Here is a 126874-nt window from a genome sequence, read left to right on the forward strand (position 1 = left end):
TGACTCAGTAATCACCAACGCAAACTGAGATAAAATCATCGACCACAAAAATATAATGTACACTTTCAGAGACTACTATAAATCCCTATATACTGTACTACTGAGTTTCAAGAAGACAATACACAATCTAATGCATTTCTGGATACATTACAAATACCACAAATAGACAGTTTTAGTGTGGAGGAACTTGATAAACCTCTGGCGTTATCAGAATTACTAGATGCTATAAAGTCCATTCAAGGCAGGAAAGCAGCAGGCCCTGATGGCTACCCTGCAGAATTTTACAAGAAATTCTCCTCTCGGCTAGCTCCCCTCCTATTACCAACATTTACAGAAGCCAGAGACAACCAAACTCTTCCTCAAACCTTTCGCCAAGCTCTAATCACTGTTTTTCCAAAACAAAATAAGGACTTGTTACAATGTGCATCATACAGACCAATTTCACTTCTGAATAATGACGTTAAAATACTCTCTAAAATCATAGCTGGAAGGATGGAGAAAGTGCTCCCCTCGGTAATATCACAAGATCAAACTGGATTTATCTGGGGCCAACACTTACCTTCAAATCTTCGACGCCTGTTTAATGTAATATACTCGCCAACTAAATCAAACACTCCAGAAATATTATTATCATTGGATGCAGAAAAAGCATTTGACATGATTGAATGGAAATACCTTTTTACTACATTGGAGAAATTTGGGTTTGGCCCGAACATTTGTGCATGGATCAAATTACTGTATACTAACCCAGAAGCTTCAGTTTGTATCAACAACATTTGTTCAGACTACTTTTAAACTAGAACGTGGTACTAGACAAGGATGTCCCTTGTCACTGCTACTGTTTGCAATTGCCATTGAACCACTGGCAATACATTGTTGAAATACTGATCAGATAAAGGGGATTATCAGAGAAGGACTGGAACAGAAAATTTCATTATATGCAGATGATATGGTACTGTATATATCAGACCCAGAAAATTCTGTGCCTGCAGTCTTAACAGCACTCACAGAATTTCAAAAGATCTCTGGTCTCAGAATTAATCTGAATAAAAGTGTACTCTTTCCAGTGAATTCTCAAGCATATAATATTAGATTAGACACCCTACCTTTTATCATTGCAGAACAGTTTAAATACCTCGGGGTAAACATCACAAGTAAACATAAAGCTCTTTATCAACAAAATTTCGCCGTCTGCATGGAAAAAATTAAGCAAGACTTGCATAGATGGTCAACCCTTCATCTCACACTAGCTGGAAGAATTAACACTGTTAAGATGAATATTCTTCCTAAGCTCCTTTTTTATTTCAAAACATTCCAATATACATTAATAAATCATTCTTTAAGCAATTAGATTCAACAATAACCTCATTTATTTGGAACTCAAAACATCCACGCATTCAAAGAGTGACCTTACAAAGACAAAAGGCAGAAGGCGGCATGGCTCTACCTAACTTCCAGTTTTATTACTGGGCAGCAAATATACAAACGATTAAAACCTGGACACGAATAGAAGAACATGCACAGGCAATAGAAGTAAAATCCTGCAGTACTTCTTTATATTCCTTGCTCTGTGCTCCAATAAACACAAGTTATCGGCAATATACTAATAACCCAATTGTGCTTCACTCACTTAGAATATGGAACCAATATAGAAAGCATTTTAAGATGGAGAAGCTTCTATCTGTGGCACCTCTGCAAGAGAACCACCTCTTTCAGCCTTCGCGAACATATGCAGCTTTTAATATCTGGAAAAATTTGGAATTAACTTGCTTAGAGATCTTTATATAGACAACGTCTTTGCATCCTATGAACAATTACATTCCAAATTTAACATTCCAGCTACACATTTCTTTCACTGTCTTCAAATCAGGAACTTTGTTAAACAGAACCTTCCCGATTTTCCCCATCTTGCACCCTCATCCATGCTGTAAAAAAATATTTCTCAATTTCAAAGACTCAAGACACCATCTCTGCAATATATAAAATCATTTTACAGTCCCTCCCTTTCAAAGATCCAAGAGGACACTGGGAAAAAGATCTCTCAATTAATATATCAGAAAAGGAGTGGAAAGTAGCAATGCAGAGAATTCATTAGAGCTCCATATGCGCAAAGTATACAATTATAAAACTCAAAATTCTATATCGAACACATCTGTCTCGTCTAAAACTCTCCAAAATGTTTCCAGGGCATGATCCAACCTGTGAACACTACAACCAAGTCCCATCCTCACTGGGTCACATGTTCTGGGCCTGCACCAAATTAACATTATTCTGGACCAAAATTTTGAATCACCTTTCAGACAGCCTTGGTCTCACAATCCCTCCTAACCCATTAACAGCTGTGTTTGGGGTTCTTCCAGATGGGTTTAAAGTGGAGAAAGACAAACAAATTGTGATTGCATTCACTACACTTTTGGCACACAGACTTATTCTGCTAAACTGGAAGAACCCAAACTCTTCTCTTTTAAGTCAGTGGGAAACCGATGTGTTATACTATTTGAGATTAGGAAAAATCAAATACTCAGTTAGAGGATCCGTACAGACTTTTTTCAGAACATTCCAGGATCTAATCAGTAATATTTTAAAATAAGCTCTTAAAGCACAGATGAAGCAATTATTTCCGTATTTCTCTGTCTTCTGCATCCACTCTATTGGCTTATCAAATTTATTAATTTAGGTATGTTTACAAGCCTTAAATTTCATGACGTTTGCCTTGCTCTCTCTCTCAGGGTTGGGGATCGAGTTGTTCTTAACTCAGTTTTACTTTTTGTAAAAAATTGATTGATTTGTATGGATTACAATAAAATGAATAAAACTTAAAAATAAATAAATAAATAAAATAAATAACAGATTTGGGATTGTAGGTGTTTCGAATAGCCTAGGATGCTCAGATTTAGTCCAAATTGGTGACCCTCTTAACTTTCTACTGCATATTGTAATGGCCAGTGGTGCTTTTCATCTGTTGCTGTGTCTAGGGCTGTTTCACCTCTTGAACTTCAAAAGGAACCTGTCCTCTCCTGTTAAGACAGCTGACAGGTATGCTTCTTTGAGTTCCCAAGTCAATTTGTGGAAATATATTCCTGGTCTCAAGATATAGATCTTGGTAATAAATGCAAGTTTCTATAAAATTAGAATTTTTTTAGTTGGTTGATTGTGACATACTTTTTAACTGTACACTACTTACAGTTCATTTTGTGGGACAATGAAATTTTGTTTTATTCCTCATCATTTATATGTATCATTTGACCTCTGCTGCACAGATTCATGTACAGTGTACTTGTATTTGAAATTTCAAACCCTCTCAAGTTCGGCTGGTAGACCAAATGCTACCAGTGTCTTAAAGCTTATACCATAACTGGGTACATTTTGCCCTTGAGGTGTCACCTCTTCTGTCTGTGCCAATGATATACAGTATACTGTAAAGCCTAGTGAAGTAAGAGATTGAAACTATTAGAAACCTTAGTCCAATCAAGGTCTGATAATAACTTCCTCTGGGCCATGTACCTTGTATTTGTCAGAGTAAGCAGTGGGGCTCAGAATCAGAAAGGCTCTATTTTTTAGCCATTTCCTTGCTCTTTAATCTCTGAACAAAGTTTTTTAAATTATGTTTAAGACAAAAAAACATATCAGAATGCAAATTAAGGTTAATAATTCTGTCAGTACCAATTTTAAGTTGGCACTCTGAATAAGCAGAATTCCAGTTAAGGCACACCCACTGATTTTTTTTTTTTTAAGCAGATTAGTGCAGTTTTTATTTTTAAATATTTGTAGTCTTATGATAAAATACATAAAACAACATTGGCATTTTGCATAGATTTCTACATTTCACATTGACATTATACATGTGGTGTTAAGAATTTTCCTTTGTTAAAGTTGAAGCAGGGGTGTTTGCAGCCTGCAGCTGGGACACCATTGAGTGCCCAGTCCCCCCATTTGCATTCCACTTAGCACATGTGATGTACAATGTCTGATCATAGGAGTGTGCCTTACACAAACTCGTATAAGACAAGGACTTTGATGTGTAAGATTCCTTTCTTGAGACATCCCCACCAAATTCCTGACATCATTATAGCTATGCGCATGAAGTTCTGTTCACTTTAAAAGTCTTTATTTTATGTTTGTTTTAGAGTTGTGTATTTCCTTTAATGTAGTCTCCTGTGTTTTTTTTTTTTCTGGTAGTATAGAGGACCACGTTAAGTGTGGTACCTTTTCTGCATTTTTCCATCAACCAACTGACATCCTGAAATATTATGAAGTAAGCTTTGTGGCAGTCTAGTTTTGAATGTGGTGTTTCCCTCAGCAATGTCATATTTCAAGTAAATATTTCTCACTTTCTCTTGACCTTTCAATTTAATCTTATTACACCCATTTTCAAACCTGAGACCACTCAACAGCATCCATTTTCGTAACTTTTTTATACAGTGCATGGTTGTGGGACAGTCTATTCCAGAAATCATCAGACACAAGGCTGAAACACCTGGTTATGTGAGCCAGTCCATTGCAGGGTGAAGAGAAACACACTCACACTCTATGGCCAATTTCTATAACAGTTCACCTAATCTGCATGTCTTTGGACTGTGGGAGTCACTCGGAGCAAACACTTGTGGACAAAGGGAGAACATGCAAAATCTGTGAGGGAACACCCAAGACCAGAACCTTCTTTTTGCACGGCAACAGCACTACCATTGTGTCACTGTGCCACCCTTAAACAATAAAATCCAATAAACTTGGATTTGTAGAACAGACCAGTATCAACAAAAATCTAAATTACTATTTAAAAAAAAAAAAAGCCTTTTAAAAGCACTTAAAGTTCATTTACTTTCTTAGTAGCTTTTATGAACAGGTGCATTTTTAAGATGCACCCTTAAAACATAACCCCAGCATGACATACACCTGGTCACATAATACATAAAAAATCCTTTATAGAAGGCATGGGGTCATTATTGAGATGTGCTTAAATTGCTTTTAAAAAGCTGCATATATATAGCGTCCATGCTGAATAATAACCTTTACATTTATCTAGTGGTTTTCTCACTTCTCAAATCATGATGTAAGTATTAGAAGTATGTATGGTTGGATTCCTTATCATGGTGGTTGGCTCTTCTCACTTCTCAAAACAATTCTCATAGTGAGTAACTTGCATAATAAGCATATAAAGGTCACATCTAGTATCTTGGGAGCAGGTTTTGGCCTTTTTATATAGTGTGAACATTCCTTAACAGTGGAGGGCTGCTACATCATTTTCACGTCTACACAGTCCATATCCTAAAAATATTCAGCTCTTCCAGCCTTTGCTTATTTGAAGCCAAAAATATGAGGAAATGTGATGGAAGCGTTTTAAAACTATAAAAAGAATTTGTGTGGATGCTAGTTTCTTTAAAATCAGTTCTTGACAAAGAGCACAGGTACTGCTGAAATAATAAAGAGTAAAGATCATAAATTTTACTTCATATTTTTAATTGGGGAAATTACAAATCTATTGCACACATTTCCAAATAGTGTGGAAATTTTGAAAAATAGGTTAAAAAAAATTTTAGCCTGTGGCAGTACAGTTTTTACTTGTGATTAACCTTCAGAGATAATCCAATTTAGTGTGAAAAATATCAATATGAACATCTATATCAAAACTAAGGAAAGATCATGACAGGAATGATTAGTAGAGGGAATATGTGTTGTTAAATGGAAGAAATAATATGAAATGTTATGTTTATGTAGACCGCACATTGCTGTGACTTTTGAATGTATGTTGAATATAGAACGTTCTTCTTTTTGGGAACATTGAACATGGGCTTACAGATGAAGTTTCCAGAATTAAGAATGAATGACCTTTCACAAGGTAGCATTGTGGTGCAGTGGTAGAGCTGCTGGCTGACTGTAAGGAGACCAGGGTTCACATACCAGGTACTCTCTGTGTGGAGTTTGCATGTTCTACCTATGTCTACATGGGTTTCCTTCCACTGTCCAATGGCATGCTGGTTAGATGAATTAACAATGCTAAATTACCCCTAAGGTGTGTGGTGTGGGTGTGTTTGCCCAGTGATAGACTGGTGCCCTGTTCAGGGTTTGTTCCTGCCTTGATCCCTATGTTAGCTGTGGTTGACTCCAGAACCCTCAACAACACATAGCTGGATTAGGCAGTTTAAAAAATGACTGACTGACTTTCACAGTGTATACAATTCAGTTAGACAATTGACACATTTAAGTAGCTGACACTTCTTGTCTACCTGCATAGTGATGTATTATGGTTTTAGAATTTTATCCTCATTGTCATTAGTTTTATGTAAACTTTAAGGGGCTAATCATTGGCTAACATTTTGTCAGATTACTATCTGGTGCCAAATACCCCTTCCCTGGATAAGTGGGTTAGGACAATGGATGGGTGGATTATTAGCTGATTTTAATTTATTGGCAGCAGATTTTGACCAGCCATTGTTAATATGAACATTGTGGGTTCTGCAAATGTTAACTGTTTCTTTCAGAATTTTAAGAATTGCTTTCGGGTCAGTTCCCTTTTCAGAAGGCAAATTAAGAGTTTTCCATCCTCTTATATTTAGTTAAGTATCCTTTTTACTTTTTATTTTTTTTAAAGTAAAACAACAATGGAAGGGGATTATTTTCACAAAAATGCATGTCAACTTGTGGTTCTAGTGGCAGGGTTTTCTGTATAAATCTTAACGAATACAGTCCCAAATACCACATTGTGTCAATTCAGGAATGACTAAGCTGTGGGATGCTTATGAGACAAAGGCTACATAGTGATTTTCTGTAACAGAAAATTTTTCTAATTGTGAATGGTCTTGTTTGTTTGCCGGTAGCATCCTGCCACACCTTAGAATTGTGATTGGATTAAAAATTAAAAATACTGAATTGGTTTTAACTCATCTATCATGTTTGGCTTCTAGCATTTTAGTTTTAGGTTGGCAGCCAATGTTCCATCTAAATTTAACATGTTCTATGTGCAATAAAATACTTATACAGTGGGATACAGAAAGCATAGAAGAGACTTTTAGCAGGGCTTGCCTGGCAGCAGTTTGTTTTGGAGCTCAAAATGGGGTGTGGGTGTAATAAACTGGAGAATATACAGTAAATGACATTATAATTGTAGGTTTGGTGCACAAGCATATAAGTTGTTCTTTTAAAGCACCTTTTGAAGTACTAGCTAGTTATTTTATTATTTTCCGTGTAAAGAATGAATCAGTTCTTCTTGCCTCATTGATTTTGTGGGGATAACTGTAGACAACTCCCATTTTTTTTCTCCTGATTTAGTAAGGCGTGTTTGACATACTTTTATCCTTTAGATCTGCAATTCTTTTGTATTACAAATATGTGTAGCTGATTTCTTCTTACATGACAAATGAGAAAGGCCTCACTTATTTAGCTACACAAATGTCATGTCCTTGTAAACTCCTTTATCTGCACACTGTCTCTTTAAGCATTTGACACAGGCAGATGATGCTGCATCCTCACCTACTCCATCACAGTTTGGTGTGGGAACAGTACAGCACAGAACCACAAGGCTCTAAAGCAGGTGGTAAAATCTGCACACAATATCATTGGAGCAGCGCTCCCTGCACTAGAGGACATCTATAACATGAGTTCGCAGAAGGGCCCATGACATTAAGAACAGAACCAACCCACAATATGAACAGTCCATACCGCAACCATCAGGGTGACACTACAAGAGCATAACAGCTAGAACAAGACTGACAGTTTTCTGTCTTGTGCCATCAGGCTTGTAAATAAAACCCATCCACTGCCACTCCCTTCAGCACTGCAGGCTAGCTCATGTCAGGAGGATGGAAGGTTTTCTTGAGACCATATAACCTGCAGAGCTTACACTGATATCGTTTAATTATTTGGATGTGCACTCTTATTTCTGTTTGTTGGCATTTTTTTGCACCTGAGGGTTTTTTGTTTATCGTCGTGTATTCTTGTCTGTTGCTGAGTATTCTTGATTATTGCTTGGGGACTTGCAGAATAAGATTCTCCTTGTACAGAATACATATGACAATGAAGTTGAAATTGAGTAAGGAATTTTGGTACTAAGCTCTTTTGCTAGAAGGTCATACTGCATGTGCATCCTCTTTTGAATAGTTAACATGTTTGTCAATCTGGATGTCTGTTTGAATTTATTAAACAATATACAGTATATGTTGGCATGCTTTGTGAAGGATTCTATACAATAAGAGTAAATTAATTTAAATCCTCACGGCTTCACTGACTTTTTTTTTTTTCCAAAATTACAAAATTTGAAGAGTTTTGTCTGAAGAAGTGGTTGTAAGCTGGGGTAGCAAATTAAGCATACTAGAGGATTTCTCTTCTCTTTTCACTGCAAGAATAGGCTTTTGAGTTCTACATGGATTATAGCATTAAGTTAACATTTCATATACAACTACATCTTGTCTTTGTCCCCGTGGGATTCCTGTTGGCTTGGAAAGAGAAACCCTGCTTTGAAGGAAGGAGTTTTGCATTAGTGGGATAGGGAGGGGGCAGATTTGCTTTGGTTGATTAATAGCCTCAAAACTGCCAGTAGGCAGCTGAGTAGTGTAAATAATTGAAAGTTCAAAGTAAAAGCTGCTATTACCTGCTCTGGGATGATGAATGACCCATATATTTGTAGGGCAGTGAGCCCCTTCATTGAAAGCTTGTTTGTGTAAGAAAGAAGGACAGCCTCCCTGATTGACTTAACATAGAATAGCAATATACTGGCAGCTGATTGATCAGTACTCCAGAAATAAGAAGAATCTACATCTGTCCACAAGTTCGTTGTTCACTTGAGTGAGTTCAGCAGTAACGCTTTGCTTCAGCCAAAACAGAACTGTATCCTGAGCTGTGCCATTCTGTTACAGGAACAGTTTTCAAACTCTTCAAAGCAATTAAAAGTAGAGAGATTTGTCAGCTGCCTTTCTGTTTTTATAAAAATAGACTATGGGTTAGCATGACTTTGACAGCACAGGCTTTGTCCGTGTGACATTTAGTGTTTGCTTCATGTTATTGTTTCAGCTCTGAACTGTGCTAAATTGCAGTGTCTTACTAGTCTACTGATAATTTTGTTTTCATTTTTGTCACATTCTATACTTGTAATGAAAATTCATCTACACCAAATAAAGAACAAGGGAGAACAGAAAATATAGCTACTGGTTTCATTATGATGTTATCTTGTTGCCAAACTCTCTTCTCTCTGCTTATAGACCCATGGGGGGGACATGTACATTTTGTAAATGTGCTTATTTTTTCAGCTGTGAATCTTGAACATATACATGTAAGTCTTTGCTGTATTGCTAGGTAAGCTATATACAGGCCTTCATAATAGGAATGAGATGTACAGTATATCAAGATGCATCATATACACAATGATTGTAATAGCTGAAGATGATCAAGTTTTACAGTTTAAGGATTGGAGATGGTTAAGAGGTCTGTAATTTTACACTGTAAAATACTGTTTTTATTTAAACCAGATGCAGAGTTCCATGAATGTTAGGAATGTCCCCTACCTTCATCCCTGCTTCTCTTCATTTATTGCTCATGTTACATATTAAATGGCTTAGAGAGTACTCTTAAAAATGGAAAGAGGATGTGTACCAAATTAAGCTACTAAAAGTTTTATTCAAAACAATCATCTTAATTTTCTTTCATCCTGTTTAGGGGGCCTTTTGAATGACCACCTTCTTTTGTGGCTACCACATTGTGGTCAGGTTGTATGCTTCCCATTTCCAGTGGCTCCAGACCCACTCTTTCATTCATTAAAAGCCACTGAAATGTACAGACTTTGCATGTCATATGAAGGTAGGGAGAATTATTCTCCTTTTAAACAATAAAAATGTTTATAACTTGTCTTTAAATTGCTGATTATGACTTTACATTATGCAGAAGCTTATCCAAAGAAGACATATTTAACAAATCTATATTGATTTCATACTTCCTGCACACACACAATTACAAACCTTTGTACGTGTACCTGACATTTTAGGGAAAGCAAGCTGGAAATAAGTGTAACTATTTCAGAATTATTTGTCACTCAACAAAAAGCAATACAAAATGCATCATAAAGAGTGGTAACCCCACTATTTTTTTCCCCTTCCAGGGTTTTCTGTCCTTTTTAAAGAGGTTTTCTTGGAATTGCCCCTCCCATCAGGTCGAGATTACAGCACACTCCTACACACGCAGGAATCCAGTCTGTCAGAATGCTTGCAGAGGAGCAGCCGAGCATGAATGCCGTCTGCTGATGTGAAAGAATTTTGCACACTGGTGCCTGCAGATGAGATATTTTCCAGTGACTCAGTCCTTTGTATGCATTTTAGCACTGGTTGAGACATGTGAACATACTGAGAAATCCTCTTGCTAGACATCTCCAGTATTTAGGCCTTTGTTACATGTGGGGGCAGCACTTTGATCAATCTCATCAAGCAAGTTATAGATCATTTGCCTTCAAAGCTGTGGCGTGCCATGCAATCTTAAAGAAGACTAAAAAACAAAAGTTGGCTGACCTCCAGTCACTTCACCCTACCCTTTTCATTATCAGCCAGGATATCCGAATGCCGTCTGGTGAAATTATATTATTTTTTGCTCAGATAGTGAAGCGTCATTTATAAAGCAGAAGCATTCATGAAGAATTGCTGAGCCAGTAATGTATAAGGAAGTGTCTGTATCGGATATCCCATTTCCAGCACAAGGTGAAGGTGGGGGAGGAGATTATGGCTTCAACCCTGCATGCTTAGTGTTAGTGAGAATATGTGAGTGACATACTTCCTGCAGTAAGAACGCCACATTAGGTGGAAGTAAAAAGAAATACGTTAACAGTTTAAGTCAGGTAGACAGGTCTGCTCAAGTACAGAGAAGAAGAGAAATGGGAATCAAATCCTGGTTACACCATGGGCAGACTGGCTATCTTAGTTATAAAGAGAATACTGCGTTAGATATCCCTCCAAGTAATATCCAAAGTGAATTGGAAGAGTAAATGGCTACCATTTATCTTATATTTACTATTAAATTTGGCTATGTGGGAGAAAGGGAGGTGAATATCTTCCAGTAATCGTTGAAGGAACAGTTAAGGTTAGGAGGAGACATTTCTTTGAATTTTGTCAAATAATATGAAGTCACATTTAAGGTGCTTATACACTAGTTTTCAAATACGAACGGCAAACATGTCTGCGGCTCAAGGAAATCTAACTCTCCTAGAACTGGGATTTAAACAAGATTCAAGATGTCAAAGTGTATGGGCTTGCAAACCGAATGCAATGTTTTAATGACGTGTAGTGCAAAGTGAATTTCTAAACTTATTTCATTAGATAAGATTAACAAAAAAGACAAATGCTGCTGTGTCCCCTGGACTAATAGGTTTAAAGACATGTTCACGCTATTAGGCCAATTTCAAAGTCAGTTCACTAACTTTGTGATCAACCTTGGCAGTTCTGAAATCTCAATTAAGTTCACTGGAAATTGTGTATATTGTTGGAATTACTGCAGTGCAGTGGGATGGCTTTATAGCCCATGTATGCAAATACAGCCTGCATTTGACATTAAAGTATAGGTTCATTTTTGCCAACTAATTTGCCCTTAAAAAATGAGGGAGCTTATTATATAATGAAAATAAGTAGCTGTTTAGTGGGACTGCATTTACCTTTCAGTCATTAGCATCTCATTTGCTGAGAAAACTGGTATGTGCTCCCTAAAGCTTTTAGTCCTCAGGGATTCATCCTTGAAGTTGAGTTGGGGGAAACATTTTCTGTATTTTTGTGAACTATTCCCTTCTTAAACCAAGGGTCACTCAAAAATGTTTAATCATCCTTAATAGAAGGTGCATGTGAAATGCCATCCAGTTATTTCAGCATCTTAATATGCAATTGCTGGATTACTTAATTTCTGTAATTGCTGATAGGTGACAAGTTTCTTCTTCATCCTATATCTTCCAAAAAAAAAAATAAAACAAAAAACTTAATGTTCCAAAGACTTGTAGCTGGATAACCTTACAGTGTGATTAGCGTACGTGATTGCACACTTATTTCCTTGGGCAAAGTAACAGGTTGCTTGATAACCTAAACTGTGCAGCTATAGTAAGCAAAAATATTGGGAATATAGAAGAAAGTAAGCCTCAACTGTGTGGCTCATCTTAGTGTTTAACTTGGTGTTTTAGAAAATTTGAAACTGAGGCAACATTCAGAATCCTTCATTCCAACCGACTTTTTATTGCTGGTGAAGAAGCCCAGTGCAGCTTCAGACAATGTTCATTTTGCGTAATGATATCTAAAGTGAACACCATTACTTTTACAGTTAAAGTATAGGAAAGAATAATGCATACACATTGCATCCTATTTTATGATAAATCATGGCAGAGGTAGATTGTCATGTTTGGGAAACTGTTTTATTGTAATTTACAGTACTGTTTTTTGACTTAAAATGGGAGGAGATAAAACGATGGTGACATTTTATCTGTCTGACAGTATCTTTTAGGACTCTTGGACTTTGTAAACGTTTGGTCCAGAAATTTCATGCATATTTTATCTGTATAATATTTATACTGATGGAGGTTGCTTTTAAGGTAAGGTAGTTAGTTATACTTACTAATCATAGTGTTGGAGAGTGGCAACATGTTGAATATTGATTTAACACATGCAAGTAACAATTTCATGGAACTCTACTCATTTATATAGATGAGCCTTAAAGCTGTATCTCCCAGCCCCAGTTCTACAGTATTTGTGACTGCAGGTTTTGGCATCAGTTATTTTTAATCCGGGGGCAGTTCCTTTATTTATTGAGACACATCCAGTATCTTAAATAAGCAAATTTTTCCTTGTTTCTGTATTTACATCAAATATAGTAATACTCTGCAAAGTTTATTTTGCTCTTCAAATTAATTTAGCAAAGACATGCTCCATTTAAATAAGGAATCAATTACTTTTCTTAATTGGTGGTTAATGTATTCTTCATATTCTACAGTAAAAGAGCCAAATATGAATATATTTGAATTTAAATTATTTAATTTAATTTAATTAATTTATTTAATTCAAATATGTGAATTTCCCCTAGGGATTAATAAAGTATCTATCTATCTATCAAATAGTGTATTTAAAAGTATTGCTGCGTTATTGATCTGGTGTCTTCAAAATGTTTCCAACTGCTCTGTCCTGTTATGAGACAAGTTAGTAAAGAAAAAGAATGAACAGTCTGCTATTGAATTAAAGTAAAGGTGTAATTGAAAATCTTTGCCTTAAAGTAGCAAAGCTGTAACCACTAGGATTTTAATTAGAGTATTCGTGGATGATCAGTATAATTGCTTTTGAAAACATAAACAACATGGGCACTAAATAGAAAGCACAGCCAAGCAGTCAATGTGCTGGGCTAGAATACTAAAATTGTGCAGATTCAGAACCTAACATATTAAGCAAGTCACATCACTTGTCTGTGGAGGTGTTCCATTTTGGAAGACCATTTATAAAATATTTAATTGTTAATGGTGAAGTGAGAGGGGTTTTAAATGCTAATACACTGTACATGATATACATAGTGCAATCAGGTTCGTAAGTGTTTGGAGAGTGACACAGTTTTCATAATTTTGACTTTCTACACCACTGCAATAGATCTGAAATAAAGCAATCATTATGTGATTGAAGTGTAGACTTTCAGCTTTAATTTTAAGGGGTTTACCAAAAAAATCGTGTCAGCCATTTAAAAATGACAGCCATTTTTCTGCATAGCCACCCCATTTCCAGGGGCTCAAACATATATGGACATTTGACTGACAAGCTGTTCCATAGCCAGGTGGGAGCAGTTCCCTTATTATTTAACTATTAAGCAGGTAAAAGGTCTGGAGCTGATTCTAAATGTGGAATTTGCTTTTGAAAGCTAGGACTGTGAACTCTCAATTTGAGGTCCAAAGAGCTGTCCATGCCAGTAAGAACAGGCCATCATTAGGCTGAGAAGACAAAACAAATTGTTTAGAGAGACAGCAGAAACACAAGGAGTGGTCAAATCAACCAGATGGTACATTGTTAAAAAGAAGGAACACACTGGTGAACTCGGCAACACTAGAAGGTCTCGACAACCATAGAAAGAATTCTCTCCTTGGTGAAGAAGAAACCCTTCACAACATTTAGCCAAACAAAGAGCATTTTCCAGGAGGTAGACCTATCATTGCTAAACTGTACAATCAAGAGAAGATTTAATGAATGGAAAGGCAGAGGGTTTACCACAAGAGTGCAAACTACTGGTAAACCTCAAACATAGGAAGGGCATATTAGACATTGGCAGAAATAATTTTTTAAAAACCTGTCCAGTGCTGGAACAATTTCCTTTGGACAAAGGAAACTAAGATCAATATGTACCGGAATGTTGCTAAGAGAAGAAATGACACATGATCCAATGAATACCACATCATCTATGAAACATGAAGGCAGTTTTATGACATGAACAGGCATGGCTGGAAGTCAGTCACTGGTGTTTATGGAAAATGTGTTTGCTGGCAGAAGTACCAGGATGGATTCGTAAATGTAATGGACTATACTCTCTGCTCAGATTCCGCCAAATGCTGCATACTGATAAGAGAACGCTTCATAGTACAGATGGATAGTGCACCAAAACATACTACAAAAGCAAACCAAGTGCTTTTCAATGCAAAGAAGTGGAATATTCTTCAAATGCCAAGTCAATTAACTGACCATGACCCTATTGGTGGTTATCCATTTCACTTACTGAAGACAAAACTGATGGCATAAAGTCCAACAAACAAGCAGCAACTGAAGACAGCTGAAGTAAAGGCCTGGCAAAGTATTACTAAGGTGAAAACCCAGCAGTTGGAGATGGCCATTGGTTCCAGATTTCAGGCAATCATTGACTGTGTAGGATTTTCAGCAAAATATTGAAAATCATTATTATATTTATAATTGTTAGTTTGTCCAAATACTTTTGAGCTCTCCTGAAAATAGGGGGACCATGTATAAAAATGTCTTTTCTAAACAGCTCATACAATACATTAGTTAAACCGCTTGAATTTAAGCTGAAAGTCTATACTTCAGTCACATTGATTGCTTTATTTTAAATCCAATGTTGTGGCACACAGAAACAAAATTATGAAAATTGTCACCTGTTAATTTATAAAAGAAAGTACAAAAAAAAATCATTTAAGTAGGTCTTTATGTAGAAGAGTGCCAGGTGTAAAAGTAATATTTTGCCAATATTTAAATCTAAAGCAGATAAAAAATGTTAAATTGTTTTTCATGGGTGTAAATGTTTATAAAATTTTAAAGCCACTGTGCAATATAAACCAGCGTGGGTGTTAATCAGTTGTATTAGACACCAATATCTTAGTGGCCCATCTGAGAATGAGCAGTAATTCCTTAAATCTGGTAGCTTGTAATACAACCATCTCCCACCTGCTATGGTGGTTTTATTCTTCTTCAGATCTTCATATATGTGGATTCTTATAAAGGTGGTATAATTTGCAGCCATAACTTTGCTGTTTTATTTTGGTCTGACTGCTTCCTAGATGTGTTCATCTGGATGGATTCAGGTACATCTTGGGAGAATCTGCCCTTTGTGTGTGTGTGTGTTTTAAACACTTTGCTGAGAACTTTCGTGCAAATATTGTACCTTCTGTGCTTGCTTGATTCTATCTTTGCTTTTTGTCCTTCATACAGACCTTGGATGGCTAGCTGCTATTCTGTCAACTACTGATTTATGTTAATGTCAACCATCAGCAGTTGTTGCTATACATCTCAAAGGTGGGAATGAAGTATCTATTTGTGTAATTTTTGGAATATGGTGAGCAAAGGCTGAATGATAAGTCATGGCTCTATGAAAGAAAACACTAGGATCAGTATGAAGCTGCGGCTAGGATTCCTGATGGATATCTTACAGGTGTTAGGACAGGCAGCCTAAATACAGAAAGATAAGTGATAGCAAGAGATATTTATACAAGACTGCAGTATAACCGTGAAAGGAAAGAGTCTTAAGCACTGAGAATGGTTGCCCTTTGGCAAATTATTTGTCAGCCAGAGGCACAAAGGGGAACCTCACGTCAGGTCTTGTACAAAAGAGTGGGGCATGAGCAAAGCTTCATAAGGGGTTGTGCAGACTAGAGTACCCATGGCTGGAGGTTGTCTTTAATATAATATTCAAGCTATCAAATGGTTAAGGCACCCTAAGAGTAGGGAAAAGTTTAGGATCTTGTACGAGAATGCAGAACTGGGAAATGGTCTAAGATGGCCATTGTGAGAAAGCACTCTAGAGTGTGGATAAGATTAAAAAAAAAAATGAGTGAAAAGCTGTTCCAGTAAAAGCCCAACAATATATCATAGTCTCTTTTTTAAGAACAGCACAGACAACCATTTAAATAATGGTTTCCCGAAGCAAATTAAAAGTCCCAAATTTTGAAGATTTCTAGAACCTAGTACACTGGGACACTGAATGGCCTTTCATGCTCACAGTGAGAGTCTTTAGTTGTGATTAACCTTGTGGCATTGTGCCCCACACTCAGATGCCTTATGTACAAGAGCCTGGGAAACTTTCTCCTGAATTGATATGGCCTCCGAGATGAAGAAACTTTGAGATTTTTGTTGTCTTTTGAATTCGGGCTTGTAGGTTCTAGGGCCACTTTTTCTTTTTTTAACCCTCCTGCTATGGAAAAGTTCTCTTAAATATTTTCATTGTCAAAGAATGTAGCTTCTGTATTATGATGACTGTGAGAGCATTCATTTTATTTTTTTTCAAATCTTTACTGCTTGAAAGTTATTCACTAATGAGGTAAAAATGAACTGAATTTTCTGAAGATTACTGCTGATTAATGGTCTTATTTTATAGAACAATGTATATCTAAAAAGAAACTAAGTACTCATTTGGGAAATGAAGCCTAAGAAATGTATTAGGAGTTGGGCTTCACCCCATGGGAGCATTATTACAGGTTGCTTACTTACCTTCTCTGGGATTTGGGCAAATTTCATTGGTCACACTGCATGTTCTCCCTGTGTCTACATGGGTTTCCTCTAGGTGCTCCACTTTTCTCCAAGAGTCCAAAGACTTGTGGGTTAAGTGGATTGGCATGACTAAATTGGCCCCAGGTGTGTGTTGGGGTATGACTGTATTCACCCTGTGCTGGGCTGGTGCCCAGTGATGGCTGGGATAGGCTCCAGCTACCCCAAGACTCTGCTCAGTATAAGCAGTTTAAGGAAATGGATAGATGGACAGTCTGATTTAGGAAAGAAGCCCACCTGATTTTTTTTTTTGGTCAGAAATGAGTCCTTGCTTCTAAAATGTTTTAAATACCAGCTCTCTTGGTAGCTATACTGAAGTGCTCTTCCAAATTATATTAATGTAATGCATTTTGTGAGATTTTAAGACAATGATATATTCACAAGGATCTGCCCCATAAAACTTAAGCAGAAAAAGTCATAAAGCTGGAAAGAATTACAACCGATTAAGTGGCAACATTCTTCAAAAAAAATCAGAAGTTTAAGCAATGTAAAAAGGATTAGTGTGCAGTAATTAGATTTGAAGCGTAGCAGGAACAAACCAAGCAAAAGGGTGGAGAAAGCGGCTGGACAAAACAGAAAGAAGTGTGTTGGGAGGCAAAGTGCAGGAGGCACCATTCAGTAATATATGTGATCATCACTGAAGCTTAAAGCATGAGCACAATGAGCTCAAGAGTTTGTGCTTCGGCTTGGGGTAGTGAATCTGCAGCAGTACTAGTTTGATTGTGATGAAATGGGCTAGTTTTACTGTGATTGAAGTAATGGCATTATGTTAATTTACAAGTGTTGGTACAGTACACTTAATCCCTCATATTTAGTATCGATGACCATTTTCCTATCGGTTTTAGTGATTTAGTTGAGACTCAAGAAGCCATCTTCTATCTGCATGTGCCGCTGCATGCCTCTTTTCATAACTGATTTGAGAACAGACGGAGCAATATTTTAGTATCAGACCATTGACTTTAGCGGTATTATTGCTTGTTTTGTTCACAGCATGACCAATGTATTAGATTCCAGTTTGTCACTTCACACCTGTACAGTTTTGTGTCCATTTCCTGGAAAGTTTTGTTAGCAAGCTTAAGAAAGGATTTTGGCACTTTTTATGTATAATATGTGACCCCACTTTTTTTTTTCTTCAGAATTTTAATCATTTCATGGTTTTGTATCCTCTTTCTCATAAGACATCATGTCTTTGTAATATGTTGTTTTTTTGTGTATTTGACATACTGTACATATTGATAATGATTTGCATTTTATGGTATCTTTTGGTGCTGTTAACTATATAAACGGTATATTAACTATATACTGTATGTTGAGTGCTTTTATACAAATAACCTGTGGTGGTACTACTGGAACTTGTAGAGATGTAGTGGCTTTGTGTTACTGTGATTGGTAGTGTTCAGATTTTTATAGTCCAGATGTCTGTATAAGCAACTAAGAACTCTCACAGCTCTACAGTTTCCTATGAATTAGCAAAGCTCCCTTTAAATAGCATAGGTTTGCTATCCATTTAAAGGGGACAATGTTCTAGATGAAAAAACAGCATTAAAATTGAAAAACAGTACTTGAACACAATTTATTAGGTTAAGAAAAGCTGGTCTGGAAGACCAAGATTTCATTTGCCTTATTTTCTGCCTGATGCTATATTTGTGCTTTGTCTGAACTGAATGAACTGGCACTTTTATCTGGTTTTCAGTGCAGGGGAATGTAGGAAAAACTTGCATTTGGCATCTTTCACTATCAGGCAAGGCTCATCTGCAAAGAAATGTACAAGTGGACGATAATTTATACAGAAATATTGGAAAAAAAACTGCTGTCTCACTGAGCTGACTGCTATTAAGAAGTGGTGAAGAGAATGGACACGCGTGCATTCTTAGACAGCTAAAGGCTGGTTCTGCTAACATTATTTTCCATTTCCCCTTTTATGCGTCACAGGCTAGTTGGTCAGGGCAGGAATCTCTGTGTATCCAAGGGCAGCTAGTCCTTCATTTACAGGAGTGTGTCTGCTTCATCTCTTGTACTCTATATCTTTAGCTGTTGTGGATCATTGCATTTTTTTTTACATATATAACTAGCAAAATACCCGCGGTTCGCAGCGGAGAAGTAGTGTGTTAAAGAAGTAATGAAAAAGAAAAGGAAACATTTTGAAAATAACGTAACATGATTGTCAATGTAATTGTTTTGTCACTGTTTTTATATATATATATATATATATATATATATATATATGACAGCAACACTCATATTTTTTTGAAGAAAAGATATAATTTTTCGAATCTGATCGCGCATTTTAGATCGACTTGACATGCACTACATCAAGCCTGCGTGCTATTGTGCTGTCGCCTGCCTGCCTCAATAAGTCACTGTCGCTTCGCTCTTACTTTTTTACCGTTCATTTAATCATGGCTAGTCGCGAAAAAATTAGAGTATGGCTTTAACAAAACAATTATTGATGGTGAATAAAGTATCCATTGTTCACAAAGCTTCAATTGGTGATCTGTTTTTCTGCGTTAACCTCAAATTTTTTCTAACTTCTTCTCAAACCAAAGGGGTGCGAAATCGAGATTGTCCGTCACAGGGGGTGCGAGGGTAAAATGAATCGGGAAGCACTGATATATATGTATGTGTGTGTGTATATATAATATGTGTGGAGATATATATAGATAGATAGATAGATATACTAGCAAAATACCCGCGCTTCGCAGCGAAGAAGTAGTGTGTTAAAGAAGTTATGAAAAAGAAAAGGAAACATTTTGAAAATAACGTAACAATATTGTCAATGTAGTTGTTTTGTCACTGTAATGAGTGTTGCTGTCATATATATCTATCTATATATCTATATATAGATATATAGATAGATAATTCTGGGCTCATCAGGCGTACACACTCACTGCACCCCCTCTCGGAATCGAACCTTGGACGTCAGCGCTAGAGGCAAAGCCTCTTGTGGTGCACCACAGTGTGTGGTTCGTTTATTTGACAGTATGTAAATCAAGGTATGTATGTATATGTATATATGTGTGTGTGTATGTATATATATATATATATCATATATATATATATATATATATATATATATATATATATATATATATATATATATATATATATATATATATATAATATAAATGCCTTTATTGAATAGTCAAACCAGGGGTGAACAAGTTCCTTTCAACTGCAGCCACAGCCGCGACACACATAAAAAAACATCAATAATAACTCAAACTTGCAATATTATTTAGGAAAATCGCAACATTTTACTCACCAAAAATTCGGATTATTTGTAAACAAAATCCATCCTCCTCTCTTTCCTCAAAAACAGTTCAATTACTCTGTCGTACAGATTATCCGTGCGCTTCAGTTCCATCAAAAAGTCCCTTTCTATCGCCATCGAAGCTAATGCTGAAAGTCGAACCTGCCCTGTCGTGTTTCTGGCATAAGTTTTAATTTGCTTTAGGGCTGACAATGTCCGCTCGATAGACGCAGTGTACACGGGAATGGTCACCGCCAAATATACCAATGTGAACAGCTGCCCCATGCTCTCATTCAGATTTTTCTGATGAAGGAAGTCAAGGAGATCAGTGGGAGATTTTCCTGAAAAATCATCCATAGCATACATTACAGTCAGTTCTGTTTTTAGCCGAGACAGATCAAAAACCGCTCCGTGGCTCTTATGTTAAACTGGAGAAGGCTGCATGCATGAAATTTTTTTTATATTCCCGAAACTTCTGGGGCTTGAGGAGCGTGACAAACATCAGGTTTTTGTGATCTTGAAATTTGGTCTGTGTCTGGCAAATAATATTGTCCAGAATCCTGCCATGGAGTTGGCCGTAGTGCGCGCCAGTATCTTGCGCTCGGAGCGTTTGCGGTGCGTTCAGTGGCCTCGTAGAGTTCCTCATATCGGCTTCTATACAATACAATACAATACAGTTTATTTTTGTATAGCCCAAAATCACACAGGAAGTGCCGCAATGGGCTTCTATACAATCAATGGGTCTGAATACGGTGACGTTGCTGTACGTTTGCTAGAGGGCCCTACTCAAAATCTGATTGATTGAAGCAACAGGTTAATCAACATTTATTCTGTGTTAGAGTACCTGCACAACAGATTCTGAAGGCGTCTCTGCCTGGCAACAAATGATGGCTGAAATGTGATTGGTTAAATGCTTTAATACGAAAATACATGCGTGGAAGCAGCACAACCATCGGAAAAGCTATGAAAGGAAGCGGACAGACTATTTGGAATTATTTAATAAGTATTCATGGACAAAATATAATTCACATCAGTTTGTGATTCAGATATTTTTACGTATGAATATGCTAAGCACAGTCCTTGATCCGCAAATGTTTACCTTATATGGGCAGGCACTCAATTAGGTGGGAGGCGTGATGATGTGAGACGCAATTCCGCCTCCCACGGCCATCGAGCTGCAGTCTATTCCAGTATATGGACGAAAATAGGTTCCAGTTGTGACCATTACACGTAGAATTTCAAAATTAACCTGCCCACCTTTTGTAAGTAAGCTGTAAGGAATGGGTCTGCCAAATTTCAGCCTTCTACCTACACGGGAAGTTGGAGAATTAGTGATGAGTCAGTGAGTGAGTGAGTCAGTCAGTCAGTCAGTGAGGGCTTTGCCTTTTATTAGTACAGATTTTTCCCAAGTAAAAATTTGTTTCTTTTCATTATAAAAACATTACCTGATCGAGGTTCCAATTTTAAATATATGAGGAATCTTCTTGCTCATCAGATTTGAAATCACCACTCCTTAGACTAAAGTTTTTTTTTTAATATTTATTCATAAGCCATCTATAAAAATCTTAATACTAAAATGCTTTTACATAGTTGCTGTTCATAAACCCCCATTGGTTGTGTGTATTTTTAGTGTTTACACCAAAATGAAAAATGAAAACAGTCATACTTTACACATTTACAAGTCTATACAACATTGAAACACAATTAGAAAAGACTTCCATTTAGCCCCCCACAAATGCAAAAAAAAAACAAAAAAACCCAAACAACTAAAAAACAAAATTCTTAATTAAAAATCTCTTTTCAGTGTTAAAATATCTTATTTACTTAGTAACTCAGAAATAGCTATTTAGGTACATGTTTCAAACCTTACCCATCTTTCTCTTTTTTTTAATTATTTAAAACAACTGTGGATTTAAATAATTTGAGCTAAAGGATGGATGGTCCTGCATCCACCTTGCCCATTCCCATGTTGCATCAGTCATTTCCTCAAAAAAGGAAAAAAAAAAAGCAGTCTTTCTGCCCTTATGGACCCATAATGCAATAGAACCTTTAGTAGTATTGCACCTATGCCTTGGTCAGAGATGCCCATTTCACAACTATGCCGCCACTGGGCCTAGAAGACTTTCTCTGACTTCCCAAGCTCTAAGGCATTTTCTGTCTTTCTTCCTAAAAGAAGAAAGTAAAGAACCAGCCATGAATAAGTGTTTTGTGCATGGGGAAGCAAAGGCAATGGAATTTCAACTGACATGTATTTTTTTTTTTGTGTGTGTGTGTTTTTGTCTCACAATTAAAGCACCATGTTATACAGTATGTAGTGATTTCTAAACGGTGTATCTTGGTATCATTATCCATATTCATGTGAGTTTTCCAGTAGGCACATGCTTAAAAGTTAGATATGGTCATGAATAGTTAGGCAAAAATCTTATTTTCATATTTTTACCTATGTATCTGTATACTTGTACACTGATTTATAGTAGTTGATTCACTTGTGTTCTTTGTATTTGCATGTGTTGTTTATTCTGTGATCAAGAGTCTAGTAAGTCACATCTGGGTCTGCAAATATCAATACCCACTGTGGCCAAGTGAACACAAAACCAGCTAATGTAAGTGGTGGAGCTGTGGCACAACCTAGAACATTTCCCTTTGTGCATTTTTTTTTATTTAGGCTCAAGCACCATCCGTCTAGCATTCACTTAACTCTATTTTCAAGACTTGATGACACTCATGTAAACCTTTAAATGGTACACTATTATACTGTAAGTACTATGTATTAGCATATTTTTCACCAATAAATATAGATGCTTACAAACCTAACATTTCTTAAATATGGACATTTCAGTAAATGGTTTCCCACTAATTAAAACAAAATCTACCACATTTTGAACAATTTTCTTGGCAGCCTATTGCTAAATACTATGGTACAAGAAAGCTAATTTGTTGTACTTCATCATAGGAAAGTTTCAATTAAATGTGAAGATAATGTTAAACCTTTGTTATTTACATATATATTAGAATAGGATTTTTTTTTCTCTGACATTATGCAACTACACATACATTCTCTTATGCTATATATCCAAAAGTATACTTAAATGGCCAAAAGTTTGTCGACACCCCTCCAATTTATTAAGTTAATGTATTTCTGCCGTCCCCACTGTCAAAAGGTGCATTAAATCTAGCACATTGCCAGGCAGTCTCCACTGACAGACACTGGCAGTAGAACTGGCCATACTGAAGAGATCAGTGACCTTAAACATGGTACTGTTCTAGGATGCCATCTTTCCCACAAGTTCTTTTTGTTTTCTGCTGTGCTAGACCTGCCCCAGTCAACTGTAAGTGCTATTATTGTGAAGTGGAACCGTAAAGGAGCAACAACAGCTCAGCCACAATGTGGTAGACCGCACAAACTCACAGAGTGTGGCTACCAAGTGCTAAAGCGCAGAGTGGAAAAAAGAAAAACACTGTTCTGTTGTATTACTCAGTTACAACCTGCCTCTAGATCAATATCTTCACAAGAACTGTGCATTGGGAGCTTCATAAAATGATGTTTCCATGACCAATCCGGTGCACCCAAGCTCAAGATCACTATGTGCAATGCCAGGCATTGGCTGGAGTGGTGTAAAACACACCAACATTGCACAGTGGAGCAGTGGAATAGTAATACCCATTGTTTTGGAAAGGAATGTCCAACAAGCTCATATAGGCATGATCGCTAGTGTCCACAGACTTTTAGCCACACAGTATACATGGCAGTAGCCAAGTACGATGACTAAGTAGGTAAGTAAAGTATGCTGACATTTTATTGGTACACCCTTGTACTGTATACAGTATACTATTACACTTTCATACTGTTGGATAATTTAAAACAGTTTAGGCTGCGTAATAGCGACATACTGAGCACTTACTGTAATTTTTGGCTAGTATAAAATAAAATTTGGTTAAAGGGGACTAATGTTTGATGCTAAAGCAGAATGAAATCTGGTAAACATCAATAGTTGTGACAGTTCTTTTAGTGAACACATGAGAAGCACTGGACATGATGACTAGATTAAGACCCATGTAAGCATCTGCATTTATCTGTATACAAAGGAGTTTAGTTAAATAAATACTATCTTTAAGCAAACTGGACAAGACTTATCTAAAATACGATCTCGGAGCACATATGACTAGTTAGAAGGGGACTACTTTCCACATCACATCTCTGAGCGACTGATCAAAAACTGACAATAGCAAAATATTCCAAATTCGCCAAGAATCTCTGTTTGTACATACCATTTTCAAAGCAGAGGTGCTCAATTTCTTTGGTTTATCAGATTACTTGTTCCAGGACAGTACTGTACGTCAGATCCAGTTGGCTACACAAAAACGGCTGTTGCTGTCCAACTGCTTTTATAAGGAATTAATGCTAGATGTGTGATTGAGGTCAAATAGATCAGCTATCCACCACTCACCTTAACTCTAACACTGGCCGCACTAGGCACCTAACTCCCGTGTTTGCTATATGCCCATTCTTTAGTACAGCCAATTAAAATAATTTGAGAATATTAAGCACGAGTGAAAAAGTGCTGATGAAGTTAATACACAGTGCAGATAATCCCAGATACAGTATATACCTTAAACATAAACAACAACAAATGGCAAAAAATTGCTTTTGGCAAACCAAGCGACAGAAAAAACTTTGAATTAAAACAGAAGATAATCTGATTGTCCATCACAAGAAACATTTATAATAAAGGTGCCTTAAGTGTGAAGAGTGCATGTGCACAGCATGTTCACACTCCATTAATGAGTCAAAAAAGTTCTAGTCAGGTAATTGCATTGCAGGGTCCCGGTACAAGAATTATGATTGGATTCCTTATTTTTTTTTTTTTCTAATACATTTTCTAGAAAAACAAAAAGAAAAATCACCTTTTCAAGGTACTTTGGTTTGCGATGCGGCACGTTTTCCTGTATTTACAGCAAAGAACAAGCAACCTCTCTATAGTCCACCCCCATTTATATATTAAAAAAATAAATAAATAAAACAATTTGACCCATTTGTTAATTTTCATTTTTTTTGTTTTTATAGTAGAAACACACTTAATGTGAGATACGCCTCAACTGAACACACCCTGCTTTCAGCAAAATCCCACTATACCCATTCACCAAATACATACACAATTTTAATTCCCTGCACTTATTCCATAGCAGAAGGCTGGATGTGTCCCCAGAAAATACATCGGATTCATTAAAATTAGAAGAAAATAAATAAATGTAGCCCAACTTTTCAACATGAGGCTTTCTCACTCACCCCCACAAGGCATTGGTATGAGTTAGTCGCCTCTGAGCAAAGTCGTCTGTAGCCATCATTTAAAATTTCTTATTTACATCATTTCACAACTTGGGAGATACAGTGCTTGCTTGTTTTTCTCCCCAGTGTGTGTGTATCTGTGTGTCTGCTCTTTTCTAAACACACACAGCAGCAAAAAAAAAAAAAAAAAAAAAAAAAACACTGACCATTCAGCCCAAGTAGGCTCACCAACATACAAATTATGCCTGCTTCAGAAAGCAAGCAGAGGTACTGAAACATATGGCTTTGCTGGAGAATTGTTCCTTTTAAGTTAAAAAGGATAATAAATGTATAAATAAATCCCTGGAAAGAATAAAGTGAGGTCAATAAATATTTCTGAATTTATATTTGTTTGGTGAACTTCTGCTTTGTTCACAAGAAAGCAAAAAAGAAAGCATCAAAAGTAAACACAACACTACCTGAAACTCCCAAGTTTGTTTTTTTTTTTTTTTGCCTTGTGAACATGCATCTTACTCATTTAAATTCCAAAATTTACTGACATGAATTGTTGGTTATGAACTTAAAACTGTGAGTTCAGATAATGTGCTGTTAGTGATGCGGCTGCTGAGCATGTTTGTAACTGAAATAAAAATACCATACACCTTTTGCCAACTGTGTTTCCCACATTTTGTTTTATAAAAATGATCCCTGCATTTTTTTTTTTTTTTTACTTCCTTTCACCCCCCTTTTTTATTTTTAAATCACCCATCATTATGCAGCTGAGTTCCTATAAAGGCTGCTGAGCGTTGTCTCAGAATTAGCCAGCTGTACATGTCATGTTTACAACCCTACCTGTTGCTTGTAAAACACTTTTTTTGAAGAGTACATTTTGAAAGAAAATGACACTCATTATTTTGGCTGCCATTTTTTAAATTATATTTCAGCTTCCAGTTTTCCTGGTGAGTTAGTTGAATTTTCAGCTTGGGGACTTGTGTTCTCTGGCCACTTGCTAACTTGCAACTTGATTTCACATCGATTTTGTGAAGAGTGAAGATATTTTTGACACTATAAAAAAACAAAAAATTATGGAGGCGATTTCTTGCTTTACTAAACCATGAAAATGCTGTAGTGTTTGTATACTTTTTTTTTTTAACCTGTTCAAGGAGCACATCAAGTGCAGAGTTCAAGTGCTGCATGTCTGATTCTAAAAAGGATAAAAAAGAGAAATTGCATGGAATGAAGCATTGTAAATCCCAACTGGTATGAAGAAGGGGGAGATGATGAACTGGAAACTCAATGCCTGAGTTTTGGTTGCTCATTGTTCCCTGCTTGGGGGAAAAGTCTTTTTATGATTCATTTTTAAGAAAGTGAATTGATTCATATAAAAGATGTCTTGTACGCATAGGTTTTTGTTGATCCACAAAAGCTTTTTGTTTTTCTCCAAGAACACTTCTTTTTCACCTAACCACTTGTATGGTGCATTTATAATTAAGAGCTGTCTACTGTGGCCACAGTGCTTCAGCCCAGGTACCCAGGTCTACCCATGGGGTATGGATTAGTGTACTAGTTTAATTCTAGAAATCCAGTCTTGAGTAGCCACTATTAAAGTGCAGATTGGTTGCCTCGGCTAGAAAGCAAAATAGTAGAAATATAGCATGGCTAATTGCCATCAGTCTAGTCACTGAATCGCCTATGGCCTGGTTGTTTTGCAACAGGACAATGTGGATTGCAGATACTAGTAGCCTTGAAAGTTGTCCCTGAAAGACAAAAAAAAGTGCAGAAAAGCAGCATGATGGTAGGAGGTGAAATACAGGTATACATCATATCCCATAATGTGTTTCCTCCTCAGAACATTTTGCTCTTTCCTTGACAGAATGGTTTGGTTGGCTTGAAATGAAGAATCATTTGCTTTTTTGCAGCTCATTGGCTTCCTTGCAACACATACTGGATATCCTCTTTAAATCCCAGAAGCAACCTGTAGCAACCACTTTGTAAATTTGGAAGAACCTCTGCTGGCTCATAGAATAGACACTCCTTCAGCTGTAACTAGCTGCCCAGTTGTGGGATCATATGTACCAGCAAGATAATATATGTCCTGGTTGTTCTGATGCCTTCTGTTTCTGCTCAGGCATTCATACTCGTCTCTACTTAACACCTGGCACTTGTGAGATATGGTCTGCACATCATTCTCATCTTCATGGCATGACTGGTACAAAGCATGCTAGGTAGAAAGAATAAAGAAAAATTTAGTCCGTTGGCCTAATTTTAGCAACCCACAAGATCTAAGAGTCAAAAAATCATGTTACATTCTGATAATGAGGATTTCTCACCTTGCCATCTCTATGTCTTTTACCCAGTTTTGTCTCCTCAGGATGATAGAACCACTTGACCTTGACGACCATGTTGCTTGCCCATGTTTCCCAGAAGCTTTCAATGCGACCAATATAGGGTAGATGTGGCCGACCAGCAGACAGGAAGACGGCACAATCACCAACGCACACAGTCTCTTTACCCCGTACAATGGCTTTGTAGAAAAGCTTGCGGGCCTTCCCTTTCATGCCTCTTCTCTGCAGAGGAAAGAAGAAAAACATCATGTTAGTTATTGGAAGTCAGAGTGGAACATCATTTCTGTATTGTACTTTTTTAACATGTTCTCTTTTCTTCTTTTGGAAACAAATTCACAGAAAGAGAAAAATGTCTGGCTAGAATAATATTAGCATGACTACTTAAAACAGCAAATATTTCCAGTTTTTGGCATTTTTAGAGATTTGAAATGTTTACAAAAATGCACCACCGCAGATTTTTTTTTTTTAGCTCTGTACAGATATTTTTTGTATGACTTTGAAAATAAAAGTCATAAAACTGAATATGTCATGCTTAAGTAAACATGTTCAGCAGTCTCTATTTTAAATATATATTTTAATCTATTTTCCTAGAGAGCTAATGGAAATATTATTTTACATTTCAAGCAATCTTAAACAGTTGGTTCATATCTCTCAATTAACTTTAAAGTTTGTTGAGCAGCATTGTAGTGGTTTGTACTGCAGCTTCTCATATGAGTATCTTGATTTTAATCCTGTGCCCGGTTGTTTTCTCCCACATCACTAAAGACACATTAGTTAGGTTAATGTGAGGGGGGTCTCTGTGATGAACTGGCAACATGTCCGGTTCTGCTTCATCTCCTTGCCTTTGATTTAGTTTTGGATTCATTTTAATTTGCTTGTGTGTTAATGCCAAGAATAAGAACTTAAGCAGGAATTTAATATATTGTCTCTTGTACTTGAGTGTACATACTATATGTGATACCTTTCGTAACAAAATGGTTTGTTTTTTCTGAAGCAGCAGCAGAAGGAGAGGAGAGACAGCTTTCAAATTCATGTGCCGTCAATATGCAGCAGGACAGACAGATTTCAGATTAAAAAAAATAAATCAACTAAAGCTAGAAGACGCCATTCTTTGGAAGCTATGTTTGAAAAAAACAAGCAACAGTTGTAGAAGTATTTTGATACAAAATTTTAGAATAATTATATTAAAGATTAAAGTTATGGTAGGTGTCAAACTCCAGCTGTCATATGACACCGATTTTATTTATATCTGCTATAGTGTTCTATATATTGTATATAGTGCCTTTTATATCTATCAATCAGTCGATCTTTTAAATGTAAAACTGAGCTATGATAAGAAAAAGCTGCATAGAAAGAAGTCTTTCACTGTGTAAACTTCTATATCATTGGGAGAAGACAAGATGTTGTATGGTGTTGCGTTGATTCTGCATTTTTCATTCAACAAGAAAAGCATTGCTTATGTCTGGTGGTACTTGGTATCACCTCTTTGGTTTGTAAGCAGATGAAGCATGCTTGATCCAAAGGGTACAATTAATTTAATTTAAGGTTGATCCTTGCAGCTCATGTAATTTAAAACAAGAAACAAACATGACTGGTAAGGATCAGACTTGTAAATTTAAAATTGAAATTAATAATTCAACTTTTTTTTCTGAACACTGACTTCAGTTAACAGTGGCTGAAAGATCTGTTATACCACACTAATTCCTTCTCATTTATCTTTAATCCATCCATACTTGGTTTCTTCCAAATTGTGAGGAAACATAATTAACCCAGTGTGTCTTTTGAGGTTCAATTTGTAGTCTAAAAAGTCAAACATTTAACAACTGCAGGACTACTATTTTGCTCATATTTGAAATTGCGTACCTGGGTAGGGTTTCCAGACCACCTCCACAGCTGACGCGCTGGCAAGAAGGCAGAGATTTTGGGCCTGTTGTCTACAGAGGGCAGCCTTTTTTTTGTTACCTCCTTTACTGTCTTTGGGGCAGTACCAAGGCTGTCTTTCTTTCTGAGTTGCTTGGATGTGTTTTTGGTGCCAGTGACTGCCATGGCCTTTGCTACAAATGACCTTTGTGTGGTTGCATTTGCTCCAGAGGAAGGCTCTGGATGTGACAGAAGAGCAGTTGGAACAGTAGGGTGAGTTGAGAGGCAAGACTGAAGGAGGAGAGTTGATTCTTCTTCATCCTCTGAACTATATGAAGAATCATTTTCTGATGAGCAGAGACTAGAACTTGAGAGTGAACCAGAACTAGAGGAACTAGATGAAACAGAAGAAGTGGATGATACAGACAGTCGTGATAGGAAGCGGCCAGCATTCCTCAAGTCCCCTGCTCTCACATCATTATTGTCTTCATCTTCTTCATACATGTCTGAGTAGGAGCTCTGACAATCACTATCACAGTTCATTCCAAACTCACTGTATTCACTAAGCCCAAGTGTAGGAGTAGGTGGGGGAGGCTTGCGCAATGTACCTGTTCCTTTTAAAAAGAGGTCCGCCCTTCCATCACCACTCTTTTTATTGTCCTTCACTAAAAGTACTGGATGAGTATATGCTACAGGTGAAGCATCCATATCTGCTTTGGCTGTAAAACCCTTCTGTACTCTGCCACTTGTGCCTGCAGACTCCAGAAGGAGAAGTGCTTTACCATTCTTGGTCTTTGGTGAGGTCACACCTTCATGGTCCAGCTTGACAAGGAACTCTGCTCCTCCACCAGATTTTTTATTTTTCTGTCCACTCTTACCCCGGGATTGTGTGTTGTTACGGGAACTTAAAGGTGTCCCAGCCTGACTGCCAAAACTAGAGTATCCATTAGCAATGCTGCTGAAGCTGTCAACTTCGAATGAATTGCTAAACATTGTCTTAGCTGGAGCTGAGGAAGGCTGAGTAAGCATATGCAAAGGAAATGAGCCAATCTCTTTACCCTTGGACAGTTTCCGTGGATTTCCATTAAGTTGGAATAAATTTGGAAGTCCTAAGCCCACCTTGTGTGGTGTTTTCTTTTTAGAAAGAACAACATCTGGCCAGCTAAGCAAAACACTGCTACTTCTAGAAATGCTTCCTGCTACTGTTGTCTTAGATCCCAAACCTGTGTTTTTCACTTTGCCTGGAAATTCAAGAATTAAGAAAAAGAAAGACATTGTTAGCACTTGAAATATTTTTCCTCATGCATAAATGGACTTGCTTCACATTATAAATAACATTGCTTTCTCACATATTTCAGGTCCATTCTTTCTGGGCTAAAACCACTGAGCTTTACAAACGGATGTGCGTAGATGGCTTGTCACCTTTTATTCTACATTAAGTATGTGGTTAGTTTATTGAAATGTGACAAATTAGCTTCCTTCAGTTTTATAAAACTTTTCAATGACTCTGAATTAAAATCCTAAAATGGGCCAATAGTTTTGTTCATTTATATCTGATCAACTACTGCAGTGTTTGCTTTGATTTGTTATTCATTATATTAAGATTTACTACCTAATATTGTAGTGCTGATAGCTGTAAATTGTCATTAATTTGCATGTATAGTCTTATTCAAAACAACATATGTGATAGGTTTACCATGATAATATACCTGTCTTGGCTTTGTTGACACATTTTAGCTCTTGGGTCTTTTGCGTGTCTGTGCTTTCCTGACTCTCTGAGACCATTGCCTGGCAAGCATCATTATGCATAGGTTTTTCTGTAGTGGGCTTTCGGCATCGCCGTGTTCCATTTGCAATAAGCAGGGCAGGAGATGGCTCTGTGCCTGTGGAGACAGTCAGTATGTTTTTAGTAACTATAAGAAAAATCACCCACTTGCACCAAAACCTCAAAGAGTCACCTACATTTATTATTAGGTATTTTAAATTTCACCTTCTTCCTAACAGTGGAAAATCAATCACTTAAACTGACAAAGAAAAAAACTCACATTGAATCTGGTAGTCTGGAGGAAGCAAACGAATGTTGGATAAAGATATCCGCCCACTATCTCCATCATCAAATTCTACCATGACACCAACCCCCTTCTCCTCATCACCAGGACCTCCTGCAGGACATGGGAAAAATTTACAAGCAAAACATTATTATTCTTTTCCCCTTACACACCCATACACACAGATGCTATACAACTCAGCTCCCAGCCCAATTCCAGCTATTTGCAAACAATATATTTTAAAGGTAAAACCACTGAAGACAATCCATGTAGTTTATCAGAAAGATCTCAAAAGCTAATGCAGTCATCAACTATAACACTACCACATTAGGGAAAGAACTGTTGACAAAGGCAGGAGCATTTCAAGGAATGTACAGTAACAAGTCACTATTAATATTTAAGAGGAAATTTCCAGAACTGGTGTTTAGTGTCCCTCTCCAAGAGAATATCATTCTATAGCAGGGTATTTAGATAGATGGTGTAGCGCCAACAGCTAAGTGTAGTATCTAAGGGTGATCACAAACTGACATCTTAAGGATAAAAAATGAGACATTTTGCTAAAATCACAGCCTCAAAAGGCACATCACAAAAAACTGGATAGTGGTGGGAGATGGGTAAACAGAAGGTGGACTAGGATGTGAATATATCACTTGTAATTTTATCTTGCATTCACCTAACAAGGAGCCTGAGGCTGGGTTCATCCCAGTTTATACAATATGTGCTTTGACACATTGCTAAGGCTTAGTTCCCATTACTCTACTTATTACTCCATTTGTTTTGGCTAAGAATGCTGCAGCAATTTTCCGTTTATTGCATTATGGTTTCTCACCTTTACGAACATAGCCAGGGTACAAGCAGCGTGACCTTTCACTCCAGTAAGCACATACCCTTGTCCCTGCTGTCAGCATCAGTTCAGACTCTGGACGAATGTCAAGTACCTGTGAATCAAAAAAAGGAAATAAAATCATATTTGGGCAAAAGACTGAGGCACAGAATAAAATGTAAAATATTCCTGTAAAAATTAATAAACATAGTGAAATTAAATATTTGTTTTGAAGTCTTGCAATACAGGTAAATAGATGGACAGAATATCGGGGAAGAGATTTCTACAGTAGTTTCCAAAGACACATCAAACTCATTGTATATTGACAAAGAACTGATAACTATAACATAGAAGGGTTCACTTATTGGATGTCAGTATTAACATGACCAGATAATGTGTACAGTAACCTACAATATGGGTTTGGTACAGAAACACTAGTTCTGTGTGCAGCTTATAAAACAGAATAAGAAGAAGAAGAATCAGAAACATGAGTTAATAGTATAATAAACAAGACTTGATACGTTAGACGTGCTTTTCAGTTTTCCTCTGCCTAGTCATAATTGTTTTGTGTACGTTTTCATTTTGAATGCTTCCACATGTGGGAGATAGTCACTTAATTTGGATAAGTTGGTAGATGGTGTCCACAACAAACCTTCCAGGTGAGCAGTTGCCTCAAAATTGTGCTAACAAATCAAATGAACACCAGAGGTATCAAAGGGAAAACAATGGCAATTTCCAGAATTGTGTCTACTTCCTTTATCAACATTAGCTGCTGTAGATTATAACATAATTGCTGTATGAGACAGAAGGTTTGATGGTTGGACCAGCCTGCTGTACTTATTGAGTAATAGCTCCATTAAATTTGTTTACCCTGAGATATATATCTATACGTTTCCATTAAGGTATCGATTATTATGTTTCCAATGTATTTAGGCATGTAGCAGTGTTAAGTATTTGGTAACCCCTTTATTTATTTGGTTCTTTATTCATTGACAATTTGCATTTCATTCTCTGCACCATCCCATGGCAATTGCTTTCCTACTAGGAATGCTGGTCTTCAAATACTCCAGTATTAACAAAAAAGAAGGCTGAATTTAAGAGGATGCTGTGTAACTAATGCCAGGCCAATGCATTGCTCTCGTATTAAAATAGGTGTAAAATAACTTGAAAGCATGTTGTTAAAAATGTCAGCTTAGCCGACATAAGGCATTAACAGCATAGAAAAAAACTTTAAAACCACAACAAACAAAAAGCTTTATTACCAAACACAAGTGAAAAGTCATACTCTTTTTGATAAAATCATCCTTTCTAGATATTAAAGCACATTAATTTAACTGTTCTTATATAGTTCATATATATAATAATGCATATCAGAATAATGTGCTTCTCACTATTAGGCATATTTTATAAGAAATTGGCATAAATAAACTAACAAAAAGAAATGTACAATGTGTCTTATACTTGTACTAGCCCACTGTTTGGCCTTGCATGTAGAAATAATGGTTGTACTGGACCAACTGCTTACCCTCTTACATTTCCACTGAAACAAGTACTAGTCCAGATTACTTTTATATCCAACTGTTCACTCCCTGCTTAACTATCCAAAGTAAGGTGGAAAAACTACAAACAGATGTTTAATCATAATATGTTCTACAGATGTTCCCAAGGGTAGCACACTATCAGCCCACCACCCAGCTAGCTAGGGGTTGGGGAAGACCTGCTTATTTGAAGCCTGAGTGTAGACATTTTACGATGCACATTGCAACTTACCGCCTCCTGCAGTAGTTGTTCCAATGAGTAGATTCTGGGACGATTACCTCTTTCCCCTTCAATAACAATGTTGTAGCTATTGAGAAAAAAATAAAAAATAGCATATATTATATTTATCCTCATGCTGTATAACAGTTTCCATTTCTTACTGGTGTCAAAAGATTTTTGAGAAAAGTACTGTAGTACAATAAAGTATAAAGCACTTTGTTAAAGTAAATGTTTATCAGTTTTACTGTTCTAGGTATCTGAGAAGGACGATGTTAAAGTACCATTGGAAAAATAGCAACATAGTATTAAGGTTGTAATTTACGTCATCAGGAATAGACAGTCTTTTCTCTCCTAAGGGCTGGTTTATGCTTCATGCTCAGCATTCATTTGACACATCCTCTGAGCATATCCTGAAAAATTAACGCGAGAAGTGTGCGAGTTGCAGTACCAGCAAAAATCAGGGGGCGCAGTGTGTTAGAGTTGGGACGTGACGTCAGAGTCTCTGTTTACTATCAACGTGTGACAGCAAGTCGCTTTGCAGATCCTACAGGATCAATGTGCATGCTGTAATGAATGGTTTGATGCGGTGAAGTAAATAATCAAACTTAAATGCTGACATACAAATGTATTGTGGTGCTTTTCTTCATCTATTTGTCAGATATTTCCCATCTTAATGACGCGATACATTTTAAAGGTCCCACATACCGTCTTCTGTGCCTACTTTTTGTATGTATTTGAGCCACAGAGAAAAAAAAATAGGGACACAGTGGGGGGGAAAAAAGGCCTATTTCACGATTAAAGTGTAAAATTTAATACACAGCAGGCAGTGATTACCACACAGAACACATTAAATTTATGATATTCCAACTCTGCACATTTAGAATTCTTAAATTTTATAGCTGATATCACTTTCATTATAAAATGTGTTACAACATGAATGTTCCATTTTACAGAAATCATTAACTTCATTTAAATAATTACTACTGTTGTTAATTACACGTGTGGGGGCGGCGTGTTAGTGTAGTGGTAGCGCTGCTGCCTCGCAGTAGGGAGTCACGTCCCTGGTGTTCTCTGCCTGGAGTTTGTATGTTTTCCTTGTGAGTTTCCACAGTGTGCTCCAGTTTCCTCCCAAGGACATGCAGGTTTGGGGATTTGCTGATGCTAAAATGATGCTATACTGTATATGTGTACTTATATTCACCTTGTGATTAGCTAATGCCCCATCCAGAGATTGTTTCTGTCTTGTGCCTGATGCGAGCTGGAGTGGGTGCGCCCCTGGAGATGATGGATGTAATCCTTGAAACATCCATCCTTTGTAGCATTTCCTGTAAATTTAATGGATGTTTCCAGCAATTCACAAAACTGCACAGCCAAATGTTATTTTCTCACCATGATGATATCTCTGCCACCTGGTAGACTGCCCCAGATTTACATAAAATACGTACGTAAGCATAAACAGTACACTGCTTGCGTAGCAATAGAATTCACAGGTGCATGCGTCGAGTCACATAAGTATAAACCGAGCCTTAACCTAACCTGGGCTCTAACATAGGAAGCTCTGCAGAGAAGATCATTGTTGTTACACATTTTTTTAGCCTTTTTCTGACAGTACAGAGCTGTCACTGTTCCTGACCAAGGTATGCCGTTGAGAGTTTTAAATGTACCTTGTAAGAGGTTTGTGTAATAGGTTCAAATAAGCCAACATCTGTGCAAACATCTGTGACAACAGAAGACTTCCTATGTAGAAAGAAACTGTATTCCTTCTTTCTTTATGAGGCCCTCAAAACTGCCTTATGATACAGTTAAATGTGGACAATGGTACATGCCAAACCTGTGACCAAAATTAACAACTAAAATTATAATATGAACTTGCACAGAGATTTTCTTGGGAATCTAATCTATAAACTTGTGGTTACAACCACAGTGTAAATGAATGATTTATTCTTCCCAGGTACAATATAAAGGTGAAGTTGACCCATTAGCAAATCTGAAGATTTTCTCCCAAACCACAAGGACGACAGTAGCTTATGTTAGGTATTGCATGAAAGTGGGAATACATTGGAAGATGTGGTCTGCCAGAAAGGAAAATGTGGCCTTTATATCTAAGTGATTCTTTATGCTTATTCCTAAAACACATTTGGTAAAAGACCAAATGTAAAATAAATCCATCAAAAAATGTGACCTGTGTACCAGATATTTAAAGTGTGCACTGTGGAGCAAGTACTTACATATCAGGGAGCTGCAGTGTACGCACTACTGCTGTATATAGTAAGTCATCTTCTTTGGGGATGAGAACTTTTAGGCCATCCACCAGGGCTTCCTTTGTGAGTGTACAGCTTGGTATCACTGCAAAAGCCAACAGCAAATTGGTTGATTAAGGCATAAGAAGTGATAATCTAAAAGTTTTTTTCTGAAGGCTGAAATTAAGCTCTATCACAGCCAAATACAAAATGCCTTTAAACAATCTTAAATTATTAGAATACCGTGAAGACTGTCAGTTTCCTCACTCTGACTACAGGTTGCACCATTCATTCAGTCAGCAAAATAGAACAACAATTCCTTTACTTGAGTTAAGTTATATGACTTGCCTGGAAAGCTCCACTCATACCTGTTGTGTTCTTTGGATGGTGGACTGAGCTCAGAGAAAGATGCTCATCTTCTTCAGAGAAGCTGCTATCTTCATTAATCTTAAAATCTTCATCTGCTGCAAAGCTTTCCAACAATCTACTCACTGCTCGGCCCTTTGGCTACAAAAACAAAGATCAGAATTACTAGAACCATATTTGGGGGAAAAGGCTGAGTCAGCCTTATCTTAAGTCCAGTCAGTTTTTATTTTATATTGTGCTTTTCATAGAGAACACTATCACAAATATTTACAGGCAAATTTAGTGTATAAAGTACCACCACAAAATGAGACGTGTGTCCTATGATTCCTCTTTTTTTGAGTTCAATTGGCCCCTCTGACAAAGTACCAGTATATGTAAATTGATCTGTAAAGTTAATGAATTCAATACTCTGAATATTAAATTGTTACCTGTTTGTTCCTGACTTTGTTGACCTTCTTGACCTGGCTGCCACTAAAATCCAGTAGCTGAGGGGAAACACATCCTTCGGGTTCATTGCTTTTCTTTAGCTATTAACAAAAAGCAGTTTATTTCATTAGGAAAGGAAACTGACATAATTCTGCTCTACTGAAATGATCACTGTCATTATATGAATATTACATGAAAGTGTACATGATTTCCTCAATGTGTTCTAGCACCAGAAACTCTCTCCTAACCAGCTCTGATTTCTACTAGGCATGCATCTGCATTTAAACTGTCACGAGTATCCATTTGTCCAATTCAAAAAAAAAAAAAAGCAGATGTGTACTAACCCAGTGTTTCTTTGTCTATTAACCAATGTCTCCTAAAGGTGATCTGTACAAACTTGACATATGCTGTATGGTTATACTAGAACAAACCTCCCTAAACCTTGAACAGCCAGAACACTTGCCAGTGGTCATGCACCTAGACACTGTGCTTCAATAGTGGAAAAGCATCTCTAAAGTGCTTACTGGTGAGTGCTATAAATCCATGACTGTCTTCCAAGCTCATGCAACAGATCTTTTCATGAATAGGTGCTAACCCCAAGGAGACTGCTATGTGTCATTTCTTTTCTCTAGCTTCTACTTTCTTTTAAAATCTATATCTTAGTTTCTAAAGGATTTGTGACATACTGGGCAAATTGTATTTATTACTTTATAAGAAATAGTAAAATTACTACAGTTCTTCTGAAATTATCATTCATGTATGATATAATAACTTCATGCTCAACATCACACACAATTATCAATGACAAACGACTGTTCTACATAAGGAAGTTGCAGTATGACTTCCATAGCACTCTAGTGTCAGTGCATGTGCCATATCGCATTTTATGTGGATTTCATTATAAGTGAGCTTTGTTCTCAGATTTGTTAATTGAGGTATAAACTGTACATTGAACAAGTATAACAAGTATTAAACAAGCCTGCACTTTTCCTTTCTAATGAGTGCAACATGTGTCTTGGGTACAGGTGGTATGCAGTCTCAAACTAACTTTACCTCCCTTTCTATCAGTGCTAAGCTGATGTAAAGAATCATTGCAAAGGGGTGGGAATGCAGACAGAATCTTTAAGCACTTCTGTTTTGAATAGTATGGATTCCAAAAGCATGTTAACCTTGCTGGATCCTTTGCTCTTCCTTGTTGCCCTTTTCAGCCTCTCACTTGCAGTGCTAGTGCAGTGCAACCTGCTACTAGCCCGATGACAGCCCCTGGAGTTTGTTTCTGACCACTTTTGTTGTGTCCTGAATGATTTTGTACGTTTTTCTGTTTCCCGTACTTTATTATCATTCCTCCTCTTTACCGCCTCCATCCTTGCAGGTGTGCGCTTTCTAACTTTGACTTCACCTTCTCCATCCAATGTTCCTAAAAACAAAACTGAGAAGTTAATGACCCTATATCTACCCTGGTAGAAGAAATAACAAAATATGCATACTGTGGTGTCCAGTGTAGTGACCTTCACCCTGAGAAGCATTGCCCTCTGATATTTTTATACAAATAATTTTTATTCCCTGATGCAAGTTGGGTAAGAAAGTGTCATACCTAAAAGCCCTTGTCTCTCCTTCTTTTTCTTCGCTTTCTGGTTGGCCTCAAGTTTCACAACAGATGAAGGAGAGGGGTCAAGTAGGGCTGAGCTGAGGGCCAGGGATCTGGAAGTTAGGCCACCAATGTCATCTCCTTGGTCACTGTTACAACTGCCTTCATCCTCTCCTTCTGCCATCAAAAATAAATAAATAAATACATATACATTAATTTCTCAAATTAAATCTGTAACTCTTTGTTGCATGCCTTTTGCTATAGTCTGAGACATTTTTTAACTTTACTGAAATGACAGCTGGTTAGCAGCCGTGGCATCAGAACCCCTCTGAAAAATGGGGAGATGTAGCACTGTGCCCATGAACATGTGATTTCAGCAAGCTGTTTGAATACCACTCATGCCCAGAAACCATGCTTTTTTTTTTTTTTTTTTTAAATTGTAGAGCACTGATCTATGTCATTGGCACTGCTACTTTATATACATATTGTGCTCACTAGTGCCAGTTTTCAATTGGAAATGAAATGTGCACCTCAACGCCTCTTTCCATTCAATTACAAATACATGACAAACACACTGCCAAGATGTAAAAATGCAGGAATACAAGTAATACAAACGGCTTTGGTTTACTCCTTTGTTGTGAGACAAGGATTTATTTACTTTTGAATTTTCAACACGGGCTAAGCTTTCTGTCTATGTGCCTTTCATTCGCTGCCTTTCGTCAGCCATGTCATATGTCAACCTGCTGTTGAAATGCTTCTCACTTACATGGCTAAAACTGACAGTCTCCCTGGTGCAAATATTAGAAATATGTAAATGACAGAAAATGTGAGGGCTATTAACAGATTGTCAACATGATGAGAAAACATGAGGGAGGCAGAGAGAGAGAGAGGGAGAAATTCCCAAAAAGAATTTGGCTTAGGTGAATGCTGCCGAACAGCTGTCTCTGCCCATAGAATGATCCATTTGGCCAGCTGGTGCAGAGACTCCTAGACTCAAGTGGAGCTGGATACTTCTGCTTGATTAAGAAAGCCAGTACATGAATGGCAAGCATATAATAGATTATAGGTGCTACAAAATGTTACTTGAAAATACCCTGGCAAGAAAAGCAATGGTAATTTCAAAATGTTGCAGCTTGGTTCAGCGAGCATGGGCTGGTCAGCTTTCACTAATAAGGTCTGCATATGTACAAAATCGACACATTAAACTGACCAACTTGAATCCTTTGACAGGAAAATGAACCACATGGTCCAACCTGATTAGCACAGTCTGATTAAATATAAAATGTTAAAGGTAGTAGCATATCACTGTGCAAACAAAAGCGAGGAGTGCCTTGTTGCAGCAATAATAGATGTATCACTTAGCTTCCTTTCTGTTGAATGTTTGCTGATTTGTAACATTTTAATAATAATAATAATAAAAAAAAAAAAACTAGAGATCTGCATGAAACAGGTTGTACCAGTGAGATTAAGTGTGCAGCTGTGAGAGGAGTTGAACCCTGCTATGGTAACATTTTCAAAAAAGTAAATCATAAACATGCCCACTGATTTATGAATAATTAATTAAGAGTCTAGGCACATATAAAAATATTTTTAGTAGCAATAATGCTTTATAGAGCATGCCAAACCAGTTGACAAAAAAAGGTCTGAACCACTAAGAGGCCAATCAGCTTTACTGGTCACTTGTCAGGTTTAGGAGGGGCAGCAAGACTTTAATTCAGTAAGATGAAGTGCTTAAAATAAAAATGACAAGTACAGGTACTGTGCAAATGCAATACGTGATACCATGTACCCAAGCCACAGTCTTATAGTCAGCGAAGCAGCATTGTCTGCTCTCCTTATCTTTTTGCAATCTAACTCTAACTCACATACACTGCTGTAAAAACATTTAATTTGACACCCTAGTGAGTGCAATCTTTAATTCTAACCCCCCATCTTTATAAAACACTTTTGATCATCATGCCTAGTGACCAACCCACCTTGATCTGAAGAGGTGCTCTCTGACTGTGAGGTCTCCTTCCCAGTGACTGATTCTTGTTTAGATTTTCCACTTACTGCTGGAAGGCTTAGGCTCTTGATGGAGGCTTTCTGAGTTATTCGCCCAGTGGAGGATCCTCTCAAGGATGGACTAAATTTCCTCTCGTTCAACTTTTTTCCAAACATCATTCTTCCTGATACATTATCAGAACCTGCACTGTCTGTGCTTAGTGCTAGAACAATACAGAATTAAAAAAGTGGTAATTTGAAAGAAGAGGAAAAAAAATTGCCTACAGCTCTCAAGCAATCTACCAAAAACAGTCAGCAAAGGAGAAACACACATTTCCATGTTTGTTAAGAAAACAAGAAGTCTGACAAAGGATAAGTGACAATCCAGTCCAAAAAGTTCAACAAAAAAGAAGTTAGGGTTCAGCCTATTAGGTTTTTTTGTTTAGTTATGTTCATTCAAGATGTCTTGTCTAGACATTCTTGAAAAGTTGTGAAGTTTTTGGCTTCAACTAAATGACTGGATCGTTTGTTCTCGACTACCACATCTTTTTATTTTTATTTTAATTATGAAGTGCTTATAATCGACAGTGTTTACAATATATCCTTACATTTGTATTTGCCTGTGTGTTTCATTCTATACATTGTCTCAATGTTGGCAGAGTTCCCTGAATAAACCTTTAATCCTTTTTAGACTTTGCTACTTGTAGGTCACTTTCATCCATCTTTTTAATTCAAATTAACATTCCTTTTTCCTGTGTGTAGCACCACTCTACATTACATGACCACTCTTCTTTGATCCATACTCTTTGCCTCTTGCCAGTTAACCAGCTTGAAATCAAGTTTGATAGGTTACTTCAGATGTCAGTAGCTGTTGGGTGCGTAACCATACAAAATTGGGATGCACCAAGCAATCGGCTGCCAATTGAAGCTGGATGATTTTCACTAAAAAGACTTGATCGGTGATTGGTAAAGAGACTGATCACAAAAAATAAATTTTTCAGCCCATGCTTTTCTATGCTTTACGGTAATTTATCAGCGAACGAGTGGTGACTGGTATACTGTATTAGCCTTTATGATAACGGAAATGGAGTAATAAACTGAAGAAATAAAACCTGAGTAGTCATCCTGTGCAACTAGACAAATGACAAGAAAAGCAACTTTAAGGAATACAGACATTTATTTTGTCCTTTAAATTAAAACAGGCGACACTTGAGTTTGGATGTTGTGCTTGTTTAAAATGCAGCAGCTTACACTTTTAATTGGAGAAAACACAATGATGAATTAGATATTGCTGCTTAGTAAACTGGTGGCGCAGTGGTAGCGCAGTTAGGAGACCCGGGTTCGCTTCCTGGGTCCTCCCTGCGTGGAGTTTGCATGTTCTCCCCGTGTCTGTGTGGGTTTCCTCCGGGTACTCCAGTTTCCTCCCACAGTCCAAAGACATGCAGGTTAGGTGCATTGGCGATTCTAAATTGTCCCTAGTGGGGGTGTGTGTGTGTGTGTGTGCGTGCGTGTGCTCCCTGCGGTGGGCTGGCACCCTGCCCGGGGTTTGTTTCCTGCCTTGCACCCTGTGTTGGCTGGGATTGGCTCCAGCAAACCCCCATGACCTTGTAGTTAGGATATAGCGGGTTGGATAATGAATGGATGGATGCTTAGTAAACAATAGGCTTTTTTAAAGATTTGTACTGTTTTTATTATTTGTTGCTAGGTGTCATACAGCTTTTGGTAAGAAACAAGTACTACACGATTAAAATGGTTTTAACTAAAATGTATCACAAACAGCAGGGAGTTTTCCTTTAAGGAATTTGAGACTTTCTTTTTGTTTGACACAAATGCCCTTACCATAACTACGGCTGACTGCTGTGTTCAATATTCAGTTAAAAGACAGCAGCCATATTTACACCTTTCACTTTAATAACAAGCTTCTGAATTACCATGTGCGATTTAGTAAAATATATTATTTCATTATTAAACATATCCATTATGCCTTAGTAGTTAAGGTGTTGGGCCACAGAAACTATGGGTGACTCACTACCCAGCACTAAGCTGAGTAATCTAGAGCAGATCATGAAATACGACTCTACTGCAACTGCAGAAATATGAAAAGAGCTATACCACTATGATTCACAAAAAGCCAAGGACAGAGCAGTCCCTTAAATACTGTAAATACATGTAATGTTTTTGTTTAACAATGACTACCCTTTTCATTTCTAAGTCACCTACCTGTTTCAGCTCTGCTCCTGCTACCTGGCTGAATCTCCATTTCCACTGCTGGCCTCTGTTCCCCTCGGGAAATACCCTGACCCTGAGATACCTTTGTAGGTAAGGTGCTAGGGGGCTGAATTGCTTTTTGCCGAAAGGGACCTTCTCCTTTGCCACAGCGATTTACTTTAGCCTTCTGCTTGAGCTGCGAAACCTTCCTGGCCAATTTGGAATTCAGTGCCCTCTGTGTTCCACTCTGCTTGCAGCGAGCCTTCACCTAAAAAAATATGATCAGAACCCAAACAGCCAAGTTAGGAGCTAGAAAATGAATGGGAAGAAAATAACGAGGTTGGTGGCAGGAGTAATGTCACTCACCTTTGGGCCACTGAAGCACTCTAATCCTTGATCAGAAATGGCCCTTTTCTTCCTCTTTACACTAATTCCTTCCTTTAGCTCATCACAGAGCAACCCTAGGCCCGTCTCCATTGACCTGCCAATCATACAAGGGACGAAATGTGGCCATCAGTGACTTAGTTCCCTTCATACAGACAGGTGCACAGTGTTTTAGTTGTGGCCGTTTCTGGTCAGTGTCTGCTCTTATGCTTCTTAGCAGTTTGTTTCCTTTAAAAATGACAATTTCAGCAACAAAAACCAAGCTAAACTAAAATCAAATGTCTTCCAGAAAGGATCCTAGTAAGTACTGTACTGTTTTTCAAAATATAACTAATCCCCTCTGAATACTTTGTGTCCTGTAGCAGACCACCTTCCCAATCTCCCACAGAACACTTTTAGGATGAAAACTATTTCATAAATTTTGAAAAAAAAAGCAGGAATGTCCTGGTGGGTCCAGGCCTCCGTATCCTAAGCTTGTGCAAGTTAGTCCCAGCAGCATGGAGCTGTCAGCAAGCTGTGACAGACATGATGTGACAGGGACACTCCCCTCTTGTCGGATCAGTGCACAGATGCCCAGCTAATCTCACAATGACTAATTAAACAAAATTGTGATTAGCGGGGTCTGCTATTTCCTTGGCACTCTTTAGACAGTTACCCTCTTAAAAGCTAAAGGCTTATTTCTGCACTCTTCCACAAGGAATCACTGTTGGAAAAGGGCTGCAGAGAGCAGCGTCAGTGCTCTGCAGTTTTAAGAAATCAGTATGAAACACTCAGCACCTCTATTTGTTGCATTCTTTACAGTTCAGCCTTATGGTGCAAACTTTGTAGAAGGCTAACAGGCTTCAGCAAAGGAATGTCTGCATTGATTTTAGATACAAAGCAACTTGCTTCATCACTTTGAAACAGAATCTTTCAGCCTGAAGCATTTTATCCAGTTTACTTTCACAACAAGCACATTCAATGTTCCTCGATACCAAGCCAAATCAACTTCAGTAATTATCTTCCTCATCCTCTTACTCCTTTGAAGGTTACCATCTCAGAAACTGCATCTGCAGACAGCATTGCAAACAAAGTATGTGAATCGACACTGCCAGAGACTGAACATAGACCAACTGTGCAGCTGAATTAAACTTTCTAAACCAAGCCTTGTCAGAGGGATATAATGGAAATTAATCCCTTTTCTAACCAAGCAGAAAATACTGTATATTAAAACATTATGTCTGAGATAAAAACAGTCTAGTATAGTTGGTTACCAGGTTGGTCAGTTAAGGAATCACATGAAGACCAGTTTGTGGAAGAAGAACTCAAAAGGCACTAGCAAATTAATCTAATTATGTCTGACAGAGGGAATGTGTGTCTGCAAATTGGTCTTATTTGATCATTTTACAACTAGTTTTCTGACGCAAGGTATCTGGCTCTCTTTTATCTTTTAGTCTGAAACCAAAATAAGTTCAAGTTGCAATATGTTTGGCTTTGAAATAATATTCAGTATCACTCCATTTTATTATCCCAACACAAAGTGTTCATTGGGGAAATATTTGTCCAGTTACTGCTCAGATGAACATTATCTAATTAAACAGAATTCTGGATCATTTCAAAATTTGCAGAGTGCAGGCATCAGTTTGTTGCCCCCAGCTGGTCTACCCAGGTAGTGTTGGTGACACCTGTGGGCTGTTCAGTGTTGTAGTATTCATCACAAATGTCATGTTTATACTCCGTTCGTTGTTTAAATTATCATTTTAATTGCTAAAACTAGGTCTTGTTTTATTGATTTTGGGTGTCCTGATTCATTGTTCAAATATTGCTGCCCTCCAAAAAAAAAAAAACAAAACAGTGGTAAGCTGGATTTTACATTAATAAAGGGACATGTCACTGTATTGAGTTGGTCAATTATCTATTAGAACAGGCCTATTGGGTTCATAAGGGTCAGGAAAAAAAAGAAACAGATGCAACCTAATTAAGATTAACTCGACACATGCCTGTTTGTATGTGTACCTTTTTTGAATCCTGCACTTACTTGACTTTTAAGGGCATATCTCCTGCTGCTGTGGGGGTGCTAATACTTCCAGATGTAGACTTCCGTTTTCTGGGCCTCCCAGGTCCACGTCGAGCAGGACTACGAGATGTCTCCTCCTTCCTAAATTGGCAGAATTTGAAGAAAAATAAAAAGTTTAGGTTCTTAGTATGTTCAACATTACAATGTGCACTTTTTCCTACATTAACCATTTTTATTCCCAAATCACATTATTTCAAATAAGCTTTGTCAGTTTTCTTTGGGATCATATTTTTTCATAATAACGCATTGCATCGCTTGTGTCAGTTGTCTGATAGCTAAATACCAATCAACAAAGATCTATAAACTGGTTTACAGTCAAGTGAACATGACTGAGGTAGCAGATGCCTGTAGGCTACAGACTATAGGAAGATGAATGGCAAACCATCTAGAAGGTCAAGGCCAAATGCAGTCTACACCACTACCAAAAGAGCCACATATGAATTACAAAGAATGTATCATTTACACTGACAGCATACTAACACCTAGTTAATGAGAAGTAATGCTATGTGTAATAAATGAAGTTGTGTTTGTTTTTTTATTGTTACATATTCACTTTTGCATATGATACTCTAGAACTCTGGCACACAGTCCTTAACTTATCTTTTCTGATCTGCTCAAACGATCTTCCTTCTTTGCCGTCTCCTCCCTATCTCCCTCTGACATTTCAAAGTGCTCTGTAAGCTGTCTTCTTTCTCATGTAATAACTCAATCTGGTCAAAATTCAAATGTCCTGTACAACTTTACTTTGTCCTCTGCACAGCTTCACCTGCTCCCATACTCCTGATCAATCCTTAAAGCTCAAGACTAGCAATCACTAGATGAAATGACAGTTCTTAAAGTGGTCACATCGCCTTTGCCCTACTGGGAACGCATTTGTTTCTGATAAAAGTTTCACTGAGGCATTCTTCTGAAGTGATAAATAATAACAGATATGTGTTGTTCACAACAATAAATCTTTCAAGTTGTTTTATATTGATAAACTGAATTTACCTTGTAATAAAATATGTTCCTTGTGCCTTCAATTATGTCTCCTATTTTGACTGTTAATGTTACTTCTCTTTCTTGCTGTTTTCTTTTTTCTGTGTTGCACTGATGTAATTAGCTTTTTTTCCCCATACAAAAACTGAAATATTACTTGTTTAACTATCCACAGAAATTTAGTAAATGTCATTTCAGATTTAATAGAAGTCGTTGAGAAGTCAAAGTTTGCCCAGCTTGGTCAATATTTGTGTGGTGTTTACCCTTTATCCTATAGTCTCCCTGTGTTCCCTCTTGAGTACTTCACTTTCTTCTTATGTCTGAACAAATGGAGGATAAGGTAACTAGGGTCAAGACTAATAAACTACTTAATATTTTCACTTTTCTTTAAAGTTGCATTACAGTTTCTTGTCTAAAAGAATTTTTTGCCTAGAAGATTTTTTTAACAGTTGCCTATCCAACACAAAGATAAGTGCTGGTCTTCACTGTGGAAAAACCTGAAGTTAGGTGCACCCTCATATGTGTCATTGCCTATGTCTTGTATTATTGGTTCACTTCGAATAACACAATAATGTCTTACGTTAGGTTGTTGTGATGTTTTTCCACACTTGACTCAGTTGTTCACGCATAAGCAAAAGGACATGAATTTTGGTCTGCGGTGAGCTGGTGCCCTGCCTGGGATTTGTTCCTGCCTTGCGACCTGTGTTGGCTGGGATTGGCCCCGACCCTGTGTTAGGATATAGCAGGTTGTATAATGGATGGATGAAGTTTGATGAATCATGCAATACCTGGAGCTGGAAAATTGTCAGATTGGGTTTCTTTAGATATCAACTCTGGCTTTGATTGACACATACAGTACATAGTCTCAAACTGCTGAATTTTAAAATCCTAAACTAATGATAGCCTTACTTGATCACTGCACCAAACTGCAAAGAACCAACTGGAACACAATCTCTCCTTTTTACCCAATAAATACTGAACTGCCCCACAACCACATGGCTCACTTGACATAGTAATGCCTCGGTGGCTAGCTTACTTGTAGCTAAGCAAGGGCACGGTTTTTTGTTAGGTAATCATGTTGACATAGATATTTCCCCTTGCGCTTGTCCATTGGATAATGTACAGATGCATAGATTATGTTTGCACCATGTAATGATAGAGCTGTTGGGCAGCTTACAAGACATTCTGTGCTAAATGAAAACAAGACTTGACTGCCTTCATTGGTACAATTCAAGCAAGTTAGAACAATTCTAAATAAGTAAATGTTGTTTTCTAATTTTAATCTGCAATTTACCACTTATACCAAAACATAACTTGGTCTTTGATTGGTTGGCGACTTCCCAAAAGTTAATAAGGTATATGGCCATAAGTATTGCACAGCTGACCCCTTTCTGAGTGAAGTAATTCAGTTCAGTATGCTTCAAGAGTGGTAAAAACTGTCCTTGTTCCAGATCACTTACTTTCCACTTTTCTCTGTTCTCATAATACTGATGATGAATTACAAACATCTTCTCCCTTCGGTATGACTGTCAACCTGCTACCACTTATGTATTTTATAGCTGCCCCTGTACTGAATAGGTCAACCTTTGCAGAATGGTATCTTAAATGCACCCCCGCTTTATAAAACCATGAGTATATTTTTATACATAGCTAAATCACCATCTAAATAGTTCCATTTGCCCAGCCCTTCAACATGGGGTAGGGATACACCACCTTCTTTTGTACTGTAAATAACCTTCTGTTGTAGACAGGTACTGGATTACTTACTTTGCTTGTCCAATTTGACACTGTACATCACAAAAACGTCAGAAATTAATCTATGCATTTGAGCACAGACTGTTTTTTACTTCTATAACTACATACAGACCGACAACTCAAAGCTCCATTTTCTTTTTATTCCCCGTAGCACATATAATTCACCAGCATAACTTCATGTTTCATGTGTACACCTACAAAACATAGCTTTTAAATACATCTCAGCGACTAATAAGCTCACTCTATCTGTTCTAAGAAATGCTTGGAGGATAACAAACATTTAGCAACCTAATGGAAAATAAAAGTACTGTTTTTGAACTCTATTTTAATGAATCTGACTCTAGTTATGATTATCTCATATCTGAGGTACAGTTATTTTTATGTAACAGCTCCAGCATCCGTCAAAACCTCTCAGTCTCAGATACAGAAGAACTTTGTAAGGTTAAAGTGGAATAGTATAGTTTTCCGTTTAATGGCCTCCCCAAAAGTTAATACTAAAGAGTCATGCTAAGTATATGGCAACTCCATCAACTGGTTGTTCTGCAATGACATTCTGTAAAAGCATCGACACTGCACACCTTACAACAGTACATTACTACAACCTTTGAAATAGACTGAAGGTCATCATGTAGTTCCCCCACAGAAAACCCTTAATTACCCCCTAGTGCCCACTCTACAGAATTTTCTTTTCAAATAACATTTGTTACTTGCTTCTTCTTTACAGAGTTTGAAAAATATACAGTACATTTAAAATTTTTCACATTCTCCATTGTTCTTGCATTTGCCATTTATAACGTGCTGATGTTTCCAGGCTCTGCTGCCAGTGTTTACTATTATGCGTCTGCAATGTATTGTTTGTTTCACTTTCTCTAATAATATTAATGTCTTTCTTAATTGTTTTATGCACTATAGAATACAGATTGATCATAGCTGAACAAGAGCCTGAAACTAAATAAACAGTGCAGCATGCTCAATAGACACATTTAGTTGTCATCTTAACATTCTGAACTGTTGTGACATTATTGACTCACTCATGGTCATGCCTCCTTTGCAGTTTGGCCAGCTCCTTCTGTTTCTCTTTGTACTGGCGCTGTAGATCTGCAAGCCTCATCCTCATGGCCACCTCTTGTCCATCCATTCCTTCAATCGCAGCCTTTACTGGACAGACCTGTACAAAGTGAAAAAGTCAGGCACTGATGTCCTCACTACAGAAAAGCAGGCCGATTTTAACTTACAGGTGGACCAGTCCAAGTTTTTTTTTTTTTTTTCCCCCAGCCTGATAGTGGGTATGTGGTGGGCAGTCAAATGGGACCATTCAAATGGATTGTGATAGCTAGGTTGAATAATTTGAGGATCATTTCTATGTCAAGCTGAGGTGACCCATCTTCATTATGAAATAAACTGGGGCTGATAAGGTTTGTCGAAAAACTGTTTTTTTACTGACGCACGTTCTCAATATGGGATTTTTTAAAGAGATTTGTTGTGTACTAATCCAGTCAGTCTTTCAGTTGGAGATTTTACTCACTGGTTCCAGACGAGGAGTCCAAGTACATTTTTTCCGTAGGTTGAAAGCTCGTCGAATTGGACACCGTTTCCATGCTCGAAGACTGTTGTCCTCTCCTGGATTTAGCTCAAGAGACCGAGCTGCTGCCAATGTGGCCAGGTTCTGAAGATCAAAGGTCAGCATCTCTCCTGTTGTAAATGAAAGAATGGACTTTGGTAATTAACCTCCTAAATTTGCTTGTTGGCATTAGGCAGTGTTTGGCTTTGTGGCAGCATTGTGCATTTATGGAAAATGCATACCATGATCTAAATAGAATCACAGTGCCAGAATTAAACTATAAGGAGCACATACACTTTACATTTTGGTACACTATAAGGGCACCATATATTGGGTACACTGTTACACTGCACTCAGTTAAAGCTACGCTATTGTTTTCCCATTATACAATAGAGAGAAAGGGGGTTAATAAGACCAGTGGTTGCCCTTCATTTATCACTGTTGCAAAGACATAAGTGCCAGTCACAGGCTCAGAATTAAAAAAGCCTTGAATATTCATTTGCTGACCATATGCTGTTTCACGGTACCCTAGGACTGAAAGGCACTCTGTCCTGAATCAGAGATTTGTTGTGTTTCTTGGCTCCCATTTCTTTTATACTACTCTAATCATACCCCATGTGGGAGGTGAAGGGATACTGTGCTAAGAGTTATTCTAAGTACATCTCTAGTTGAGTTTTTCATTTAAAAACATCAGAAAAGTAAATGCATTAAGGCTTACAGCATCAAGGCAACTGCAGTTTTGTAATATTAATAAGTGATTATTTAAAGTCCAAGTGCCTTTCTGTTACTTATTGTTAGTACTGAATAGTTAAGAGATGTCACTGGACAAAACTGGGTAATAAGCAAGATATAGATACAAGTTTTAAAGAGAGAGACTATGCAGACAAGATAACAGCTTCCATGCAAGTTAGGTTAGCTATAAGAAAAAGTGACTTGTAATATTTCTGCAAAATTAACTGTGAACATGCTTCTAGTTGTCATAGGTCACCACTGATTAATTTGTTTTAAAGCCTTCCATATTATGTTCAAAATTTTAAACCATGCATTCCATAACAGTGCTTCTGTTTATTTAGGCTAAAAAGATCATCTACTCTAATATATAGTTGCAGCTCATGTTTGTTGTAGCTCATTTTCTGCAGTCTCTTGCAATAAATTTTATAGCTCTTTTCTTGACTTCCTGTTGTCCTTTTGTAATAGAGACCCAGGCTACACAAAATATGTCAGATATTGTCTCACAGGTGAAGTATACACCATAAGTTAAGTCTTTTCTAGACCTATTCCCCATTCATTGAGCTATATAATACATCTTTTTCCTTTTGAATCAGTTCTGGATATTATGTTGCTGTGGACTCTGAGACAACAGATCTGTCAAATCATTGCAGTATTCATTCTAGTATACCTCTCCCTGAAAATTATACTGTAGGTGGCCTGACCTGTCTGTAAAATGGCAAGTGAAAGTTGGTGGGGAATCTAAGAGGTTTCACCATACATTACAATGAGAGCCTCTACCGTATCACGATAACCTCTAGTGTGAAAGTTAATAATAAAGACCAATGTAACTTTAGTTGAGAAAGGCTTGACAGGTCTTTTTCAAAAGATATATGCTCATTAAGGCTAATGCTATGACCTAATATGCTTAAAAACAGCTCCGTCCTTGAGCTGAGAGAACTCATGATGTCAACAGGACAGAAAAATGCTATGATGTCACTAGTAGCACGGAAGGTTTGGATGTTCATGCCCACCTGGCATTCTCTATAAATAGCTGTCTGGAAAGAGGCACAAAAATCAATTCTAAGCAAAGGATTAATGAACCATGAGCATAAAAAAGTGATTGAATGCAAAGTGAGCAGAATTAGTGATCGACCACAACATTGGATGGCCTTCAGTCTGTTTGAAAAGACTTGAGGTCAAAAAGCCAAATGTGAAGTCATTCTGTTGGGCAGGCTGTACGGCGCTGTAATGCTGGTATCAGGTCATACATTTGGTAATTTGTGAGAAAAGGTGAGAGAATGTTAAATGTTGGCTATTAAAAAAAAACTATTTTATAAAGAACCTTTCATAAAGAATAGTATCTCAAACAGCATAATGCATATAGTATTTTTTAAATATAAGTACAATACAGGCAACCTAAATGGCTTTCTGACTGTCTCAACATGAGATTGGTGCAAACTAAATCTGCATCCTTTTAAATTCCAGTGCACCTCCAGAGCCACTGGGCCTTACTGTCTAGAAACAAGCTGTTCCTGTCAAGGGTGGACTTCCCTTTGTTAAGGTACATAGGCTGCCCACAGTTAGCAGCCCTGACTGGGGAAAAAAAAGGAAAGGCCATAAGATTTAAATAAAATCAAGATGATCAGGGGTAGGATGTAGTATGTGTTTGCAGAGAAGCAGTCTGCCCTCTGATGCTCATTTACAGCAAACAGTGTGGCGAGCGGCTGGGGGTGGTACCCAGCCGGGACGCCCAGAAGGACTGAAGGAGGGATTACACCTCCTCTGCACCATGAGGGGGCAACCGCCCTGGTGGCTATGGGGACCACGGGAAAGGAGCATGGAAGCTCAACCGTCTAGGAGCCCATGGTCACTGCCAGGGGACGCCCAGATGCCTGGAGAGTCCTGGTCCTCAGCACTTCCGCCAGACTCGGAAGTGCTGAGGGGAAGAAGACCAGGGTCTTCCGGGTGCACTTCCGCCATACCAGGGAGTGCTGGCAGAAGTTCACTGGGAGGCACCTGGAGCACGTGTGGGTGGATATAAAAGGGGCCGGCTCCCTCCATTCGATAGCTGGAGTCGGGTGGAAGAGGACGAAGCCTGGAGGAGAGGAGTGGAGGCGGTTAGAAGAGAGAGAGGCACTGGAGGAAGCCTGGACTGAAGGGTGATTGGTGCGGGAGCACTGGGTTGTGTGTGGGACTCATTTCATTGAAAATATGAATAAACGTGTGTTTGGGTGCAAACCAGCGGTGCCGCCTGTCTGTGTCCGAGCTGTTTCGCACAACAGACAAACTAAGCAAGATATCGGAGTATGTTAATTATTTCTTTCTTTGGCCATTTATAGCTATACATGCAAAAAGGGTCAAAATTTCCAGAAAACAAAACCTTTCAGATAGTAGCAAAACCAAGTCAGTTGCCTGTTATATGCACAGTAGGAATGGTTAGCTAAGGAAGGTCAAATACTTATATTTGCATTTTATTTTAAAGTACATGCTCAGGATTGGCTGAAGGAGTTGACCCTCTTGTACCTGCCTACTGTTCAACATGACTGAACACTGTACTGTGCAACACTGTTACTTTTGTTATCCTGTTTATGATACCCCCTTATGCTATGGAGTCTATTCAGGTCTGACTTTGTTTCATGCTTTTTTATTTTCTTTTTATATGGTGCTTCACCTGCCTCCATACACCATTCTTTAGTCATGAGGAAAACATCTGTCCTGTCAGACCTCAGCCATAGTTTCTTAAAGGTGTGAATGTAAGGCATGCACAATGATGCCAGGAACAATAAAAGAAACCGTGACTTGATATGAGGAAGAGGCTTGTATGGAGTTTTTCATTCCAGTTATTAGTTGGGGTAAGGCCCAAAAGCAATATCTATATCTTTTTTATTACCCCCCCACCACCTTGGTTGCAAAGGTCCAGCCAAGGCCTGAATCCAGATGGCTACAGCTGGCTGCTCCTAAGCTATCATTTAATTCCATTCATCTCTGCACATTTTTTTATTTAAAGGCAGAAAGTGAGAGGAAGGAAGGAAGGAAGGAAGCAACCTACATGGTACGTGCCAAGCTTCTGTCACACAGAAAGGAAGTCCTGGATTACCCAGCGGCCAGTGATCCAGCTGCACTGTTGCTGGATGGGGGTAGTTTTGCTGGACTGCAGTGTAAATCCCCAGAGGGAGGGGCAGTGGGGTAGCTTGCTGTTATCTCCAGTGCACACAAAGACTGCACACTGTGTTGGCGGAAAAACTTAATAGAGGGACATTATTTTCCTTCTGGCCTTTCATGTGAAAGAAAAACAAAACCAAGGATATTCAGTCATTGCTCTCCTTCTATAAATATCCTTCATGAAAAACAGCTCTGCTGTGCCTCACTGACCTGAAACAAATGCCTCACTTGCAGTCCCCTTCTGAATTTCTAGATTCTTGCACCACACAATGTAAGCAACTTGTGCAAAATACTTAGAACTATGAATGACTTATGGCATCCACAAATTAATTCCTGGGATACATAACCAAATAATATCCCATGACCCTGAACTGCATTGAGAGAGTGTTATAGGGTGTGGTTGGGTGGCATGAATATAAGACAGACAGTATATATAAAATGTGTTATTATAAGAATTATTGTTTACCAAGCAGATAGCTGCAGCAGATACTTAAGGTGTAGCCCTCCAGACTGATACTCTTGTGGTAACAGAAATGTTAAGGGAAGATTCTGGAACCATTGGCAGCCATAAAAGCATAACAGTTGCTGTAGTTTTGGCAAGTTCACCAAGCATCTTGCTACTGTACAAATGTTTGAAGAGGATGAAGCTGACCTCTTATGTGGAGATTATTTTACAATGAATGGGCAGTAATCATGCCAAGTAGACATTAGCACCAAACTTTCTCTCACCTTCACTCTCTGCCTCACTCTTCCTCTGCTGCAGCTCCAGATCCACTAGTGCACTGAGCAAAGCTATTCCATGGCTGGGGTGACAACACAAAGTTACAGATGGGTTGTTGGCATTGGAGGAATGTGGTGGTGTCAGCAACGGATTATCTCCTTCACTATTGAGTGCAGCTGCAATCAACAGATCCAAGCCTGTGCTTGAGACAGTGTGCCAGTTTACAATTACTGCCTTGTCTGTCCCGCTTCCTGAAATGCTATGATTGGGCTCATCCTCCTGTGATAAAGGACTCCTGCAGAGATCCCCAGATTTTGGGGTAGGGGTTTTTCTCCCTGACTCCAGATCAGAGGTCTCCTTTGTGTCACCTACTGAGCATGGACTTGTGCAAGGATGGTAATTCTCTCTGTCTTCTTCATCCAGTATGTTCTTTACATGTTCCTCTTCCTGTCCGTTGTCTTGAAGACTAAATTCCTGTTTGCACACTGAGTCTTCTACCTCCACTGGTCCTTGGGAATGAGAGGTGGGAGTAACAGGAATGAGCGATGGTAAACTAGAGGTATCTTCTTCAGGTCTAGGGCAGTGAAATAGTCCACTTGAGTCCATTTCCGATGGATCACAACAGTCACTGCTACCTACTACTTCCACTTGCCCAAGTTCAATGGTTTTGGGTCCTACTACTTCTTCTGATATTCTCGAGGAATCAGCCTTCTCATTTATTAGTTCATTTTCTGCTGAACCTATGGACTGGGGAACAGGTTCATCAGGCTCTGCCTGCATTGCCTCCAATTCATCAGGTTCTGCTGCACGAATATCTTGGGGTGACATACTACTTCTGTAACTCATGGCAACTTCCGGATATGTGTATCCTGGTGGAAGGTCTAAAGTGAGAGAATAAAAAAAAGGATAAAAAACCATGATAAGCATCACTTAACTGATTTAACTTAACAAATTTAGGCAACACATACCTGTTTAACAAGTTAAATGTCTATTCACAGACCTATAATAATGTCATTTTTGGGAATCATGAATAATTTGAACTGGACTTTTTTCTATACAATCTTTCACCCCCTACAGTTGAAGTTACAACTAATTTAATAAATAATGAGAAGAGCATATGTTATTAGGTAACATCTGAATTCTACTTTTTGAGACACATTTATGTCACCTGTTCACGGTTTGTGTAATCAGTTAACAGCTGATTTTGCCAACAAGGTTCTCAAAACATCCATTCGTGATAAAACAACAAGGAATGCATGTTAATTAAGTGATTTGCATCTCTACCATAAAGGGCTTTTGTCTCTGGGTTAAGCACAATTTTATGTAATATTAAACTTTTGAAAATAAATAAATTCAACAAATCTTTTCATGTTACAACAGAACTTCTCAGCTCAAGTCTGTTTACCTGCGTGTCAGTTGCTTAGAGTTGTATAGAGTGAGAAGTGGAAGAAGGTATTTGGTTGTGGAAGTAGTGAGGTGTTAGATTCTGTTGAGGGACCACATACAATTCTTAGTACTTGGTGCACAGCGACAGGTACATGGAGAGTGTTTTTGGACTTCGGTTTGAAATTTGGGCACTCATGGAATAAGATAAAAACTGGTATTCTCCATATGGGGCTCAAAACTCTGCCTGCTCCATATTAACAATTCTCCATGTTGCTTTAAACAGACATTTTTTAATAGTCTTAGGGCTCACATGCATTCAACTTGTCAGTTTTGTGGAGGTTTTGCTCCAGAGCCTTTTTTATGTTAATAAAACAAAAAACATACTTTAGATTGGTCAAGATCTATGTATCAAGGCTAATGTAGGGTGTGCATGTCAAGAGGCAATGTCCTGCTGGATCTGTTGTCCTCCATACCATGTTATTGATGGGTTCCATCCGTCTGCTGATAGAGGTGTCGGATGAATGCATATCCTTCTGATTGCCTCCTGCTCAAAGAGCCCTGAAGGATAAGGAGGCCTTGTTTTCTGTCTTGCTGACCTTAAGTGCTCCCAAAGCTCTGCTTTTTCACCCACTGTAGAGCTTCACATAGATATGAAGCATGATTTATGAAGTTATTTTTCTATAAAAGGTTTGAGCATGGAGTCTGGTTTATTGTAAAAATCACAGGCCTTGGTTCCAGCTGCCTGACCCTGATAACGCCTTGTTTCATTTTTGTCCTTGAGAAAAATAACAATATAAAAAAATCCTAATGCATAAGTTAAAATTTAGTAAGGGCCAGCTAGCGTTTGTTCAGTTAGTGGTGTCATGCTTTTGGATATTTTGTTCTATTTTAAAGATTACAAATATAGATGTATTTTGAATCATATTTAGGTTAATTTGTCAGTTGGTTTATTCAAACCAATAGCCAGTAATGAGATTCACACAAACACAGTGTTATTTATATTCAACTGCATAAGTCAACATATTATAACAAGAGCATTTTTGAAAGAAATGTGTTCCAAATAAGAACACGTGCAAACATAGGAAGACCATTCAGAATCCATACAGCTCAGCCCTGAATCTGAGACCACAATGCTATGAGAAAGTGGCATTACCTAAGAAACTCTTCTGCTGCACTTCTTATTTGGTTCAGGATGAAATTATCATTTACTTCAGACAGTCAATTACGATGAGTCAAGACATAAAATCTACGCGATCAACAGGAAATTGCCATGATAAAGGTGAAGATAAACTTGGTAAATTAACAAAATGATGCAAGGGAGGCCATGATGCTGTCCACTTTCAGAGAACCTTGCCACATTAAACCATTGCTAGAGTCCACTTCTAGCTGTAATTGGATGAGAGAGTAATTCTTAATTGGATTAAGCAACTTCTGTTATTGGCCCAATGTAAACATGCATGTATGCATAGAAATGATGTCACTAAGCCAATTCTCACATCTTCACAGAAGGTGATATACTTAATGGCCAGAAGCTACCTTAATACAGTAAATTCAGATGGTATTACCACGGTACCAAACCACTCATCCAAGTACAGCAAAAACATTGGTGAATTTGCAAGGGGGGGCTAAAATGAGTGCATATAATTTTTCAGAGAAAACCTTTGCAGTTCAAAAAATGTTTTCATTATTCTAATTATGAATTCATATTGTTATCAACTACCAAACCCTTTGACTTCACAGTCACCCGTGGAGCAAATTTCCAGTTATATAATAGGCAGATACAAAATATTTAGATAATTTATCCCACAAAAAAGATGACAGGACATTCTTCTAGGGTTAGGATACATCCTTTGAAAGAGCAAGCGAGTGTCATTCTCAGTGTGGTGCTTGAAAATTAGGACATGGTTTACTTTAAAACTGGATCCGACTAAACACTTCTGTTAGTGTTAGTCTAAATGAACTGGTACATATTCACCAACACTGGTCCCAAAACAGTAGGTCACAGTTGCCAGAATCATGTGAAGAGTGATTTCTGTGGTAGGACTCACCAATTATGGCACAGATGGCACAGAGTACTTAATTTAACAAGTTGGGACACTGACTCAATTTTGGAAATTAAACAAGCAATATTTTACACATTCAGTACAGTTATAATAATAATAATTCTTTGCATTTATATAAATTGACTAGACTAACCACACTACACACTAATACTGTATATCAGAAATTTTATATACAGTATATACTAGAAGCAGTATCTGCCGAAGAGAGATAATAGAATAATTGAAAAATATTTGCTTTCTTCAGTACGCGAGCGACTCTCCACGTTAGTGTTTAGATCTTGCTGGTGCATGTGCCCAAATCATTAACATTTATATGTTACTTACATAAAAGCCAGATCGAATGTTATTTACTGTGATTTTTTTACTTATTTCCTACAGTGTAAAGTCACAAGTAGACTGCAGAGCTTCCTGTGTTTGATTGACACAGGCATGCTCAAAAAATACACGTGTAATGCCACGAAAAGTGTCTGCTGACACTTTAGTACACAAGCAATTGTACGAGAATGCAGTCAGACCTTTTTTTTTTTTTGGACACATGCACCGTCCAGATCTAAATACTAGCGTGGAGAGACGCTAATGTACTGAAGAGTCTATAGCTGGAGGTGGGAGCTGCCGTCACACTTTTCCAGTGTACTTTGTATATAAAAGTCAGATCGAATGTTATTTACCTTAATTTATTTACTTATTTCCCTACAGCGTAAAGTCACAAGTAAACTGCAGAGCTTCCTGTGTTTGATCGACACGGGCACGCTGACACAGTACATGTGTAGCGAAGTGACTTCAGCTGCAGGTGGAAGCCCCTGTCTCACCCTACACAACTGTGTTTGATCTTTTTCAGGAAAAGATCCCAGTTGCCCCACGGGAGAAAGACTTTCTGAGACTCTTCGGTACGTGAGCGACTCTCCACACTAGTGTTTAGATCTGGACAGTGCATATGCCTAAAAATAAGTCTAACTGCATTCTCGTACAATTGCTCGCGTAGTAGCGTCAGAAGGCATTTTTTGTGGCATTACACGTGTAATTTGTGAGGATGCCCTTGCCGATCAAACCAAGGAAGCTCTGCAGTCTACTTGTGACTTTACGTTGTAGGAAGGTAAGTAAATATCTCGAGTTAGATAACATTCGACCTGGCATTTATATAAGTAACACATAAATGCCTCTTCTGTAAAGACCATCACAAAACATAATCACAAACAGGAGTTTGCATGATATGTTGGTGAGCTCTGTAAGCCGTGCTGTTTCTTTCAAGGACAGGTGTGGGGCAGACTGACTGGCATGATAATGCCGGACTTCGTCCTGTATCCAAACGGTGCCATCTTTCGCCTTTATGCCTGGTGCAGCTGCATTGTTCTTATATGTGAGAGGACGTTTTTTGCGGGGAGGGCTTGTGTTCTCTTTCTCCGATCTGTGTTCACCTCTGTTATAGCTCGTCTTTATTTGAAAACAACAGTGTCAGATCAGGGCGAGTGTGAACGTGACCGAGAACATAAAACTGAATAAAAAAATGCTAACCTTTCCAAGAATCATAAATTTACACTGGCTGTTACAGACTGAAATGAAATGTATGTTTTTACTCTAAACTAGTAAGAATTAAGAGTAGCTCACTTCTCAAAACGGACTCGTCCGGGGTTGAACCCGTAAAGCACTTGTTGTGTTATACTTGTACCTTTTGTGAAAGTGTTTATTTGATATTTGGACTTCAGTCTTTACGCATTATACACTTCATGTCTACACTTTGTCATTAGTACTAAAACATGGAAAAAGTTTGTTTTTTATGTATGCGTTCAACATTTCTGTCATCCTACACTTACATAGATCTTTGTAGACACGGAACACGTGAAATACACGTGTTCCAAATAACAATATATTTTTTTAGCCTATGCAGCTCAACCTGACTCCCTGATAAACAAGGGACAAACAGTTGGGAGAGGTTTTTGCAGTTTCTCCGGCAGTGGGGGGAGGGGGGATGGTATGCTTACTGCTAATGATTATTTGATTATCGACACATTTACAACACAAAAGACACTGAATGGAGAGGTGCGAACGGATTTAAGGTGGGCCAGATTACGAATTTTCTCATAAGCTTTGATAATTCTAGTGTTTCGCTTTCTCTGATGTAGGGGTGCCCTGACGCTCATCTGCAACCCTGGGGGTTGGCAAGTGAAGTGAGCAGGGGGCCAAGGCCCCTAGTATTTATTATTATACTAGTTAAATTGAAATGCATGATGGGTATCAGTTTAAAATTTGAGTTTGGCTCAAAATCTTTTTCAAAGTTCTGCATGTTTTGGATGTGGCATTATGCATTTTTGAAGATTTTAGTTTGTTTTCACTTTTTGACAAAACTGAAAAAAAATTATTTGGTCAGTCTTGTATCCTGGTAGAAGAGCTACATGAAGAGAATAAAAAAGGAGAGAGAACTGTGATAAGCATCACATGACTAATTAGCTTTGCAGATCCTGACAATGCCTACCAACTTAATATGTGGAATGTCATTTTACAGATCTACAACAATAAATATTTTCTCACATTTCTAAGTAAAGTACCTTTTAAGTATTTAACTTACCTGGTTCAAGGGACTGTGGGTAATCCTGTGGTGGCTGTCCCTCAGGTCTCTTTTCCTGTGTCTCTTTCCCCTTGGAGGAATGTGATGGAGTTGGACTGAGAGCTGGAGAGCGGGGTGCTGTAGCAGGACTGGGATTTGGAATGGGGCAAGGTGTACATGGATTACTTTTGGCATGGGGCCGCAGGGAGGGCGAAGGGCAACAGGGGGAAAGCCTGTTGCCACAACCTCCTGGTGATGGCATATTTTTGGTGGTGGGAAAACTGAATGGCTTTGTGTGTTTCAGACTTCTCTCTGACAGCAGCTCTTCAAGTTCCAAGGTGGTTTCCTCTTGTTTCCGGAGGGGCTACACAGGAATGAAAGACCAAAAAATTAATGCAGATATCAAGATCTTAATTTTCATTGTAATTTACATTTGTGTTATTTTTATCCTTAAAGAACCACATACAATATATCTGCTTACAATGAATTCCCAAATCAGTACAATCAACTTTACATAAATCTATGAACTACAACACTTTTTCATGAACTAATGATCAGTGACCCTTCTTACAAATTCAAACAGAAGTTTTGTGAGAAGCGGAAAATTGAATGAGATAAAAACACATTACATCCATGTATTTTTATTGTTTTTAATATACTAAGTTATTGATGCTTCCAATATTGAGTTTTGACACTACATCATGATGCAACTTTACTGTTTTATATGTGTAACTCAAGAAACTTGGGTATAGTGTCAAAGTGGCTAAAGGAGCCAGTATCATGTCAAATGACTATGTATTTTATATTGACGATGTTTACCCGACATGAATGAGTCCAAAGATACACAGGTAGAAATGTTAAAGATTTAATTTCCAGTATATAGTAGTTTCACTGTAAACACCATTTGCATGCTTAATGCTTTACTTACATTATATGTTTTTTAAAAAAAGTATCTTTATTTGGAGCACAGGCGTGATTACTATTATATTATATAACACATCAGTGATTAAACGTAGTCTATAACCTTGTTTTAAATTAAATGCCTTAATATTTGAATAGAGAGAACAGCTCTCACTGAAGGGTTTAGCATGTTGTCCTACATGCAGTGAAACATGATTACATATGTAGTATCCCTCATAACATAAACTAATACAATGAGCTTGGCAGAGCTCACAATAAAGAGTGATACAATCTGAAGAGATAGATACTTTGTCTACAAGGGGGAATTAAAACTTTACAGAAACTCAAAGAAAAAAGAATTGTAAAAATATTAAAACATAATCTAATATTTACATATTTATAATATATTAGGAATGCTCCAATCTGATTTTGTAAAGCTGATCACTGACTACATGTTACTAGATCGGTCGATTCAGATACAAATTTGGATTTATAAAAAAGTTTTTCTTTATCCCTTTAAACATTTTTTTTTTACACTAATCTACCGCATAACCAGACAAACAGAAATTTTATGTGCTATATTAAAGTGCATTTTTATAATTAAACTATAGACCGCAAGTGGGAAATTCTGTGTGGTTATTGTTTAGTGACCATAAAATATTAAAATAAAAAAAAATTCCATAAAATATATACTTTAACTAAATGTACAAAAATATCCATAAAACTTATGGCATAGAAGAAAATAAAATGCTTCTTATAATTACAAGCTGTCCTATTCTGTAATGTATCGAGCTCAAACAAGGCTTTATATATATATATATGTATGTGTGTGTATTCTCACACAATTAAATACTGCTTAAATGTAAGTATACATGCATTTATACATTTTAAATAATTAATTGGATTACGGCTATTTGCTATTAAAATACACATTTATTATATATTTATACAGGTGTGTTTTTTTTTTTCTTCAGTGTATCAACTAGACATTCGGAATTAACTGTCCCTAGTGTGTGTGTGTGTGTGTGTGTGCATGCGCGCGCATGCGCGGCCTACGGTGGGCTGGCGTCCTGCCCAGGGTTGGTTTGTTTGTTTCCTGCCTTGCGCCCTGTGCTGGCTGGGATTGGCTCCAGCAGACCCCCGTGACACTGTTGTTGGGATATGGCAGGTTGGATAATGGATGGATTACCATTTTAGTTATGTAGTACTTGTTTCTCACCAAAACTTATGCTGTATGACACACAGCAACAAATAATAAACACAAATCTTTAAAAAAAAGTCTATTGGTTACTAAGCAGCAATTTCAAATTAACCTTTATCTTTTCTTTCTCCAATTAAAAGTGTAAGCTGCTGCATTTTAAACTACTGTAGTTGTACAGGATGACTTTTCCGGTTCCTTTTTTTTCCAGTTTATTACTCAACTTTCTTTAACTTAAGGGCTTATACCAATAGCCTCCCGTTCACTGCTAAAACAAGCTTCCCCTTGCTACACCTTGTTTACACTGAAGGAAGTTTGCTGCAAAATGGAATGGAGAAAAAAAAAAAAAAGACATGCTGGCTCAACTACCATTACACCTCCCATTAAGGAGTACTACAACTAAATTACCGTAAAGCTTAGAGAAGCAGGGGCTGAACAGTCTTTTTTTGTGATCAGCCTTTTTACCGATCACTGACTGTTTTTTTTTTTAAGTAAAAATTGGCCAATTTTGATCAGTATCTAATTGATCAAAGCGTCTGTATAATATATATACTGTATATTTGTGCTCACAACGAAAAGTTGCCTGATGAGTTCAGCACACCGCAACACAAAAGGTGTAGCAAAGCTCACAACAAAAGTTTGCGTTTAAATGTATAATACAGATTAGTTAAAATCAATAAGAATATTTAAAAAAAAAAAAAAAGTACAATACAGAGAGACCCAATCAGTGTATCAGACCCCCAACACAAAGTAATATAAGTGAGTGTATAACATCTCACAATGCAGACTGACACAGGCGGATGTAGCAGACACTATAAGACAATGTGTAGCTGACTTTCTCAAGTGCTGAGTAGCACATTAAAAGAAGTAACAGACTATATACAGAATCCGACACAGAACCTGTTATACATTACCCCACTGAGCAAAATGACATCGGACATACAATGGATAAGGCAACAAAGAGAAGTGTAATGTAGTACAGAGCAAAAAGATTTAAACTACCTGCAGGTGACTCTGCCGCTGTTGTAAGTCTGCATTTTGTGCAGCCCTCTGCTGTTGCTGCTGTTGCTGCTGCTGTTGTTGTTGATGCTGCTGTAGAGCATATAATTCTTGCTGGCGCAAAAACTGTGAGCGGGAGTACATGGTGGGAAGTTGTGCGGGGTGCTGCATGTGAGAGCCAGGGCCACGGGTTCCATACATCGGAGGCCAGAGGGATGGCTGCTCCATGACATCTGTGAAACAGAGAAATGTAGAGATCAGTGTTTAACTGCATTCCCTTCACCCTTTCCAAGTGCTTAGTAACAGTACCAAAAGAAGTGTCTTGGTAAAACTTTTCCAAAGCAAACCAAACAAACCTTGGAAAACAGAAAATGTATGAAAAAATACTTGGGGGGAAAAGCTTCAACTTTTACATTCTTGTTAACACAGCATATACAGCAATGCTATAAATGATGTCATCAGAGTGTAACTACCTGTACACATGACAAAAGGAGAAAAAAAAGTGTAATTTCTTTTTACATCCTGACAAAGACACAAACATGAGAATGAGTTTACTATGTGCCTAAAGACAGTCACTAGTCTGGAAAAGCACAAGTTTGGGGAGAAGATGGTATACAAGTTATTTAACTTTGCCAGCAGTTAAAAATTCTCAGGTTATACAAAGGAGAAAGACATATAAGCTTCACCCTGAATTACTAAAGAGCAGAATCCATGTCCATCTTCTGTGTTGACAGATTATCTGTCTGATGAAAGTGGTACTGAAGTTTCCAGAATAATTTGTATTGGTTTATCTGGTAATTGACATGCCTTGTATGTCATTGCCAAAATTTCTGAGAAATTTAGCATTACTTCACTAACCCTTTAACAGATTTCCCAAAAGCATGCAAAGTGGATTTAAAAAAAAACACACCGTTATTTATCCCTGCCCTGCCCCTGTGTACCAAACTGTAACTGTGTTACCAAACAGAATCTCACAGGTGCAATAGGAGCTGACACTGCATTACATTAGAAATTCAGGGGAAAAGGCATTGGCAAGATTTTAAAAGAATACCTAAGAATAAAGGCAACACTAGTATTGAGCCTTTATTGAAAGCAAGGAATGTTAAATAATTAGTATGCTAATTAATTCAGTGAGACATTAATTGTTATATTATTCTTATACTTGCTGAAATTACATTTGTAAATTGCACGTACAAGTATACATTTTGATACTAAGTATGTTAAACACCTTGTTCAGAGAATGTACAAGTTTTATATTTCTACATTATTCATATTATCTATGCAGTTTCTAATTTTCTGACTACATTATATGGAAAATACATTATTGCAAGGAAATCATGACCACAGCAAAGTTCAGGCTTCATCATAGGTGTTAAGGGACATTAAAAAAAGAAGGCGAAAAGCGAAACACTGGATGCTGTGCTCCTAATACCTCTTGTGAATAATCTCCAAGATTTTTATGCCCACCAATGCGACATAATTACTCTCTCAACATAGCCAGCATTTCAGTGATACGTGCTATGGAAATGTTACTCTGCCTTGTTAAGGTGGTAATGCTGCAGCATGAGAAGCATTATTATAGGGATTGTTTTTGCTTCATGTCAGCTCCTCAGAGATCATGCTGACCCTAAAAATAAATTAGTCAAGGTCCCATTATAACAACTGGCACCACCTGCTGTCAGGAGGCTGGAAACAGTAATGTCGTCACTAGATAATTAACTGGTGGGAAGACGATGGATTGCTGGAGATGACAACCTGTCTTGATTTAAATGTCCTAGAGGAACAAAGAATAATAGCCATGTTCTCCCACTCCCACACAGAGCCAGGCTGCAAGCCTGGAGCCTGGCGGGGAACTTGGTTCCCATGTCCCAAAATGATTATATGTCCCCTGCCGATTTGACCCAAGACATCAGTATGATACATGTTAACAATGGTCATATAACTCTATGATAAAGCATTCCATAGTCTTAGTAGTCCCGCCTTTTTATCTAAAAGTGTATTGCTATGATATTTATTAATACCTGCAATAAATCCCTCCCTCCTCCTGTTTAGGTCCAGGAACATTTGTTCTAAACGATTACCCTGACTAGGATAATGTTTCTCAGGGGAAAGGCTTTGTGGCTACACTTCCTTTTTCAACTGGAACTCCTATTGAGCAAGGAAGGAAATATATAAGTGAAGACTGAAAACTAATTAAATTTTACAGCCTGTTTGCTAAACAGGGGCGCTCACATGGCAGATTCGTTCAAGCTTCATTTTATTTATTTATCCTCACCCCCACCCCCACCGAAGTACTTTTTGTTTTTCTTCTGTTGCTCAAGTGTATTGTTATTTCCTCTGAAGCTGAGTGATGATGATCTTATTCCTGGTTCCTCTGGCCCAAAGTAACTCAGGCTGAAGGTCACAAATAACAAATTTATGGCCGTTTGGAGAGGCTGTGCCATATAACCACCACCAGAGGTGTCAGTGCCTTTTCCAATAATGCACAATGGAAAGAAGTGGAGGGATCAGGAGACAAGAAAGAAAGAAAAGAAAAGAAAATAAGCACCTCTCCTTTAATGTATCATAGTTACCTTATCATGAGGCTCTTCTACCTGCAGTAAATTCCTCTAAATTGCATAGTACATTTTGCTAACAGTTTCATGCAATTAGGCAGAAATGGGCAATTAGCTGCAGCTGATTTGCTTATTTCCATCTAAAGTGTGCCTTGCAATTTCATGCAGTTAGCAGGTACATGCAATTACCCTTCTTGCTTTTAAAAATAATTGCTTTGATTCTAGAATGAGAATAAGGTGGTCTGTGTGCACAGGCAGGACCTTCGATTTCAGGGTTTAACACCATGTAGCTAAATTGTCTGGTACAGGACTTAGCTGAAGATCTACACCCAACTCAAAACTCCTAACTGAAGTAGCTAAGGGATTCTAAGAGGAAGTCACAGCTAGACAGAATTTATAGCGGGAACTTCGTGTAAACTCGCATGTATTTCATCCCATATATTATAAAACAAATAATTCACTAATGGGAATAATTTTTGGTGAACAGAGGTGTATAAGCCTAATGACAACTACATTAGGGTTGCTCATCATATTTTTCAAGAAAAGGATAAATAATGGTAAAAATGAACGTGTCCATAAACATGTTTATTTGCCTGTGAGGAAAGATAGCAGAAAAGATGTAATCTTTCAATGTCCAATTTTACCATCAAGTTTTATTACTCCTACCACATTCAGGAATATGTGCTTTGTACATTCATACAGTCACATCATTATGCAAAAGGTTGGGGTGCAGAATGGGACTTGCTTTGTGTTGTGTTGTACGATGTGATCATGGGCTATTCACCAGCACAATTTTACCTTAAAGCATTTGGTAATCCAATTGGGTATATTTAATAAAGTAAGAAACATGATGCAGTACAACACTTTTTATACAGTGTAAGATTTCAAAGCAATGCAAAAAAATAAAATAAGAAAAGAAAGGTTCTTGGAGTACACGTTTCTGCTCAGCTGGAAAGTGGCAAGCATTGGGGCTACCATGGGGTGGTTAGCTACATCTTTTCAGGAGTGACTCCTGAAAGAAGTTAATACTTCAAGCAAAAGGCTAACTGGGAAGAAGGCAAAAAAAAAATCCAGAACTATAAGACAGGCTTAAGCACAAATTTTGTGGTAGAAAAATAGGATGCCATAAACCGTTCTGATGTCCTTAGGAGTGTACAATATCCAGGGGACTCAAAGTAACCCCATTGTGAGGCTGAAGCTGAGAGGCTCATTAAGGGAAAGGCTCAGTGACAGGGAGGTAGTGAAGTCAGAGGCATAGACAGAAAATATTTTAAGATAAGGAGATACAAGATAGAGAACCATTTCTTGAATGTTAGAATGGGAGGAAAGCACATTGATTGCTCAGTTCATGAGTAAAAATCAGTCTTGGTTTCTTTTGTGTTTACTTGTTACTTTTAGGTTCTCTTGTCCCATTATTCTTTTTTTTAATTCAGCACTACATTTTTTATACATCTTGAATGTTTTTGCCATATTCAACTGGGCTAAAATAACCTATATGTGATGTTCCAGTTTTACTGCATTTTTCTTTGCACTTGGCAAAAATCAAAGCAAAAAAAATAAACACAAAGGACTGGCTCTACAATTGAATTATCAGCAAGATCCACAGTAAAAATAATGTTAACTGCTTTTACCCAGATGATGCTTAGCAGAGTGGGAGGGGGGTTCTGTTGGCAGCACAACCAGTTGAGCAGATGGATCTTGGGGCAGTGGCAGGACAGGTTGTAGGGGACTAGACATTGCTGTTGAGAAACCAGGTGGTAGATTCTGGTGAAGAGCTGCATGGCTAATTCCTGTAAAGAAAAAAGATGGAACCTTGAGGAAGGAAAGGCACACAATAGTTCATTCTATTTTTTAATGTCTTTGTAACAATAGCCTTGTCCCTACACTTTTTAATACTTAGGAATGTGGCTACATGGGAAAGTACTCCAACCAGCTGCAAAGCAGATGTGGCCCTGTGGGTAGTGCTAAGAGGTTCAAAAACAATGATATCTGGCTAGTCAGAGACTGCATGTGGGAGAAAACACAACTACAGTATTCTCAGATGCCCAGTGCAGAGGATACACCCACACTGCCCACTTTTGTGAGATGACCTTACACATATTAAAAACTACAGAATGTAAAACTCCCACAGCACAGGAATTTAGGAAGATGTATTTCTTGAGTTTCTAGCAGCAGACAAAAGCAAACAAAAGTCTGATGAAAGCGATGGAGGTGCAGCTTTGTCAAGAAGAAATCACTCACTAGCTGCAAATGTGTAAGCTGTAATATTAATTCTAAGGAGACACTTTGGTTGGCTGGATTCACCCTGTACCCCTACATATGTTTTCATTTGATCTTATATAATCAAGCACACCAGGGTGATAACAGAAAGGCACCATACTGCTTTAAGACTGCTGCCATTCTAAGGGCATGCTGAGAACTTAATCAAACGTTTCTCAGGACAACTAGGAAAGCAATGCTAGAGGAGTAACAGGAGTTAAACTGTAGCTTTAGTCACACCACTAATAATCCGTAGCAGGCTGCAAAATTGGGTGCCTCAAACAATGGACCAAAATATCCACAAGAACAAGTGAAATCTTTGGGAGCTTTATATGAAGACCACATTAAGGAATCACTACCTAAAACAATGGAACCTGCACTTGAGTGAATAATGTCTTTTACACTGCAGATATACTCCTGAGAATATGCTGATCCAATAAGACTTGCTTTTTGTCTCTTCAGGCTTAACTAATTGTTCAGGTATAAATACAGCATGGATGGCTCAAATGAGCTGAACTCTACATATGTATTTATTTTATAATATCTTACTTGCTAAATATAGGGTGGTCCAGATCTAATTATACAATTTTCATTACACTATAACTTATTAAGTTTATGACATAGAAAATCACCCGAAAAATCCTTGACCATCAAGAAGTGTGAGAACTGACGACATGAAGAATCGTCTTCACGCCGAACTGGAATCGTCCCCGCGTAAATCAAAGTCATCCAGACGATCTGGATCTGCATAATTAGATCAGGACCACCATGTATGATAACATGGCAGAAAAGTATGAACCACCAAACTCCTAATGAATCAGAAAGGTTAGGGAACAGTGTGCATGCATTCTGTAATCGGAGCTTGACAGAAATTACACTCTTGTTGTATAGGATGTTGAATGACTGCTTACACTCTTAGGGGTCCTAGCATACTCAAAATCAATTGAAATCTATGCTATGAATTGTTAAGTTGGTTATAACTGAAGCACAGAAAACATTCTGAAGAACAATTTGTTCCTTTCAATGTTTTCAAAAATCCAGAACATCAGTCTTTCATTTCATGTGAAAGACTACAACTCTTAATCCATTATTCCCTGTCAATGTAATGGAACAGGTGTATGGGATTTCTGGTCCAAGGTAGACAAGTGCTGTCCTACCCAGCTATCACCCCACTGACAACAGTAAACCTGTTTTGTAAAGAGGTGTTCCGTCATAGTACTGACCAGGCCAAGCCCAGCTTAGTTATTAAGAATGTTAACAGACTCTGCAGTGTAGTTTAGATATAAAGAGATTTAGAATATGACAGATTTTATCAAGAGAAAGACCAACTGTCTGCAAAGGAACGACGTCACTTTAAATCTGGATTCTGAAGATTAATTCATTCTTGCCACCATTTATAATGGATTTCCTTTAAATGCAAGTTCTATCTTCTTCACACAAATTTCTCTATCTTATTTTAGCTTGCTGAGAAAGAATCGTCTAGAATTATACAGTTTTTTTTTTTTACACCTACATCTTATACTCCGAGTCACAGACAGATAGTTGACACATGTGCTCTTCTTCAACACAGTTACTCATGCATATGTGATGAATGGCTAATTGCCTAAAACAAACTGACCATAAGTGTGACCTGTCATCCACAAGGAGGGACTTCCTGTCCGTTGTATCCAGTGGTGGTGGGCAGGATGGGTGTGTGCTGCTGGTTCAGCTCCCAACTGGCTGCTTTGCAGAGAAGCCCCTCCTGGCACCATAAGATGTGGAGTAAGGTCTCCATGACAGTTGCTGGAGGGATGGATTCTGGCAAATTCAACTCTCTCTTTGTTCTCCCTAGTATAATCACACAAAGAAGGAATAATTACATACCTTTGTATATGTGTCTGTTCCCATAGACCAAAATGACAACTCTGGACTCTATACACATGACAATATTACTACTACTGCTAGAAATTAGAAGGAAACTGAAATGTAAATTTGGCTCCTATTTATATAGTAGTACTGCATATTTTGCTTCTTTTTACTTAAAATATCTTTTCTTGTGAGAAATTCCAAGCTTGCAAAGAATCTCTTGAGTCAAATAAGACTACATATCCCCCCATATTTTATCCCATGGGGGGATTTATTTTGGCACATTAGTGTGTCCACTCCATCAATCTAACATAAAAATTACATAAAAACAAATTAACATTAAAAGCATACAAGATAAAACATAAAAACCAAACTCTACATAAATACATATGTAGAGTTTGTAACATACGAATTACATAAAAACTAATCAACATTTAGCTTATTATTAAACTTAAAACATGACAATCTTTCAGTTTCTCCATATTTGCTATTACAGGGTTTTAATCAAGAATATGCATGCCTATAGCATTTAGCCTTCACTGAAAACAGGAAAATGCTTGTCTGATGTAGGAAGCTGATAGGAGTGGAAAGCATATGTGAGATCTGAAATAAAGTTTTGGACATGCTTGGGGATAGCCTGTTCACACACTGCTTGTAACGTATAGTTCTGACATACGCCAATGATTTTCATGGCTACCCGTATAAGTCAAGTTATTTCTTGCTTATGATGGAGTAAGACGCTGAGGCACCCCAACAAATAGAGAAGCGTTACTTTTTGTTCTTCACATGACCCTGTTCAGGATTAAGCATGCTTAAAAAATGGTATGGCATTATACTTTTTGTTCACGCTACACCATTTTAGTCTGTTCAGGAAATAAAGATGGTGTTGTGCCTTGAAACAGATGATACCTACCTATATACTCCACGTTAATGTAGCATTTATATGAGCTCCCAAGTACTTGTATAAATTTACCTGTGCTACACTATGATTACAAACGAGCACTGAAGAGGGGTCACTGATAGAATTAGGGCAGCATTTCTCACCCTTTAAGTATTTGCGACCAGAGTTTTCAGAACAGTTTTAATCGAGCCCCCCTTAACACTTTTTTGAAATGTAGATGCATATTTTTTCTACTTAACTTTTATCGACATTTATCTAACTCTATATTTATTGTTTTAGAATCAGAATGTAGTTTAAGTTAATTTGTTTTGGTTTTAACAATTTTTTGATTGATTCTTGTTTTCTTTTTTTCACATCTTCGTTCCCCCCTAGGAGGCCCTGCCCCACAGGTTGAGAACCACTGAATTAGGGTCTAGCACAATTTCCTAATTTTTTTCCTAAATCTGAACATAAGAAAATGATCATATACCACTGAACAAACCTCTTTACAAATTTAGCAGTGAGTACGAATTAAAATCAACATTATCATTTAAAATTAGAACTAGACATATAAGAAAAATTTGCTGCAGACTAACCTGACAAAGAAATCCCTTTCTCGGTCAAGGCAGGAGAGTCCTAGCTGATCATCAGGAAGTCTTTTTCTCTCCTCTTCATTCTCTGCATCCAAAGGGAAGATGGGACGAGGAATCCCTGCACAAAAAAACATATTAAAAAAATTATAATTAAAAACATATTTTATGCCACAGAATTATTTTCTGTTCCCTTAACTCATTAGCAGAGCCAGTGCTACTGACCACCAATCACTATACACTTTATAATTACTCAAAGATGTTACTCTTTACATTTGATTAAGCTTTTGAAGTCTGTGAGATGAGCTGGTAGAGCAAGAAAGAATCACTTTTGTTTCTTTTTATATTTAAGCCATATGTCACCTTCCCTACCACCAGGGTTCTGCCAAATGGGGCTCTACACCCTTTGCCATTTTGTGCTGCCCTAAGAGCTTATGTTGTTTTTGGCTGAACCTCAGGCAAGCAAACATTCACACAAGGTGTGTTCTTTACACAGAACTCAGCTATAGCCCGCAGCATCAACCATCCTCTGACCATGAACGTAATTTGTTCATGTTTGCACACTGGTGCAGTATTAAGAGTTTATTCCTCTAGTTACTAGAAGCAACTGCCATTTCTTTTGATTTTCAGTTATATGTATTTTAAGAAATTAATTCTAGAATATTTCCGTTTAGAATTGTGGCAGAGGATTATTTCTAAGTGACACAAGTAATACTAAATTGTACTGGTTTAAATGTCTGCATTTCCAAGCAACTTTGTGGCACACCAGTGCAGGAGAAGTTCATACCCTGTGCACAACTAAATTGACTTTTGAAAAACCAACAATTCTGATTTAGAGAAACCAGGTACAACAACATGTATACACTTTTAATAATACAAGCTGCTACTTTGCAGATTTCAATCCAGTAAAATAGCAAATTCAGCTATTTAACTTGCACTATAAACTGTGATATGCATTTATTTGTCAAGCTTAGAATCTCAGAAAACCATCTATCATCTGAAAGACAAAATCAGTACACTGTGTTGCAAACCTGATTTCAGATAAGCAGTTTACACAGGAACACTGTTCATCCATTCCCTTTATTTATTTAGCTCATTTTTTATCGACTTATGGATCACAGGTACATTGTACATATAAAAAAAAAAAAATTGAACATTGGCAAGTTAGATACCTTGCTTAGAGTGCACATTGAGTCAGTAATACTGTAGTAACCAACAAACTGCCTTGACCACTAGCTTAAACAACATTCAGCACTGTATGGTATGTGATGCTGCATGTGTTTGGGGGCCTGCTGCCAACACAAAGTTGCACCCATGTGTATCTCCAGACAGATCACATTTAATCATGTGGTAATTTCTCCAGACATATTAACACCACACAAGAGTAAGGCAGCCTGAAGTAACTCTTAAGAAAACACGTCATTATGTTTTAGGAAACCTAAGCCTTTACTGCATTGTTTCTCTGCATCCAATATGGCCACCAAGTTACTGTCAACACCCATCAGGTCTAGCTTCCCCAGACATGTATGGATGGGTCAACTCTCATCCACAAAGAAAAGCTATAATTGAGATTCTTCATGTATTTGTTTTGTTCAGTTCCTTTTTACTTTCCTACAAAAGGAAGAAACTGGGTAATGGGGCCTGTGTCTTACTGTATTATAATGCAATAGTCTGGACTTGGTTGTTGGCCACCTGATCTGGCAGTGAGGCTGAACAAGGCTACTTTTGCAACTTTTTATTAATGTTTGGAGTGTTGCAATGTGTGGTTTCAGTCTTTACACAAGAAGTTTATTATTGCTGTGTTTTTACTTGGCATAAACTCATCATAAACAAGAGGGCGTGCAAATGGCTATGATAAAACATGGTTTTAGGTCGGGTTCTCTGCGCCTTCATTAAAAAGGGATGGTTGTTCTGATTCTTGCACACCAATTTGCATTATGCTATAACTTATTAAGTTTATTACATAGAAAATCACCCAAAAAATCCGGGACCATCGAGAAGTGTGCAAACTGACGACATGAAGAATCGTGTTTGCGCCAAACTGGAATTGTCCCCGCATAAATCAAAGTCATCCAGACGATCTGGATCTGCATAATTAGATCTGGATCATCCTGTATATGTAAGCCCTTGTAGGGAGACTGTATAGCTGCAGAGCAGCACTTTTTACAGCTTTCCAGGAGCTTTGTAACACTAGAACGACTTTCTTATGGATTTGCTTTGGTATTATGGCTTTCTTGTTTTCAAGCTGCCTACTAGAGCATTTGAGTAGAATTCAGTTTGTTGCTCTCCCTCCTCTGTTCTCTTATACATTCTCTATCCCCATTTCACCACATTCTCTTTCTCATGTTGTATTAAGAATGGTCATCAAATAAGTAAACTTAAGTGCAAGACTGAAATCAACTGTGGCACTACAAAACTACACATTTACTTAATTATGTTACATAGGTAATTTTATTAGGAGAGGAAAAACAAAAAAACCGTTGTGGATGGAGTGGTCCATCCTTTACTTCCATGCAAGTTACACTTTAGTGATACCACAGGAAACCAATAGAAGGTGTCATAATACAACAGAACTAATTGTACTGTACAATAATATACAATCATGTCCACTAACATATTTATTATGTGTATAAGTAAATGTACAGTAAGATTAACATGAACTTGAACTAAGTGAATAACTTAAACACTTAATTTGATGCCTCTGTGCACCTTGACCTTTACAGATCTATTGTCTGGGGGTTTATTTCTTCTGTTAATCATCCAGCATGTACTTTGGTAGGGCAAATAAGCTGTTCGCTATCTTCACTTATATTTGTCTGTGAGGGTGTATTTGTATGTGTAGTCTTGTGTGTGCCATTGTGCATTTATTTTAATAAATTATGTATCTCAAAAAGTACTTGTGCTTAAAATCCAGGTTAAAGATTTGTCTACAGCAGTTATTATTGTACACAAGTAGGTCAAACTGTTTTTTGAAGCATGTGGAGATTTAGTTATGGAAGTTATGGGCCAAAATTAATAGGCCTGGAGCGTGTTACAAGACAGACACAATGCAACTTGCTTGAAGACATTTTTTTAGATTGTTATTGTTTTCAGGGTGGATATCTTGGAAACTGGTCTTTCTAAATTTGTGTATCTTTGCTAGGATGTAGTTACCCAGATGAAACACACAGTGCCAAAATAACTGCATAATTTTCTGGTGAAAATTATAATTTTAAGACATAAAAAAAAAATCAGTATTGATTTTAAACGCACAGACACCACACTAAAATGAACTTTTCTCAATGTTTTGAACATTACCGAATCAGATTCTGAACTTAACTTGATAGTGAATTTTTGACCTCATCGCTCAACTTCTATGTTTGTGGAAATAAAAAATGTAAATATATTTTGCATTCATACCGCAAAGAGTTGACATAGGCTGTGCATGATCTGAAAATTGACTTCCCCTGAGCAAGAAGGTAGTCCTTAATCAGTTATAATAACGAAAAATCACATATCAAATTAAACTATACCTTCTGTTTAATACAATGTATATACAATTCTCAAACCCACTCAATTCAATTCAGGGTCAAGCACAAGCACTGAGAGCAGAGCAGTAAATAGCTCTTGGCAAAATGCTAGTTCATCAGAGGGCCCATTCGTGCACACATCCACTTTCACAATTTTAAAGGGACCAATTTGGAACTGGCATTCAACCAAACCTACAAATCTTTGGGATCCGCATGCAAAAATAGGAGCACACTGAGGAAAACCTGTGATGTTACTGAAAAAACATGCAAAGTCATCATGGACAGAGACCGTGTGTAGAATTGAATGTATGACACGATCAGTGAAGTCAATGTGATTTTTTTCGTAGTCCTGGTACCATACTTTCATGTAGCAAGGCTGAAATGGAGAGAGCCTGCAACAATAAGAAGATGCCCTCGATGTCAGTAGCTTGGCTGATCACCAGAGAGAAGCAGTTCTCTTTTAGCTCAGCTAGCTATGATGCCTGTACTCAGCATTCTCAATCCAGGAGCCTAGTTTGTGCCCAAGCAGCTTCAAGTGAGGATGCACATCTGAGGGGGGCACTGACAGAGTGAATTTCACGTTTTGCAAACTCAAAATATAGACAAAGGGATGGTCTCAAAAACATGCCTTCCACAATTGAGGGGTAGGTTTATGTTATGAATAGTTTTTTGTTTTTTTTTTACAATGATTTTTGTCACAGTCTCTGTTGTCTGTATATTTTGAATAGCAAGGGTGGAACTTTCATTTAAAGAATAGCCTGTGTAAAGGGTACTATGGAATATCATGAATCATCCTCAGGTAAAACGTGCACTTGTAAGTCCTTGTAAGTCTTTTAGCACAATATTGTGCATACCTGCAGAAAATGTGCATACCTGGGATGTGAAAATATTGTGAAAAAAGCGATTGTCAATGATTTCAATAGGCCCTTTCAGCAACTGTCATATTTTGAGCCTATAGCTTGTAGCACACAGATAGGCACTGTGAGGCTTCAGCACTAAGCAGTGTGTCACTGCAGCCGATATGGTCAATAAAAAATGACAGCTGTCCATTTCATCCTCCTAGCTTTGATTGCTTCTTCTAGTTTAATTTTGGAAAATGAAAAAATGTCTGCAGAAGTTTGTGATTTATGATGGCTAGAAAATTGCCCTTGAGTAACACAAATGGTGGCCATGCTTGACAAAGTGGGCTCCTTGCTGAATACATTTTAGCTTTTTCCAGCCATTACTCCCACTCTCTACACCAAAGGCACTTGTCCTTGACAGACATTATTTTACATTTTCCACCTGAACCCCACCAATCGGCAGCTACCCACAGCCTTGCTGTACCTACAGACTGAAAATGATCCTTTTTGTTTCTCTTTTTCTCTTTTCTTTAAATGATTGCAGTTCCTTATTCATGTCTCATGTCTCATAGAAGTAAATTTTTGCTATGAAGCTAAAAGTTTGACATATTAATGTTTAAAACAAATTAAGACCTTGCCTGCAAAAATAGTATAGTCTGAGATTTTAAATCACCATCAAAATACAACTGTAGCATTCATAAAACTAGCTGACAATAACTACAGCCCAGTGATGAACCCCTGCATAGGAAGAGAAGGACTGAAGTGAAGGGACAAATATATATATATGTCTCACACATTTCTGATATCTGTGCAATCTTTAAATGTGAATCAATATGCAGGCTTCAAAACCTATGCATTTGCTATGTCTTAGGATTTTTGTTTCATATTTCTTCAAAGCTGCATTGGCCACAATTGAAAGCCACTTTATTTATTTATTTATTTATAAATACAGCTTCACTAAACAGTTTTGGGGCAAATCAATGAAGAGCAAATTAAAAAAAAAATCAAGAAAATCAAGTTCAAAAATACCCAAAATATAAACCTTAATAATTTTGATGCAGCAGTATTAAAAATTAAAAACAACGCCACTAAATATCTTCTCTAAAATATAATGTAATGATATACTGCGAACAGTCACAAATACTGCACTGCTTTGTTTAATTCTGAAATTGTAACTGTGCAAATTCTCCATGCATACAACACAACATCTGAATGACGTCTTCACGTGAAGGGCTGTTACTAACAGGTCAGAATGGTTTCTAGACGAAGCCTCGAAACCAGGCTTTGTCTTTTGAGTGCAACTGCTCAGTTCATAACACTGTCATTTTCCTCTTTCACTCGCAGTAATGTTTTCTTCATCCATCCATTCATTTTCCAACCCGTTGAATCCAAACACAGGGTCACGGGGGTCTGCGGGAGCCAATCCCATCCAACACAGGGCGCAAGGCAGGAACCAATCCCGGGCAGGGTGCCAACCCACCGCAGGACACACACAAACACACCCTAGGGCCAATTTAGAATTGCCAGTCCACCTAACCTGCATGTCTTTGGACTGTGGGAGGAAACCCACGCGGACACGGGGAGAACATGCAAACTCCACGCAGGGAGGACCCGGGAAGTGAACCCACGTCTCCGAACTGCGAGGTAGCAGCGCTACCACTGCGCCACCGTGCCGCCCATGTAAACTTTATGAATGTCTGATCTCATAGAAGGACAGGCATTTCAAAAAGTACAGATGAGTACAATTTATAATGAAGTACATGGATCAAGTTGTCAATAATTGTAGCTAATCCTTCTAATGTAGATTAACCATAGAATAATTAGAAGTTAATTTATTTTGAATTTGAACATAACCATTTTTTCCAGATGTTTATTGAAACAGCTTTTATTGAATAAGTGAAAACTGCCATGTAGTGGTAGGCCTGCTTTCAAACAGCAGCAACTCAACAACTCCCAGTGGTCTACAGCTATGTGGCCAGAGTCACCACCCCATAATCACACTTTTATGCTACCACTGCGCCACCATGCCGTCCCTGTTTTCTTTATACCAAAAATAAATCTGAGACTTTACAAGATAAATTTCTACATACCAGGCCTGTGTAGCTTATTATATTTAGCTATATAACATCACTATGTATGCATGCATATTTAAAAATACTCCTTGCATTTATAAGGTGGTTGAATCCACATCAAATACTAAAATTCTGTGTTTACACTATAACCTGGTCCTTATTCTGTATATTCAGATCTTAACACACCTTGAGTAAACCCAAAGGCTTCACATGTGCACCACCCACGGCTTTCCTTTTAGTTCTTGAATTAAGTAAAATTCCAATGATTGCCTTGACAGAAGGTTACCGTTTTGAAGCACAAGAAAAAAGCAAAACTGCAATTATGACTTTAAATTATTTACTTACTCAGCCACTTTGATTGTTGTTTTACAATATACAGCATCATTTCCACTATCATCTCTGCTGGGTCCAGTTTTATACCAGCAGAATAATCTGGATCTGTATAGACCCACAAGATGGAATATTAAACCAGATTCATCCTATGATCCTAATCAGGCAGCGCTTTATATGGAGTAGAATTAATAGTGTGAAGGCATCTACTGCTCAATTAAATTTGTTTGAAGTGTCAGCATAGAATTGCTGTAGCTCCCATAGGCATATACCGTATGTTTCAAAGTAACTAATACCTGAATTTAAAAGGCAATTTTGGTGAAAGTGGCTTATGGCCAAAGTATAAAAAAATTTCAAAAAAAGAAATGGGACAAGGAAGGTTACAAATGAAAGGTTCAATTGAAAATGAAAGAAGCTGGTAAGGAAATAAAATATAATTTAATTAGAACAGAAGGGGATAGCAAACCACCAAAGCACCCAAAGAAGCTGACATTTATCTGGCTAATATTGATCTTGAGTGCAATCTCAAATTTCAAAACATATCATAGGTTTTATACCAGTTTAACTGGCACCATACTGTATACTGCATGTTCAGTTTGGTAGGGGCAGGACAGTTAACCCGCTCTCAAAAGTAGTAGCCCTACTAGATATCTGTGGGTTGCCAGAAAAGAGGAAAATGGGCATTCCTGAATGCCTCCTTTCTTAAAACAGACTGCTTTCTTTTGGCATTACTCCCTTATCACTTTCAGTCTGAGGTCCTGACTCTTTCTATATTATGTGCTGTTTTTATTAGTAAGTGACACCAAGCTGCTGGACAGGCTGGGCACTCAACTTTTAGCTAAGACAAAAACACTTGTACACCGATAGGGGTGGAAACATGTGTAAAGATCATGGAGGTTCTATTCAACTATTTTTTAATTTAATTATATACACTAAGAAAAGAGGCATAGCCTGCCCCAAACATTGGGTAATCCTGGTAGCACTGAGCTTGGAACAAAGAAACAAGCATCTCTCAAGAGCCGTGTTCCTCAAAGTCTGTCACCACAATGTCACTGTCATAAGAGTACTGATATGAATAAAGTGTAAAGCTCAGTTACCTCCTGCACCATCCCACCCTATACCTAAAACCTCAACCATTCCCAGCGAAAGTATTAGTTGTATAAACAGGACCTTTCTCATAGCTCCATACCTTTCATGGATGGCATCACTCTGCCCTGCCGACTGTGGCCAGAGTGGTTGTCAGGGGGTCTGCTCTGAGGCTCTCTTTGCCTAGCCACTGCCACAGCAATGCCTACAGGTGGCTGCCGCACCTCCCCTTCGCCATGGTGACTCTCCGCTGTGTCACGACTCCGCCCGCTGCAGTCTGGTCGCTCAGGGTCATTAGATAGTGCTTTCCGTGGTGGCAATGGCTGCTTTGCTTCTTGTAAGGCACAGCTGCTGTTGCCATTTGTGTTGGCCCCACTACTGTTCCTGTTGGAAGCCTCAAGGCTGCCTAATCCTCCAAAGGGGCTCTTCTGAGATAGCAGCAGAGGCTGGTGCTGGCTGCTATACTTGATTAAGCTCTTCATGGCAGAAGACTCACCCTGTGTGCCTTGCATCTCTGACTGACCAGGGCTCTGTGACATCCCCGGCTGACCATTTGGCTGATTCTGCTGCCTACTGAAAGGATCCAAGTAGGCTTTCCTCTGCTGCTCATCCTCTGCCTGGTTCTGGTGTCCACGGACGGCCCAGGGGGGTAGATGCTGTGGTGCACTACTACTGTATCCCAGAGATGTCAGCTCCAGTTTTCGCTTTATGTCCTGCCCATTGTTGCCTGGAGTCAGATCACCTCCTGACTCCGTCGCAGGCCTGTGTTGCTGGTGCCTGATTCGGGCCACTTTTTGCCCACCCCGCTCTAAAGTGCATCCACTACCATTGGTGCCTCCCTGCTGGTGGCCACCTTTGTTGGAAGAAGACAACACTTCCAGTGCCTGAGCTGAGGGGGCAGGAGGTGCGCCTGAATGTGAGCAGTCTCGGAAGGGTGGGGTGCTGATGTATGGGATGCTTTTTCCTGAAGTGTTTCCCGTGTGGTTCCCAGTATGGTTATCCTTTGCCCCCTGGGGTAGCGAAGGCCTGAATAAATCTAATTCAGCATTACTAATGCATTCCAGACTGCGGGATCGAGTTCCTTGAGGTGTCTGCTGGTGCTGTAAGTGCTGGTGTTGACTCTGAAGCCAATCTGGAGGTTTATCTGCCTTCCCGTAAGGTGGATGCTGTTGCTGCTTTCTCTGACAACTGTTAGAGGGGCCATTGTTGTTACCACTGTTATTTTTATCCAAAGTCCTGTCTTTGGTACCAGTACCTCCTGCCCGGCAATCAATGCTGCCAAGCTGGAAGGGCCCACAGTGTTTGTCCCCCGAGTGTCCAACAGAAGGCACAAAGGTGGGCCCAATTACTTTTAGCTCTCGCCCAGGGGTGGGCCCCTTGTCTTGAGTGCAAGGGGTGGGCAGTGGAGGTGGGCAGTAGAATTCAGGGTGATGGTGGTGGTGGTGACTGGAGTGCAACTGAAGGCAGGGGAAGGTCCCAGCAGCACCAGCTCCTGCCCCTGAGCTTAAGGTCAAGGGAGGAGGAACGCTGTAGGAGACTGAATGATGGAGCATTTGACGGCTTTCAAGGCAGTCCTGTGGCAGCCCTGTTCCCCTTACCTCACTGCTACTGCTGCTAACCGATTCTTTTGTACAGCGACCAATGGCATTTCCCAGTTGTCTGCTGTGAATACCTCCACCACAGCTGGACAGTGACACCTTGCCACCACCAGAATCACCATTGACCATCTTAGCACCCATCAAACAGGCACTGAGTTGTTTTCCCCGGCCAAGGGGGTCCTCCTTGCAATTCCCAGTCTCAATACTTAAACTGGCTTTCTGACGTTCCAGTGCTCGACTGCCATCTTCTTCCAGTGTTGTCTGTTGTGTCTGCTGCTGCTGATGATGATGGTGATGGTGGTGGTGGTGGTGGTGGTGTCTTTCTTTAGCCTCTTGCTTGCTGGTACGCTCCTTTTCCTTGGAGCCCATAACTAACCCTCTATCACTACCTTCTTTCAAGCTTTTATGCAGGGCACCACCACCTCCTCCTCCTCCCCCTCCTCCTCCTCCAGAGTCCCTTTCCCGGCTGCAGGAGCCTAATGGGTGACCTGGTGCTGTTCTGGACATGGCAGGAAAACCAGGGTTAGCAGACAGGAGAGCTGGTTGGGAAGGCAGGCTTCTCAGATAGAAGTTATCTACAGGGAAGAAACAAAAACAAGTAATTGTCACTGAAGAACCAAATGCAAATCAAACAGTATTTCTTTATTTTTCACTTTTGACCAGTCTTTCAAATTTTTTCCTACAAAGAAATGAAGTGCTATAATGGAAATTTCGATCCCAAAAAATGCTTGTTGAAGGTCAGGAACAAGTATAGCCAGTAAATGCAGAATCATGTTAGCTGGATAACTGGATAATATGTGATCAGAAACCCAAAGTCCAATCAAATAATACACTCCAGATGGCTTTATGCATTGTTTTGAATTATTATAGCTTTGTGTACTATGAAATATATTTCCACAACAAACTTTTTTCATAATGACTTCCAAACGCAACACCATCTTATGCCTATACCATAAAATGGCCTTCTCAAACTTGCTTAATCCAAATTAGAGTCACAGGGGCCAAAACTCCGCAGCATCAGGTGCAATGTGGAAACCTGGATGCCATTCCATTGCAGGGCCCACACATGCATACATGGGGAGAATGTGTTTTACCAATTTCTGTAATGAGAGTTGAACTGCAGCTTAACATAGGCAAGTACAACATGCTACAAGCAGGTAAAAGGAGCATTAGTAACAAAAACAAGACAAACGATGTTGCCCTACTAAAAAGGGTTTAGCAAATTCCTTTGGTAAAATATTTATTTGCTGCAGGTGATTTGTTGAATCAATTAAGATGGCTAATAAAATGCTATGTTGTATTGTAAAATCTGTGGAATACAGATGAGGGGACATTCTGCCATAATATATTAGAATTGCCACATCTGAAGAACAGTGTACTGTCCATTTTAGGAAAATATCCTTCCAAAACAATATAGTAAATACTTGAAGCTACGCAGAGATGAAGAGCATACCCTACTCTCAGGGGTTAATTGGACTGAGCCCTTCAAGTCCAGAAAGACCATGACATGGTAGGTAACCTGACTCAAATCCTGGAGCTGTGAGGCAGCAATGCAAATCAAAAATATCATTTTGATACAGCCCCTTTCTATAATGCATGGGGTCTCAAGGTTTTTTTTTTTTTTTATAATTACAAGGATATCATACAAGGTTTATATACATACTGTGTAATTCTAAAACAACTGATGCACAGGCTGGGTAAATGACTTGCTCATGGTCGCACAGTTAAAGACAGGAAATGAACCAGTGACCTTGTGCTTTAAAGTCTACAACATTAGCCACACAGACACACCACTGACCACCATGTAAAGTGCTATATAAAATACAGTCTGATACTGATTAATAGGACCATTATTTCAGTATACTCTATATAGGCAGGTCTGTGCATGTGAATTAGATTTTTAAAGCACCTTTCTTTTCCAAACCCCATCCACTACACAGCTGGACTGCTAGCAAGTTAACTGATTTTTCAGTCCCACAATGAGTCAGTGGAAGGCACTGAACCAGGAAATTTGGCATCTTATTGTAATTGCCTGAGAAGCTCACCTAAAATACTAGGCCCTGCAGCATAAAGACACATACAGTGCATTCACACATTCTGATGACTGGAATAAATAGTCCAATTGATCTCTGACTTGAGTCATTTAAGGAGGCTTATAACTGATAGTTTCAGTTATTCAACACATTAACTTGTAGGCAAATAATACCGCAAAATGGTGCAAACATGCAAGTGCTGTGCTTAATTTTCTTACCTTTCTGCGTCTCATAGAAGCGGTGCTGCCCATACAAAACACTGCTGTTGCTATGATGGTCCAAGTGGCTCATGGGAAGGAACGTGGAGGGCAGACTCCCTGAAAACCGAGGATACCCTGCCGCTGCTGGAGGAAAAAAATAAAGAGAGAGATGTTTTAGGAATAGTCACTTTGACTGCTCCAGTGCACCAGCTGTATTCACAAACCTGTCTGCCGGCACATGGCTTCCTGTGCATTGGACAGACTGAAAAGGCAAAGTGCTCATTTTGGCAAGGCTACTGGTAATGCACCTTAAGATTTAAGATGCTGATCCCACTGTTCAATACATGGTTTGCAAAAGGAGGCCATGCTGGGCTTTGGGGGCATTTCGAGAACTATAAGGACAATCAGAGACTACAAATGGGGAAAAAAAAAGATTCTTGAGGAGCTAGGGACTGTTCACATTTATATAGCCAGTTGAGAAGACAGAGCATTTCTGACAATGGGCTGAGAAAATAATTTGGAAATTAAGCCAAGCATTTGAGAAAAAAAGCTGGTTTAACACTGATTGTTTGTATTAGCTTCCTGTTTTCTAAAGCAGCACAAATAACAAAAGAACACAAAATGCAACAGTGTAGAAGAGGCCTTTATCTCACCTGTCCAATTAATTTTATCAGTGTTTTTATTATTCTGTAGACAGTCAACTCTTACACATATTATTAGTATGTTAACTCTTACACATTTTAGTGTAATTTTTAAGGAGTGCTATGAAAGATATCAAAATATAAATGCACAGAAAATAAATTTCAAGACTTTAACTTTTGAAAAAAATGCTTGCTAAACAAGTAAGGAGTACTCTTCCTCAGAAGTGACCAAACACACACTTATTGCACAGTTCCTAAATATACCCGACTGTGTAAAGGACTAAACGAGTGCACTTGTTTTAGTAGGAAATTTAATGAAAACAAAAAGGAGCAAATGGCAATGCCAAAGAAGTATTCCACCCCTGTGAAAAATGAAGAAAATCAAAACATGTCATTTTGTCCCTGGATTAAAGAGTAAAATGCTCCTTACATGGAAACTAAATATGAATAGAATGAAATGTAATTTACTGCAACTGATAGATAGATAGATAGATATTAATTTTAGCGTAGTATGTAGGATAAGAGAACTAGATAGATAGATAGATAGATAGATAGATAGATATAAAAGGCACTATATGATAGATAGATAGATAGATAGATAGATAGATAGATATAAAAGGCACTATATGATAGATAGATAGATAGATAGATATTTGTCACCTGGGGAAATTTGACTTTTTACAGAAGCTCTATACACAAATAAATAAATAGGGAATATGTTCAGAAAAAAAAACAAAAAAACAGTGAGCTTGTGTAACTATCAATTAAAGGAATATTTGTGTTGCATACTCCATGTTAGTTGTTCAGTCACTTGCTCACGTATGCGTTTTTGCTAAAATATTATTAAATAGACACTTTGGAAAAATCAGTGTACATCATAAATATGAAACACATTGAGGATCAGCCTCTGCCCCTCATTAATTGTTCAAGAGACTCAATCCCATATGAATTGTGTTTCTTGTTTATGATGTGCAATGATTTTTCTAAAAGCATCAATTAATAATACAACTGCACGTTTTGCATGTTGTGAACAAACAACTGAAAAACTGACGTTATGGATTATGTAATATAAGTAATGTGTTGATTTGCTCCAAAGACATTTTTGGTATTGTTTGCTGTTATACAGCATCTGTCACCATTGGCATGTATTACATCATAAACCTATTTTTTATCTGCATTCTTTATGAACACATGAAATTTTTCTTGGTCATCCATATTAAACACATGGGGTAAGTAAGATATTTAAAAAAAAAAAAAAAAATCTTTGGGTAGAGTATTCAATTAAATTTGTTAATGGGGATGGGAGAAGGGAGTCACAAGTAACCAAAAATGGTATCAAAGACAAGTCAAAACGTGTTGAAAAGCTACCTATTTAAAAGTTATATCCTAGAGTCTAAATCATATTAACTCTTACGTGGGCTTCAACCAAAAATGTAAGAAATAACACAATAATATAAGCAGAACAGGATAGGAACTGAAAACATGGCATAAATTCTAAATCTGAGGGGTATGCCATCAAATTTGTTTGTTAGCTTCTATGCAGGATTAGGTTGTTGGTTTTTTTTTTACACTGCTGTTGACTGAGGTTACCCAGTTGTCGGCCTGAGAGTTCATTCAGATTATTAAAAACAACAAAATCACTGCTAAAGCCAGAGCTAGAAGATCTCAGTTGTTTCTCAATTCTGTGTAAGTTACACAGTGCAGAAATCTATTTTGGGGTTTAAATGTTGGCAGGTTTTTAAGTTAAAAGTAGAACTTAATGCATGATTGGGCATCTGTCAGAACACAGTGCAACAGAGTCAGCTGAAATTTTCTCTCTTATATACACAATATAATTAAAGAAAAAAAAAATAGCACACACAATGTAAGGGGTAGATTGCACAGTGCACACTAATTCATTATTTGAATCATTTCAATATAAAAATGAAACCATGTAGTTGAGGCCATTTTTTAAGTAAATACTCATTCTATGCAGAGAAGTAACCGGGCTTTACACAGATGAACATAGGGGAACCTTAGAAACAGGAGAATGGAGTTCATCAGCTAAGCTGATTTATGGTTTCTGTTGATGAAATGAAACAAAGTCCTTTAATACATTCCTGCACAACATCATGGTACTGCACAGTGGTGATGCATTGCTTGTTTGTTGGACCAAAAACAAGAACTTCAGTATACTGAGCACACATGACAATACCAGTGAGGCTGCTACTTCTGAATGTTTGTGATTCCTCCGTCATACCTGCTTGTACCAGTAACACGCTTTTGATACACATAAATTGTATTTATAAACATTAGAGATTGTGAGTTAACTGATGCAAAACAACTGTCATTGCATTTTACTCACCCGGCTTCTCTCTATTCACCTACACGTGATTCTGGGACTGCTCTGTAACCCATTCCTCTGAGAAGCCACATTGGGTGACACAATACTGAACTTTTGCTTCCTCCTTCTGTCCTTCTTGGACAGACCTTCCATTTACATTTGCCCCAGTGGTGATGTCTGTGCCACATGCTTAATCTCCCATGCTTTCAAAACTGGGCTCCTAATAACTTTCATAATTTCACAGGCTGCCTTAACACCACCAATCTAATATAACTGAAGAATAGCTTTCTGTTTGTACATTTCTGGTGACCAGCAGACATACATAAGATGGATGCTGTATTAGTTAGTACTTCATTTATATAAAAAGTACAGACCCACAGATTTTACCATACTTCTGTGTCAACAGGTAGCAGTAACCTAAAGACATATCACTAGAGAACAAATGGGTCTGTCAATTGGTGTCATTCGTCAAATTTAATGGATGACCAATGCCATCTCGCCAGCCTGTTTGCTCTCTAGTGTGATGGTGCACAATTCAGCAAAAGAGCTTCTTTAAAAGCGTGCAATAAAGGATTTGTACTGAAAGTGCAAGTGCTCACACTGTACTTTGGGACAGTAGTCACTTTTAAAAGCATTATATAAAATAAATACAGCATAATTACTGTATATGTATAACATTATTTTAAAAATATACAGAAATATAAATAAGTATATATTTCACAAGCAAACAGCAGTTTTTGCATAAGATATTACAATATCAAAATATTTATATTTTGTTACTTTTTCTAATTATGGTTTTTAATTTTGATGAGCAGTGCCATTAGACCACTCATTTCATATCATTTGGCTTTACTAAATACTAAACACTTAACACAATTGAGAAACTCTAGCACAAAATTTGCTAACTCTTTATCTTGTTTTTTCTGCATAAATCTGTTTGGGGTTACTAAAGATAATCTCTAATAAGTAATAAATCACACACGATCCCTACAAAATATAAACAGTACATTTAAGAAGCACCACCATTGATAAGTTCATTCCAAACACTACTGCTTTATTTCTGGACTAAATTAGCGAGATGACCTCCCATCACCCAATAAATAGTGGTTACTTTTAAAACAAGACCACCAACATGTGTGGCTTTACGAATTTGCAAGTATCACAAGTAGCCATTTAGGGGAGCACAGATGTTCTTACTCAGGAGGACATCCAGTTTACACTACAGGCCCTACATATAGCACCTTCAGTCTCACATGCACTCTACCAACAGAGCGAATAAAAAGATGCTGATTTCAAAGCACGTCCCATAATAAATATTTTTTAAATACATGCTGCTGACATTCCTAACGGCAGCTACAGTATTTCCTTTATAACAGTCTTTTAGATGACAGTCTTAACACAAGTGCAGCATTCTGACAGCCCCATCCAGAACCCCAATGCTTCCGATGTCCCAAGATGAGCACATAAAATGAGCAGGAAACATTTTTGACTACTTAACTACTTTGAGTGCTTGTGAGTCTCAGGTTAGCTCTTTCATTATTGTGTTGTAGTGTCTAAGTAGACACCACATTACCTGCTCTCCAAAATCTTATCTACAGATGGCAAAGTGCTGAGAAGAAATCACAGCCTCCTACCAGACACGCACTCAGTGAAGACATTTGGAAATTGACCTGCTGATATTCTATTTGACCAACAACTTTTCAGGTACATCTTGTGTGCAATTTTGCATAATAGTATACAGTATAATATGTGTCTGCTTCTTATATTAGGTCACATGTAATGACACACAATGCCACAGTGCACTAAGAAAGAAAAAATACATGCGCCATTGCCTTGAAGCTTAGACTTCATAACTAAGGGTGGTCTCTGTGCTCCCTTGGACCTTCCTTCACAACAGAGGGCTCAGGTAAGTGTGCGAGTACTCACAAGACCATGTTTGATTGTCATAAAGTTGGAGTTTGTATTAGTAGATATGAAGGCTGTCTTAATGAGCTATTATGTTGACTCTGCTGTTTTGTCTATTTGCACAATGGTGTGCATTCAAATGATAGTGAATTGTTATTGGATTTCTGCACTGATCAGGAAATGTCCATAACAAAGGTATACATGACATCAAGAGCACCTTGGCCAAAAGGTCACTGATAAACTTTGTTATGTTCGGATCTGAGGCTGTACATTCTCAGAGCTTAAGTTTCAAGTGATCACCATTTGGCAGTGAGTGGGCACAGATGGTTAGCGTGTTAGATGGAGATGCTTGAAATCTGAATGGGCAGTAAGGGTGTCTTTGGAGTAAGTGAATGATGCAGTGCCAGTACATGTAAGGAGTTCAGCGAGGTGATGCAGAACGATTTTCAGATGGCCTCAAAAATTCACCCGCAAAACAGACTAAGCTTCATAAAATAAATGAAAACTGCAGAACTGTTCCACAGTGGATTTCCTAATAACCCCCAAAACAGTCAATGTTTGTTAATGAGTGTGTTGGGTTATAGTCTCATGTGAAAAATATTATAAAATGAAGATGATGTTTTAGCATGACTGCAAAACTGTGAATGTGTGTGTCACTGGGCTGGTATGAATAACATATGCTTACATTAATTATTCTGTGCTTAAAATAATCAGTGGCTGATATTCAGCCACAATTCTATCGTTTATGATGCTCCATTTGTAACATTCTATTAATATATAAATTCTTAAGAGCTCTGATTGCAATTTCTTTGAATTATAATGGGAATTGCATTACATTAAAAATTATTTCCTGGTGATGCTCATAGACCAAGGAGCAATGTTCAAATAATACAGATAAACTAAAAGTGGCACAAAAAATAAAAATCAAAAAATAAATTCAGAAAGCACACAGGAGCTATGCCGAATGAAGTCCAGTCTCCCAATTCCCATTAGTTATCCTGCAGAACCCCAGCAGTCCCAGCCGCCAATGATAGCCCCAGAGACCTACCCTGCCTCTAACCACAAGCCAATTATTTAAATGGCAACAATTAGACAAAGGCTATATGGCAATCTAAAAGCATTCGGCATCTAATGATAGGTAATAAGACTGGGCCAAGCGCTCTGAGAAGAAAACGGCAGCCAATTACCAGTGCTTAAGAGCAGCACCCCCTCTCAATCAAATGGGCCTGCAGGTTCCCATGTTTCCAGGTTAAAACGGCTGCATTCCTGAGGCATACCAACTGAAAAAAATCCCTCTGGATTCTTAACACTTATAGCACAACTTCACTCAAGACTTCGCATTCGCTCCACACTTTCCTTAAACGTCTGTAATCTCCATGCTGAGTCACTTTGCCCACTGAACTCAGCTGAGGTGCACCTTGACAGTTACAACTGTCCATGCTTTCTTCAGCTTCACTTACAGCAGCGAATATAACAACCAAAATCTTAAGGAGCTCACAACACCCACTCAGTCAGGCTTAGGAAAAGAATAAATGCCACGTGAAAATCCTGTTGCCTTACATCTGTTCTCACAAATAAAATTGGAATGTTGGTTAGGCACAAATCTGTCATTCGTTTCAATAAGACAAAAATCCATTTCTATATTTAGGAAAAGCATTGACTGTTGTGTGCATATTTATTAATATGTGCTTGAATGAATGCCTGTATAAACAAAAGTCTGTATTTTTGTGAGTATTTCTGTAACAACCTAGAGAAAAAGCCTGTAATTTTGCTTTAAAATGTCAATATGTAAGGTGTGATTTAGAACAGTAGCTGATAATTTGCATGACAAGTACTTGAAAAAGTCACTTGTCGTGGTATTTTTTATTCCACTAGATAAACAGTGTGTGTTTCCATAAAAAGTGCAAGTGCAGCCTCTTTACAACATGGAAGCTTCACTTTAGCTGCTTTGCATGAAATCTTATGGGTGCTCTTCCCCCAAGTTTCAGCCTGGAGAGTTCAGCATCATGTCTATCGTGGAGACATCTGACAATGGTCATGGGGGATTTGGTTATTTAAAAGGAAATTAATGTTGGGGGGAGGGTTTTGTAGTACAAATATGCTTCAGAGAATGAGTGACAGGGAAATGATGTGGTAGCATAATTTAAAAAGTTACATAAAATGTAGCATTTAGGCTTAATTACACACAAGTTTCCAGTGCAGACAACCTCATAGTAATGTACAAAATGAAAACACTCTTCCAGTTCGTAACAAGTGGTTCCTTTTCAAATGTTTCTGCCTGGCACTCTGGACATGAACTGCATTAGCTGTTTGTGTGGCCACCATAAATGTAGAGTAGAAGGACAGAACAATTTGCTGGACTGTAACATCCATGTAATGTTTTATACAAAAAACAGTGTTGTTTACTGTATGTAAAATGTAAGCATGTAATGTTTCTTCATATATACATTAACATAATTCGAATATATAACACATATAGTGGCCTTGAGGCGAAGGCTAAGGATCTGCACTGGTATCTAAAAGTTTGCCGGTTTTTACTGCCAAAAAGAGATCCTACTCTGCTGGGCCCTTAACCTGCAATTGTGCCTTACAATAGCTGACCCTGCGCTCTAACCCCAAGCGGTATGCAAAAAACGAACAAATTCCTAATACAAGAAATCGCATAAGGCGAAATAAAGAGCAAAAAAAAAAAAAAGTAATATTCTTAAGGAATAGCAAGCCTGGAACTGTTTGTAATTTTATGTTCCCATACTGCAGCTCCATGGCCACTGCCTTTGAATTCAGGCTGTGTTTCTGTGTGCTTGATCCTCTTCCTTAGCATAAAAAAGCATGCAATTATCAGTTAACAATTTTCCAAATGGATTTAAATGTGAAGTCAACTGAGTTATCATTTTCAAATGCTCTGTGTTATGTTAAAGCATCCAAGCGAATGCATGCTGACCTTTATATTTACTTGGCTATCTTGTGGATTCAGCACAACCACAGCAAAGTATATTAATGAGAAAAGGGGAAAAAAAAAAAGAGATGAAGAGCTTCACTGTACAACATACACAGAGTGCCTACACGCTGTACATACTGTCTACATACAACACAGATTAAAGTGCATTTTCTGCAAGTTACAAGGAAGAGACCTGAAGCCACATACATGCACTTAAATATTCAGGGATTTATTCTTTCACCCAGGCAACTTTGTGCAGCCTCAGAAACAACAAGCCATCAACAATTTTTCACATTTTGATGCACATAAGAAAGGGTATTTATAAAGATAATTTTCATTATCTGGGTGCTCCACATTGGACCCAAGGGAACTGCTGACCAAAGATGCTGCCATATATGGACCATCAATGAATTACAATCCTAGAAGCATCACTAGCACCTTAACCATCCTGCAGTATAGAAAACAAAACAGACATTGTTTACTAGGAGAAGTGCTATATTTTCCTAAATAAATACTATCATTTTAGTATTTTTTTTATGGCCGTCATCAAGGTAATATATGAAACAAAGACAGATCATTTTTGAAGGCAGTTCTAGACATTGTTAAGTCTCAACTATTATTTTGATATGAAATGTTGGTATTATGACAATAGCACACCACAAGTATCATTCAGTGGCACACACAGGTGGGTTACCAGTAAGTGGTAGAGGTCTTGCTATTTCAGGGATTATCAAGGTTATGGGGGTGGTCAGTAGTAAAATACAAGATGGATTTTCACAGAAGATATGTACTGTGGCCAGTAAACAGTAACTCCTGGACGAAATTCAGAAAAAGACTTCAGCCCTAATTCTAACCTAGCATATTAAGAACAAAATGTGGTAGTGGTTTTCATAAATTATCCTTTTAAAACAAAGAGATGGCCAAAAGGAAGAACAACTCTGATTCAACCCTGACAAACTATCTCTAGCTCTAGACTACTGTATAAAGTTCATAATTTAATTAATGGCAATTCATGGTTTCCTGCACAGTAAAACTTTTAGACTGTAGCCAAGATGCAGTCCAAATATTTCATATAAGATGTATGGCATCTGAGTGGGAACCCTCAAAAAAGATAAAGCAAATCAAGAAGCTTATACTTTGCTAATTAGGCTAATGGGATTGAATGGTCATAAACAGAGTTCACAGTAAACAACAGTAAAGACCCCAACACGCTCTGACAGATCCACAGAGAGACATGCAACATTAGTTTAGTTCCTGGAAGGCCATCTCTTTTTTAATTCTCTAAATGCTCTGCAATTCTGTCCTCACTCTGTTTTTTCCCTTTTGCTTCACTATTGGGACATGATTACTTTCTCCAAACCACACTAAATCTGTGAATCTCCTCATTTTAAAAGATTTCATCCTAATGATTAAGAGATGATACAAAATGTAAGCAGCACCATAATGCTAGTAAAACAATGCTTCTGGAAAGCCAATGTTCTAGTAGCCTGACTCAAAAATGAGGACAAAGTTCCTCATAGGAATGCCTTAGAATCAGGTGTTTTAATTTTAGTCCATATCAGAACTCCACCTAACATCCCCTATACTCCAGGGCCACATTGCTAGCTTCAGACTGCTGCCTCCTTATTACCAGTAGACAAGATGAGACAAAAGAACACAATTCCAAACATACCTGGCAAGTGTTTTTCTGCTCCTCTTTTGACTCCAACTGGTGTAGGTAAGGTGGAGCAGATCCCTTTATGCTGCACTTGGGAGTATTTATGGTGCCACAGTACTGCTCAGGCAGAAACTTCATAGAACAGAGGAGCTGCCTCCTTTTCTCAGCTCCTTCTGGTAACACCCACGGCACTAGTGGGTCCATCCATTGGGACTACAACTACAGATGCAGCCCTGTAGTTGTGTGCACATGGGAGTCCCACCAGAGGAATGCTTTTGCCCAGATATTGGGGAAGCACATGGCCCTGGGAGACAGGGTTTTCTCTGTTCTTTTTCCACTAATGTGAACCATCCATTGTAAGAGTCTCCCAACTGGGTAAGAAGCCATCTATCCCAGCCATAATGCCTGCCAGTTCATGTCCACTATTATTCCTGGTAGCATGGCACTAACCAACCATAGAGGGAACACTAGTCCACTACAGGGGCTACATGCAAGGATAAACACACACATGGCCAAATTATTGTTCCTAATCAGCCTAACCTGCAAATCTTTGGGAATGTGAGAGGAAATTCAGAGTACCTAAAACGCATGTAAACAGGACAGCTTGCATACTCCACATGACAATGATAGGTTGTGGGGTGTTAGTAAAAGACTCTGGACCCATGAACCTGGAGAGCTAACCACACATAGATAATAAAAAAGAATCTGAAACACGTACAGTGATTAATAGCAAAAACATAATGGTTTGCAGATCCAAACTGAGCTATGACTAGAGAAGCAATGGTCATTGTTACAAGGCAGGGGGCATTGATGGTAACAGTGACAGTGAAAATGCAATACCAACTCAAGAACTGGATTAATATTTCAGACTTTAGATTCTGTGCTGGAAAAAGGTACCTTACAACAGAATCAATGACAATTACAAACAAATGTAGAGACAAAAAAAAAGAGCGAAAGGGAAAAAAAGAAAAGCAGTACATTCAGAAGTGCAAAGGGAACAAGCCAGGCACAGAGCAAAATAAGGAAAGCTAATTAGAGAAAAAAAGAGAAAACAATCGGAGCAATTGGATCTAGTGAGAGGATGAGCGAGATTGACATAACAGGAGGTGGAGTGAGACAGGAGAGCGAGAGTAAGCTGGCACAGCTCAGAGCTGTTGGAGCTCTGCCAACTGCTTATTCTGAATCAGTGCCAGCTGGCAGTCGGTGCGTTTGGGCTTCCTTACTCAAAACTCTTTTTCTTTGTTTTATTTATTTAAATTAGGTAAGAATTTATTGGAGGCAGGGAGACAAGTGACCTGCTGGTCAGAACTCCTCTTACTAGAAAATGACAGTGGGGCAGGAAATGCTCTGTAGGGGGAAGACATAAGCTGCAGCATATCATGTCTCTGTCCATGTATTTGTTTCATTTATTTTATTTTTGTCATATAAATGTTCTTTATGCTGTGCCATCCCTCTGAATCCTGCTTTCTTGCCTTATGCTCCTTTACCCACAACATGTCCATTTTTTTTTTCTTGTTTTAACTAAAGCTCATTATTTAATCAGAGGCAGCTTCTTGCCTTGGACTTAACTCTTCACTGCTCTCTTTCTCTATGCTGTTTTTGAACTCAAAATGGTGTAACAGCTTGTATGTAATTCATTCTTTCAGGACAGACTTTACAAAAGTGAGTAGTGCCCAGTGATTTGAAATCTCCACATCTTCAAAGCCCTGTGTACTATTTAGTCAATCTGTGATTTATACAGTGCCTTGAATAATGAGCACCAACACAGACTTCTTTACTTACCAATATTTATAGTTCTATCCATAACTTGAAAGTGCTCTATTAGCAGCTTTAAATGTGGGGAATACTTTGAAGACAGTTAAGCTATAATCTAGTATTGCCATAAACATGAGCACTGCATTAGTGTCCAAGCACATTACAGGACACCATTCAGAAAAAAGACATTCCTGCTGAGCTGGCATTTCAAGGAAGGAAACTGCCAGAGGCGCTGTTGCTGCAAGTAGCTAATAGACACATGAGCCAATGAGGAAAACCAAGCAAATTTCCTAGTCAACAGCCAAACAGACTTTCTGAACCGAACTGCCACTGTCATGCGCTGCAGCATGACAAGTCAGCTGGGACACAGGACAGAGGGGGTGCAGGATGGATGGCATGTTGTGAAAGAACTCTTTAACAGATGCCTAGGCTGTAATTACACAATGGTGAACTTGTGTGTGTGAGGCATGAAAGACAGTATAAATACATTCATTTGAAAAAGTAAGTACACCCCATGAAATGCTTTATTTTCTAACATATGTGGACATATCAAGATTTGATATTCATCTAAATAGTATCAATAGATAAAGGTAATATATAATTTAACAAATATCAGACCATATTTACATTTTAATTAAGTTAATTATATAATTTAAACAATCGTAAATGCAAATTTCACATGTGGAAAAAATAAGTGTACCCCTACCTTTATTACTACCTCAAATTAGAATCAGGTGTAAATGATTGGCACATCATTAGAGAGGGACTTGTCTGACTCTGTCTTATTTGAACCTCACAACATTTAGTTTGGTTTGGTTTGGTCTGGTCTGTGTTGTTGATGTGTGGTGTCATCATGCCGAGACTGAAAGAGCTCCCTAAGGCCTTCAGAAAGAAAGTTATGGATGCCTCAGAGTCTAGGAAGGAATTTCAAAAGATCTCAGAATGACTGGAAACCAACCATTCTACTGTCCAGAAGATTGTCTGCAAGTGTAGAGGATTTCAAACAACTGCCAACTTATTTAATCCAGGCCACCCCAGCAAGTTCAGCCTGACAGCTGAATGCACAAGACTGCAAAACGTCTCTAAATAGCCTAGAATTTCATCAGAGGACCTAAAGGTAGCGCTTGCCATTGTTGCCATTATAAAGAAGCTGCACAAATGTTATCTACTTGGGGCTCTTTGCTACATCTGAGCCTGGGCAGCTCACCATCAAAGAATCCACTGTGAATTCTTCATTGTATACCAGAGGATGCTATAAGTCATTCTGTCAGAAGATTGAAGTTCATCCAAAAGTGGAGCTTAGAACATGGCAATGACTCTAAACATACCTGTAAATCCACCAAGGAATGGCTAAAAAGAAATAAATGGGAGGGTTCTGGACTGGCCAAGGCAAAGCCTGACACCCCTCAAACTTCACACAGCTGAAAGAATTCTACATGGAAGAGCAGGAAAAACTTTCTTTCACTTGATGTCAGAGAATGGCAGACAGATACAGTATAGGAAACACTGTCTTGAGGGGGCAATACCAGCTAGTAGAGCCAAGGGTGGACTTAGTTTTTACATGGGCAGAAATTGAATTATATGTTTACTTTTCATTAAATAAACTATTGCAAAGTCAAATTTTCATTTTTTTTTCTGATTTACATCAACCTCATCTAAAGACACTGTTTTTGAATGAAGGTCAAATTTTGACATGTTCAAATATGTCAAAAAAGAAAAAAAAATCATGGGGTGTACTTACTTTTTCACATGACAGTAAGTATTCTTAGTACCAAAACTAGTTTTTCTTTTTACTTTTGCATCATCTTCAAACTGCAACTCGTGTAAAACAGAAAAACACTGATGCCTAACAGATGTCAGAGAAATAAAAAAATAAAAAACTGGGCTATAGAGCTAAATTTTTTTCATGTGCCTCTGTATTTCCCTGCAACTGTTGGTTAGTGGCCTACTATGTGTGAATAAAGACCACCAAATACATACCAAACACCTACCCACAATAACAAAAAAAAAAAAAAAAAAAGATGGTGACATTTGTATTCCTTGTCATGTTGTCTGCTCTTGGTCAGTGCAGCATATGGATCGTGTGGTGTACACTATTTAACTCAGATGAAAAACTGAACTTGCCATTAATATGCAAGGTGAAGATAACTACAGAAAACTTTGTGATGGCTAGTTGTTTTATTATTTTTCCTCTTTTATTGGTAGAGTGAAGGAGAATGCAATCTGAGATAGTATAATATATGCCCTGCTTGTCAGGTATCAGTCTTTATCCACAGAGCACACCATCACAAAGCAGCTTACACAGTAAACAAAAATGCTTTTTAAAGTAACCAGGATAAATGCAAGATCACTCAATTCATAAAATATTGCAAATATGCAAATGTAGTGGATTAGACAAACCTAAACATAACAAAAGAAGATGAAAATACATCCAGGTGTCTGTGCCCTTTGCTACCAAGGTACTGGCTCTGAAGCCCAAACTGGATAGAAATGAATGGATGGAAGATGTCTAGTGCTACTAAAATTAATAAAAAAAAATAAAATCTTCAACAGGGCAGAACCCAGAAATACCTCACTGCATGGTGCCCCTTTACCAACACTGTCCTTAAGCGGCACTCCTTAGAGCAAGCATTGACCACAATCAACAGCTACTGTTTGTTTGGGGAATCTCAGACTGCATACTTATTGTTCTTTTTTGTTCATTTGGAACATCTGAATGAGACTAACAAAAAAAAGTAAATAACATAACCAGATTTTTGGAAATAAATTAGTTTACAGTAACAAAATTAAAATAAATTATGACTAATAAACTACCTATAAAATTATCATGCCTTATAAGTAAATGCATTAATGTTGTCTAGAAAATATTTTTTAGGGAATGCATGCAGTATTTAATAAAATGCTAAATTGTATTGCTTCATATATACATTTTTAAAATGTTTATAGTGTACAAAATATGATAAACAAAATAAAATTAAAATATTTGATGTCATACAATATATTGTGAAATATAAATACTATTTATTTAAGTATTTCATTATGTATCCAAATACAAAATAACATTTATTCAGAGATTTATCATCTTTCTCTTCAATTATCCATGCAGCTACTGGTCATTTTTACAGAAAGTGTCCATATCGGATACACGTAAATGTAGTTTACTGCTGCTCTAGTTAAATTAAAAACAATGTGTATCATATCCACCTATGTATTTTACACATATGTTCATTTCAAACATGTTATTTAAGAAATAATAAGACCTGTTTCCTAAACTGCATGACCTTTCCACTGTGCTAGCAGCTGCTGCCTTGTGCAGCCTCTGCTGGCTACTCGAGTACACTGCAGGCATCACACATGCCATACACTCCTCTGTATACGTTTGATGCACAATCATTTAGAAGCTTGCACTTGTAACTGTATTCTTGTAAAACATAAATATTTATATGTAATAATTTTACATACAAATTAAAATTGATGTATGATGCTTTGTATTAAGTTGCAATTGAATCAAAGAGTAAAACATGGATGCTGCCATGATTGAAAATTGTAAAGAACATTTACTTTTTTGACTTTATTTTGTCTGTGTGTTGAATTCATTTTTAATTATTTGGATACATCGCATACAAATAAAGGATGGGTGGTGAAGGAGTAATTGCCATTATGTTTGTCTTTGTATAAGTTCTTTTTTTTTTTAGGATTCCACTAGACTAAATATTTGTAATCTTTGCCAAACAGAACCTGAAAAAGAAAGACATAATCCAGAAGGACAAACTCCTCTGATCTGAATGTACAGTCATGTGAAAATAAACACCCTGTGTCAATGACCTCTGTAAACAAACAAAAAAAAAAGGTTTGAAAGAAATTCTGAGCACCTGCCACCCAATATAAAATGTGATTCGGTGGTCTGCCAATCCATGTTATCCGATTCTTAATAATTAAAAGACTGTCTGAATCAAATTTGCCACTAAGCTATTCAAAAGAGATTCATTTTGCCTGTGCAATGGGCACTGTAAACAAAAGTAGCCTTAGTGTGGTACAGTGAATATGTTCAGGTAGACCCTGGTTACCACTCCTATCATTTTTGAACCTTAGCCTCCAGAGGCTTTTCCCTGTCGTACTGACATAAAGTGAAGGTTGACTGGTTCAGAAGCAGCAGATTCGGATTTTAAATCACATCTGACTCCTAATATGACCCAGAGCCAGCTTATTCAAAAAATCCTCAACATTCTACAGAAGCCCCTTCATGTTATAATTCATCTCCTTCAACACGTAACCCACACAGGGCTAGCCCTGAAGAGCGGGTTTCTAGTTTCCAGGGAGGGGCCTGAGTAACGCGATATGCAACTGTCTGTGAAAGGTGGCAATGCTGTGTGCTGTTGTTGTGCAACAAAGCCCTAGTGTAGGCTGCTGCATTTTAGCCGTCTCTGACTGAGCAGGAAGCAGGTGTTCATTGTGCTTGGGGTACAGTAGGCATCCTTTCCTTTCTTTCTTCAGTGGTGCTGGCTTGAACTGGAACTATGATAGCTGGAGAGGGGCACATTCCCTGAGAATATAGAGCCGCACAATCTGAACTTAAACCTTGCAAATGACAGCATTCTCCCTATCCTCTTCTTTTAAAAGCGACCCTAATCTTTTTCATTAAATTGATTTTACAGGAAAATTAGACATAAAAGAATTCAGCTGGCTTGAATGCAGCAATGTGATACCTCAGAGCTTCATATAGCTTTCTAACAACTCCAATGTCCTGGTTTTGAATTCCACTTACGGTTCTTTTGTCTGTGGATTCTGCATATTATCTCAGTGTTTCTGTGGCTTATCCTAACGGTATTCTGGTTTTGCTTTCACATCTCCCAAGTCCATACAGTTTAGGTAAACTGGTGATTCCAAACTGGCTCTGTGATGGTTGGCCTGGATTCAGCTCTGTGCCTAGTGCTTCTGGGACAAACTAAGGTTGACTGTAATCCTAAACTGGATTAAGTTGGTTTGAGAATGGCATTTATCTTATGATCTAAACCAATAATTTATAATAAAACAGCTAGTCAGGCAAGCAAAATATCTAAGCTAGACTCTGTGGAACTTGGATTTAGTAACAGTTAAGCAAAGCTGACACTTTACTGTAAGTGTATTGAAGTATTACTTTTTTAATTTATATGAATCCCTTGATCAGTGGTATGTGAAAAGGAAGAGCTGTGGTACTGCTACAGTGTCACAAAAAACAAGGAAGATCATAATTTGAGGAGTAATGTGCTATCCTAAGACCTGACAAGATCAGCATTTTAGACACTAACATTTAATCAGCTAAAGAGATTTGTGAACATTAAACTGAAGAAGGCAGAACTACCAACTAAACTCTACAAAGACCAGCAGTTGACAACCTGGAATGTTGGTTAGTAAAAACTCAAGCAGATCAGGATCTGGAAAAATGATATGAATTAGAAAGACTGGGTTCTCATAAGGTATATAGACATTCATATAGTGTGAAGATGTGGCTTTTGAAAATCTGAATTGAATTGGTGGGTGTAGCTGCAACTGGAAGGTTTGTAGATTCATCTGAAAAGAATTAAGCTGGAGTTGCAACATTAGGCCCATATTAAGATCAATGTAGTTAGGAGGCTGAAAAGGTTCAACTTTTAAATTAAGTGAGAATATCTGAAAGTCAGGACATGTACCTTCAGAAAAATTCAAGTTCTCAATTGCTTAATTGCAAGCTACTGAATTAAAGTCTGCAAAACCAGAAATGAAGATAACCAGAATTTAACAATAAAAACTATTACCACAGAACAACAGGGCCAATTTGTGGGCCACGGCACCTTAGCCACCAATAAAAATATCACCATACCACTCTCATTACATTACAGAAAGACACACTTTGTAAAAACATTATAGGATATGAGATGAACTGTCAAATGATTGTCTTGGAAATGAATCCTACAGTGTTTCAGAAAAAAAAAACCCAACTGTTCTTCACAGTGGATGTGGCGAGTCCTCCAGACAAAGAGAGAGAGAGATTGGGCAACGATTTTGTTCCAGTTCACCAACTCCGGATGCTCAGCTTCACCACAGGAGTGAGGTCGTTATCTGAAGACAATGTCTGCAGTTGAAAGGCATACCACAGCTACTCAGCCTGGGTGGCAGTGTCAGTTAGCAGGGCAGGAAGTGAGTCGTTGTCAAGTCAGTTTAACCAGAATGTAGGGATGTCTGTGAACAGGAGGTAAACTCGAGTATCTCTGCCTGATAGTGCCCATCAGAAACTACTTGAGGAGCGTAGTTAAGCAGTATGCAAGTCTTGCCAGGCAGCAGGTGGCACCCTAAGCATTTGAAGCCTACCCACTCCCCCACACCATACTGGAAGACTCAGCAGTTGGAACTATGGAAGTGAGTAGGCACGTTGAGATGGAGACTGAAATTAAAAAGAACCCCAATTACTCAAGAAAATAAAATGTTTTCAAGCACATGACTGATGTCTACCCGTGTGCACCTCACAAGCGACTGTTGTCACTTACATTATTTCCTGTGCTAGGATAACTGATTTCAAATTGAAAGGCAAGCTTAATCAAACTAATCAAATTGACAAAGTTAGACAAGGATGTGAAAGCTCATCTGAAACACAAAGCTCACACAATGGGTTATAACGACCATACAGGAGAGCGGCTACTTCAGCAGTTCCCACTAAGAAAACGGCAAAACCATTTCAGATTTGCCTAATCCAGTTCAGGATCACAGGGCTAATGTACCCAACTGAAATGGGCCAGAGAGTAGTTTTAAAAAAAAAAAGAAAAGCTTTGTGCAAGCTTTGAACCCAGGATGATAGTTCCATCAGGCTGCAGTGCTGATCGTTGCACTATTCATTTATGAAAGAAAGTAGGACCAGATATTTCAGAAATTTCATGGTATAATGTCTGTAGAGAAGAGGCATAGTGTGACATCAATCTGAGAAATACAGTACTGGTTTTTCTTTTTTGATAATGTTTAAAAAAGAGTTTACACATTAAAAAACAGGCACAAATGTTGTTTCTGACACACGAAAATGTGGTCCAATAGTTAACAACTCCTCATATCTTTTTAGATTACCACCAGCCGTGTGAGAAAGAGACCAACGTATAAAGTAAAAGTGGCAACAATCAAAAGGACTGTGAAGGGAGTTGATATACATGTGAACATCCGTTGGAGACGGCCTACAGAATCATTCTGCTCAGTTGTACAGCTGGACTCTCGAGGCGGCACCTCAATACATCTGCTTTCTGAAGAGCGTCATCTTCATACTGAGGAAGTGAAAGCAGTAGCGTCTGTATGCCTGACAGGGTAGGCCACAGGCAGCAGCCCAGCAAGGAGCTTTTGGAGTTTGGGGGGCGGAGATGAAGAAGCTTCTCTCTCTGTTGGATCAGGTGTGAAATCATACCGAAAGCATATTATGCAAGTCTAAAGTGGGTAATTAGAGTAATTGCTAGTCCCATTTTCCTAATATGTTTTTTATGCAAAATACAAAATATGCAATTATCCTCAAGATCAAACTGATATATCATAAATATGCTTGATTTGATTATGTACTTAATCAGCTATATGAAATTATGTGGAATGCAGATTATTAGCAGCAGCAATTGCAGTATCACTAGTAGCTGTAGTAAAGGTAATACTGCTGGTTTGTATTATTAATATTAATAACAAATGTATTTCAAGAATCATTATTATCAGTAAAATAATGAGAGCAATGGCACTAGAGTATAGCTATGAATTGTTATTAGAAGCTATAATGAGGACTGTATCAGCACTGGTAACAGGCGTGTTACTATTGATACTACTTTATTATGATAGGCAATATTACTATTAATAATAACCAACAGATGAGACCCTGGGGAGGCAGAGCTTTTTCAACATTCAGAGAATAATGGCGACCGATTTACAGCTAGTCACAGTATTATTAACAGTGGCATAAATAGAACAGCTGTTAATACAAATCAGTGTTATATATGCAGTAAATATTATTATTATTATGTGATTGGCTATTTCTGTAGGGTGCTATCGGGGAGGAGTGGTTACCACTGCCTTCTCAAGGATCTAGTGTCCCAGGATCGAATTCCAAATCTGATTGCTGCCTGTGTGGACTCTGCACATTCTCTCCATGTTTTCTTGAGCTTTTCTCTGGGTAGTCTGGGGTTTCTTCTACAGTCCATGATACGCTTGTCAGGTTGATTGCTAACTTTAATTGGCTCCATGTTGTTGTAATTAAGAGTGTCTTCTCAGATGGTCCCTGCCTTGCACCTAGTGCTGCCAAGATAGACTAAAGCCAGGGTCTAACTTCTAATCATTGGAAATACAAGACTTGCCAACCGCAGTTGCCAAACTTTTCGCCAGATCATGTCAATTTAAACAACTAAAAAATCGCAGGGCAAGACATTTAGTGACTTGAGTGCCATCCTTAAAGTACAGCTAAGCATTTAGTGACTGCCAATGACATGCTGCCTGATGGAGCTGGTGCTGTACTAAAGGTTTAGAGGTACAGCAAGTCCAGCTACAATCTCTGTAGTTTTTTTCCCCATTCTGTCGTGGTACATAAAACATGAGATATCAAACAGAAAAACTTCTCTTCGGTTTTTGATGTGAAAACACCCACGTTCCTTATTCCTTGTTGCTGCATTCTGCGTATTACTTTGTACTTCTGGCTGAGTGCTCATTTGTTGTCAGCTCTCATGAACACAGAGGCTACCCTTCTGAATAACAACAAAACTGATTTTATCAGTGCGAGAAGTGGAATCATTGGGGTGGTTTGTTGGGTATGTCACATTACAGGACAAACTTCACTGCAGTGTGCTGCCAACTGCCTCTGAATCACTAAGATTATGTAAATGAAGGCTACAATACTGCGTAATGTGAGATGGCCGTAAGGCTCCCTGTGAACGTGAGTTGGGATTAAGCAAGTTTGAGATTGTTATTTGTATTCTTTTAGTAGTAATGTTTTTTACATTAATATCAGTATTGAAAAAATATTAGCACAAATCAGTCCTAATCCTTATTTGATAAGGTACATTTTATGATAAGTGTCACCACATCATGCTTTATAAAGTGAAGCAACACAACCTCACAATGTATATTGCAAGATAAATGAAATACAAGAAAAAGTAGCAGATGGATAGACATTTGAATAATTTCAAAAAATATTTTGTAGCAGTGAAACTTCACGCCAAATGTGTGTATGGGTATACTTGTCCATGTGTTCAGGGGTTTTCTTCCTTCAGTACAAATAGACGGTGCTAAGAATGAGGGAGTGTCAGCTGAAGTTGGTTACTAGGCAGCGTCTGCTGTTGCTACTATGATGGGCTCTACAGCCTTGACCTAGAGAGACAGTGTGCAGCTTCTGTGCAAGCCTTATAAGTGCTGTATCAAATTATTATGCATGGTACTATTACAATTGTAGTTATTTGTACAAGGGAAGTATTTTCTTCTCATTAACATTACCAGTGATAATATCATAAGTAACTGTAGCAGCAGAAGAAATACAGTAATAACGGTACAGTATAATTAAGATCACTTTTTATGTTGTATTGTATGCCTTGTTGACCTCAGTTAAGCCCTCTTTGCTAGACACTCATTGTTGTGGACAATTTAATTTCTACATTGAAATCCTTACATGTAAACTTACACAAATTATGCTATTTGCTCATGGATTGGTTTCTAGCATTTTGTGCTTTTGTATTTTTTATTCCTGCTTTTTGTTTCTTATTAAAATTCAGAACTTTGTTTTATTTATTAATAATTTATTTTAATTATTTAATGTTTGATATTAGTTTATATCCAGTGTTAATCCCTAATTTGACATTTTTCTGTGCTATTTCTTTTGTACACATTTGAATATTTGTGAAATGCTATATAAATGAAATATATATTATTACTAGCCACCCCGCGGCGTAGCATACGCCACATAATCACACCGCTTTGTTAATGATTTTTAAGCACAGGGGAAAAAGTGAACATTTGAAAAATCCGTAATTTAATAAACCACCAAGAAAAGTAACATTGCAACAATGCACGCTACGAACCAACATACGAAAAATGAAAAACATTATTTGTACAAATTCTTAATTTATCTATCCATTCCTAAATAATTAAATAGGCAGGCTATTTCGTATCAGTGCAATACGCTGCTTGTTAAAACGGATGACTTCCGCTCTTACGCGCACTTAGTGCTGTGTGGGTATTATGAACTCTCTTATCTGTTCAAGTTCTATTTAAATTTTAAATATAAGTAAGTTTTATTTAGTCGACAGAAATATCTTTAGTAGGAATGTAAGTTGAATTTAGTCATCATTGCATAAGTTTTTCTTCACCATAGAAATTCAAAGGCTAAATTCAATTTACATTCCTACCAAAAATATTTTTGTCGACTAAATAGAACCTACTTATATCGAAATAGAACTTGAAAAGATCTTTTTCAAAAGATCAGATTTTTTCGAATCTGACCGTGCATTTTAGATCGACTTGACGCGCACTACATCGAGCCCGCGTACTATTGTGCTCTCATCTGCCCGCCTCAATAAGTCACCGTCGCTTCACTCTTACTTTTTTACTGTTCATTTAATCATGGCTAGTCGCGAGAAAATTAGAAAATGGAAGGAGGGTTACACTGAGTAAGGCTTTACCAAAACAATTATTGATGGAGAATAAAGCATCCATTATTCATAAAGCTTCAATTGTTAATCTGTTTTTCTGAGTTAACCTCATATTTTTTCATACTTCTTCTCAAACCAAGGGGGTGCGAGGGTAAAATGAATCGGGAAGCACTGTCCCATAGCTCGTTCAGTACGCACTGCCTGCTCATGTGCTCGCCCCAACTCCTTACCTGAGTCGCTTTCATCTGTGTACAGTCCTCATGCACCTGTGAGTCACGTTGACTGTTCATTTTCCAAACACCGCCTCAGTCGCTTTTGTCTGTGGTACAGTTCACATGCACCTCTGAGCCACGTTGACTTTTCATTGTTCTTTCCGGTTCCGGCTGCTCTCCTATATATAATCCACCAAGTCACCTGACCATGGTTCTAGCGGGGTTGTGTGTACAAAGGGCAGGGATGTAATCAGTGCAAGTGTAAGACCCGCACGTACTGGGAATTCCTCGTTCGTGGGGAACAATTGCAAGCCCGGGTCTCCATCACGAATGGGGTTCAATGGCTTACCCACGCCTCTCGGCGCCGGGTAGACACACGTTGATCCATTCAGTGTAGCGCGCATGCAGTACCATACATACAAGGGCATCACAGACCTGTTAATGCTCAATCTCACGTGGCTGAAAGCCACTTGTCCCTCTAAGAATTTGGATGCTCACCGCTCTTGGGTCGCATAACTATTTAGCAGGTGGGAGTCTCGTTCATTTTTGGAATTAACCAGCCAAATCACTCCACCAACTAAGAACGGCCATGCACCACCACCCACAGAATCGAGAAAGAACTTTCAATCTGTCAATCATCTCCATGTCCGGGCCGGGTGAGGTTTCCCGTGTTGAGTCAAATTAAGCGAAAGGCTCCACACCTGGCGGTGCCCTTCCGTCAATTCCTTTAAGTTTCAACTTTGCAACCGTACACCCCGCGAACCAAAAGACTTTGGTTACCCGGTTGGCTGATCACCAGTCGGTATCGTTTATGGTCGGAACTACGACGGTATGTGACCGTCTTCGAACCTCTGACTTTCGTTCTTGATTAATGAAAACATTCTTGGCAAATGCTTTCACTCTCGCACGAATTGTTTGGCGGCCATGGCTCTGTCGTGCGTGTGCCATGGTCGGCTGGTTAGTGAATTGTTGGTGGGCGGGGCTCTGTGAGTTGTCGTCGTATCCCATGGTCTTAGAGTTGGTGGGCGTGGCTCTGTGTTGTCGGAGGGCATGACTCTGTGAGTTGTCGTCATATCCCATGGTCTTAGCATTGGTGAGCGGGTCTCTGTGAGTTGGCGGGCGTGGCTCTGTCTTGCGTGCGTCTTGCTTGCCAAGGACTTAGTGAATTATATATATAGATTATTATTATATTTTGATTAATTTGGAAACAAGTACTTAAGTTCTTATTTATTGTTTGTTGTCAGGTGGATTGAGATGGAGGATATCCCATGCAGCGTGATTTCCTGCTCTTTCTTTGAGCTGATGCTGATGCCCTCTAAGGACTAGAAACAAAGGTGGATGGATGTGTTGTTGTGGAGCCTTTAGGTACGCACCTGTGATGATCCCTTTTTTTAAACATGCAATCTTTGCATATAAACTCTTTCCATGCTACATTCTGGGCAGCAAATGTTATTATTTTTAAAACATTCATGATTCTTGTCATGACAGCCTAAGCAGCAGGTCATATATTATATCTCGAGCTGGAGAGCTGGTCTTCTGTCATGGGGCAGTTGAAACTGAGGGCACATTAATTTCCTGCTTAGTGAATTGTAGTCTTGGGAGGAAGATAGGTGGGTTTGAATAACCATGGAGACCTGTTGCATGCTGCAATCATGAAATGTACAAGAGGGGATGAACACCCAATTTTTTGTGGTATAGTTGGGTATGGATTGGTCAGTTTTGTATTCAAGCATGATGAATTTTTACTTCACTTACTTGTCTTTTCTAACTCTTTGAAGCAACATGACTTGAATATCATAAGCACATATTATGACTGATCCCATTATTCAACAAGAGAGGGACTAGCAGGTGAAGTTACTAGTTATGTTAGTAAATGGAGGTGACTGAGCCTGCAGTCTTGAGATTTACAAATCACTGCCTTAAAAATAGCACATACCTCCTGCTTCACTGTAATGGGAGCTGAGAAAACAGAAGGCAAAATAGACAATGACCTCAGTAACGTTCACCTTCACCTCATCATGAAAACACAGTTTAGAAATTTATGGTGTGTGTTATGCATGCACCTTTTAGTCTCATCTGGTCTCTAGATTACATTTCATGAAGGGACTTCATATTATTTAGGGAAAATCATCATCATCATCAACTTGTACCTATCGGCACCCTTTTGTCCAGTGCAAAACCATTAGCCACCAGCTTCTTGCACCCACATGAAGCACTAGATATGTACAATATGTTATTACAGCTCACCGCAACAGATTAAAGGGGCAGGCTCCTCTAAGGCCTAATTTTAAGGTAATTCACAAGTTTACTTTTGTAGCTAAAAAAAGCAAAGGTTAAAATAATTAAAAAAAAAACAATCCCAGGAAGCTGTTTTAACCCAGCATCTAAAATCTGGAGGTGCATTTATTAACAGTGAATGAATTCAGTTAGGTGCAGACAGAGGGAGGCAAGATAAAGAGGGGGCGGCTATCAGCCCATCTGTTTATCACCATTCATTAGTTCTTTACTTTGAGAGAAAATAGGTGAGAGAGGAAGCATCACTTATTCCTAGCCTTTTGTTCCCTTCACATTTTTGTACATTACTTCATAAGTTGTCTTTTTAACACTCTTCCCAATTCATTCATTTTGGCATTCGCAGTGACACTCTCTCCCAATCAAACTCTTGCTGTGTCTTCTGTGCTTCCCCTTTTTCACTGTGTCTTGTTCTTCTCATGCAGATTCACATTTTCTCACTGGTTCTCTCCAGGTCTTTCTTTCAGTGCTTCCCCACTTTATTCCTTAACACAAATTTATTTTTCACTTGCTTATTATGACTCTTGCTTTTTTGTCCACTTTTCACCTTCTCATCCATGCCTTACCACTGTTGACTTTCAATACTTCCTCTTCATCCTCCTCCTTTGCTCACTTCCAGTTTTTCCTTAGTGTTTCATGCATTACTTTCATATTATTGTGTTCTTCTCAAACCCATTCAAGCTGTCTCATTATTTTTGCCTCAATCTTTTCTGCTCCTTCATGCATTCATATTTCACCTTACAAACTCTTTTATGCTTATCTGCATTCTTTTCAATCCTATTAACATTTTCTCAACAGTTCTTTCTGGGACATTTCTGCTCCCAGATCATCCCAGTTTTCTCCTATCATTGCTGCTCTTTTTCACACTTTCTTGTGTTCTTCTAACATCTCTGTTGTCTCTAAAATCATGTGGTAGTACATGCAGGTCTTACATTCTCTCGCATATGCTCAGAACCACTTTTACTCTGCCTCCACCTCTTACTTTCTCAAACCTTGATACACTTCTTCAGGTATACTGTAGTATAGCATAGCATGGTATAGTTCTCTTCCACTTGCCCTGTGTTTAGGTATATGTTGCACAATGGTTCTGGAGAATGTTATTTTGTGCCACTGTATGCTGCAATACTGTGTATGGATGGTACGACAATAAAGCCGCAATGTGGTTGTTAAGCTAATTAATTAACAAGGTATATTGAGTAACACTAAATAAAGTATTTACTTACACCACTCTTCTGTATTTGTACAACTGGGGTACTGGCAGGTTAAGCAGTAGTAGTACAGTAGTAGCAGTTAGTTGTGATTGCAGTAGTATTGTCACATGTATAGAGTACAGTCCAACAAACATGGCACTCTCCAGAATCATGATAAACAAGGGTGTATTAAAATACATTTTCTTTAATAGAGAACACAAGTCAGATTATCTGATGTACCACTTTTTCCTCTCATTCATGCTGATTCTACCACACTCACGCTCATGCTTGCACATTCTTCTTGTTATCTCCTCTTCTCTACCTTTCATGTTCTTTCTCTCTTCTTTATGTTCTCTCTCTCACTCTCTCTCTCTCACTCTCTTGCTCAGTCACAAGCAGCAGATTTGTTCAGTCATTGAGTTACAGTGGCGCTGAGTGCCAATAGCAAAGCCCTACTGTGCAGCTGCCAACAACAATTACTGTTCTCCATGGCAGCTGCCAGCAGCTTAGAGAGAGAGAGAGAGAGAGAGAGAGAGAGAGAGAGACTGGTTAACCCCTGCTGTGCCATCTTCAACGGGATAGATAGATGTGAAAGTACAAATAAATCCAGCCTATGGAATTTGAGACATACTCTGTAAAATAAACCAACTGACGAGAACAATTCTGCATGCCTGAATGGATCTTTTTTATTTTAGAGATGTTCATTAAGTGACAACAAATAATCTAACTGTGTAAACAGCCAATTCCTTTCAGCAGTTGGATGAAAGCATACAACTACCAAAAATGTCTCAGTTAACAGGTTTCTTTTTTTTTTTTTCATCCAATCACTGAAAAGCTGTTTCTATTCTCTGGCAGGTAAGGAGCAATGGCAAAACAGAGGCAGTGCCATAACATTCAAAAGGAGTAGGCATCCGCTCTACAATGCCTGCTATGGTTAAAAGGGGTCTCCTAACCACAATAAACCAGGCCCGTGTAACTGGAGCATTGGTCCCTCCCTCCCTCTTTATAGATCAACCAGGCCTCTGTGCTCAGACTCTTTTAAATGTGCAATGGTGTCACTGCTACTGGACTGCAAATGTTTTCACACCAATTCTGCTGTATTACTTTCCTCATCACAACCAGAAAAGCTAACATTAAGTTTAGTTTTCAAAAAGCATTGAAGAAACACCTCATCAGAAAAATTCTATCATGGTCTGATGATCTATTACTTAGTTGTAACATTTTTCCATATGCAGATAAAGTTTTATTTATGTTTTTGTGTACTAGATAATTAATTAATGTACATTTGAGCCTTGTAGTTTATTTATGTCAACACCTTGCTCACTTGGACTTTCAAATACAGACAGTGGAACTTAGCATTTGTATAACTGCCATGAAATTGGCCTTTAAAAACGAATAATTAGCAAGTCACTATAGAAAAAAGTAACTTTTAAATACATGTAATGTAGCATGCCATATGAATTGATTGCTTTTTATTGCATCTGGTTTTTTTTTGTATAATCAATAAGAAAACCAAAATCAAATGTCTTTAATGGGGATTCCAAAGCCGAATCCCCAGGGACTCCAGTGCCTGCCTGTTTCTTTTTTAACTAATTATTTAATCACAAGCTAATTCCCACCTACAACTGGACTCCAAGCATAATGAAGTGTGTTGTATTCTTGTTTTTACATTAATTATATTAATCTAAAAAACGCCCAGAAGGATTTGCTTTACTTTATCATAATAAATTAAGAACAAATCTATGTCTTTTTGAACAAAAATGATTTAATTTTCCTGAAATATGTTGTTTTCTGTGTCACCTTTTTTATAAAGTGGCTGCTTGATAATTTATATAATGGCAGCAAATGACAATAAATAATATGTCTTTCTTTAGGAAACACTGGTCAGTGATTAAACATTTATCCAAAGTAACTTGCACATTACCATGGTACAATGGTAATTGTCAATTTTGTATAATTTCACAGCCAGAGCACAGGAAGATGAAGTATCTTGCTATAGACTGAACAGATGACCATCCTGCTTCTATAGTAGCACTTTAGCTCCTCATCCACACTTCTTAAGATATCTGCTATATATTAATGGCCAAGGTCACTTGTCAGTACATTACTTTAAATGTATTTATTAACATGACAGCTTCATCCAAAGCAATATACAAATCCAAATGGCAGATTGGTTTTCATTTTTGTACAGTGTGAATACCAGTACTTGTTCAAATTCCCTCAGAGTAATGCACTGAACCAAATGTGTGGACTGAATCAGTTCAGTACAGTTCAAAAAGTACAGTAAAACCTCAATTATCTCTCACTCGATTAACTGTCAGGGCCAAACAAAAAACCCACTGCACACTCCAGCGCCTACCTATTACTGTACTACTACTGCTGCGCAATACACTGAGAGTTTTGCACATTGAAACAACTTTCTCTTGTGCTTGTGCATAGTGTTCTTCTTCCCAGCACCACAGTGTCAGTTATGTACCTTCAGTTTTAAGTGTTTAGTAACTTTTCTCTTTTGTTGTAATTAATCTACTATACATTGTTATGGACTATAAATGTATGTTTGTGGTGTTGGAATTGTCGCAAAAATGGAAATTATTAAACATTTACGAAATGGAGAAAGTGTATCAAGTATCAATTTACAGAGTAGGAAGAACAGTGAACAATATAAAGTGTGATGCCGACAAAATTGATAAATATGTCGAAAATGGAAACCACTGATGGTAATGTTATTATGTATCAACGTTAATGTTCTTCTGTATTGAAATTTTTTTTTTAATTCTGTTATATTATGTTTTGTTAAAATATCATGACGTGAAGGCAGCTTGTGATGCGCTAGAATGGGAGGAAAAATGTATAAAGAACGCTGCAAGTGATGGGACTGGGTGATGGGCTTCTGTTCCACAAGCTCAGGAGATGAGTGACAAGAGATGTTAGAAGAAAAAGGAAGGTATGTCAGAAAGGAGTTTTGAGTAGGGAGTCAAGAGACAAATCGGCAGGAGTGTTTGAAGTAGAGAGAAAAAAAAAGAATGTAAGTAGCAGGAGATAAACTGATTGGTAGGGAAAGCTTTCTTGTTTTTGTTTTGGAGGTATGCTCTGTAGCCCGGATAATGGCACCATTTTCTTTTACAGAACAGAGACTCCAAGTAAAACACAGAAAACTCTAGTACCTTTGAGTTGTATTTGCTTATTATGCTGGTCGTCACAATATTAGACAGTATGAATGAATTAACTTTGTTAAAACTATATTATATCTATACTAATAAAAGGCAAAGCCCTCACTCACTCACTCACTCACTCACTCATCACTAATTCTCCAACTTCCCGTGTAGGTGGAAGGCTGAAATTTGGCAGGCTCATTCCTTACTTACAAAAGTTAGGTATGTTTAATTTCGAAATTCTATGCGTAACGGTCATAACTGGAACCTACTTTCGTATACTGTATACGGCCATGGCGGGCAGTTCAGTCGCCGTGTGAGACGGAGTTGCGTCTTTTGTCTTGCATCATCACGCCTCCCACGTAATTGAATGCCTGCCCATATAAGGCCGTCCATCAGCGGCAATCCAATAGAAACACTCTGCCACTAAATATTCAGACAAAGATGAGATGGTCAGAGTGGTGTTTGACAGTGGACATCGCAAGATCGCACGAGATAGCACAGGCACAGCTCAGAAGCTTCGATGCATGTACTCCGAGCGGCTCACGTGAACGGACTATGAACGCAGTATGCAGAGAGCAAGCAAGACCTCTAAAGAGCGAGAAGACTTTTGATCACGTGAACGTGTCTGCAAAAAGTGGGGTCTTCTGCACTGCAAAAATACTATAAACGTCGAGCAGCCGGTGAGCACGCTCGTAGCTGTGCCGGCCTTTGAGACGCTGACAGCGCTTCTGCCTTAAGTGAAACACTTTTAATTTTTTCATCCTTCCCCTGAGCTATAGCCCAGACAACTGCAAACATGGGATCCCATTTCTAGACCGCAGCAAACTAATATTAAGGCGCTGCGCACTTTCTTTTGCACGTATACGATTATGAGGTCGTCAGGTCGGATTATGAAGACACACACAGGAGTTGAGGACCGACAGTGCCATCCCGGCCAGTTAATGGCAGGGCCGTCTCTCCAATCTACACGAGACCTGCCGCGACGCTCCCCAAAAGGCGCTCATATCATCAGCGAAGACGTCTCTCTACAATCTATATAAAAGAAAAAGGCAAGTTTCCTTTCTTTACACCTTTTTTACTTTTATCCCAAACTAAAGCCTCTCTCTCTTAACACTGCAGACGACACACAACTAATTTTCTTTAATTGCTGGTAATGCTGGTAAGGCACATTACCAACGGCATAAATTTGGACGTTCACATAGAAAAATTTCTATACCACAGCTGTCGTGTAGCACCTTTCAAAAGGGATCAACTACCGAGAGATGATCCATATACATTTTAGCTGCTGTTAGTACTAGTTACCTATTGTGTTACACCGTCTTTAAAATGTAGTTTACCCGAAACCACTCCAGTAGTGCTCAATGTATCTTTACTTCTTAAAACGTTAATGTTTTACTGTTTAATAACTTATAGGCTACATTTTATTTTTTTTCCCCTTGCACTCGGTGACCAAAGAAAATGGGTAATCAGCTATATATATATATATATATATATATATATATATAATGCAGATAGGTGTGTGTATACAGGTATATGTATATGTGTATATATGTAGATATGTATGTAGAGATATATTTATGTGTGTAGACTCAAACCGATTATAACAGAAGCAATCCAAGCTGTGAGAAAACACTAAAAAGGAGGCGTGTCAGACGTTGTGGTACATTTTCTGATGCAGCAAGACGAAAACAACTTTGTGACGCTGCCGCCAAATACTCGCAGAAAAATCTACAAGTTAATAGACACACTGTCGCTAAATACTCACAGGCAAATCCACAACTTAATAGAGATGCTGCCGCTAAATACTCGCATAGCGATTTGGGTAGTGAACACTTCGATGAATGAAACCTCTTATCTTTACAACGGTTAACAAACACGAAATATAACTTGAACACAACACATCCTCAAAATACGAACCTGAATGAAAGAAATAATGATAATCAAATCCTTGATGACAGCACCACTCATAACAGTCACAAAACAACTACATTGACAATCATGTTACGTTATTTTTAAAATGTTTCCTTTTCTTTTTCATAACTTCTTTAACACACGACTTCTCCACTGCGAAGCGAGAGTATTTTGCTAGTTTTGTTAATATAATTTTGTTCTATTAATAACTACAACTATTTGCTAAACTAATCTACTGTATATCATTTTTAAAGTAGCTGTTCTTTTATTCGTCTTTTCTCTTATCCGTCATGGCCTCAGTCCCGACCCCTCACGCATAATCGAGTTTTCACTGTACTAAGTTAGCCACTAGGCTTTTCTGCAAGTCAAGTAAGATAACAAAAACTGAATCGCACAAGCTTTACTGAAAAAGAGCAAGCCCAATGACAGAAGTCAGCAAGGGATTAACATCAAATACAAAACTCATTTCAAGTTAGCACTGGCCCATAATAAAGAAAGAACATCTATTTATTTTCATTCCAGTCTAAAATTTTAAGAACAAAAAAAAAAAAAAAAAAAAAAAACAACAGTAGTCTGACAAGTTCTCACTATGTGGAAACAAAGTGAAGGTGTTAACAAGGATGATGAGGCAAAAAAAAAGAGGTGTCACTTACCATCATGTGAATGGGGGAACCAAATCTGTGATGTCCCAGTATGTGGTCCCCCACGGAAGGCAGGGTCAGAAGGGGAAGAAGCAGAGCCTGATGGGTGTGGTGGGTGGGCAGTAGGTGATCCAAGACTGCTGGCCAGGAAGGTTCCCATGAAGGAGGCTGAAGAATTACCCATTAGTCCACTACCTATTTCCAGAAGGACAAGACAAGAGAGAAGGATGAGAACAGTGACACAACCATGGAGTGATTCATTTATTTTCAAAAATCAACTTATATCCTTCTTTGATTTGCATAGTAAGGAATTATCCTGGAAGTAGCAGGCATAGTCTCTCCTACCATGCTGACAGGTGGAAAGGGGTGGAGTTGGGGATTGCTGCTATCTAACTAATAGAAACCTCATGATACTCAAGCATGAGATTTAAAAAAAAAAAAGACATCACAGGCTAGAACACTGGTATACTACATAACTGCAGCAATGTAGTGCTGAATTTTATTTAACCAAGATGTGCTTAATCCATGCTTGTCAAAAGGCACTGATGTCACAGTACAATAGTGGGAATTAAAAGAAAAATTCACAGCTGCAGGTTGGAGTTTGTGTGTCAGTGCAGTGCCTCAGAGCTGCCCTTGCATATTTCCTAAGGCACTCTTCTGTTATTCCAGTTCAGTGATCAAGTTAAACTTCCCAGCATTCAGCAGGGCTCAGCAGTAGCTCTCCCCTCACAACACATTAAACTGTTTTTTGACTGCCTCCACCAATCAGAGTGACATTTGGGACCAGTTCCGCCCAGAGCAAGGTGGGCCTGAAGCAGAGGAAGCAAAGCAAATTTAACTTTAGATGGGTAGGAATCTCCCTTTCGTGCCCTCAGTAAAATAAGGGATTTTCCTTGTCAGGGATTTTTCGGTGCAGATATAGAAAACAGCTGGACTGCAGAATAAAATACATCTGCTTCTAGAATGCACGTGTAACGGAGGTGCACTGACAAGCTCTTACTTTTTCCCCAGCCACAGAGTTAAACTGACAGTTATTTCTTTGATGTGTTAGCAGGAAAATGAGTAAGGAAATCTAAACAAGTGTTTTATTGACTAGTTAAAAACAAACTCTTACTAAATTATTGTCAAACTTTAATAAGGTAAAAATGAATTTCACATACTGGCCTTCACAAAATTCTAAAGCCTCACCATACACCTATTGGTGAACATATTTCTTGCTTTATAGCTCCTACCAGATCTGACTTAAGGTACTGTTGGCGGACAGGTCTCACCTGAAAAATCCCACTTTTCTTTCATTTTTTTCAGATTAGCAACACCCCTGCTTCCTTATCTAACTGACTTCCATGGAGCACCTGTAATGAAGCTCTCTCAAAAAGGCCAGTGATCAGCTCTCACCATCAGTCCACTCCTGTTCTTGGTCTACTCACTTTTACATATTTAGACTCTATCTTGTGTTTATTTACTTAGGTTTTGTCATCTATTTAAATTATCCTGAAATTGCACTAGTTGAACATGCAATTTGAAATTCACTTTGCTCCATATATGTAATGATACTACTCCTACTATTACAAGTTTGTTATCTTGTGGCTCTGCATTGTGTTCCTTTGGTGCTTTGTAAAGCATCTAATGACATTTTCCTCTGTGAAAGTGATTATATAAAATAAATGTTCATTAGTGATATTTGTTACCATCCATACATTACTAAAACTGCTTAATCCAATTCAGATTCATGGAGACTACTTCAGCAGCAACGCAGGAAGCATCCAAGGATGATGCATCATTTCACACTCACTCATACAGGGATATCAATTAAACTAACATGAGATGTGGGATGAAAACCAAACTTATTTCACCTGTTTAATTCAGAAAGCTCCTACAAACCATGCACAACACATCAGTTTTTGGTCAATATACAAAATGTAGTATTACTAATATATGAAAACTGATCTTTCTATAAAGGAAAAAGACTTTTATTATGTTTATCATCATAAGATTTTTGTTTCATGCCTTTTGCTTTGTAGAAACCCAAAACCCCCTTGTGACCCAAAACTGGATTAAGCACATCTGAAAATGTTTTGTGTAATCCTTCTCCATGGCATTCCTGTGTTCTTTTTATGTTTACATGAGAGAGCCTCAACAATCATTGTTTGGGTGTGTGTTGGTGTCGTCTAAAAATCGATCCAGTGCCTGTCTAAGGTCACAGTCCAAAGAAGCCACCAAGACATCATCATTCGCAAAAAGTAAAGATGCGACCCTGAAGTCACTGAACTGGACACCCCCTAATCCTTGGCTGCAAAATAAATTCTGTCTATAAAGATTATGAACAGAATCGGCAACAAATGCCAGCCCTGACAAATAAGCCTGACTTACTGCAACAAGACCCAAATTTTTGTTACAGTTGCAGATGGACCCCATAGAACAGCCCAAGGGCCTTTTCCAAGTCCACAAAACACATGTAAACTAACTGAGCCAATACCCATCAGCCTTCTTTGTCCTTGTGATGGTAAAATGCTGGAACATTGATCCTCCTGATTCGGAGACTCAAACAATAGCTGAATCCCCCTTTTCAGAACCCTGGCATAGACCTTCCCAGGGAGGCCGAGGAGTGTAATCCGCTAAAGTTGAAACTTTGCCAGGACCAACCAGGTAATTTGCCCATTCCTTCTTGGACATTTTAGAGACAAAAGTAATTCATCCAACAGGGGCCAGTCTCTCCAATTTTTTTTTATCAGAGGCAATCTGTTATGAAAAATAACACTAGGTTTACATGTCCACTATCCCAATTTTTGATGAAGAATTAGAAACTTGCACAGTACGAAAATAGCTGTGCAAGCAGTAGGTGTGTCAGGCACCAAAGTCTGAAGAGGCTAATCAGCTTCTCCTCCACCTGACGGCTTGTTCGGTCAATGATCTTTTTGCAGCCGCCTCTTAAGGGGCCAAGTCGGTATTCCCTTAATTGTGTGGATGAAACTTTTGAACTTGTCAGAAAGGAAGACCCACAATTATCATCCTCTGTGTCATTGTCATGTCTGAGCCAAAGATAATAAAGACTTGCTGCCACAGTAATGGTGAGAATGAGCACACAGAGCCCATGGGGGATTGATACACTCCCCCTGAAGCTTGCCCCAGCAAAAAAGAAGCTTTGCAGTTATAAAGAAGATGTTATTCTCCAGTTCCAAGTTGGGTACCTATGTGCACTGGCACATCTGGGGTTAATGTTTTATTTTTCTGAGGCGCGGTCCTTTCAATGTGCTTTTTCCATGTATTTCTTAGTTAAATCATTTTGCCTAAAATCATATTTTTCTATGTTTTTAAAGCCTCTTTGTGATGGTATGCTCTGTGGAAAGGTGCTACATGAGATAAGGTTTGACTTGATTTAAAAAGTGTATTAGAGAAAGAGGGATTTAGAAAGAAATGAACAGGGGAACAAGACCCTGGGATTCATCAGAGGGAAGTAACACTTGTGAGTCAACTGCAATGGTCTGTCCACATGCAAGAAAACATCTGCCACGTTCTCATGGCTACACGAAACAGCTCTCTGTTCCTAATTTCAGACAGGCCCTCAGCTTACGCAGCATATGTAAACATAAAAAAATAATGGGCATGCAATATTTACTACAAAATACAATACCACAAATGGTATCAGGTGGTACCTGCTGTACAAAGTGTTCAATCCCACACTGAAGCACGTTGAGCCAAGAGGTACGAATGAACCTGATATCAGTAACTGTTACAATTAGCAACATAAGCTGAACTAGGGGACTCTGGGTATGCTGTTTACTGCTTTACTCCACGTGTGAAAAAAATCAAATAAAAGTAAATTTACTCCTGTTTAGGCAAATTCTCCTTAGCATTTTTCTGGGTTTGGAGACTCTTTCCTGTGACTACAGAATTTTCAGTTTGATCTTTAAAGTCACTTCAAAAAAAAAAAAAAAATTTTGATAATGCATTACCTCATCAAATTTCAGACTGACCTTGGGCCAAGAGGAAATGCATTATCGCCCCTGGTATACAATCTCTTCTAAATCTGAGGCACAAGTAATCCCTAAAACTACAATGGGAACAAAGGATTATGAAAGGTGAGGAGAGCTAACATTTTGTGGCAAAATTAGAGAGATACAGTAATGTATGAGGAAAAGTTTCCATTCCACCACTGATTATGACATTATAGAGTTAGAAAGGACTAAGCATGGTACTGCATAACATGACATGATATGATATAACATTCTCAAACACACCTAATCCAGTTGAGGACATGAGAGGGTTATAATTGCCCATCCCATCAACATTGGGTGCAAGGCAGAAACCAACCCCAAGCAGCCTGGTAGTCCATTGCTCTTTACACTCAGGCCTGTACCTACACAAGATCAATATGAATTCTCAGTTAACCGAACAGCACATCTTTAGGAATGTGGGAGGAAAAGTAGAGCATCTGTAAGAAAATCTGCAGAAACACAGAGAATGTGCAAACTACCACTCAGAAAACAGCCAGGCTTGACATTCGAACCCAGGACACTGGATCTGTGAAGTAGTATCACTGAATACTGTGCACCACTGTACTGTTTCACTTGGTTTTCAAATATTCTTACTACCAGATTTTTTTTCAGCTCTCCTAATCATACTTTTTGAAATGTTTAATACACGAATGAATTGTACACAATCTGTTATAAAGTTAAACCTCTAAATTTAAAATCATAATGGCAATTGTTTCCAAACCTCTGTTAAACATCACTCAGAGGATTAGCAGGTAGGCACCTGTCATGGAACTGGTTGACAATTTTGAGGTAAAATGCTCAAGATATTTTAAAACCTGTGGTAGAATCAGAAACGGGGTGAGAACTTTGATTCATCGTAATCTTATATCGACATGCTAATAGGAGATTACTGGCCTGGCAGCCCTGGAGCACCGCACATTACAGCTTGGGCAGTGACATGCATACTAACATTCTAGTGAGAAGGAGCCAACAGACAAAACCATTGCACATCAAAGACGGGGAAAGATTTGTTGGAAGTGTAATTGGGGACACACCTCACAGGTTCCTACTAGTGTGAAATGTTGAAGGTAATGAATTTTGAGAGGTCTGGAGGGATAGTTAATAAGGAATGGCTCCAGAGGGGCAGGTGCTCCAAAACTCTGTTCACATCCTTAAAATCCCTTCAGTCTTTTCCTTTCATGATCTTTCAAGCACAGTAAATATTGGCATTGGAGTCATAAATCAAGCAGATCATTGCACTACACTAATTCTGTTAATTAAAGAAACACAACAGCACCAATTACAGAAACATACAATTCCTCCAATAGCCTCGTTCAGGTAAGGCAGCAAGTGACAAGAAAACATTGCTGCTTTTAAACAGAACCCGTGATTGGAGGCATTAATACTTTAATTATTCATTTTTTGTATAATTTCCCTCCGTCATCCTGTCTTTATGTATATTAACTTCTAATGAAGCTCACTTAAGAGAGAATTGTCTTTTGTATTTGAGAAGAGACATTACGTTTCCCCATACAACTCCGGCAATGGTCTCTATGTTTGAAGATGGCTAAAGTGATTTGTTTTAAAAAAATATATAAAAATGCCGTGACACAAACCCCTATTTAATGTCTAACAACTTTATTCTAATGAGAACACATCTGTTAAAATGCATAAACCTAAGTACAATAGTAGAGTACACTGCAGAATAAAATAGCCTTACCACTGTAAACTTAGGGTTGGGCAATTTGGCCAAAAAAAAAAAAAAAGATTTTTTTTTAAATTTATGAAAGATGTACAATTTATTTGAATATTTTAAAATAGAAATCATCATCTGCCCTTAATGGGGAAAAAGAACAAAATGAGAAGATTGTCACACATTGTAAACTTGAAATACAAGTGTATCCTTATTAGAAATTCAAAAACATTTGATACAGTACATATATTTCATATTTTACCATCAGTGAGGAGAGGTGCAATATACCAAAACCTCCTTCCATGCAGTCTGCTCCGCACATTTTGTTTCACACTGGCAGCCCTCATCGTTCTTCTCTGCTGCCTCCACTTTCCTTTCACATCACACAGCGCAATGTTCCATAAACTCTGCAGTTTTCTCTACAGAGTTTTCTATCTTGTACCCCTCACTGCCTTTCGCTATAACTTAGACAAGCCTTCTGCTACCACCACAGGATGGCTTTCTCTTTTTGTTTTCCTTTTTTTTCCCAAGCAAACAGTTTAGCTTGAAGAGCACACCATCCAGCTTCTTCATTCTCTACAACTCCAGCTCACGGGAGTGACTCGCCTGTAGAGCAGCATTTTTCATCCTTTGTTACCTTTGGACCAATTCCTAGTGAAACTTTATAGATTTTTGAGGGGCTCTGATTACTAAAATTGGACTGGGGGGGGGGTCCCCTTGGAGTTTTACTAACATTAGCTCGATCAAAGAGCCAGGTAGGGTTTGGGAGATGGAAATGTTTGAACTTATAAACAGTGGAGAATGTTTGCAGACTGGAAATTGGGAATGACAGTGCTAAAATACAGGATTTGTCTGATTCTCATGGACAAGGTGACATTTTCCACAGGTTGAGAGAGACTGCTGTAGAGGAGTCCTTCATGTCAGCATGCTCGGATAGCCTTCTGACTGCTTGTTAAAGGCAGCCTGCTTGGTCTTCTAACCTCCACTGCCAAGGCAAGAAGGCCCAGTGGACATCTCTAGCGTTTTCTTTTCTCTCAGCCACAGATATAACGTAGTCATGCTGCCTGACTGGATCTGCAGTATATAAAAGAGCAAGACTTGATCAGTGCAGGCTGAAACAGGGGTGCCATGTTCGTCCCATACTTTCTTGCATTGGTTCCATTCTGTTGGGTGTTTCTATGCCAAGTAATGAAATTAACTGGATGTGCTGCCACTTTGAACTGCTGCTGTCTTTTTGCAGACTTTAATTTTTACTTTAGTTTGTTGGACATCCAATCTTTCGTATTCTTACAATTCCAGACCATTGACTTGCCATTACAGCCTGCCTTTCTTTGGAATGAGCTCGTTCGTATGAGAAGCACTGCTTGTCAAATTCTTTGCATTAATATGCTTTGACTCTACACACGTGACCAGCTCATCAAATTTGGGTGTTTGCTCAACTGGTTAACTGTACCATTGTGTAATAAAAAAAAACTGATTTTTTTGCATGAATATCACTTTAAAACATTAATTTGACTTAAATGATTTAATCAAAAAAATCACCCAGCCTTACATCATCCTTGTGGAAAATCCCTATCTGCATGCTGGGGCACCCATGAACTTCTGACACATAGAAAGACAAAAAAACTCCACAGCAGGTCAGCAAGACAGAAGGCACTGTTTGTTTCACATTTACCAAAAATAAACCTTCAAGACTTTAGAAAAAAAATGGTCTGTTGCCAATTTCAAAAGTACTGTATAATTGTTTGACTAGCATGTATTCTGTTATGTTAGGAGAAATATATTTTCATGTGTTCTTGTTTATCATGGTGGCAACATGCTGTGTGTTGATTGGAGATGCAAGTGCACTGTACACGTGACAATAACGCCATTACTGCACCTACATTCACTCTAACTGCAAATGCTGATAAATCAAATAATTACAGTAATCATCATTCAGGACCCCACCAGCACAGGTAAACATGCACAGCTATGTTAAAAGAAAAAAAAATCAAATAAGAAATCTGCATGTGCTCTAGCAAAAGAAAGGGAAAATTGTATCAGCCCTGTCCCTCAACACTTCATTTGTATAATACCTTAAAACTGGCACAGACACGTTGTGTACTGCTGCTGAGTAGACTGCACAGAGCTGACTACAAGACAAAGGTTTTGATCAATAAACTCCTCTTTCTAGTGCTGAATTTCTACTGCACACTTTTAGACTAATGTGACTGACACTCGATTCAAATTACCTTTCAGCCCTGCAAGAGTGACAAGAAAGGGAAAAGAGCCTGCTCTTGGGAGCCATGGCAGTCGGGAGGGGGACTGACTCATATCTGTCTGTAATAAAGCTAATTAGGATGTGGTTAATTAGAGGCAGGGTAGGATAATGAGCATGAATAGAAGTGCTGGGCAATCAGCACACCAAACACCAGGAGAGAAGTGAGAGGCGGGCAGAGAGAGAGAGAGAAAGAGAGCCTTGGGATGTGTCAGACAGAGAAGAAGTGTAAAAGAGCAAAGAAAAAGGGTTCCTTGTTGAGCTCTGCTCAGGTTGGACCCACCTGGGAATTTTACATACAGACCCATGTACAGTACCTAACATCAGGAATGTATGCCATCTGCAGTCTTTCAGCTTTAAACCTACACATACAATCGCCACTTGTTCCTCAGAGTACATTATATATACTACAGTACCCCACAACCCTGAACTGAACAAAGTGGGATTAATGATAGATGAACAGACAGATTAGCTACAGGATGGCTTCACACAACAACTGACAATGAGCTACAAGATGGGTATTCCAAGTGCGTACAAAGGTTTTCAGGTTTTATTTTCTGTGATATCTTTGACAAATGATGTTAACACAACAACATTCTGAAACCAATTCAGGGTAGCAGTAGGCTGGCAGCACCAAAAACCAATCCTGGAGGGGGCACCAGTCCATCTCACATCACACTCTCACACACACATACAGGGCCAATTTGGAATCGCCAGTCGAACTAAAATTGCACATCTGTGGAAAGTGATAGGCAAACCAAAGACACAGGCAGAAAGAGCAAACTCCACAGAGACAGCAACTGACATTGGATCTGTGTGGCAGTGTGAACCTCCTAAACAGGATCAACTGAAAAATCAAAGAGGGGTACACAAAGAATTGAACATATCATCACAGGTAATTATAATAGTAGACAGCTTCAAAGAATGGTTTGCCAAAATTTCAAAATACCTGACCAACTTTCTTAAAAGCCATCAGCATTTTCAGTTTGGATTAGACGGTTAGTGTGGATGCTGTAAACAAAGTAATATGGTAGAGAATAGAACTTTAATGACCTTCAAAGCTCGACTTGACGTCATTTTAGAGAAATGACTGTAGGTGGATAGAACTGGCATGCTTTGTTGGCCTGAATGACTTTCTTTAATCAAAAACTGTTCTAATGCTCAAAAAAAAAACCCAAAAACTAATCATTTCAACAGAAGAACTGACAGGATAAAACAAAACACGGCATTTAAACATGGAGTTTTTCCTCCATTTAAACCCTCACAGAGGGCTGACAGTTGCAAGTGTTGGGATAAACTTATTTCACTTTATAGAACAGTGATCAACTTTCCAGGTAAAGCCACTTTTTCAGCTACCGACACAATGTGTGACCGTAAGAAGTGTGATTATGGGGTGGTGACTCTGGCCACATAGCTGTAGGCCACTGGGAGTTGTTGAGTTGCTGCTGTTTGAAAGCAGGCCTACCACTACATGGCAGTTTCCACTTATTCAATAAAAGCTGTTTCAGTAAACATCTGGAAAAAATGGTTATGTTCAAATTCAAAATAAATTAACTTCTTATTCTATGTTTAATCTACATTAAAAGGATTAGCTACAATTATTGACAGCTTGATCCATGTACTTCATTATAAATTGTACTCATCTGTACTTTTTGAAATGCCGGTCCTCCTTCTATGAGATCGGACATTCATTAAGTTTACATGGGCGGCACGGTGGCGCAGTGGGTAGCGCTGCTGTCTCGCAGTAAGGAGACCCGGGTTCGCTTCCCAGGTCCTCCCTGCATGGAGTTTGCATGTTCTCCCCGTGTCCGCGTGGGTTTCCTCCCACAGTCCAAAGACATGCAGGTTAGGTGGATTGGCAATTCTAAATTGTCCCGAGTGTGTGTGTGTGTGTGGGTGCCCTGCGGTGGGCTGGCGCCCTGCCCGGGGTTTGCTTCCTGCCTTGCGCCCTGTGTTGGCTGGGATTGGCTCCAGCAGACCCCCCGTGACCCTGTGGTTAGGATATAGTGGGTTGGATAATGGATGGATGGATAAAGTTTACACTACGTATGGGGCTGATCAGTTATTCCTTATGGGTTGTACTAACAGCCAAATCACAAAAAAATGAGTGCTGCTCTCCTTACTGTTGTATATATCTGTAGTGTTTACAGCTTTAAAAGTGATGAGTGGTGATAACTGCATTCTGTTTACAGCCTGCTAACTTGAGACAACTGGCTTTCATTGTACTGGGTCCATTTTAGCCTACAGTACATCCTTAAATCAAACCCGAACAGAAAAATGTGGATGTTCTTCACACAAACATTTTTCAAGAAAAATGGTTAATTTAGAACTTTTGGAATTTAGGACAGCTGGCATGGTGGCACTGTGGTTAACTCTGCTGCCTCTTGGCTCCACAATCTTCTGTTCAGACACCAGGCTGGTCACAGCATGTGTGACGTTAGCACATTCTCCCCAGGTCTGTGTGGGTTTTTCCTCCTGGAGTTTCAGTTTTTCCTCCCATAACCCAAAGATGTGCTTGTTTGGTTAATTTGTGGCTCTTCATTGGCCTGGTCTGAGTGAGCCCTGTGATGGACTGGCACCATGTCTGGGACTGGTTACAAGGCTGCTGTGCAATCAACAATTCTGGACGGGCTTAAGACAATTTTCAAGTTAGAAAGATGTCCTTTATAATCCAGAAAAAAATTCAGCTTATTGCAAAATAGCATTTCAAGAATGAGCTCAATAACCCTACTGTGATGCAAGCCACTTGGAGCCGATGGACAGAAACCCGTGTCCAGTGGAGGCTAACCCGAGTCATAAAGCTTCAAAGCTAATGTTAACCATTTTATTAAAAATACAGTTTCATCAATAAAAAACAGGCTGCTGAAAAACGGTTCAAATTTCATTATGTTCAAAGGGATGGATTTGCATAATTTCTCCGCCATCGTCTCACAGGGCATACTTTCCATATGAGTTTGCAAACCATCAAGGAGCTGTACAGGACGGCCAATGCATTATATCCTATTGGACTTTCCCCTCATTAATACTGAACCACATTGTTTTATTACAGACAGACAGACAGCTTCTCTGCACTAATGTAGAAGCCAGGAGGAAGAGCTGAAGAAAAAGCATAGACTGCCACATTAATAATAGATAGAGAGCACATGTCTGCCTCACCCATGCCCTCTGAAACTATTCCCCTAATCGCCATCAATTATTAAGAGCAGCACTCCACGGAATGCGTTCAGCTCATTTGTTTCACCACTGCTCTTCTGCAATTGCTTCTGGCATTAGTGTTGAGGGAAAAAAAAAAACACAAGAGAAGCACGCTCTCTGTAATTCTCTTCCTAGCAAGAAGGGCTGAGCACAAATCCCGCTCTGAGTGCATCTAAAAGCATATTAGCATGGAAGCCCTTAGGACAAAAAAAGAAACATCAGTGTCCGACACAGAACAGTGATGGTACAATGGATAAATGCACTAGGCAGCTCTGTGCATGCCCTGCTTACGGATGCCGTTTGTGATGGGCTGCTGGGACATTCTACTATAATTTAGGATCAAATACAGCGAGGTGTCATCCACTCCATACGCCCGTTTCTTGCTCCTAAGGAGAACAGTCTCATCTGAACCTCTTCTTGACCCTGTCACACACGTACACATGGGAGGCAGCAGTACGGTCTGGTTGATTGAGAAGTGCCAATATGCATGTGCACTAATGCCTTCTCTCTCCTTCCTTGCAGGAACAAATCAGATCTAGCCCACTTCCTTCCGGCTACAGAACACACCCCTGATGATGTCATTTCCGCCCTCCTCATCTAGATGATCAGCCTCTTCCTTTCCCTCGACTATAAAAGACTATCTCGACTATCTTCCCTGCGATAGTCTTGTGTTGGACTCAGTCGTATGATACAAACTCACCTCTAATGTTACAATGTACGGGGCGGATTCCCCCTCTAGATCTTCATCTCTTATCGTTGTCTTTCTACATCCCCTATTCACCGAGAACCCTCAAAGATTCTCCTTCAGCACCCGACGTCCACCTCCATAGGTCACTCACTAACTGGACTTCATCAGGTTTAAACATGTATTTGAACGTTGTAGGGTATGCTCACAAGCCTTGCAATATGCATAAGTTTCACATGCCATAACTTTTGAATCTTCTTTTCTCATTCCTAGTATCAGGTACAGTATATTCTCTTTGTTACATGATCTTTTGTCTAGCCATCCATTTTGTAGGTCACTAGAAAACACTGAAAGACACATACTGAGTAAGGTACATCAAATATTCATTTCTCCAATAATGGATCCCAGCACCTACAGAGGGATGTCCAGGTCAGATTCTACCTCCACTATTCATGTCTGCTCTTTGGTCTCCACCCAGCTGGTCATGCCTAGTACAGGTCCACCTT

The 126874-nt window shown here is 38.3% G+C and overlaps 1 protein-coding gene across 2 annotated transcripts; it reads right to left on the reverse strand.

Annotated features, from left to right (window-relative positions):
- Positions 1-24843: 24843 nt before the first annotated feature.
- On the reverse strand, positions 24844-114755 carry LOC120517687 (BAH and coiled-coil domain-containing protein 1-like). 2 transcript variants are annotated; one of them, XM_039740132.1, is made up of 27 exons: positions 114577-114755; positions 83359-83481; positions 79613-81682; positions 71677-71791; positions 69974-70182; positions 67728-67886; positions 63545-63774; positions 60466-60808; positions 54462-55334; positions 49824-49990; positions 49330-49466; positions 45527-45646; positions 43492-43606; positions 43138-43393; positions 40911-41141; positions 38941-39111; positions 38516-38763; positions 37349-37447; positions 36923-37061; positions 36543-36660; positions 34327-34402; positions 32563-32671; positions 31731-31847; positions 31395-31568; positions 29689-30926; positions 27811-28047; positions 24844-27701 (listed from the first exon to the last, which is right to left on the reverse strand). In XM_039740132.1, exons 1-27 carry the CDS (start codon positions 114746-114748, stop codon positions 27498-27500), a joined length of 8250 nt encoding a protein of 2749 aa, XP_039596066.1. In that variant the 5' UTR covers positions 114749-114755; the 3' UTR covers positions 24844-27497. The 2 variants fall into 2 exon arrangements, with proteins under 2 accessions (XP_039596066.1, XP_039596065.1); XM_039740131.1 differs by having other exon boundaries at positions 83359-83484.
- Between the last annotated feature and the right edge of the window lie 12119 nt (positions 114756-126874).

This window comes from Polypterus senegalus, chromosome 17 (genome assembly GCF_016835505.1).
Source record: "Polypterus senegalus isolate Bchr_013 chromosome 17, ASM1683550v1, whole genome shotgun sequence".
Classification (NCBI taxonomy): domain Eukaryota; kingdom Metazoa; phylum Chordata; class Cladistia; order Polypteriformes; family Polypteridae; genus Polypterus; species Polypterus senegalus.

Excerpts from the sequence above, each read along its gene's own strand:
- LOC120517687 (XM_039740131.1), bottom strand. The coding sequence starts at position 114,748 with ATGGGTAATTCTTCAGCCTCCTTCATGGGAACCTTCCTGGCCAGCAGT. Across the intron at positions 81,683-83,358 it reads CTTCTATGAGACGCAGAAAG|ATAACTTCTATCTGAGAAGC; the intron begins GTAAGAAAATTA and ends TCTTCCCTGTAG. Across the intron at positions 31,569-31,730 it reads TCCAGACTACCAGATTCAAT|GCACAGAGCCATCTCCTGCC; the intron begins GTGAGTTTTTTT and ends CTGTCTCCACAG.